Source organism: Sturnus vulgaris, chromosome 7, assembly GCF_052056855.1.
Source record: "Sturnus vulgaris isolate bStuVul1 chromosome 7, bStuVul1.hap1, whole genome shotgun sequence".
In the NCBI taxonomy this organism is placed as follows: domain Eukaryota; kingdom Metazoa; phylum Chordata; class Aves; order Passeriformes; family Sturnidae; genus Sturnus; species Sturnus vulgaris.
The window spans coordinates 12,210,106-12,354,284 of NC_142249.1; the positions used below are offsets into that span (position 1 = coordinate 12,210,106).

General features: G+C 41.8%; 2 protein-coding genes and 1 long non-coding RNA gene across 3 annotated transcripts; all 3 read left to right on the forward strand.

Moving 5' to 3' along the window:
- Positions 1-55,747: 55,747 nt before the first annotated feature.
- On the forward strand, positions 55,748-84,686 carry LOC148223157 (uncharacterized). The gene is made up of 3 exons (XR_015804701.1): positions 55,748-55,906; positions 56,898-57,182; positions 84,431-84,686. It is a non-coding gene; the product is annotated as an uncharacterized LOC148223157 (long non-coding RNA).
- Positions 84,687-87,174: 2,488 nt separating this feature from the next.
- Positions 87,175-92,536, forward strand: LOC148223158 (maestro heat-like repeat-containing protein family member 7). Its single transcript, XM_088167504.1, has 15 exons — positions 87,175-87,292; positions 87,548-87,612; positions 87,714-88,304; positions 88,435-88,613; positions 88,845-88,980; positions 89,210-89,397; positions 89,480-89,617; positions 89,897-90,011; positions 90,183-90,320; positions 90,560-90,736; positions 90,858-91,013; positions 91,143-91,244; positions 91,562-91,664; positions 91,913-91,969; positions 92,281-92,536. The coding sequence occupies exons 1-15, from the start codon at positions 87,175-87,177 to the stop codon at positions 92,415-92,417; spliced, it is 2,400 nt and encodes a 799-aa protein (XP_088023630.1). The 3' UTR covers positions 92,418-92,536.
- Positions 92,537-94,816: 2,280 nt separating this feature from the next.
- LOC148223159 (maestro heat-like repeat-containing protein family member 7) lies at positions 94,817-99,981 on the forward strand. Its single transcript, XM_088167505.1, has 15 exons — positions 94,817-94,934; positions 95,215-95,279; positions 95,393-95,656; positions 95,787-95,965; positions 96,197-96,344; positions 96,574-96,761; positions 96,845-96,982; positions 97,262-97,376; positions 97,548-97,685; positions 97,925-98,101; positions 98,223-98,378; positions 98,508-98,609; positions 98,927-99,029; positions 99,270-99,326; positions 99,638-99,981. The coding sequence occupies exons 1-15, from the start codon at positions 94,817-94,819 to the stop codon at positions 99,832-99,834; spliced, it is 2,145 nt and encodes a 714-aa protein (XP_088023631.1). The 3' UTR covers positions 99,835-99,981.
- The last annotated feature ends 44,198 nt before the right edge of the window (positions 99,982-144,179 follow it).

Genomic DNA, 144,179 nt, shown 5'->3' on the forward strand with positions numbered 1-144,179 from the left:
TCTAGGAGTATGCAAAATTTTTCTGTCAGACAGAAGTGATGAACACATCTGTATCTATAGTGCACTAGATAAGGAAAATTTGCGGTTACAATAATAAAAATGCAATTTCTTCCCCAGAAAATTTGCCTCTACTCCAGCCCTTCACCCTCCCTCCCAACACAAATGAGATAGACATCATCTCCAACCTGGTATCTTTCACAGGTGAAAGAAATTACTCTTAAGAATAAAGCAGGTATAACAGAGGCTACTAAAATACCTCTGAAAGTCCCATCCAGCACTATTTCTGTTGAGAACCTGGCATGTACACATTCATACACAGAGCTAGAGAGTAATGGCAATGAAACTATGAGGAGAAATCCCTTCTCCTGTAACTTTTCTCCAGTTTTCTTCAAATGTGGTAGAAGTACACAGGAGGGAGAGAACCAGCTCAAGCTTCTATTATTTGGTATTAGGGGAAGAACATGTGCCTAGCTTCTCCAATTTGGGCTGGTAGTTGGGTTTTCCACCTTCAGAAAAACACTGAAAAATCCTATCTAACTACTTATTCCAAGCAATAACCCAACACTGCTCATTCTCACCATTAGCTACTGTTTTATTCCCAACTACAGCTAACATGCATCCTTTTGAATTAGGCAGGCACATGCCTTTGGAGTACAGACAGAAGGGAGTACTCTACTAAGAGAACACTCATTGCCATTTCAGAAATTAGTAGACACAAAGGAAAGCCTTGGCTAAAGCACTACAATTACTCCAAAATAACAAAAAGTATGAGTCTGGGTCAGAAAATAGCTCCTCCAGCTTTGGTGTACAAAGAACACATTCTCTGAGTTTTCTGTTTGGAAGTCTGGTATTTTTAGGGGGGCATGCATGGGTGTGTGTACATTCGCAGGTTTGGTTTAAAAACCAACAAGGAAATGTCTTGGGTTTATTTTATATAAACCAATAAACTGCCCAAGTTTTTTATACCCATCACACTGTTTAATTCAGAGGATTAATTTACAAACCAGATATTCTGATGCATGGAGAGATCATATAGACCCTGAGAGATCATATAGATGGTGGCAGACAGTAAAATATGGGAATAAATGGTAGATTTGTACCACTATATTTCAAGAAAAGTTGTTGCTTCCTAGACAATAGCAAGTATTGAATGAAAAAGCCAGAAAGACAGAACATTAGGAAACGTTTAAAATCCAGACGCCTGGGCCTTTCTTATAGTATATAAGCCATCTAGAAAAGGATTTTCACTGCCTTGAGCAAAGTTCATTCCAGAGCAGCAATCATGGCAGAGGTAAACGTGGTAACTGACAGATGAAATCAAACAGAAACAAGCATTGAGAGTTAACATCAAAGAAAGCTTGGAGCTGTATTTATAAACCAGAAATATACAGCAAGGAATTGTTGTGCACATATGGTCTGTGGTGCTGCAGCAGTATCTATATTTGCTATCACAGTCTAAAAAAAAACAAACACCAAAACCACAAAACAGCTATGTTATTACTTTGAATCTAATCTTTCCCATCATCTAAATTCTATTCCTTGATGTAAACATACTGAGGATATTTTGAGAAGAGAAATCGTCACCCAAAATGGTCAAAGGCCTCATACAGCAAATGGGACAAGAAAATGAAAATATATCTGCAACTCAAGTAAAAATAATGCCAGGCAGCAGATCTTCATATAATATTTGCTAGGCTGTAATGTTTTGTAAATTAAATTTCTGAAGGGAGTTTGTATGTGTAAACACAGCAAGCAGTACTTAGTTAATCCATAAATGTATTGGCTCAAAGAACAGTTTTACCACATGGTGTTATTTAGAAATCTGTGAGGCTTCTAGAAACTCCAAATTTCACTCTGCAAAAGAGCTTTAATTCCTGTTGCTCTGAATTTTCATAGTATCAAGTTTCAGAATACCTATTGGCAAAATAACAGCACTGATTCAGATAAAATGCAATTTATTGTAGATAAAACAGCTAGACAGATTATACTTTAGGACATATTCTCCTCTTGATATATGTGCTTAATTCCTCTCAGCACTAAAGGGTATTATTTGCATGTTTCAGAACAGACTATATGCCTTTCAACTTTACTGTAATATGCAGGTTCCATTTCAAAAATGAGTGGGTGTTAAATACAAGAGCATAGCACACAGTACTCCAGATTATTTAATGATACAAATAACATGACTGCACCATGCCAGGAGGGTTCAAAGCATGCCTGAGATTGAAGTAGCAGCCCTCTCCATCAGATAATTTCTAAGGCCATCAAAATGTTTGCTTTTACTTATTTGCATTTGCTGTGTTCAGCTAAGAGATCACCCCTTAAATCCCATGTATCCATACGTGTGAGATTCCTGCAATAGGGCTTGCCAAATATCCCACAGTAGAATTAAATAAATTACATCAATAACACCTCCATGCTCTAAAATTCCTATATCATTCTGCTAAAGACAAAGTGTTTACAACTTGCTTTGAAAAATTAAATTATGACCAGGAGCCAGGTTTTTTCACATTATTTCTTCATATTTGTCACTAATTTTACAGAGCCTTGGACAAGTAATACAACATTTATGTCTCAGGCTTTGGGGTTAACAGTTGGACTCCATTTTGCAGGTATTTTCCATCCTTAATTATTCTACAATCTCTAATGGAAATGTGATTTATCTAGAGATTGTTCACTGTTTGGCAAGATCAGTAGGGAACTTCAACAAAATGCAAAGCATTTTCTTAGGTCATACAAATGCTGCAATAAAGAATGATACAAAGTGGTGCCAGTGTTAAGTATGGGGTCAAACACTTGCAGTAGCAGGCAGGAATAAACAGAGGAATGAGAGAAAATGTCAGCTATCAGAATAGCTATATTTTCATGACACTCATCTGTTTTGACTTCAACACTGACTGTGGGAGAGAGTCTAGCAAAATATTTTATTAACTAGGAAAATAAGTGGTGGGATGTAACCCCAAGTGTGTTTATACCCATGGCACTCCAGTTCTGATCAACTGAGATGTCTTAGAAAGCAGCCCAGAGCATCTGAAGCACATAAAAAATCAACTGCAATTTAACTACAGGTTCATTCAAATGCCTAACATCAAGCAAGCAAACTTCTAAAGAGGTTTGCTTAAAACAAATTTAAAAAAACCCAAGTGAACAAACAAACTTCCAGCCTTCTCACCCCTTAGTATAGTTACAATGAAGCAATAGTTAGATATATCAGAACTATATTATCACAATTATATTCTGGTCCAGAAATGATAAAAATTTAGAAGAACATGAAATATTTGATAGACCTGCACTTTTCTCACTTCTCTTAAATTGAATAACACACTCTCAGCAGGCAGAGTGAAAGATAAAGTCAAGTCAAAACCTTTTCTGAATAATTTTGAAGATAGCCCACTATCACAACAGAGAAACTAATACCAACCTAGTTTTACATCCCATTTACATGTCATTACAAATAGAAACATATAAAAGAAAAGCCAAAACCCCTCAGGTGACAGGAATTATACTTTTGAAGTGTAGAAGTGCTTTATGACAATACTTCAGAGACAAAACATAGAGACTTGAGGCTTTTTCCTTCTTCAGGAAAAAATAAAACTTGCAGGAAACTGAAGAACACAAAAGAAGGTTTTACTGCACTCAGATAGGAATATCAACCCCTCTCCCAAGGGATGCCCAGGTTACATTTCTCCATTCAAGAGGTTGGTAGAGCCAAGGCAAAGATATCCTGTTGTCTCCTGAGCAAACCCACTAATTTTTCCATTTTAACAATTAAGATAGAACTAGATAGCAAGGAACACAAACAACAGTTTAAAACACCTCTCTTGCCCCTTAACCCAAGCTCTACTCCAGCCCCTAATTCCCAGTTCCTCTCCCTCCCCAAGCAGCATGGACCAGCACACAGCAGTACCTACCTGCAACTCCCTTCTTCTCAGGGTGCTGCTCTAGCATGGATTTCTCCCCCCAGGGCACAGCTCCCTCGGGATAAAGCTGCTCCTGACATGGAATGTATCTCACCAAGCTGGGCCCTGCTGGAATACCCCCTCCAGGTGCTCCCAGGTGCTCTCCTCACAGCCTGAGGGGTGGAACTCAAATAGGGGCACCTTGGGCACCATGCCCATGGCTGAGAGCTCAGCTGTGCTCTGGGGGTGGCTGGAACAGGTTGGAGCAGGCTAGACCTGGCCAGACCAGCTTGGACTAGGCTGGAACTAGATAGAACAGGCTGGAACTGACTGGGACAACTTGGAACTGGATGGAATTGGCTGGAACACGTTGCAGTAGGCTGGAACTGGCCAGAAGAGGTTGGCACAGGCTGGAAGTGACTGGAACCCATCAGTACCGGGAGCAGGCTGGAATAGGTTGGAGCAGGCCAAAACAGGTTGGAACTGGCTAGAACAGGCTGGAACTGAGTGGAACAGGTTGTTACAGGCCAGATGTGGCCAGATCAGCCCCAGTGCTGAGCCCCCACAGGGCAGCCCAGCAGTCGCCCAGCACCATCCCCTCACCGTGCAGACTCAGCACCTACCATGAGCACCACAGCTTAGGCCAGCCTGGAGACTCACATCCCACCTCTAATATTTATACTTTTAAAACCTTGCACTCAACTGAGCCAGTGGCATTGGGTAGTTCCACACTGGCACTACATGAACCATTTTCCAAGGTGCCCATGGAAGGTTCCCTGTCCTGCCCTCTCTCCACATCGTTAAAGAGCCCTGCAGCCCAAACCTGGCTTTGAGAGAAGCTGCTCTTAAACTGTGGTGTTAACATTTGTCATCTAAATTAGAGTGTCTCTGTAACTGGTGCCTGGCCAGCACCATGGACAGAGGATAAAGCACTGGATGGACTGAGGATATCAACCATGGATGTTGATGTATCCAGCCCCACGTGTGGCTGAGTGCGATCCGTGATTTTCTGACGTGTGGTCTCACTCCATTTTTCACTCCAAAGGTTCAATGCCCCTTTGACACCCAATCAAACTAGCAATTAGTCTTCAAGGCGTGGCTGAAATGTCAAAACAAACCCAGTAGATTTAATCAGCATTTCCATGGTAGCTGAAATTATGCTGCTTAATGGCTGAAATGGGTTGCAATAAAAGTGAGTTGACTGTGTACCCCTGAAAATTGATTCCTGGAAGAACAGTCAAACACAATTGCTTCGGGAAAGAACATTAAAAAATATTAAACCATGGGTCTCTCAATTGCCTTGAAACACGGGCATAAAATCTAAATCTCTTTAGGAGTATACCAAATTTAGCTGGAGAAAATAAATTTGGAAAGGGAGGTTTTATTTGGAATAAATCTTCAGAACAGCCTAGCTGATTGCCTTTTCATAAAGACTACATCTTCTGGGGGAAAAACATGTTAAATAACTCTCCCTGATGCTTTGGATATTTGAGAGTTTTTTGGTGAAATATCTCATTGTTTTCATTTTATAGCCACAGACAATGGTGCTTTCTCCCCGGGTAAAAAATAAGGTCAAAAGACTTGATTTAAAAATTGTGGGTTTGACCCATGAGGTCAAAACTGGAAACATCATTCTATATGGGACACTTAAAATGGAAAAGTATCTAAAAGTATCCAACAAACATTTTAAAGATAAAATTATTTGAGAAGCAAGGTTGTTGTGTTGATATTACCATAGACACCAATTTCCCAGGATATCAAGAAGCATGTGCAGATCGTGTTTACAACTTTTTTGAGGTAAAATACACTGCTACTCATGTTCATTCTTAGGGATTTTTTGAAGTTTGACATTTAAGTTTTCTATGTCTCAATATATTGTAGTTTTATATAAGATATTTGGGAAAAAAAAAAAGAAAAAATATGGAAATTGGTATTCTTTTTGCAGTTCTCCTTCTGGATAATGACACAGAAAATACTTCCATCATGCAAATTAATCTTGTGGAGAGATGTGACAGGCTGATGTTAACTATCTTGCTGTCAAATTTTAAAGCAGTATCTCATTTTTCTTTAATTTTTCTAAGTACCTAAATCTATCAATATGTTTTAAAAAGCAAAGTAAATGGGAAAAGGAACTTTATTAGCTTTACCTACATGTTCATATTATGTTGATAATGTCTGGGCTTCAAAAGCTGAAGCTCTAGGAAAGTGTAACAATTTCATATTTTGTCATTGCATGATAAGAAAGGACAATGCAGCAGATATGAGGATTTTCACAGTTAGCAGCCTGCCTGTCACACCCCTCATTATCTTGCATGCAGATGGCTTTTACAATATTTTTCCCAAGTATCCTGCAATACTGAAATGAATTCTATAAAATGATTTGCCATATGTTTATAAATACTCTGTATATAATGATTACACCTAGGCTGAAAGAGAGGAACATTTGCATATGGAAGCTGTCAGATATCTCACTAATGGGCTATATTATTTATACATACACCTTACAATTAATTACAGATGAAGATTACTACTGGGAGAAGAATTAAAGACAGTTGGTTTAGCACAGTCTCACAGGCTTCACATAGATGCATTGAACTACCTAAACACAATTTGGAAAGTCAGGAAAGGTTGTGTGGATACCTAACTTTGCTGCTGCAAATACATAACTAACCACTTATCTCTTTCTTCCCAAATTAATGTTTTGACAATAGGAAAAACACTGTGGCAGGTACTTTGAATCACAGATTGATTTCAAAAGAGCAGAAAATTAGATAAATATTCCAGCAAATGCCAAGTCTAAGGGCTGCAATGACAAGAACTTTAGGAAATATTGGAAATAGCTGTCCATTCGGAGAATTGGTCTTACAGGGATGCTTGGTGAAAGATGGGTGTAGAGTGACTTAAAAGGTGCACCACTTCTTGTTAACAAATTAACTGTGAAGCCACTGTAGCAGTTTTCAGCTCACAAATGCACAGGGCAGAGCAATGAGAGGGAAGGCACAGGCTGATGGGGCAGCAAGAGCCAAGGGCACAGAGTGGCCTGTGAGGGCAGGGACATGCAAGGCAGGCAATTTTATCCCACCCCTGCCTCGACTGCCCCATCTGCCAGGTGATCCCTTCTGTAACTCACAGAATATCCTGCAGCTGAATATTCTGCTTTTGCCTGGCATACAGAGTGGCTGCCAACCTGGCAAAAGCTTGATACACGTGTTGTTTCTTTGCATTTTAATATCATTGTTTAACATTACTGTTGCATTAACTGCTGGCTCTCTCAAGAAATATGCATAGTTAAATTTATAATAGTGTTTTTCACACTCTCTGAAAACCTTCTTGCTCGTCTTTTGGATAAATTTGCAAATCCAAGTTAGAAATATCCTCATTAGCGACCTGTTTACACTTATATTTTGTGTATTCTAAATGATTAAAAGGACTGTCTAAAACAGCAGTAGACCTTGGTGTCAGACCAAAAAAAGAGGCCATCCCCTTTTATTTTGCTGCTGCTTCATCCAATGTTTAATTACCTTCAGCTAAATACCCTAAAACTGCTGAATATTAATTTGTTTTTATCTTTGGTTGTAGTTCTTCCCCATCCTGCTAACTCAGAGAGTTTTCTGTAGATAACCTTTGTTTTGATCTCTGCTTAGATAACTTTTTTGTATACCGGGTCTTTCATTCTTTCAATCCACACAACACGATGGTGACTCTCCATGCAATCTCTTATTTTCTGTCACTGTGTGTGTTCTGTGGTAGCTGTTAGCTCTGCATCGAGAGATGTCCCAGAATGGAAGTGCTGAATTACTAATGCACATGTAGGCATTCAGAAAATGTACCATATGAATCTCAAATAGTATCTAATTTGACATTATGGCCTATTCAGCATGCACAATATTCACATAACAATCACAGGCCACAGTCATGTTGTGCTAAGAATCATACAATCAATTTTAGACTCACTTTCAAGACAGGCTGCTTTTCCAGTCCAACACATAAGCCTGAAAGTAAAATCATTGTGTTGGAAATTTCTCAGTAATTATAAATCCTCTAGAAATAAACCAATTTGTACGTCATTTTACAGACAGGACTCTTATTGGTTGCTGCATATAGCTAGTAATGGAATTATTTGAATTATTATAGCTGTGTTCATCCAAGATGGAAATGCAAGTACAATCTAACCTCCTTCACCAACAGATCAGTCCATGTTGTGAAAACTGCTTCAGGGGAATTAATGCCAGAGATGTGTGTACTGAAAGTCATTACAGCAATCACTGTCTTTAAAAAACAAACAAAAAAAAAAGCACTTTGTGGACAGCACAAAAGAAGTCAGACATTGCAGTGGAAGCTCTTCAGAGCTCTCATTTACTTCCCTACAAGTGCCCTGCAGAAACTTCCATGACATTTCAGGTGAGATGCTGTGAGAAAGGACACTGACTTTGCTCCTGCTTCTGTGCCTGCACCACAGAGGCACCTCTAAGAAATGGTTTGAACAAAGATTTTACAGCCTATATGTACTAAAATGCATGGATGCCTGTTCTGCACTTGTAAAGATAAAAAAAAAACAGGAAGAACCCCCACCTAAATTTAGAATTACTAGTCCCACTAATGCAGCACCTCTTTTAGTTTTTTCTCTCTAATTCAGTAGCTGCAGAAATTATCATGCCTTAAACTGGCTCCTCTGAACATCAGACTTCTCAGTGTGTGAGGTGATCTGGCATTAAAACACATTCATTGACTGGCTGCAGAGCTGAGACTCCATGCACTATTCCCCATGTATCTTTGTTTAGTGGCTCTGCACAACAGATGGAATTTTATGTCATGCAGCATTAGGCTACTGTTAAATTTTAATTTCAATTAATGGTCTTTATACTCTTTCTTTATGCACACTAGGGATACTTTAGGCATCCATTTCCCTTCTAATTAGCTTTTATTGCTGAATTCATTCTGAATCTCTGGAAGTCATTAGATTCTCTAGGATTTGCAGCTGAATTTACTTACTCTCTAATAAAATTAATTAGTCCTACAAAAAAAAAAAAAAAAAAAAAAGCTGAATTTGGTCTACCTTTATACATATAGGTAAGTATTAAAAGTCTGAAGTGTCTACACATCCCTTTCTGCTAGAGTTTGCTTGCTAATGTTGACTTTTATCCTGGTTATTGACATCAGTGTTGCACAGGTTGATGCTTTGCCTGCTTCATTTAAAATGAAACCTGTTTCCAGGGCTATGTGTCCTAGTTTATGGCACAGCATCACTTCTACACCACTCTGTGTCAAAGAGCAGCATTGTATTGTGAGTTTCCCTAGAATATTGTGCTCACTGTAAAACTGAGCCTAAGGCACAGGTAATTTCCACAAGCACTGTTTGAGAAATTCTGATGATCTACACTGAAAAATTGTAATAAGTATAAAAACTTTTATTGGTCTGTTGGAAAAAAGAGAAATAACCAAGGTAATGCAAGAAAGAAAGGAGTCAATATCACACCAGTGTGACTGCTTTCTGTATTTTTTTACATTTGGACAGTTGTTTATGAAAAGTCTTGGCTAGCTTAGTGGCACAACAACATTAAGCTCTAATTTATCACTGTGCTATAACTCTGAAAATTGAATAATATACCTTCAGGGGAGAGGCAGTGAAAGATTTCTTATTGTATAGATTACAATGGAATATTTATGACACTAGTGAAGAGTCTGTGACAACTTTTGTGGTAACCTCCCACTTTGAGAAGCATAAATTCTATGTGGTTGTTATATGGCCACAACACAAGTAATTAGTAAAATATTGCAATATTTATAAGACTCAGAATTGAACTCAGAACATAAAGAGTTTATTTATGTTTTTTATAATATCAACACACATACTGCATTACCTTTAGAACCTGGTTATGAACATGCTGCAGACACTTCTATCTATTCAGGTGTCTAAATGGAAAGGTACATTTTTGAGACACCCATATAGTGACATCTATGTGGTTGTTATGTGGTTCAATGCAGTGATAACAATTGTTCTCATCACTTCCTGCAGGCAAGTGCATCTCATGTCATTATTTATTCTATTCAACTCCATTGTTTGGAGGGACCTGGCTTCACAGGTGTGGCACCCTCACAGACAAAAGACACTTTTATAGCAGACAAGCAGCAAAAGTTGTGAGAGTTTATACCCAAGGGTCTGAACAATGCTCTGAAACAAACATGGAACACAAAGTAAATACTGTCACTGGAAGCACAGGAGCTGTGGCAGAAACGGTGGTGGTTATTTCCTTGTCCAGTTTGGCATTTCCACACTTAGGAAATCCTCACCAAACTAGCTCCAGATTTCCTGTTTAGTAGAAGAGAGAAAAAAAAAAGTTTTGACAAGAAAAGGTACTTCAGAATTGCAGACTAATTTAACGTTTCCCTAATTTTCTCCTGTAGCTGATTTTTTTCCATTCTGATTTTTTTTTCCAATTCCACATGCTATGCCTAAGACCAACAATACCTGGCTTTATTTTAGAAAATTCCCCCTCAGCTCATGGACAGAAGAACAAAGCTGGCTGGTGGGCTCATGAAAAAGTGCATAAAAGCCATGACAGCTCAAAAATGTACCAAGCAAACAGACACATCCTAAAGGAATGCTCTACATTGTGTCATGCTTTGAGTGCTCAAGCTAAATCTACAATCCACCACCTACCATGTTGCTGTTCCTTAGCTGGCAGAGAGAAAAGAACAGGAAACCTCTGGAGAGGGGTCAGTTGTTCACAGTGTTCCCCCAGGGAAGGACATTGAATATTTCAGAGCATTTTTTTTCTCAGTCAGATAAAAGTTCCCATCAGATAAAAGGTGCCTTGTTCAGGCATTGCCTCAGAAAGGTGCCATCAGTCTCACCCTCATAAACACAAACTAGATAAATAGTAGGAAAGTTTGAAAAAAAAGCCTTCAAAATTCACTTGATCATAAACTTTTTTTATCTCATGTGTAATAATATAACTCAATGCAAAAACTAAGTACAGTAAAAGCTTAGAGAATTAGGTCACTCAAGGAAATTAAAAGGCCAAATCTGCTTTGCCTTTGTGGAACAACTGGTAAAACGAAAGCAAGAATTATTCCAAATGGTATTTTCTTAGGTTTCTTCATTATCATTTCCAGGCAGTGCTTTCTCACAAGATTAAAACAAAAATAAGTAACTGTATTTATAGAAAATGTATAAATATTCATGGTCATGAAGCATGGCACAACCTCATTTTATGTTATTCAGACTCGTAAAATGTGAAATAAAACTATATTTTCCCCAATTCAACCTTTTTTAAAAGGAAATGCTGACTAAAACAAAAGAATAATGCAAAACAGATGATCAGAATAAAAGGATGATCTGAAGTATGGATGTTAACTGAAAAGCTTTCATTTTTACTCAAAAGCTATTATGTGTTTTTTATCTAGAGTTTTTGGGTTTGTGACATTTTTTGCATAAATAAGTTTAAACGATGGGTAATACAGATTTATCTATGAATTTGTTAGTCTGGAATTTCAAATAGTCTCAAGAATTCAAGCTGGTCAAAAATGAAGCAATAAAATCTAAGCCACCTGCTCCAATTAACATACCTAATTTCTTCTCTGCTTTATGTAGCTATTTTTCCCATGAGCACATTCCACATGCAGAATTGAACAGCAGCATACTTCCTTAGGTTTATGTTTTTAGTATTATTTAATTTTACAAATCTTCAATTTTTGCTTAATCCTCATTCAAGTACATTTATTTTTTAATATGTAGAGATAATTAAGATTGATTAATCAGTAAAGTCTGGGTTGGGGTTCTTTTTGCTTTTTTTTTTTTCAAGCTGATGCATACCCCTGATATATGTGCAATTTCTGCTTTAAAGCATTGAGTTAAGAGTTCCCTGAAATTTTTGAGCACTTGTCTTTGAAGTATCAAGTGTGACATCACTTCTCTTTGAAACATTCAAACCTGTTTCTGCCAGCCTGGGCTCTGCAGCCACTTCACCCCAGAAATCCAGGAGCTGTGCCTGCAAGTCACTGCTACCCTTCCAAGCTTATTTCCTTCTGCAGCTTTTGTTTGGGGTTATTTTATTGTGTCAGTGACTAACAGGCCCCCTTGGATTGTCATCCTTTATTGCCTATTCCTGACAGCTGCAAAAATACTGGCTTCCTTTTTTAATCATGAAATGAATTGTTGCAGGAATGGGGAATGCTACAGTTTCCTCCACATAACGTTCTTCAATCAGAAAATTGTAATTTCTCAGATGCATTAGCACAATATACTAGGAAACAGCTGCATAATTTAACTTAATTGTTAAGCAATACCTCATTATAGCTAGACAGTAAATTCAGCAGTTCACATTTTTTTGTGTGCTTCTCATCTTTTCAGTGCTCACATCATGTTCTCTTTTTCATCTGCCTTTCTTCTCCCAAAGGTGCTGGAAAAGAGCCATATTTGCAATAAAAATGAATTTAATCTTCTTTAAGAACCAGTTTAAATTCATGGTAGATGCTTAAGATTCAAATTGATAGGAAAGTAAGCCTTTCTCAATAACCCTGGAAAGTCTGATAGCAGATACTCATCTATTTTTTTTTTTTAAACAAATAAAAACCTCCATCCAAAATCCAAGAGCAAGTAATAATTTTGTTTTGAAATACATCTTAACTTCTAAAGGCCTATGATAGCAATAAATATTGTCCAGCAGAGTAGAGGTGGAGAGCTTCAAAAAGAATACAATTCAATGCCAGTGCTGAGTACCTGATATACAACTTGTTTTAAGACACTGCATGACATGAAACCATTTGCATTTCCCACTAGTTCATCTAAGAAAATGTAATTTATGGAATGAAATTGATAGGGCAGTGTTGGCAGGCTGACACTATCTCTTCTCCAGATATAGTAAATCTAGTAACTTTCCTTCTTTCCTTCTTTCCTTCTTTCCTTCATCTTTCCTTCCTCCCTTCCTTCCTGTTTCATCCTTAACCAGTTAATTTTAAATCTTTTTTCTTCCATAGTTTTTTTTTTTCTTAATTTACTACTTTATGAGTTAATTTGGACATATTTGTTCAAATTACATTTGAGTGCAATGGCCAGACTTGGCTATTTGGATAGTGTATTCACATTATATGTCTATGTGCTGATTCCCAGCTCCCATGCAAGTTATTAATTTACTGGAATCTCTAGGTTAACAAAGGAAAAAAATTTAGAAATTCAGTTTCTATATTAGGTATATTTTATGTTGTAAGTAACTGCTCCAAACATGCATCACTTTTTTGCTGCCATTGTCTAACCATGTGATCAGATGCCTCTAAAATATTTATATTTATATTTATACTGCATTATTAAATGACAACTGGAGCTGCCAGTAACTGACAGGTGTGTTACCAGTCCTGCTGCTGGTTTCTGCCTCTTTGGACCAGAAGCTTTCCTGTGTTCTGAATCTGAACTGATACTGCCTATCTCAATGAATGACACAGATTATTCTGTTTTTAGTGGTGGTACATTCCCTTCCTATATTCCTATCCAATACAATGTAGGAGAAGGAAAATATTTCACCATCACAAAGGTGACACTCATCCTGCCACCTCCTGGAACAGATTGTCTGGCCTCTCCAATGCTGAAAATAGAGGACACAGCATCTTCATTTGTAAGTCTACTTCCAGCCATGTAAAAAGCAGACAGAACTCATTTTGGGTAAGATCAGAACAGTAAATATTAAGAACAACCACTCACATTCCCAGCTGTAAGTTAGGACTATTACAGAAAAGCAATCTAGAGAGAGTAGGAAAACTTCAATGACCTTTCTTCTTGCCAGTTCTATGTACTATGGGCAATCAGTAATTAAAGGTGCTCCATATCTGTAGTCAAATATTTAAAAAAAATTAAACCTTGAACCTTTGTGGAAAGGTTTTGAGGTTTTGTTTCTTTATTATTAGTTCTTGTTCCCTTTTTCTGTTCACAGAAATTAAAATAAAATCACTTGGATACAAGAAACAGTAACACCAGGAATCGGAAAGTGTTTAGGCAGACCATGTAATTACACATACCAATCAATTATCCCTGTAGCTTCTGATCTGTGTAATTCCCCAACCACTGAAATTCAACTAGTTTCAAATAAACCTTTCATTAATAAAAAAAAAATAAAGAAAGGTTTTCTGTGTATTTATGACCCTTTCACAATTAAATGTTGGGTTTAGTGGGTTTTTTTAATTATTATTGCACATCTTAATACAGCCTGACTTCATTAAATGAGTTGAAGTTGTTCACAATGCTGTAGACTGGTTTTTCTGCTAAGCAATATCTGTATCTCCTGATTTTACTGATATCTATCCAGCTTGTTTCCCATATTGTGGATTATTACACAATCCTTGCTCTTTCTCCCTCATGAGGAAAAGAAAGGTCCTGATCACTACACGTGGACTTTTTATAAACAGGACGTGCAAGTTCTGTTTATAAGAATCTGATAAAACATGGTGAAAATACCTAGCTGTGCATTACTATGCAATTATACAGTGGAATTTGCCTGCAGTTAGACTAAAGGGAATGACTAATTGGCTTCCTAACATGGTCATCTAATTAGAGTAAGAGCTACAGTCATTACATTTAGTTCTTAGGACAGCCAGTTTTTGTTGAGAATTACAGAACAGTAGAGAAACAGGCTTACCAGTGTTTGCATAAGGGAAGGAATATTTTACTTCTAAATTGGGAAAGGAAAAGATCATCACAAATATGTGGTGATATTCAAGTGTATGGTTTATACCAACACTATTTCCTTGCTACATCAAAAAAAGCAGTGTTTTATTTAGAACAGGTATTAAAATAAATGTAAACCCGTGAGAAGTGAATGCTTTCTATGAGATACTGCCATGATACAAAAAATAACTACATTGCCTGATTTTAAAGTGTCAGCCTGTTGAAACACACTCTGTGGATGTAGGGACTTCCTCCATGTGCAGAGTTATATACTGCATATTCTATCACTCCATTTTATACATGTATCCTAACCACAGGCTCCTCACATGTTCCATGTATTGTGAAGACTCTGATCATGTCATGCACAATTTTTGTTTGTCTCTTCCAAGCAGCAAGGCGTTTTTGACCAAGTCAGAACCCCATTAAGAGTATTTCTTAGTGTGGTTCAGTATGTCTGAACATTATCTAATAAATCTGACTACGAGTTCACTGTTCCTAGTTAAAATTCAAGAGTAGCTTAGATGAAGAAATTACACGTGTTCAACCTGGAGATGAATCAGGTCTGCTGATGAAAAGATGTCAGAAAAGGACAATAACTTAGCAAATTGAAAAATGCTAGAGTGACAGCTATTTGTTATTTAAACCAAATCACCCTTGAAAAGTTTGTCAATCTGCTGTTGTAAAAATATTTACAAAAGGTTCTAATAAAATCTGTGAGTTTGCTTACAACAGAAAAAAAAATGCAGTCCTTCTACGGTCAGTGGAGCAGCTATGAAAACAACAGAAAACATAAAATAAATCTGAAATGCAAAACATAAAAACAATTACCCAAACAAGTATAACTTGCCTAATGTGCTAAGGTAAACAATAATTCTATTAGCATATTTTGCAGTTCCCTGATAGCCAACCATACTTATCCACAAGGAACTGAGTCTCTGTTCTGCATGAATTAACCTTCATCATTATCTCTCAGAGTTTTTGAATGGCAAACACTGTAACAATGATTGAGATTAAAATGTTAGCCTGAAGTCAGATACCTGATACAATGGATGAATCTCTAATTCACTTTTAAATTGCTTAAATAATGTTACATTCAAAATTTTCTGCATGAATGAACATTAATTCAGCTAAGAAAGAAATGTTGCCATGTTTAATTCAATAGTTTTAAAAATTTAGTTATTAAAAGATTCTAATTTAGCATTTCCTTTGGTATTCTACTCGTTGCAATTCGTTTTAAGATGCATCAATAAGCCATGATAAAGAGATTAAACAAAGCTTTAAAAATGCTGCCCAAACAGAATATTTGGTTTTATTACACAGCTTTTCACACAGACAACTATGACAAAAATGAGTAACACCATTTGATAACAGAATAACACAATCATGGCATCCATTTCTACAGAAGTTCACTGATGGGTAAGTAATAACTAATTAAGAAGGTTCTTGAAGCTTAGTGGTTTTAATTCTCTTTGGCATTTAGACAGATGTTGTTCCTTGAAGACCCCTAGAAGACTGAACCTTGATAAGAAAGTGCTGATCAAAAGTCTTCTAAATCACAGTCTGAAAGTCTCAATTCTGATCACTAATTCTTAAAAATTATCTTATTTTGAAACTACAGAATTTCTAAAATGCCCTAAAGTTATTAAAGTATTCTAAGTTTAATGAACTATCAAGTGAACGGTTCAATGAAATGAAATACATCAGCATTAATCTGATTTAGTATGATATTTGTAAAGGTAAAAATATAGGGAAACCCACACACTATGGGTAGAAACTTATCACTGTTACCACAGAACTTTTAGTTTTATTTCTCAGACAAATTCTTAAAAGTAAAGCATTCAAGTTCTGTAAGAGATTGTACAGCTGGCAGAAATAGATTCTTTATTACAAATCACAGAACCCCCCTACGCTTTTATTTCTTCCACAATTTCATAAATCTTCGTTTTCATTAGAACAGGTAATAAACCAGCTCCCCACCTCCCTGCTGCAGCCTCAAAGAAGGGTCTAGCAGCAACCCAAACTGAATGGGGTTTTAGGTAATAGGCAATCCCAAAAATGGAGGGAAAGATTTCCAATAAAGGTCAAGAACTTACCTCCTCAGGTTCAAATGAAGGTGTGTGATTTTAATCATGAATGTATCCTTGCTGCTCTGCCACTCTGGATTCAGCATCACAGCACTCTCAGGACAGTTCCTAGCTGAGCTTTAGGAATCCTCTACCAAACACAGTTTTTGAAGCTGGTAAATTACAAAGAGCACTTGGCAAGAAGGCTGCCACAGGCCAGGTTCCAGATCTGCTTTTGTCCCAGACACTTTTTGGTGGAAAATGAATACATTTATCCACCAGCACCAGGAAATTACCATTTGAGCAGAGTATTTCAGGCCATGCAGAGCACTGGGTCATCTCCTTTCTGGACAGAGCCTTTTGAGTGCCACCTGTTAAAAGCACGCTTCCATTTGGTGTTAGCTGGCACTCAGCATCCATTGTTCTTACATAATTCTCATATTGTTTTTGCATTTTGTAAAGGGACAAAGATTCATTGGGGCCCTTCAGCTTGCAGGTGTTTTCTGCTGCTTCCAGTTGCTGGGTCACACTGGTATCACAATCCCTTTGTTGTGAGCACCCAGCTCTTTTGTGGCAACTTTTGTGATGGGCTTACCCAGACAAGCCACAATGAGATGGAAAACCTGAAGACATACAGCTTTTCTATGGGTAATCACCAACACAGACACCCAGGGTATGCCTGAGGAAAGGCAGCAGTTTGTGCACCAAGGTGGGAGCTTTTGTCTTGCAGCCTGAGGTGAGAAGTTAAGGAAAAGGTAAATATCCTAAATACTCAGTCCAGTATTTTCTCACTCTCAGGTTGTCCTACACTGTCACAAAGCTGACTGTCATGCAGCATTGGGAACGTCTGTCTCAATGCATGTATGCCCACAATTTAATCCTGTAACCTCAAAAACATCATCATCATTTATCTTCTTCCCAGAGTGCTCAAATGTATCTATGTGATATTTAACTCGGGCATAGGTTCGTGTTCACGTGGAAATATCTTTACATATACCTTCCTATAAATGAAGCCTCTGCCCTCACTGCTTTTTGGAAAAAGGCTTTTTGGTGCAGGCACAGTGTAAAGCAGGCACACCTTAAGGACACAAAGCAGAGTTTTGTTACACCACGAAAATAAATGTGTTCCTTCCACGTTAACTGGGATTTTTTTAGCCCACTGTGGAGTGTGGAGGTGCATTCACATTTACAAACAGCCTGTCCTGCTCAGTGTCCACAGGCCAGTGCACAGCCTGTTCCCATTCAGCTGTGACACTGCTGAACAGCACTGGGGATTCCCTGAGGAGAAATGCTTTTCTGAACAGGCAACCCTGAACTAGGGAAGATGCATTAAATGGACTTTCATCAAAATTTTGAAATATTCCAGCTGACAGAGACAGCAATCCTCAATTTCCACTTTCCTAATTGCAAAACCAAGTTAAGGAGATATAGTGTCTTGCAAAATGGGGAAAAATTCAGGTGTTCCTCAGTATCTACTGTATTTCCTCTCTCCTTTGAGTAAATGCAGTTTGCTAGTACACAGTCACTCACACACAGAACATGATCTACTGGGAAGGGGCTATCCCTGGAATAATTGCTGTTGCTGCTAGATCCTGCTGTATTATTTCATGTTACACACCTCCCTACATGGCATGACACAGGCAGAAACAGCATCTCTGCTGTCCCGGGCGGGAGGCAGTGAGAAAACCTGCCTCACCTGCTGGGCATGTCCTGGGGTGATGCAGGAATAATTTCATCCCAAAGATAGTTGTGACAACAATACTCTAGGAATAACACACAAAATTATAGGTGCTTAAATTGGCTACTTTTTTGATGATGATGATGATGATGATGATGATGTAAGTTTATCTTAGCAAAATATTTCTAAATAATGGAAGGGAAACCATGATAAGTACTTATTTTAATTAACACCTGGGGTGCACTCATTTTATGACTGGACAAGGAAAATTTAGAAATTCTTTTATTAGCAGCTTTCTCTAATATAGCAATTTAGCTGAGAAAAAGAACAGTGCAGATGCATTTTGTTAAGACCCTATGAAGTATCTGTCAGACCTCAGGAAACAGTAACTCAATTAAAAATATTAATCCTACAAAATTTAAAAAAAAACCCTCAAATTGTTTACTGACCTGAAACATTGAGGAAAATTAACCAGCAGAAGAGAAATCAGCTTGTTGTACCATTTACATAATTCACCCAGTTCAGCTGAAGGCTTCTAAGTTATAAATAAAATAAAAGGATATGCTGGATACTTTGACTTGTTTTCTAAATGGCTCGTCCACATAGTTTTCAGGTTCAGTTTGTATGTTGGTGCACACTTACCCCAAGACCCTGCCTAATCTCAGACTGTGTTTTCTTGGCTGTAATTTTTGTGTTACTTGCTTGAAAAGTTGTGGTTCTCTGTGACCAAGGGTAGGGGGAAAGAAGACATCAAGAAAAAATACTTGCATCAGACAAGACATTCTTGAAAATGCCTTCTTCTGTGCCTAAGCCTGGGCTGAGAGGACAAGAGGGGTGGGAGATAAAAACCCAGAGAAGGCAAAATCTCCACTTTGTCTATGTGTGAGGAAGCACATTAAGCCAAAGGAGATGATCTTCAAGTGAGGCATTGAAAATGATGCATTTTGTTGCAATAAATATTACTGAGAACATGGACAAAAAGCAGTTCTTTACCATGTTTTCAAGTCTTTGCTATTTTGAACATTCCAGTTTACCGAATGTTTCTTCTATTTTGGGTTTCTTTGTCACACTTTAATATCAGCTCCAGCGGGGACATTTAAATGTTAATCTGACATTAAAATATCTGTTTAAACAGTGTAAATAGAAGCTGTAGGTGCACACTGCACGTTCTGAGGCCATGGTTTCTCGAAGGCATGGCCCAAACCAGCCCTGGATCCCCTCTCCAGCACGGGGCCCTTCTGCTCCAGTGCAGCTCCATGCACTTCAAAGGTTCCTGCCGAGTCATGCACTGGAGTGCTGCATGTGTTTGATATGAAGGCAGCTCAGGGAGAAGCCTCTGACAGCAGCTGTGATTTGTTTTTCACAGTTAGGTATCTCTTTATTCTTTCAATGGTAGAAGTATGTCACCATTGAAGAAGGAGACACTGTTTAAGTAGGGAAAAACAAAATCTGACTGCATCTTTGTGTATGCTAAAACTGTCTCTTTGGGAATGAATTCCCTTCCAGAGTAAGGGTAGTGACTTGTCAGCTCCTCAGTTTGATCCTCTGCCCTTTCATAGTGCCTTGTGATGAGCTTGCAGCACTCTCAGTGGTACAGCCATTCATGGAAAGCCCTGAAGAATGGAGAAGGTGCACTAAAACTCACAGAAAATTATTCTGACAACCCATGTTTTAGAGCCTTTCTTATATCCCTACTCCTCACTTGAAAAGTCTCCTTTGGTCCCATCACCTCTCTGTCTGCACCTTCTGCACAGGTGAGCAGCCCCTTGTTACACACACTGTCATTTAGGGTAGTTTCCCTAATGTTCCCATCAAAGGGAAACTTCTTCCTCGGGGGTGTTTAGTATGTTCCAGATTCTTCTGCATTTCTCATCTAGAAATCTAATGCTTCCACGGCTTGCTGTGAAACCAGTCTGGAGTTTTTTTCTTTCTTAGTTTTACTTGTCATTCTATAAAATACACTATTTGTCTGTTTTACCAGCCTTTCCTATAATGAAGTGTATTCTTCCAAATTCTTTTTCAAACTCTGACAAGATGTAGGTCAGGATATTTCCAGGTAGGTAACAAACACTTTATAGCTGAACAACACTTGTGTTGTCATTGTGTCCCTATTACTTGCCTAGAATTAACAGTTTGTCCCATTCATCAGCAATCTCACTTCATCCAGTCTGAGACACAAGTTTCTTCAAGGAGTGCTCAGCTGACCACGTTTGAATTCACAGTCTTGAAAATTCATTACTGCTCAAGATTTTGAGTTATCCTTCTCATAAAAGTGTAACAGAAGAATAACCAGGGTAGGAGAAGCAGAGAGAATTTCTTCTGCTGACTTTGGAACCAGGGACACCACGCTAATCTCATCGCTCAACAAAAAGTGAAAGATCCCTCCCTTTGACTTTTAATACAGGAACACAGAATAATCTGAAGTGTCAATACACACTCCTTCCTTTCAAGGCTACAGAAGATCAGGGCCAATTGGATTACCAAGAGTACCAACTTGGTTTAGGATAATGCTTTAAGCACATAGTGATAAGCAGGATAAATAGGACAATATTTCCACTGGGACACCAACATAAGATGCTTGCACACTGTGGGATATAGGCAGAATAATGCACATCCCCCTTGGTGCCTAACACAATAGCCATGCTCCCAAGACTAACTCCTGAACTGCACTCTTGGAACTCCAGGGCCAACCACCTCGAGCAAAAAGCATTTCATGTTCTTTTTTTGAGTTCTCCTGTACTTCAGGCCTGCAAGAACCAAAAGATTTCATGTGAATTTGCCACGTAACTATTATGCAATGGAGGCTATATATATAATTCTTGGAAGGGAAAGACAAGGTCTCACTTTGATCAAATCCAGGATGTGTTTATTTTGATCTCAGAAATATCCTCAACTGAGCTATTCATCTATAAGGCATTTTTATCTCTGAGACTCTTTACTCCAATAGGATTGATTTATATTCTGCATCTAAAAAAACTGAAGGGCTGATTAGGCCTTAAGAACAGCAATTTAATCAATGGCCCAGTGAGTGAGCCCATGTGTGCAATTTCTGCACAATGAACTTAGTGCATCATTTCAAGTGAAAACCATATAATTGGATTATTTACAACCAACATTTACAAATTAGATGGCTGCAACTAAACTATAGGAGTGGTTTCTTCTTTAGTCCAAATTATACTTGTGTGAAGTGAAAGTTTTAAGGGGATTTTTTTGTTGTTTTTTTTTTTCCCTGCAAGAGAGATACTGGTCTCCAAACAGCTGTAATTTAGCATGTAAGCAATATGCAGACTGAGAATGATTCACAGCACATCAGCTTTGTTCTGAAGCAAAGGCAGAAAACAACGACATGTCAGTGAGAAAATAATGTCTTTAGAACAATTAATTATCAGGCCACTCATGCCAATAACAGTGGAATAATTCATATAAGAAAACAGAATCACAGAATATCCTGAGCTGTAAAATACATCTATAAATCGTTAAATGACACAGTAAAAAGCTGATTATAATGCAGTGCATCATAACAAGTGATTGGCCTCAAGAAGGGCCTCTCCAGCCCTCCAGTACACACTTGGACAGGACACAGTGACTTTGGGTGTTCAGAATGTGACTCCAGGGGGGTTGACTAAATCGTCTTCAAAGGAACCTTTCAGCTCTAAGTTCTGGTCATGATGTGACAAAACTGAGAAAAAAGCATCCAGGTATGACAGCTTCTGCAGTTCTCAGCCTAAGCTCCTTCTTCATACACTCCGACCCTCTTCCCAACAGAAATGAGCCTCCAAGATGTCTTTTCTAGACAGAGAGTATAAAAATTTAAAGAAAATGTGGCCCATAACCATTTGCAAGACCAAAGCCCTAAGTGCAGAGAAATTAAGATATGTACACCCAGGAGATATTTTGTATCAGCTTCTCACTTTCCATAATAAAATGAGCAGTCAATAGGAGGAAATGCATCTGAAGAGAATTATTGCTCCCTAATTTTGAAAAACAAGACCATCCAATAGTCAGGGCAATTGGAAACACTAACACATAATTCAATGAGTATTACACAGCTGGATAAAATTAGTTCCCAAGAATCATTTGTTCAATACAGAGCAACACCATCTAGACCAAATCTAACTGTTTCCATACCCCTACAAAATGGAAACTCCAAACAAGTTTGGTTTGTTTGTTGGTTTTTTTGAGGATTTTATTCTGTATTTCCACAGACCTCCGTCTCAAAATCAGCTTTTGGAAAAAAAAAAAATTTAAAAAGGCCAGAATTCAGCAAAACAAAGGGAGGAGAAAGTACAGCACAAACAGAGGTTTGTTTTGAAATCACCAGGAGGGAGAGGGCAACTAGAAGCTAAATAGTTTTTCTATTGTTCAGAATGAGACCAGCTTTCCAGGTGCTACAAACTTGCTGCAATAAATGTGATCTAAGTATGCAAAAAGACAGGTTGACTTAATTCACATCATATTCAAGTATATTAAGTGCTTGAACACTGCATAGCTTTAAGAGCTTCCTCTCTTCAAAAGCATTAAATTTTCCCTCTAAAGGAGCCAGGATGTGTGTTACTCTTAAAATCCTCCCTTTGAATTCATTCCTTTGGCAGATAGGACTTGGCCAGAGTGAACCTGAGTGTGAGAGTTTTAATGTATTAATTCATAAAAAGCAATTTCAAGTGAAAAAGGAAAAATATTTCTTCAAAGGAAAATTATGGCTAGAAAAATGTTTTTAGAAATGCAAATGGAAACTTGGCACTTTGCTTTTCCATATGTTTCCTGCAGCCAGGATGAATTCCATCAAGTTGTTCTGGATTCCTGAAGAACAAAGAGAAAAATGAAAAAAATTCCTAAGTCAAATTAAGCAGGAGCAAAATATTCCTGTGCTGAAGGTACACAGAAAATTTCAGAAGCATCATAAAGCCTGCAGCAGTATGAATTAATTGTGAAAATGGAAAAATATAAAAAAAATCAGCCTAGTTCCTGAAAACTACAGACAGCATCAGAAATTTCCTTTATGAGACTCATTTCAAAGCTATAAAAAAAAAAAGATATGAGATATTTTCCACATTTCGATATTAGATAAGTTGATCTGGAGACATTTTGCTCTTTATTTCAAATGCTTTTAACACAGTTGAAACAAAAAGTGAGAGAAGATTCAGTAACCCAGAAATTTCATCTTTTGCTGCTCACAGACTCTAATTTCCTTCAGTACTTTCAAGTTTTGCATCCAATAATAGGCACGAGCATTATATGTGTCAATATAGTAACACAAGTCACATCTATCCTTCAGGAATTCAAGAGGAGTTTCTTGTTAAAAACCCCAAATAATTGCTGAGCTCTTCAGAAAATGTCATCCAAAAGTGGATCCATTTGGTATGGTACAGATGTAAGCACTGTTTTTCTAAAACAACTTTTATACTCCTGGGACCAAGTCAGGCAGGGGGAAGGTTTTAGACTAAGCAAAAAGACCAATGGTTTATATTTGATAGGACTTTAACATCAAATTCAAAATTTTCAGTTAATGTGCATTATTTTCCAATATATTTTCATCCATAGGACTATATCTAATGAAACTCTTTTTCATGATTTTCCAATTCCTTTTATCATTCCTATTTCTACATATTCACCCTCAAAGGCTTTAGGTGCATGCTATAATTGCACAAATCTACTGATATTTTTCTTAATCTAGATTAAGAGAATGAGAAATTATCTGCTGAAAGAGCTTCTCTACAAGGCCAAAATCTACCAATATTCTCACCAACATCTATTTCACTCAACTATCTTTTCTTTTAGCCTCTTTCATTGCTCACTAGCTTAAACCTTCTATTTATCAAGCATCACCAATAGCAAAAGTACCTTTCTTCTAACTCTGTTTTTATACTTTTGATACTTTATTTTCATCTTTTGAAATTGGAAATATTGAAATAGCTACAACAGACCCAGGATTTACTATTGATAGCAAGGGTGTAGGAAAGGTAAGATGCTTAAATTTAGATCTGCTAACTGAGAATTTTAAAAGGGAACCAATAAATTCCTGAAAACCTCCCCTTTAGGGCTAAACACTACATTTCTTATTATTTTTGAAGACTTTGGCTAAACAGTAGAGGATGTTTAGCATTTATTCAGTTTTTATATCACATCATGGAATTTGCTGTATTCCAAAGTTTTCCCAGCAAGATATTTCTGAGTCTCAATCCTTTCCAACCTAGCACTCCATAACTTGATAAATACTTTAGCACTTGGTCTCCCAGCCCAACATCCTAATTCCACCTTCACCTGTTGTAAGCCCAGTAGCCCAAAGGGAGGCCAAGGGTTCCCAAAAGCACAACCAATTATTGCAAGGGAACACGGGGCAGGGCTGACCAGTGCAAGGAATAAGTGAGCACTGGAAAGGTCAAAGCAGTCTGATTTACAGTACTGTCATGTCGTGCAGGATGCATGAGGCATTTCAGTGCTCATTTCACATTCTACAGTGACAATGGCTGTAATGAATAGGAAATGACATATTATGAATTCATTCTTGTGATGATAATTGTAATGAGAATAGTGAATGGTACAACAAATCTAATCCATCTTCATGACAATTGAAAAACTGTAATCTGATTGCCATCCTGGGGTATTCTTCAGGCACTTTCTAGAAGAAAGCTAAATATGATAAAGAGGTAAAAAAAAAAAAAAAATTGTCTTTCCTGGATATGTTAAACCCATATTTCTTGTAAAGGTGTGTGATCTGTGTAAAACTTACACAAAAAAACCTCTTTCCTTTAATTAGATGGAAACTTCGATATGCCTTTTATTTCAGCATAGTATGTTGTAACTTTATTAAGAGAATCTTAAAGGTCATCAACTCTAAATCATGCATTAACAGAGGATAAAGAAAAAAATTGAAAAACCTTGAATTATTCCAATAATAATCAGATGTTCTGCATATAAGTTAATAGGACACAGTGATGCATCACATTTAATAAACATAAGTGTATAGAAAAATCAAACTCTACATAAAGCTTAGTTACCTTGCAGATTTCAGAACCTTTTTCTTGGCAGGGGGAAAACCATCTTTCAGTGAGAGATACAGCAGTGCACTCACTGAAACTTCAAAGCAATAATTTCTGTCCCCATAGTTTTACTGGAAAAAGGAACCACAATATTTGCTCATGCCAAGCTATTAAAAATGTAAGCCCTCCCTCTCCCAGGCATGCTACCATCTGATTTCAATGCTCAGAATTAAAGATTGGCTCCACAGCAGTCCCTTACCACAATGAGACTGTGACCCTGCAGGGACCAGGACATCAGCATTGCTTGCTCATGGCTTCTGTCATCCCCTCTGTCTGCCGCTGATGACACACACACAACACAGCTGGTCTAAAACCACCCCCAAAAATCTGAAATTAAGTCTAAGAAATGCTTCTCCGAGGTATCCTTCCTCTTATTCCCCATAACACCAACGTTTATTTCTGGTTTAATTTATTGTTTTCTTAATGTCTGGGTAATTGAATCAAGTGTAGGCGATAGCAGTGCTCCTAATCCAGACTTGAAATCAACGTAGAGGAGGGCTCATTTAATGGATCATTGCTTGCTAACTTTATATAGCACTGCTTGGATTGCAAACCAGTTGTGTATCTTGTTACACAGCTGATGGTCTTGTAACCATGCTGCTGCATCAACTGAAATTTATGGTTCTGCTTAAGATTTACTTTGGGAGTGATTTATTTTGTTTTCAAGAGTAATTTGTATTCTAAGAGGGCCTGTTCTAGTAGAAGCTGAAATCATTCTCCAAGAGGTTTACATAAGCAAAAATAAAAATTATAATGACAGTCTGTAATTTTCATGGATGAACTTTTAATAGAAGTGCTCTGGTAAGCAGCGACAATTTGTGTTCACTTGTAGAATTAAATCACTTGATATGTTGATTGTATTGAATTAGTCACCTGTATAAGTCATGGGTGTTGACTATTGAATTTTTTTAAAAGGTCTTTATTGATTTTTAAGGAGAAAATGTATTTAAAAGGTGGCCCACTGTTGTAATTCTGCTCATTATAAAGTGCTAAATAGCTGAAGGGAACTAAAGGAGTATTTGGGAAAAGAGAATCTATTTTTAACTAATTAGCTTTGAATCATTTGTCTAGCTAATCCATGTTCTCAATCCATGGCAGTGTTTGGAAGGTAATTGAAAACCAGTCTTCTAATAAATGTGGTGACTGCCCTAACCAGAAGAGATTCCAGCACTCGGGAAAGAGAACACGAACAGCTGCAAATGGCAATGGCAGTGCAGCAAGGCTTGTGACAGCAAGGTGACACTGATTAAACACCTTGAACTGAAAATATACATCTAGTCAACGTGGGAACAAAAATCCCCCCCTCCAAATATTTGTTCTAATTTGAAGTAATATTTATCCTGTTCAGTGTTTTAGTAATTTGAAGATTTCTGTAATGATCTAAATGTTGTTGGAGTTTCAACACTTAAATGCCTTCTTTAGTTTGCCTATATAATTAAGCTGTGTAAGAGCAAGCAGACAAAATTCCTGATTTGTGTGTGGGAGTTATTTGGTTTTTTTGGTTCTTTTAATTTAAAAACCAGTCAATAATTGCAATCCTGGGATAGAATGAGTAACGTATGTCTCTTAGAAACAGTGTGGTACAGAGAACATCTCAAGATGCACTAACTAGCACTGAGCAAATGTTGTAAGCAAACAGACAACATAAACACTTTTATCCAGATAAAGCAACTAAATAGGCAACATTCGGAAAAAAAAGCTATTTAGCAGAGAGCCAAGAATTGGATAGAAATTTAGAAAAAATTTCTGCCGAATTTCACTTGGGTCAAAACAGAAAAACAGAGCTAAGGAGATGAGGCAAACAAGATTCTGAAAGAACCCAGTATATTTCTTTCAAGTTTTATGTTATCAAGCTACTTTTTTATAAGATTCCTGATTTCTTCCTCTGTCATTCTTTTGTTCTTTTGGAAATTCTTAAAAATGTCTTGTTATAGTAGATTTTTTTTTTCTAAGAATCTGGTGAGTTAATTGGTTTCTAGCATGACTTTTAAACACATATCAAATGTATCTGGAAACTGGGACCGTTGTAAATTGTAATGTGCAATTTCTGGAGGATTGTGCAATTTCTATAGTCACATCTCACTTCATCTTAGACCTCTGTTATCTGAAACCTTGTCTTGATGAATCCACCAAGTTTGGTGTTTCTGAAAACGCTCAGCTGAGCAATGGTTTGTTTTCAGCACCAGGGGATGCAGCCTGCAAACAAAGATAATATCCAAATGCACTGGATCCACCTCACACAGACAAATCTCACTCTGCATTCCTTTGTTCCAATGTGTGTGCAATCTCTTTATGCTTTAAAGAAAGGCAGGAACATAACAGCAATTAGTTTTGGAGCTTTGGATCTTCTAATTGTTGTTGGAATCGCCACAAAAACTGCTGTGCAATTTCCTGATTAGAAGCACTTTATAAAAGATTCTAATTGTTGTTTTCTCTCACAAAGAAAACTGAGTAGATATACTTTTAATTATCTGCTAAGATAAAGCAAATGTTTTTGAGAAAGAGTATCAAATCAACTCTGCATTAACATGAGAAGACAGAAAACAAACAAGTAGCATTTACTTAATTTTATTTGTATTTCTATACATCTTGCAGACTAGTCAGTCATATTTTAAATCACCTCACTTAACATAAATGCACAGTGCCTGTAAATAATTCCCTAGGTTTCTCAAACGCATTAAAATATAGCTGTGCAGCAGTAAATTGAACAAAGTAAACACTCCAAGACTTTGGTTCTATCTCCAACTCTCCATGACAATTTCCACCCTAGTTTTCAAACAGGAGAATTTTAATGTTTACACATCCCTTACTTTTGCTTATCCCTTACTTTTTTTACACATCCCTTATTACCCTGCTGTTCTGCTAGTTCTCCAGAACTAGATTTCTACAGAACTATTTATTTATTATACCACTGAATTAAACAGAAGTCAGGACCAAAAAGAAAGGACTAGCAATACTGAAATACTTTTTGTCTCCTTCCTGTAACTTTCTCCAAAATAAATATTTGTCTTCCTTATCCTTTGAAAAATGCTGATGCTTGGAAAATTAGCTCCTACAATCTAAGATGCTATGAACAAGGCTGAAAAATCCACATTGGCCATGATCTATTTTGATCAAGTCCCACTGAAGTTAATGGAATTATGCTTGTTAGGGTATTTCAATGAAAAATGTTTCACCAGATATCCCGAAAGCAACACTACTTTTTTGCAAGGTGTTAGTGTTGATATATTTAGCCAATCTATTTTTCTTGAAGTGACTAGTATTACATTATTCTGTGTGTTCCCCGGGGACACAAAAGGTTTTCATTTTAGGTCCTGAGGGATCCATTCACGTACAAAAAAGTGAGCAGCAGTGGGGCTTTACATTTAAGTCTAAAGTAATCGGCTTGTGAGCACAACCTGCCAAGCAGAGGCTGAAAGGAGACTTTCTCCTTTGGGCATGCCCCTGCCACAATTCTAGTTTTCCCCTGGGAGTTATTTTTACTCCAAGACCTGCAAGGACATACCAGGGCAAAAGAATGCTGCAGCACTTCTGAAGACCAAATGATATGTGAAATTCTTCCAGTTAAAAGTTCTCTCAAGTTCTGTCTTTGGGAGCAGAAAATAAGACATTTTAGTGTCTTAGGAACTGCCAAGACATGGCTAGACAGTTCTTATTCCATGTTCAAGTTCATATGAATAACCTGCTTTTCTTTCTGCCTCCATGGTGAAACTGCTCATAGTGAGAGCTTTGGTTTTCAGTTCAAGTTTGGGATTTGTTTTGTTATTTTTTTATTTTGTTTGAGAGGTTGTTAATTATTTAGATATTATTTGGTTGGTAGGTTGGTTCTCTGGTCTTTTTGTTTGTTTGTTTGTTTTATTCAGAAAAGACTGTCAGTCATATCATTAGCCCTGCAATTCAGGAGCACTTGAATAATAAGAGGTTGCATTGTTTTGTCATTTTTATTGGACAGGATCTCTCAGCATGCAGCAGGCAGATTAATGTCACTGGCCATCATTTAACTACTCGTGCCCTCTTTGATTCATTCCCCGAAGTTGTAGAATTGATATTAACTTTTAAGAACTGGACAGTAAGATAAATGATTTTGGTTTTGTTTTACCTTGAAATAAGAAAAAGGTCAGAAATAATTTATCTTGGCATGACAGAATCTGACCAGGCAAACAGAACTTCCTGGCAATTTGCTTAGGGAAAGCTCCCATTGCCTCCAAGCTGAAACACCTGGATGTTGACCCTTGAAGCCCTCTCCCCAGCTCTGCTTCTTTTTAAATTCTCTTTGGTGTGCACTGATTTAAAGGGACTAAAAGGTGATTGAGCACAATACCATTTCTGTCAGAGGCAGAGACATTGGCTATTTCCCTCTGGTTCATGCTTCTCACCCTTTGCAGTGTGGAGAGGACCTGGATGTGCTCTGATGTTTGGACTTATTGGAAAAACTGCAGAGCAACCCTCAAAGCTGTCTGTGTCAAAGCTGCAGGCCTGTGTTTGCCATGCTCCCCCACAGCACCCTGGGCACTGCAGGAACACACTCTCCAGATCTCCCATCTTGTGTTCAAATATCAAAGTCCACTTCCTTTCGTGTTTTTTTCTTCTTTTGCTTTTCCATAAAAAATTTGCCTGAAAATTGTTATGAATGAGTCTGGTTTTGCAAGTAGAGTCACAGTACACTCCCAACTTTTTAATGATTTCGATTATTTACTAGAACTGGGGGAAAACCTGACAGCCTGTCACAGACAATGCTAGCAAAGTTGCTTAAATCATCTCTAGGCATGTTCTAATTTAGCTCATTATTAATTTCCTGCCAGGAAATCACTGCCCTAAACCTCTCTAATTTAGACATAAGTCATTCCAAACTCTCACACAGACAGATGATTGAACCCAAGACTTTTGTCTCATTACAAAGCCCAGACGCTTTCAGGCAGAAGACTGTTCTAGGCATTTAATATTTTGAAACAAAATGTACTGTATAATTAATTGAGTATGAAATGCGTTGTTCATCACAGAATTAGTTTATCTTTTCAAGAGTTTTCTGGCTATATGCAATCATTCACATTTCACAAACTGCTGTAGGTTTATGAATTTTCACTTTTGATACAATTGGGTTCTAACCGTGTTTGCAAAATGAATACAAAATATTATCTGGAGGCAAACTGAGTGAAACCCCTCTTGTTCTATCCAGTAAAATAGAATGTTAGGTCATTAATCACCTTCTTCTTCATCATTTCTCATTTTTTCCAGTGAATGATTTGTATTCCAGCCATGTGGGGGATACTAGCAGAGAACAAATAAATCTGAACTGACAAAGCAGGAAATATTTTCTAATTATTTAGACTGCTGAAGAGAGCTAGAAAGCAGAGACAAAGAAATCCCACAAAAGGATTACTTTGTGAATAATTTCGTTTGTGGGGCATGAGATGTGCCTGTCATGTTAACTTCAGCCACCAATTTTCTTCAAAAGACAAGGAAATGGAGACAGGGGTGCCACCAAAAGGGAGGTACCTGAGTGCCCACTCAATGCACCTGAGAAGAGTGAGCCTCTGCTTGCCAAGGGTCAGGTCTCTGCTTTGGCCTCATTTCAAATAGAAGGAAATTTGGTCAAATTCTCACTTATGTTCTGTTTTCTTGCATTGGCCAAAGAATAGACTGAGAAAACACTGTTTTATGACACTGCTCTCTATTTCACGCCTCATTTTGCATTGCTAGAAAAATAACTGACCACAGCTAGAACTGGATTATGCTTTCCAGCCTTCAGTCTGTCTTACCAGACCGTGTGCAGGTGTGGGGCATTTAGACACCTCTCTTTCCCCTCCCCTAATACCTCCTTTACTGAAACCTGTGTCCCCTCATCTATACCAGAGGAGCAAACAATACCCAAAACTGTAACAGCAGTCCCCTCACGAGGGCTGTATTCCTGTGCCAGCACTTGGTATCACATTTATTAAAAATGCCATGTGCCAGCTACTGAGCTATGATGACAATATGAATCTGTCTCTGCTGTTACTTTGCACAAGAAATACTGAAGAACTTTCTTTAACCAGGACTTACATGCCCTAGAGAAACCGTGTGCTCTTCTTTCCGACAGAGCCTTTGTAACCAGAGGAGTGACTTCTGTAGGAAAAATGCCTGCGGAATAAATAACGTTTGATACTCCACGAGGTGCTATAATAACACCCTATAGTCTTTCAGGAGATCTTGCTGGTGGATTTGTGCTATTTTGATGATAGCTGTCGATTCACAGCTCCTCAGACCAATTGACAATGGGGCCCCTACTGTGTTATATAAAGCATGCACTTTAGCTTTAAAAGCTCAGACCTTTAATCAAATTCGAAATGCCAGAGTAGAAATTTCAAATCACTGTCAGTGTGACTTCGCTCACATCTTCAAGTCTGGCAGTCTCAAAAATGCTTTCTCAACTACATGGTATCAAATGGAATTTGCTTAAATGCAGTGGTGAGAATTTTTAATGAGGAATAATTTGTGTTGCTTTATTTCTCTGTTCACATGGAGAGCAGTATGCTGAGCCGTGTTTTCACTTGTTTTGCTTTTTTCAGTTAAAGCCTTAAACCATCTTAATCTTCACCATTCTGTTTTCACTGTCAGAACAGCTTTTTTGGGATTTTTTAAATTAAATAGTCTGATTGATAAAATTATCCTAAAGAATCCTGAAAATTGCTATCTGACATTCAGCTTTTGAGTTACTCATGACTAACACTCTATTGTATGACAAAATCTTTAATGGCAAATCTAACACTTTTCCCCAACAAATAAATACAAAACAGACTTCATCAAGCAAAAAAAAACCCAGATTTCCAAATTCCACATTTCTGCTTTTCATTCTGGACCCAAACCCCATAAGATAATTAAGGTTCCTATCATCATTGTCAGTCAGAAAGGAATCCAACTAGCATTGGCCCAATGCACCTTGGTGTTTAGAGGTCATTTTCTTTACACTGCTGTTGCAGTATCCCTCTGCCAGAGGGGAGGACATGATGCATATGACAATAAACTCTCCTGCAAGTGTTACCAATTCCTGAGTAACAGCCATAAAATCATTATCCTGAAGATATGATGCCACTACTATGGCCACAGACCTGGAATAACTAGGTTTGTAGGTCAGCCTGACTTCAGGAGTGGCCCCAAATCTTTATCAACTCTCTTTCTTTTCCTTCAGCATTCCAGTTCTAGTGATGAAAGCAGAAACGTCTGAGAGACTTAATGAGATCAGCTAAAGGGAGCAACAGCCAGTTCAGGTGCAATTGCCAGTCTTGGAGGCTTCCCACTGAAATCCACAGTCATTCATCTGTATTCCTTAATGTGCCTGGGATAAGTGACTCTTCCCATTCTTTACATCCATGCAATAAACTCCCAGGCTGAAACTCCTAGCTGGGTTCAGCACTAGGTTTTTGCAGTCAGGATAGGGTGTTATATCACAGCTGCCAGAGTCCAGCTACAGTGACTCCTCTGAAATACAGTTTCCAGCAAAAACTTAAATCCACTGCTCACCTAAAGTACAAACCTCTCATAACAGCATTATATAACAAACATAAACCTCTCAGTGCACCAATGCAATTCACAGGTAGTACTAAATTAAAAATTCTAAACACTGTGAAGGTAGAGACAGCACAACAGAGCACCCAAGATTAAATTTTTCACAAAATAATTAAAGGAAGAACATCAAAGAATGCAAACAAACCATAAGAGGAAAGAAGCTGAAAGATGAAAATCCAAGATGTGATATTGAAAGATAGAATGGAATAATGTATGCAGACATGAATTAATGATGTAGCCAGAAAAAAACCCAAAAGGTGCTTGAAATACCTTTTAAGGTGCAAAAGAAGCAAAACAAGGATATGGAAATGCCATGGTGAAATCCTGTTTTCCAAAGTTACAAAATAATGTTTCCAAGCATGAGTTTGCATGAAAAAACAGTGAAAGAACCACAGCATGGGATTCAACAAAAAAGACTAAACAAAGCAATTACCAAGCAAAAGCACAGCAACAGCCCACAAAAAAACACAAAGAAGGCTAAGGCAAGGAATAATAATTATGTACTGTGTTCCACAAAAATTAATGAAATAAAACCAGATTCAGCTTTCAGTGAAAGCTGAATTTTAGGAAACAACTCTGAAGGTGAGTTTACTAGAAAGCTTAGCAATGCTGCAAAGGGCACATTGAAATCAGCCCTTCAAGTGGGACTTAATTGTGAAATATACACGTGTCAGTGACTTTTCCAGTACATCACTGAATCTATTTTGAAAGCCGTATGCAAATATGTGGTGAACAAGTGAATCTATATCTCATTTAATGAATTTTATCTTTAAGTGAATAGTCAAGAATCAATTATTTCTGAACAATTTGTAGGTAAAGATAACTTAATGAATATGCATGCAAATATAGAGTGGCAAATACTCTGATGAATATGCAAAACACATGAAGTGTTCACAAGTGTTCCCTGAAAACTTTTAATTAGGTACTCATCCAATCAAAGAACAGAAATATCACTTAATTATGTGATCCTAAACTGCAAATCATGGTCACAATATGGAATAATCCCTGCACTCCTTCTGTAGGCTAAAATAAAATAATTCAAAGAAAAGTAACACCAAATTAAGATCCATTTACAGATAATCCTGGAGTTCTGTAGATTGACGATTTTTTAAAAAATGGTGTTTGCTTTTTTTTTTTTTTTTCCTTCTTTACTGGCAAAAACACCCTTCCTTTTTCTTTGTGCCAAAGCTCCTTAGCATTTACTGAGCCTGACTAGCTCAGCAAAAGCCTTGCCCTGGCCCAGGCAGAGCAGGTGTGGCATTCTGGCATTGCTGAGCCCAGCAAACCCTGGCCCAAAGCTCTCCTCCAGCAGCACTCAGGAGACAGCACGTATGCAGGGGCTCAGCAAGGTCCTGCTCTGGCTGCCACTCCAGTAAATCTGAGACAGATTATGTCACTTGGTCTGTTGTTGAAGAGCACAATCAACTTAAAACGTTTATTTCAGGGGACAAACTAATAAATCACAGTAGCTTCAGATGACCATTAGGCTTGTCAAGGTTTCACTTGCTGACTTACATTTCTTGTGACTTGACTCCCCACAGGAATTTTAATGATGGCCACATAATGGAATGCCAGGCTGACCTTTCCAGTCAGGAAAGGCTCACCAGTAAACATTGTGATGACCTAATCTCTAAAGGGGACACCAAAAACAAAAGGAGCATGAGCTCAGGCCAGGGGATGGGTGCTGTGGAACAGGATCCATCCAGGCAATGCTGTGTGCACTGCCCATGCCGGGGATCTGACTGAAAGCTGGCACTGCAGTTCACTGCCATTTTCCATAAAATTACATGGTTTACACATGCTTCATCCTGACATGGGTTCAGAGGGCTGGCAGAGAAGCACTGAGATAACCTTTTAATGAGCAACACAGCCACCAGGAAAAGAATGATAAACTGAGCTCTTATAATTGCTAGTTTCATGGTGTATAAGATATGAAACACAAGATTAGGAGGATAACAGCAAGCTTTGTGTAAGCAATAGCATTGCTAAGGATAACAAACTCACAAAACCTTTACAAAACTAGATCCCCCTCGCTGGGACTTTGGTGGAACAGTTCCACAGAAGGTGAACTCACACTTCAGCTCCCAAACCATTGTGGTACAAGGAGTAACACAGAAGTGAGAAAGAAAGAAGGTGACAATGCCAGCCCAGGTGGCAGAGCTGGGCCAGCCCCTCTCCAGAGCAGTGAATGTACTGGCACTCAGGGCAGGCCACATCCAGGTAAAATACATCCACTAGAACGTGTTCCAGGAAATGCTAAATCTGCCATTTTCCAGAGATTTCTTGTCTGGATAGGTAAATGGCAGTGAAATTCATTGTATGACAGTGATGAGTGAGGAAAAGAATATCCTGTTCTTTCTGAGGGGGGATTTAAGGTCAGTCCTGGTACACTGCATTAAGGGATATGTGCTAGTAAGGCTTATAAAGTAAGAGAAGAAATGAAGTCATATAACCTCCTGCAACATGCAAGGTCTGTTTTGCTCCTGCCATCCCTCCTTGCACACCCTGACCCAGGAAAGGTAGCACACAGCCACCAAAACCATCAAATGGAACAAGGACAACTAATTTTCCTCATAAACCCCAGGCTTTCCCGTGGCTTCCATGAAACAGAAAAGAATCAGTGATGTTGTTTTCACTCTTACATGGAAAAATAATTATCTTAATGAATACTGTAGTTGTATTGTGCATTTATATTATAACTATCTTTGACTATCACTTAATGATCTTTCTGTTGTCTAAAAAATCCCTGGTGATTGAGTTTAGGTTTGTCTGGTTTTGTTTCTATTTACACAGTAAAAAGCAGTTGCCAAGCAGAACATAATACATCAAAATTCTGACATAATAAATACATAATGTATTGCAATTGGATTATTTGTAGACTGTCTCAGCAACAATTTGCATAACACTCAGAAAGATTGCTGCAAATATCGAAAATAAGCAGCAGAGCTAATTAAGGGGTTTATTTACATGCATCTTCCTGAAAACACAGTGAAGAAGGAATTAAAAGTATACTCTCTCCTTAATTCAGGGGAGATTGCCACAAGGTTAAAGAATTGATGCCTCTCATAACTACTCTTTTCCATCAAACCCAAAATTAAAAGCTCCATCACTGGGATGAAAAGGATAATGCACCCAATTCCAGCAGCAAGGACTGAAACTTATTGTTGTGGATAGACATGTATCAACAGATCAATAGACATCTGTGTTCATGCAGATAATCACTGAATTAAAACAGGGAAGTCTATTCAGTTGTCATCCTGGCACATACCAAAGAGGGATTGGTCTTTGTGCCTTCAAATGCTCGTGGTCTGTAACCTAAAGTGAGATTTCCAATCCCATTTTTTCTGGTCTGGATGTCTGGCTTCAAAGATGAATGCTGCAATGAATGTGCAGGAATAATTAGACCTGAGAAGGGCTTCAAGATACCACTGTAACACTTGCAGGCCTTTAAAAAAAGCAAAATATTGACTCTGGTTTGGGGGGTTTTTGTCTTTCAAAACCAGAACGAATACAATGGAACAAACTTAAAATGCTAGTGATGATGCAACTAGTCATAAACCTTAACACAGGTCACCACATTTCCCAAAGAAATAGTCTTCTGGAGATTTGGACATTGTCTTTGAGCTCAGTTGTTGGGAAATAATAATTCATAGCTCCTAATCAGAACAGCATAACATGAGCACATTGATGTCTGATTTGGTTGTTTCTTCAGACTTTTAGGGAGAATTAAATTGTAGACACATACTTTAAAAAATAATCACTGACAAAGGTGTTTAGTTTTGATGCATTATAGAGTTGGCTTCTGTCTGCAGCTTTGGGCATTTACCTGGAGAGTTTTTGCAGGAGAGAGCCCAGCTGCACACTGGAGAAAACTGCAGTACTAAAAGTACTAAACCTGCCTCATCCTGACCCCTGTGCCTGAGGGGGATCACAAAAACAGCCCTGACTGGGCCTGGACAGTGCTTAGAGGAACATTATTTCCACTGGGATCGTGGTGTTCTGTGACTGATTGTATTTTCCTTCACAAAGAGGTGCTCTACGGCAGGACATTAAAATTACTTGCATCAGTTGTACAAATGGATTGCAACTCTGGTAACAAAAGGATCTTAACCTTCCACTATCGCTGTAATTTATACCAATCTTTGTAAAAGCAATCTCTGGGGCTGGAGAAGCTGTTTCAGTGACATGGCAACGTGTGCATCACAGTCTTACTCCATGTCAGCTCGGCTGTGTCTTTTCTGTTCTTTCATGGGCCATACTGAACTGGAGAAAAATAGTTTTATTATAATTTTAGCTGTCTTAAATTACTCTATTTGATATAAAATTTTGTTTATGTATAAGCAAAGAACTAAATGGGACTAAAGGAAGGTTATAGTAACTGTCCATATGAAATACTCTCTTTTTATAGCTATTGAGAAGAAATAACAGCTGGAGTTAGGGCCTGATTCTCACTTTGAGAATCAGCACAGTGAGGCACCTCAAAGACATCAGGATACCTCCCTTGCTGCCTCCAGAGGAGAATGCAGATCTCTCCTGTGATCCTTCAAGTAGCTGATGCACTGCTTGATGAATGCTAGATCAGCACTGTGAACATACATTTTGGAAACTCCATCCAGTCCAAGGATTTCTATTAATTCAAGCAAAACCACAATTTTGAATCTCTGCGTTCAATTTTGGGCCCATCTTTTCAAGAAAGGTGCTGAAGAAGGTGTCCGAGGAAGGGAAACAAAGCTGGTGGAGGGTCTGGAGCACAAGTCTGATGAGGTGGGGATGAGGGAGCTGTGGGTGTTCAGCCTGGAGAGATGGAGGCTCAGGGGACACCTTATTGCTCTTTATAACTCCCTGAAAGGAGGCTGCAGCCAGGGGATCTGTCTGGTTTCCCAAGTGATAGGCGAGAGGAAATGGCCTCAAATTGTGCCAGGGGAGGTTTAGGCTGGATATTAGGAAAAATTCCTTCAGTGAAAGGATGGTGAAGCCTTGAAACAGACTGCCCAGGGCAGTTGTGGAGTCACCATTCCTGGGGATAAATGCATAAATGTGGCAATGGGAGACATGGTTTAGAGGTGGGTTTGGCAGTGCTGGGCCAATGGTTGCACTTGATGACCTTAAAGGTCTTTTCCAACCTAAACAACTCTATGATTCTGTGATTCTCTCTCTCATCAAAATTGAGTCCCATGGGTATCCAGTTTCACTATAGTGTCTAGAGGGGAAAACGGTGTTAAATAGGATTAAAAGTTAATGAAATATTTTACGACAATATTTTACCATAGCAACAGAAAGTTAGATCTGAGCATTGTATAAATATTAATATTACTCTCCTCATCTCAATCACTGAAGGACTTGGGGAAAGTGTGTGGAGGGGGAAGAATCTCATTTTTATGGTTCTAAAATTCAAATGTGAAAGAGGAAGAGAGATTAGGTTATAAAAATAAGGTGCTGCTAACTTGCCTAATGGCCTGTAATCTGCTGGAAGTGCAGCTGCACTGGGCTTTTAAACAGGTGCTCTGATTATAGAGCATAACAAACATGTTAGGCTTTGTAGTGCATTTAATATCTTATAAGCAGCCAGGCTAATTTAGGCGAGGCTAATGGGTTAGCTCAAATGGCACTCGTGTAAAAGGTGTGTGATCATATCTGCCAACATTACCCCGACAATTCCGGTGCCTGAGCTCCCCACCCTGCACATCCCAGAGCCGAGGCTGCAGCCAACTCCCAGTGAGTGCAGCAGGGAGATCCAGCTGCTCCTGCTCTCATCACTGGCTTTACTCTGTGATCCTGTGCCTCTGGAATTTTTCAAACAGGAAACAAGCTGAAAATGAGCTTGGTGTCTTGAGAGAGGCTCACGTCCTTTATACCTGCCCCCTCTCCAGAGACCCGTGACTGTGGTTTTAAATGTGTAAACCTAGCAAGTGTGAGATCACAGCTGCCCCTGTGCTTTGTATTTTCTGAGGTTCACTTCATCAGGATACTGCAAGACTCTGCTAACTTGAGACTAAGAGGTTATACCTCCAAACAAGACATAAAAATCTAAAAAGGTGAATGAGGACTAATTCTACTGTGGTATAGATGGATTTGAATATGTTAGGACTAATGGGGGGAAGCAATCAGGGTACTTCTGTGTGTGTGAAAAAAACAGAATCAAGAACTCAGTGCAATGTTCCCAGCAGCACTGGTCTTGTCTGGGGTGGCAGATCCTTGGGCTGTTCACCCCTTCACCAGTGACCAGATGCTGAGCCTGAGGCATCAGTACCTGTCTGCCCCTGGAGCACATCTGGGAACGACAGAATGCATGTGGACCCAATCTGCCTCTGCTTTCTGCTGTCCAAGGAACGCTTTATGCCTGTGGTTACAACCGTGCTCCCTGTGGGCATAAAGATGAGGTGTTTAAATATTTTATTAACTAGATCATAAAGCCAACATGCAAGGGGGTGATCCTACCTGAGGCAGTGAGATCACTGCCCTGCTCTGCTCTGCAGCTGCTCCTCAGCTAATTAATCCTGCTGAGAGCTCAGCACCGACACAGGAGAAGGGAGGCTTTGGTTTAGGGCACAGCATAAGGCAAAAGCAGATTTGTGGGTACAGAGGGGAGAGGGCAGGAGAGGAAATATTCCATAGGGAATTACAGTGAAGGCCCAAACTGGAGCTGGAGCCCCACGCTTGCTGCAGTGCCTGCAGGGCACTACCTGCATGGTGCACAGTTGTAGCTCTGGGATTTGTAAAGAACTATATACCTCAAAATTCAATTTGTAAATGAGATTTTATTTTTAATCACTGTTGGAATATATTTTTTTTTCCATAATGAATCTGTATACCTTAGATGAAATTCAATTTAAATGTAATAATAACTTCCAGTGTACTTTTTCAAGTTCATAGCACAGTCAGAAATGTTGAAGTGACTCAGATATTTTTGTAAGTTCTGGAAGTTTTTTTAACAACTGACACATTAAAGTTTTAATATTTATGCTCAGTTGAATTTTGACACTTAAAATATCCAAAAGTGATGTGACCTTTTAGGCTTTCTGTTTTGTTTTTATTTGAATTGCTGCTGTTCTTTCGAGCATCTGTTTGGTGGCATACTGTGGAGGAACACTTATTATCAGATCGTTTATTTTAAGAATAATGATATAACAGATATGCCATTGCTAGGGGAAAAGCAAAATATCAAAAAATAGCATATGAAGCTGGCAGCTCAAATACACCTTTCTGGGAGGCATCTTAGTGAATCCATTTCTTCCTCCACTTCCTCCACTAAAGAAGAAAAATAGGGTATTTTTATAGCTATACTAACGCCACATGAGCCATTCTGATTTAAAAATTTAGAGTTTCAGATCTGATGCCGAAATCCAAAAGAACAGTAAGATTAAAATATGCCACATCTTCAGTGTGGCATCTCTCATTTAAGGAGGAATACTGTAAAAGAAAGAGATTAACCTTCTCGTGCTGTAAAAATTCAAAGGTTAAGCCCAAAGCTTTTAGAGCAAGCACACACGGTGGCTTAAGCCAGAAAACATTTTCTCACGGTGAATCCCAGAGTTGCAGAGACTCTATCTCGGCCCAATTAAGTTCCTTGAACTCTAGCTGTCTATGGATGTGTATAAATCTCCCTGAAATCCTACAGTAAACCAAGAGCAGGGTATCTGCTATTCTAATGACTGAATGATTTAAGTTGTGTGTCTTCCCACCAGGCACAGTGCAACACTCAGCCCAGTGCTGCAGCATATTCCATCGTGGATACACCACTCAGCATCACTTTAGAGTCTTTGTGTGCTTCATTATGCAGTCCTAAAAGCCTAAAATGTGATATAATGGAACATTTAGCTCAAAGATAAGGAAAACAGCACGCTGCACTTTGCAGCCATTTGATATCCTGACAGGAAAGGGGACTGACACATGATAAAGAAATAAATAGTGCTAGCAATGAGTTATGGCTTGTGGGGATTCAGTCATGCATTATTAAACCAGAATCACGACACAGTTCACTCTGCCATTGGCCAGGCCACCATTTTGCATTCCTTCAAACAGACTGGTTTCCTGTGCAAGGAACTGAGGGAGCCAATGAAATGAAAATATGCGTGCAAATGGTAAGCAAGGGGATGAAATAACAAACCCAAGGGCAAATGTGCACATCCTGTCAATTCCCAGACCGTAAGGAAAATAAAAAATTCAAGCATTATGGTGATTCATAATGTATAGAAGGCAGATAATGTAAAACAGTTGTGGTGATCCCCTATCACACAGGAAGACATAGAACTGCCCCAAATTATGCTTTCTTTCTTTCAGGTAAAGACTTCTATGAAAAACAATTTTGAAAATGAGCATTGAGGGAAAATCCAATGGTGTCTATGATAAATCACATTCTGGTTAGTTATCCTCACTGTCAGGACCATAATTCTGTAACAGGCTCTTTGATTAACACAACTGCTTGAGTACCTGGATTCCTTCTGTTAAATGTATTTTCTATTTCTTCCACCGTTCCCATAGCTACAAAACTCCCTTCAATTTATTAACACCCGAAAGTTCAGAGAAAGCAATAGTCTGATTAATGATATGTAAAGGGGAAACTCAAGAACATAAATCCAGGAGGCCCTTCCTGGTGCAAAGAAGGGCTCTACCATAGGTTCAGGGCTTCAGAGCAAAAATCAGAGGGGAAAAGAAAAAAAAAAGCAAAAAAGTTTAGCTAACACCTGTTCAAAATACAGAACACTAATAATAGGAAACTCTTTTCTTGATTAATTTGTCAAGCATGGATCTTTGCACAGAGTATCTGAGGTTTTGTAGTATTAATCTGAGCTGCTGCTGATAAAATGAGAATATGTGAGGTGTCACAACAGGAACATAAATTCTAATTATCGGCCAAAGAGGAGAAAGAATTAATTCAGTCGGTTATATACACCAAAAGAATGCTGCAGTTGTGGATGTTGAAGTAGTAAATATTATAAATATTTCTCATATTTTCATAGTCTTCACATGCCAGTAGCTAAACAAGGTTGAGAAAGGAGAATCAATATTAAATTACACTCCTTGCAAACATTAATAAATATTGTTGTTACTTCTACAGCCCCTATATGAGAACCCAATCTAATAAATCAAAGCTTGTTCCATTTTTCCTTTTGGCCCCCATCCAGACAAAAGCAGGTGGAGACATTAAAATGGGTTGTTGGGAAGTTTCCATGCAGGTATCTGTCCTTTCATGGCTTCCCTGACAGTGCTATTATTTTCATTTTGAGACAAACACATTTGTCCAGTTAGAGTTGTGTCATTTATGGAATACTAGCTCTGGAAATAGAGAACAACTGCACACGTGACAGTGACTCCTCAGGATAAATAAATGCAGTTAAAAATGGTAGCACTCCCAGCTAGAGGGCTGCATCCAGTGCAGAAATTGTGTCTGTGATATGATATATGCAGCCAATTCCAGACAAATCCACAGGAGTACTCTTCAAGGTATATGGAGGAAGGAGAAGTATTGGAAAGAGGGTGGAAAGAATTCTAAAATTTGGTTGTATTTTATGGGGAAGTTTTGTCAGATGAAAAAAAGAAAGAAAATTATATGGTTTATACTATACTATAGCTATGTTCAAAAACATCAAGTCAGATATATAAAATTATATTCAGTCAAAAGTTAAGAATATTTGGGCCCCATTCTGTCCTGCATTAGTGTTTGTGGGGGTCAGAAACTCAGGACCAGGCTTTGAATTTGATGTGACTTCTTGTTTTCTAAGACATTACTGTATGTAAGGAGGAAGAGAGTGGGTGGGTAGGGAAAGAATGAGATGAACGAGCTTTTCCTTGTTGCTGTGTTAATTATCTTGAATTTCTAGCTGGTTGTCTGGCAGAGAAAAATAAGTTTCCAGTATATTTATTCTATTTTTCACCCATTGTTACAGCAGGAAAGAATTTTCAGCTTGAAGGGTTAAAGAGGAACCCTTTTTTACTCCTGCTTAGATGGCTGAATGTTGCTAATGGAAAAAAATCTTTCAATCTGCAATGGAGCTGCCCATGTTTTGCACAACCTTTTTTTCCAGATAATAGGATAAACAAATATTAGTGCTTGTATTCCACCATAACAGCAAACCTTTTCTCATGCTCCAGCCTGTTTATTTTCTTACAGTCCTTGGAAGGGGAAAGGAGAGGGGAAGTTTTGAAGAAATAAAACCTGAAATCTCATTGTTCTGCAGAACATGAGCATTATGTGGGATATCTGAATGTATGAAGAGGCAGTTAATATTGTGGTTCTTTGCAACAAATACTGTGCTTAAAGGTCATTCCTGACAGGGGCTTTGAGAGCATCTGTTGCTAGGAACACACAGGCTGAATCTCATTACTGAAAACTATTTGAGTGACAATCATCACAATCCTTCACTATTCATTATCTTTTCTGCCTTGCAAGAGATCTGTACCCTCTTCTCTTTCCCTCATTCCTGTTACCCAACAAACATGTCAGGCGTTTTTCAGTCTGACAATGGTGACCTCAAAATCACCTATTTCAGGGATTATTTTATTTCTGTTTTGCACTGCCAAGTGTTATCTTGAAGCAAATGATTAAGGAGATATTCCCCATGAATATTCTAGCCACTGAGCCTGATAAAGAGGTGATGTAGTTCAAACATTCTGAGCAAATAGTTTCATTTAAGCAAACCACAGTTTGAATGCTTCCTCAGTGTCTTGAGAATGACAACATTAACTACTTTTGCATCTTCCCTTGAAGTTTGCTTCCCATCCTGTTTAGCAATCCCCACTGCAGCACAGAGTGGAAATACTGGCTATGGGGAGGAAAGCTGTGCCAGCCCTCTCAAAGGTCTTCATTGCCTTAATTTGTAGGGACAAAGAATTAACTATTTTTAAAATCTGATTGAAGAAAAATTTTTATGAAGTATTTAAAAATCAGGTACTGACTCACATTCTTTCATTTATTAAATTATGCATGCTGATCTTTTCTTGCAAGCATATGTTGTAATTCTTTAACACATTTAGCAATATTTATGTTAATTTAAAAGCCTTTAAATTCTCCATACCAAAATACAGCTTCCAGAAAAGCGTGATGCAATAGCATCAACAAACATCTCTCTTGCTGTTGTGGATTTTGCCAGCTCTGCTTCTATACTTCCCTTAGATTTACTGGAAACATCAACTCTACATCCGACAATGGAAACTTCTCTGGTTAAAAAAATTCACTTCTCCTAGAGCATGAGGGCCAAACAGTTCTGCCATTAGCTTGGAAGTTTCAGTCTAGGAATGACTGAACTAAACACTCAGGTGGACATGAGAAGAAGCAGTGCCCCTGAGCTGTCCCTGCAATGCCACTGACCGAAATTTAAAGCTGATCCTGCAGAGGAGTTCTTTGCAGTACCTGAACACACAGCATGGTCACTAAGAGTTTATCAATCTCTGAGCAGGATTTTGGAAATCTGGCTCCTCTCATAGGAACTAGAAGTTCCCTTGGAGTACAAAGGCAGTGAATGTATTGAAACATAAATACTGTGAACCACAACAACACCCTGAGATGCAGAACAGATTTAAATGCTGGTGTCTTGCAATCTGCACCTCAAACCACATTAACAACAGACTGCACAAATCTGGTTTGACACTTACACGTCTGTCATATTTTATTTTCGTTAGTTTTGTGTCATGTTTTGTGTTGTTTGTACAGTGCAGGGATGACATTTAATAACTTAAATTTGCCACATCTGAAATGGTAGTCTGGGTTTCTAGCAGCTAACATATAGGAAATATTGGGAGTTTGAATATTCTGTCATTTGTTATAAAAACCCCAAATGGTATACCTAATAGACATTTTTCTTCTCCCATAAACATTTCAGGTATACATTCACATATAGCACTTTTGAAAAATCCAGGGTAAGAGTCCAGTAATGTCAGTAGTGTTATTTATCTATTAATCTACTGACTATCATATAAAATACATTGCCAAAATGTGTTGCCTCAGTGTTCATAACTCTTAGTTTTCTGCCACAATGCCTCCCCACATCACTGAAAATCCCATTTGCTCATTTTTACTGACAAGGGCAGCAAACAGAGTTTTCCAATTTTGTTTACAATATGTGTATATAGGAACAGGATATCCATCCTGAATTATTTAGTTTCTCAGTATATGGCATATTTTTGCAAACAACAATCAGCACATGGCAACACAGATTTGTTCAATAATGGATTGGTTACCCTTACATGTGCATAAAGTGTCTTCCCTAAATATCATTCTGTCCAAAGGGGAAAACATGAGAGCTCAAAACCCAAACTGCCTAACAGTGCAGACATAAATCCCTGTGGGCATATTCCCCATTGTCTTCCTACCTGTGTCATCCTTCATCCTTTTGTAAAGTGGGTACACAGTACAATCAGGTCTGAAAAGCAGATGATTTATTCCTCTTTTCACAATGGTAAATGATGATACAAGATGCAGAACAGCAAGAAATTTGATCCTTGGTCCTCTGTAAGCCTCTTTTGTTTGCTCTGAAGTAGCATCTGTATTTCAGGTCAGAGATTAAAGTGTATTGCAGCAGCTAGAGCAGTTGCCATAAAATGCTTTCATTTCCCAGTAGTCACTAAAGTGATCATCTATTACCAAGTTTTTATGCTGTCCCTAGGTAATATCTAACATCTGAAACAAAGCAGCTGGCAAATACTGATCCTTTACTTTGGGAAAGTTGCCTATGCACACTACATCCCACTTATAAGTACAATCTCTATTAGTCTCTTCATTACTGGCAGAAGCTACTGTCTCAGAGCTGGTGACCACTAAATTTCTGAATGCATAAAATTCACAATTAAGCCTAAATTTTCAAGAGTACTTGTTGCATTCAGAGGTCTCTTGGAAATACAGTGGTTTTTCAAGTGAGCTACTTTACATCTGCCAGAAGCAAACATAACAAGAGCAGCAATATCCAGTGAAGAGGAAAAACTAAAACTTGCACAGTCTTCCACTTGTTTCATCTTCAGAGTGATTATTTTACTGTATGTTCGTATTCCATGCAGTAATATGATAACCTTAAATTACTTTGGAGAAATTTACTAAAAGTGCTGCTTTGCAGAAAATGTTGTCACCTGAACACATCATGTCCTGTTTGTGAAGGTGCTAATGGTGTCTGAGTTGTTCATAACCCGTGGCCCTCGTGATGCTCAGTCCTGCGCTGTTATCCAAACTACAGCTGATTTCTTCTATTTGTGGTTTCTGCAAACAGAAATATTTGCTTTCATATCCAGTAAAGACTGTGTGCCACTCACACATCTTCCCTCTGTTGTCACTGTTCACCAAAGTCCTTTGTGGAGGTTCCTCTCCTTCACAGACTAAGCTCTTTTAGCTGGCTTTCAGTTTTTCTGATTTTGTAAGTAGTATAGAAAAGGGAAAATAATTAAAAAAAATTAAAAGACCAAAACAAAACAACTGTCTTACCTTTCATTAAACCCTTTCAAAATTCCTTTAAAAAATCATTCTGCTTTGCTTCTGCTTTAAACTGCACAAATCCAACAGTTTTTAGTTGGTACAATACACATCCAAGATAAAAAAAAAGACAGATTCTTGCCAGACTATTTCTGGGAATAAGTTTGAGTAATCATTTTCTATGAAATTAAGGTAAGGGGTTTTGGTTCTAAAACATTATAACTGAGAGTTGTTCAGGAAATGCCTCATTTTTCACAAACTGCCTGGCACAGAGAAGGAAATCACATTACTGATTAAAACCAGCAAATATAATGAGAATCTAGTTTTCATAAAAATAATACAAGCTGTGAAAGTAGAATGAGAGAATAATATTTTTGTTTATGACTGCAGCTACACATTAAAATATGAAATAGGAATTAGGACTATACTAGTTATCATATTTCTTTTTTTTCCCTAGATTTTTGCCACATCACTCTAATTCAAATCAATACCAATGAGCTGCATTAAAAATAAATTTTAAATAAATGGAACAGCATGTACTTTCTTCTTTGGAATTACTTCACTTAAAAAGATTACTACTATTTCCACATGTTCCACTTTGATTTCTGCAAATAGTGTCATTGTTAAAGAGTCACAGATATAATCAATAAAGACACATGAATTGGCCTAGAAAACATGAAATAGCTGATTTTACCGAGAGAGGAGCAGAGCATTTTGCTTCCCAGCACATAAACACAACAGAGTGCCAAAAAAGGGGGCTTGGAAAGAGGAATCATAAACAGCCAAGGTTTCTTTTGCATTCCTGCTGGTGGAGGTTTCTTATTCTTACTTTGCTACTGAATTCTTGGCTGAAACTCTTCACTTGTGAAAAGGCAAAGAAAGGGCCTTGAGAAATGGCTTAGTTTGATCCAAGGTGAGATTTACCAGCAGCAGCCAGAACCTTGCACTTGCCTGAACACTTCACCTCTGAACAGAGCCCCACCAGGGTCCAGCTGATGAACAGCTGCAAAGGAGCAGGAATTTATGGGATGCAAGGCAAGGTTTCTGCATCAGATACAAATACCAAATTGCAGGTGCAGGAAAAGCTTTGGGTGTTAACCTGCACTGTGTGACACATGCAGGTTTAAAGCAGTGCAGGTAAAGAGGGGTGGCCTTCCTGGCTGCTGTGTGTGCTGCCTGCTCAAAGCCCTGGGGGATGGATTTTGCTTTAGCTGCAGCACCCACGTCCCACTTGTGCTGTTCCTCACTGAATGGAGAACCCCACCTGGCATGCAAAGAAGCAAAAGCTGTGAAAATAGCAGCAAACACTTGTGCTCTGAGCTGGACTGCACCTCCTGTCTTAAATCCAACCATGGACAAAGCAACGTCATTGACAGAGGTGCAACATTTGACAGCACCTTGGACCACAGAATCAGAGAATTTATTTGGGTTGGAAGAGAGCTCTAAGATGATGGAGTCAACTGTTTACCCAGCAGTGCCAAGTCCACCACTAAACCATGCCCCTAAGGGCCACATCTACAGGTCTTTTCAATACCTTCAGGGACAGTGACTCCACTATCGTGTTCCAATGCACAGGAAGAAAAATACACATTTCATCAATTATTTATTTTTCATTTCAATTTATCGCCATCGCCTGCTCTTTTATTTCTGTTACTGTGCTACCTTATTTTGTAAAGTACTATAGGGATTAAGCGTCAGGAAAGACAAAAAGAGAAAAACATATATCTTGATTTAGAGATTTACATTTTTATAGAGAGAGATAATTATTAGCATCACCTGTTACATTGTTCCAAAATTACTTCCAGAGCTCAAAGAATGAATTAGTTACAGGAAATTAGAGTCCATTAAATAGTCTTGTTCACAAAGTAATCAGTAACCAACAGTCGTACTTCAATTTAAAAGCCCATCTTCCTAATGGCCAATGTAATGCTGGCTTCAGGTTAAAAGAGCACGTGTTCCTAGTTTGTCTGTCTCAGCAGAAGATGATGGTGTATTTGCAGTATGCTGACACTCCTCCTTATCTGCCTGCACTCCTGTGCTTGGAGAAAATCACTAGCAGTTGAGATAAGCAGGTACCTGAACCCAGAGCTGACAGATTGTTGCCTTTTACAAGGTGAATCATATTTCTTAAAATGCAGAGCTGAGGAATTTTACCCTGTGAAAAGGGAAGGGACAGGTTTAGAGTTCTCTCTCAGTGGTGGAAAGCTTGGAAGTTGCACGGACCAAAACTATCACTGTTGTGTGAGTAATAGGGAATGTTTCCATGTTATTATGGTAAAACAAGGATCCAAATGTTCCAGTAAAATTAAATAAATTAGTTTTCTTTCTTCTCTCACCTCCTTCACTCTCAGCAGTTGCCTCTTAAGGGACTCACCATGTTCAGTTGTTCCTTGGTCTGTGAGATGTGTATTTGCATGTATGTACAAACATACCTGTGCAATTATATATGCATATAGATAAATAAACCGGTTATGGACCAGCTATGGAATGACTGGACTGTAAGATTAAGTATAAGTATGCTGCAGCAAGGAAGGAGACTTTCTGCTTAAAATAAGATGGACTCAGCACAAATTATGCTGTGTTTGGGGTTAATGTGTTTGTGTACCCATTGTTGACACCAGTGGAATGGCAAGGCACCCATAATCATTAATTCTAGCTGTGGGATGGATAGCAAAGGTCACCACAATTTCTCCAGGAGTCACTCTGAATCTTTCAGAAATTGATAAGAGGATGCACACTGGTGATATCTGTTTTGATACATCAGATATGAATATAGCACAGAACAATGGGTGGCTAGGAACTCAGCACTCTGGACATATTAAAAAAAAAAAAACAAAGAAGACCACAGACCATTAAAATAAAAACTGTGAAAATTTGAGCAACGATTACAATAAAATTAAAAGCAATAAGCATATCAAAAAGTAACAAGTTGTAAGCACTGGAAAAAAAAGGTGCTATGACTGACTATACTGCAACAAGGATTAATTGTTCCCTTTGCAGCTGTGAACAAGATAAAAACGAAATACCACCTTCCTTATGGATGGAGCAATAGACAATAGAGAGCCCATAAAAGGAAAATAAAAGCACACCTCTGAATAATTAATCTAAACTCTACTGTGGCTATTTGTACAGGAGTGTTAGTGTGGGGAGAAACCTGCACTGCTGAGCTGTATATTTTATTTCTCCCTATATCCTGTAGTTCCCTTGGCTTGGATTTGCACCAGCAGTGACAAGGTGCAGCAGAAATCTCCATTTAGCTCTATTTTCTGACCAAAGGGTGCATTCACTCCAGCTGTGCATTCTTTATCAGGATTTGGCCCTTTGTATAAAGGTGAATGCTTTTTTGGCTGTGGTCCCGGTGGGGTGTTTGATAACTTTGTCAGAAAGAATCAAGAGAACGTAATGACTGAACAAATAACGGGCTGTCAAGGAGACCTGAGTTACAGGAACCGAAAGATAGTCCAAAAGGCTTTGCTCTTCAAAGAAACCTAGAAAAACTTTGTCTTAATTTGGCCTTCAGAACTGTGACATCAGCCTTTGCTTGTCTGCAAGCATTAACTCAAACATGGGAATTTATATGGATAGTTAGTCCTCGTGAGAGGCTCCTGGCAGGCTGCTTTCCCTCAGGTCAGTTGTGTACCATGTACAAAACTACCACAACTGCTTTTTCACCTCCATTCCTTTAAAAAAGTCTTAGAGATTGTACTAGAAAAAAAAATTCCTCTTTTTTTTTTTTTTTTTTTTTTTAACCAGTTGAATGAGGAATTATACCTCTTATGGAAAATTTAAAATGCACAGAAAAGCTATATATTTCAATGGAGTTTCAATATATTCTGAGTACCTCTCCTGAAGCAATCAGCAAATTCATCGATACTAAAGTCAATTTATATTCTTACAGAAATAATCCATGTTTTTTTGCTTTATAGGCAGATATACAGCACAGAGGCAAATAGAATAAAGTTCAATGCTCAATATATTTAGCCAGCTTTTCCCTTTGAAGGCCAGAAAGAAATCCCTCCAAGCCCTGGAGGCCTGGCTGTCACTTTCCCTCGAGCCACCCAGGAGATATCATGGGCAGGGCAGTGGGGCAGATATGCTTGGCTTTTGGAGAGCTGGGAATGCTCTTTTGGAGCTGCATCCCCCCTTGGCTTAGGCACAAAGCCTTGATGCTGTTATGATGGACAGCCAGAGGCTGATACAGCTGTTCAGTAAAGGGATTATTTGCCACTCACAACAGCTTTGAGCTGATGGTTGGTCCAGCTGACCTTCCTGAACTTCTGCTTTCCCCACAAGCCCTGCAACTGCACCAGGACTCCTCCAGGGCAAGGGCAAGCAGGGATTGTGTTTGCTTGTCTTCATCCCAGTGACCCAGAGGCTGCCTTAGCCAGAGTATCCCACTCTGTCTGCCCGTGGAGGCTGTCACGAAAATGCAGAGGTTTGTTTGCCCAGAGAGATGAGAAGACACTGGTAACTGGGGAGGTCTGTAGTCAGTTCACTGCTCTGCCATGGTGGATCCATAGGTCCTGTCTTTGGGGATGAAATTATGAAATACAAGAAGAACCCTTGGGTGGTGGCAACAGCACTTCCAACAGCCACAAAAATAATTCAGTCCAAAATGAAATTTTGTCAGTTAAAAAAAGGTAACTTCATTTACAACATATCCTTTGAGGTTTTTTTGAGGTATTTTCTGCTTACACACCTACTATTAGATTGGGAATTAAAGCTGTATTTATTTTAAAGAAGGTTGTCGGTGCATTTTTAAATGGTTCACCTTCTCACATCATTGGGTCTCCACTATGGAAACTATATCCTCTCTTTGCATCATGATTCAACTCAGCTCAAAAAGCTAAATATGCAAAGGCATGACACAGACATGTCTGCCATTTCTCACTCAACACAATAAACAAATGGAGAACAGGAACGACGCACGGCACAAAGATTAAGAAGTTGAATTTCTGTTCAGGTCTTTTTCCTTGCTACTTAAGGCAATAAATCATTTCAATTAGACATAATTAAAACAGTTTGCATTTGAAACGTGAATTAAAATTGAAATCAGTATTATCCAGTTTCCCTCTTCCACATTCATCTCAGCTATCAGGAGGATATTGCACATCTATCTACTCATGGCAAGATTAAGTCATAATTTACTTTTTTTTTTTAATATAATCTTTGGTTGTAATCAAGCACTGATATATGGACTTTTATCATCAATAGCACAGTTATACAGTCTTTTCCTAGTTCCTGTCCAGATACCTCTGGGCTTTAAATCCCTTATTGTCTTTTCTAATTTTCCCTTTTCATCTAAAATTAATTAGAGTACAGACTCTCTTGTCTTTTTGTTATTCCGTTCAGCTTTCAGGGTGTTTTTGTTCTCCACCTAAACAGTAGTTTTCAAAGATTTAATACACTGGCCTCATGTCTATGAGTGTGAATTCAACAAAAAGAATGCCACAATAGATATGGGCCAAAAATAGTAAAAAGAAATAAAGAAATCTTTTGTAGCCTTTTATAAAAAAAGACAACATTTTGATATTAGAGTGCAGAGCAGTGGACTGATTAATTAAGATAATAAAACTGATATAATTAAACATGACTTGGATTCTGTTTATTAGCCCTTGTGTTGTCAACTAAACCTTTCAAACCCTGTAAATAAGCAAGTCGAATGACAGGTGTAATTGCTATGCAGGGGATTCAGGTTACTTAATGTTGCAATTTTTTCCTGGTTTTCACTCTTTTAGAGCACCAGGACCAAGGCCTGGAATAAACACATTGATTTGGTTGTATTGTCAGTGGGTCACTAATCAGAGAAATCATTGATTAGACAGTAATCTGTCAATTAAGTCTGACATTGTCTCTGGTACCTTGGCAATGGGGGGGCTGCATTCTTTAAACTGAGACATTGACCTTGTTTTCACCATCTGGAGACTGAAATGAGGATTCACAGCAAAGGCAATGCTCTTATCCTTCGTTTTATTCCCTTATCATTTTGATTGGGGTTTTTTTTCTGGGTGGGTTGTTTGGTTGGGTTTTTTCCTCAGCTCAGGTCTGATTGTCATGTGTTTTTCTGCATTTATCTCTCTTCAAAATGAACACATGCCGCTCATGCAAGTAGGTGACATTTTGACAGGATGTTAAAGCACTTCAACAATTTCCTCCCCATCATTTCCTGAAAACTGATTTTTAGGATTCATTCCTTCAAACGATGAAGTAACAATTTGTAAAATTTCATTTTGGGGGGCTTATCCTAATTGCCTGCTGAGGAACTCAGGACATCACTTACTGGCAAGTCTGATTGTGTGCCAATCTTTCAGAGCTCCACCAGCCCATGGGCACAGCTCATCCACTGTGTACCAGCAGCACTCGTGGAGAAAGGGAAGTGAAATGTGATGTTAATCTCCCTGGATAGTACTGGAATGAGTAATTCTTCCAATCTAGCAATAAGACACAATGTCAGCCTTGAAATTAGACACTTGGGCTCCAGCTCATCATTAATCAGAAAGGCACTTGAGCATGTCTGTACCTTTAGGCATGTGCTTAAGTGTTTTGCTGCAGTGGGGCAGGCTAAAGTAAACGCTTAAATGATTTGTTGAGCTTGTGTTCCTACATGTTGTTGTTAACATTTGTGTAGAGCAGCAGGAATGCACGTTGTTTTCTACACGAGACTGAAGGCAGTTATCAGAGTCTCATCTCAATGAATTAGATCAACATCACTTGGAATTAGTTCAGTTACATGAAGCTGTCAGGGTTGTCTTAAGGAAAGATCCATTGCACTCTGTGATCCAGGGGAAGTGTGTGACACCCTATCAACTCACAAGAAACAAGATTTCACTTTGTACCACAGGATGCTCATCACCACTCTTTTCTCAGAGTGTGTGTTTCAGATCCACCTTCAGCTGCTTTATTTATGTCTTAGAAACACAAATGGAAGGCAGAATTAAGTAGCCAGAATTCAGAAGGCCTTTACCTTAGAACACAGCTGTTGATAAGAGAAAATGAAAATCAACACTCAAGTACTATTTTTCTCGTCTCAAAACTTTACCTGATATATAACATAGTGGTTATTCTATATCATTATATACTGAAGGACCTGAAACCCAATGGTGGAATGTGGAGTTAAACTGGTATTTAAGCTGAAATTACAGGGGGTTTAGTCTTTTTTCTCTCCCTTTTTCTGTCTTAAAACGTTTTCCCATTAAAAAAAGCCTAAGAAGCTAAAAAAAAAAAAAACCTGGAAAAGAAGAAAATTTAGAGGGGTGCAGTAAATATACTCAGCTGCATAAACCAGTGCTTAACTTAAAAAAAACCCAAAAAACAAAAAAAAACTCCAAAACTTCTGATATTAGTAGAGTGAGAATTTAATAAAATAGTGCTTATCTCCTAAGAAGCCTGTAGAAACATTAATCAGGCTGTGTGAAGGATGTTCCCCCTGGTTTATTTCTCAGTCTGCAGGTTTTCCTGTGAAAAGGGAATGGCTGGAAGAAGAGGAGATGGCTCTTTCTGTGCGGAGCAGTTCGGCAGAGGGGGGTCCAGCCAAAGGCTGCAGGCTGAGGCAGGAGATGAGGCAGTGACAGGAGGACACTGTGTCCCCAGGCAGCCAAGTGTCCCCTGGTCAGCAAGAGAGGAGCCCCAGTCGGTTTGTTAATGACACCAGGCTATTGAGTCCATGGCTTAGGGCTGCTCCGAGCAGCTCACTCTGAGATGGAGACCTAGGCAGATCCACCTTGACTGTCTGATTGATTCGGCTGCTGTGACAACTGAGGTACATGCTGAAGTAGGGCTGATTTTCCACACCAGAAAATAAACTAAGTGAGTACAGGATTAGTTCTTAAATTCAGGGAATCTGCTCCAATTTATTAAAAATACAGGGCAGAATCTCGCCACATATTCAGTTGCTTCACTGCTCTTTGTTATTAATGGAGACTTGTCTATACAAAGCTAAATATTTGTATTCAAAAGGAATATGTATGCCTGTTCATGATTGTAAAAAAATAAATTGTCGCTTTCTTTAGAAGATCCCTGCCTTTTGTTTTCCTCCTTTTCTCTTCTGTTCTCTCTCCATTTCTCCCTGCCAGCATCCTATTGAAATTGTTTACAGCACTGACACCACAACACTGATCTGATGGAGAGCTCTGAAGTGCTTTGGTACACATTTCTCCAGTGGGGAAAAAGCAGTATCCAACATATTGTGCTTACTTAACCTCCCTTTGAGCAGCTGTCCCTCAATGGAAAGCCATCAGATTTCTGTTCTTTTTCTTCAATGAGATGTTAGTGGCCTTCACAGCATTTCTATCTCCCACAATGAGTATCTGATAGTAGAAATGTAACGCATTCAGCACTATCAATTTCGAACACAATACACAGGAGTAATAGATGTTAAAAATTACCTTGGCCACACAGTATATTGTCAAAAAAATAGATTTCTTAGAGCAAACTCTGGGTTTAAAGGAAAGGTGACATTGTTAACAAATGTCATCAGAGTGATAAAGTGAGAGATGCCCGGCCATTCCTCTCCATGGGCCATCCTGAATAGAGGCTGTACGGAAGAAAAGGATATTTGTCAAGGAAAACTGGATGGAAAACTAAGGGTTTGTGACATTTATTGTCCTTTCATCAGCTCCTGTCTGCTACAGTAGAAAAATATCTAAATATTTGTATAACTTCATATTTCATTTAATTTTGAAGCTGATAGTGATGAAAGTATAAGCGCAACTTGGAAAACTCCTCAGATTCATTTCACCTATATTGCCCTATCTCTGTCAGTGAAATGAGAAAAATTAAACCAAATATATTAGGAGGGCTGTATTACCTTAGGCAACTGCATATAGAAAAATAAAATAGAGATGAAAAAAGATCAGTTCCCCCCCCCAAATTCATTTCTGGAACAAAACAAAGTTTTCATGCAAAAAAGATGTTTTCCAGAAAGCAGTGCTTACCATGGAGTAGTTTAAAGAAGTGATTATCTTAATGCACACCTTATATCAAATCTTGGTTACCAGATAACTGATAATAGTACAATGGGGAAATTAAAAAGTGTTTCATTCTGTGCACTTTTATGCAAATATTTGCCTTCCTGAATAGAGCTTTGAGGACAGAACATGACAAAAATCATCATCCATCACTCAAAGGAACCCAGATACTCCTCCCTGAGCCACCCTTCTTGTAATAGGGCTGGGACTCATCTGTACTTTTGTCTAGCTAGTTTAGACCAAGGTCCCTTTTGAAAAAGAGAAACTAAAAAAAACCCAATTGTTCTTTTGGATTGTACAAGCTCTCAGAGATCTGCTCTCAGATATCAGTATATATTGATAAAGACAATAGCTCCAGACAGTTTTTCCCTGTACTGCGATTACTTTAAAATTATAGAATAAGTGCTATTTGTAGAAATATGCAAACTAGTAACAGCTCATCTGTAATATTCACTGATAGGCTGCACTGGCAAACACTCACTTATTTGCTACATGTAGTCATCTTGATATCATTGGCTCTTCCAATTCATGAGCCAAAATGCTTAAAATTCCAATTGACAGGTCTTTGTCATTATTATTCATTATGCCTTGTTAAAGCCATTTAATCATGTGCAGGCCCTACAAAGGATTTCTTCCTCTTTTAAACAAACATGCTTTTGAAGGTAAGCTTGCATAGCAAATAACTTATCCGATAGAAATAATTACAGACAGCAACAGGGAAAAAAATCGAATCTGCTGGGAATTGTTCTTTGCTTTCATTGTCCTGCAGCACCATTTTACCAGAAAGGGCTCTGAATAATTTAGGGACTGCTAATATGATTGCAGTGTCTTGCCATGTTCATCACAACTGCTGGAGGTCAGTGTCCTATTTGGTTATATGTGATGCTCCAGGAAAAAAGAGGAAGCTCTAAAACTGAAGGCAGCTTATCAGCTAGGGAGATCACCCCAGCTGGATTTTGTAGGTCACTTAAGGTGGACAGTAGGAAGCAGCAAATATTCAGAAACATGATGGATTCAGAGGTTTATTTCAGCAAAAACTCAACATGAGAAAATTGATTATTCTATTGCCCTTACCCATGTTTCATGTTAGTGGACAATGAGTTGCTGCTTAATAAATATAAGGTATGAGGGACACTGAGTTAGAAAACCACTGACAAATTAGCCCTGTGCAGCCAGGGACAGCTGAACTAGGACCTTACAGGCCTTGTCCTCCCTCAAAGAGAGTTTAAACTGAACAATCACACCAGCTGTATCTTGTGGCTGTCCTTTAATGAGGGCTCTAATTATCACCAGGTGATAATTACTGACAAAACTGGCCTGGGTTATTTCAGAGGTTCCTGGGCACTCCGTAGTTCTTTGGAGCCCCAGCTCTGGTTGGTACCTGTGCTGCTGAGCTGCCTCTGTGGTGGGTGTCTGGGGCAAAAATCTGGTTGTGATGGGGTGCTGGGGCTTATTTAAAAAGGGACAAAAAGTCTTGAGCTCTAGGGTGAGGGGGGAAGCTGAAAAAAAGTAAAATAATGAAAGTAATATAATTTTTATAAAAGTAAAATAATTTATTATATTATAATGATAGAAATAAAAAGTGGTATGATCACTAAGACTTGAGAAGGAGCTGTAGTACAGGTCTCCTCACTCTCTTCTCTTTCTTCACAGGCTGTGGAGGGCTCTGTAACACAGCAGGGAGCTGCTCCCTGAGCAGTTTCATGTCCCAGGGAGAGAAACCCAACCTGGAGCAAGAGGAAATCCTGAGGAGCAAGGAAAGAGCTGCAGAGAGATACTGATGTGTTCTCCCCTCATCCCAATGCACTGCACCACCTGGGGAGGGAGAGGAGATGGAAATGGAGGGAGTGGGATTGAGCTTGGAAAGACAGGAATGGAGGGAAGTGTTTTATATCTTCTGCTCAATTTTTTTGCTGTCCAACTCTATTTTAATTGTCAGTAAGTGAAACGAATTTTCTTTAAATGGAGTGTGTTTATCCCTGGTGGTAACTAGTGGCTACTTGCCCTGTTGTTATTTATTCTCATGAGCTTTTGTTAATTCTCTTGCTCCTAGGGAGGGAGAAGTGAGAGATCAGCTGGAGGGGGCTCTGTCTCCAGCCAAGGTCAACTCACCACAAACAGAAATTAGCCAATTCAAAAGTGTGTTCTTCAGAGATACCTTTGCATCGTTAGGCCCTTGCTCATTGCATTCATTGTCCAGACTGAGGAGTCAGAGATGCCTGTTTTTGCTATTCCTGGCTTTCTGTAGATAAGAGCTAATGGATTTAATGCCATTTAGTTACGGACAAGTGAGAATGTTGGAGGAAGTTTCACAAAGTGAGAACCCTCTAACCTTCAGGATGTTTGTAGAATAGCTTTGGTTGCTTGGATCAATTATGACTGAAGAAAAGCATGGGATAAGACTTTTCCCTGCTGCTGCATTCACCTGCATGCTGGGAGTCCTCATGCAGAGTGAGATCAAAGTAACTGAATGTGATAACTTCTCTCTTAGATGCTGCAGGCTGTATGGAAACCTCTTCCTGCATCACTTAATCTAGTAATCCTGTGCAATTAATGAATCTGAAAAATGCTGCCTGTTATAGACGTGCAGAAACCAACCAAACAAAAATTAGAACGTGCAGCTTAATAATTCCCTCAACTGAATGAAGTGCTGACAGGAGTTAGAGCTGTAAATGTAGTTAGAGACTGTCTAGAAATGAATGAATGATATTTTGTGACATGATGTGTTCAGATCTAGCAACTGGTCCTGAGTCCTGGATGTGAAATGCAAATCTTCCTTGTCTTAGTAGACCTATCCCTACAGGTTGATTGTGTAATGATGGAGATGTGGAGAAAAAAAAGCTTCCTCTAATATTGCTGGGATTTCTTATAAGGATTCCTCTGACTACAAATTATTTAAGTGTTGGTTTTGTATTTGATAGAATGATCCAGAATGCTGTAGTAGGGACTTCAAGTCATCCAAAACATCAAGATAGCTTCAAATATTAAGTAGCAGTACTCCCAACACATTCTTCCAGATAAATTAATCCATACTGTACCTAATTTTCACAGGTTTTTTTGCCTTTAGGGTTTTTTTTAATGACATCTATATATTAAAAAAGGAGGTTTGAGCTGTGAATCCAAAGCCCTGGAAGGAGATGGGTATGGTCCAAAGAGCAAAATCTGAACCTAACAAAGACATTGCAATGCACAATTTAACACTGCCATCAAATGGCCAAATATATTTCTTGTTCTGCAATGGCATCTTAGCTGCCTATTATAAGCACTTCTTATTCTAAACAGCCCAGTCGAGTCACACAAGAAACTTAAAAGCAAAACAGCAAAGGCTCTCTGTTTTCATGTTCTGATGGAGCATAGGCCTGATGGCACAGCCAGCTTGGGTGTGAGGGGTGAAGCCTCGGGAGGTGCCTTGGTGGTGCCTCCAGGGCAGAAGCAGTTCTGCACTGGGCTATAAACCCTGGGTGAGTGAGTCATTACTGACAGATATCACAGCCCAGGTAAAACCTACCTGATGGGTGTGATCAAGCTCCTGGCTGATAGCAGGCACTGGGGAAGCAATTTCAATGAACTGATGCATTTGAAGTACATCTTTCTTTGTCTTTATACTTCTGTAAGTCGTGTGGCATTTACATGAACTCCTTCAGTTTATGCTGGTCCATATATGTCTTTTATTGCCAACAATGAGCCTTAACAACCCCTCAATATTATTGTTAATCTGAATTCACTATAAAAAAAAAGTAGTCTTTGAACTTCTTGTGGATGATTTAATCTCATGCATTCTCCATTGTCTGCAACATTTATAATAATATTATAGTCTTAAACTAAAACTGTACTTAATACTGAAATTCCCCACTCAAATTCCAACGCAGTATTTCTTGCTGCTTTAATTCTGTTCTGAAGGGCCTCTTCCTGGGCAGATGCTCTCACAATCACAATTTCTTTTTTTATCTAGCCTTGGAGAATTCTTTCACACAAAATTCATATTAATATAGTGCAGATACAGACTTTCTTCACTGCATTTCTCCAGCTGCTATAGAGAAGTATTTCCTAATCTTTGCTTTCAATATATAACTAAGGCTGAGTGAAAAAACACCTGTTTCAGATCTGTCTGCCACATGGATTTTATCAAAGACTTAATGACTTATATTCAGCTAAACTGAGTACTCCCATCTTTTTTAATCCAACTGTTTATGCCCAGGAAACAGGCTTAGTTGTTTTTTGGTTGTGTTTTTTGTTTTGCTGGTTTTGTTTGAGTGGAGGTTTGGAGTTTTTTTATTTAATTGCCTGTGTTCCATATTCTTCTCCATATTCCATTCCATCCTCTTACCAGACTCAAGTGGGCACCTGCCCAATGTTTGATGTTACCTAGTGTATTTGTACTATTAGTTTTATATTTATCATTGTAGCATCTGATCTCCCAGTTGTTTTCAGTTAGTGGCCAAGCTGTGAAGGACTTGCACTCAACACCTGTTAGTGTGTTTGGACATCTTTGTGTGGTTGTGCACCATGCTGCTTTTGGTCTGAGCTCCTTTTCTCTGCAGTAGCTGCTCTGAGGCTGGGATTTGGATTTGTGCTGGAAACAGAGTTGGTAACACAGGGATGCTTTGGTTATTGTAGAGTTTGCAGAGTCAAAGCCTTTTCTGCTTTCCACCCCCACTGAGAAGGCTGCACGAGAAGTTGTGTGGGGATACACAGCTGGGGGGAGCAGGAGGAAGTGAGGGATGCTGGAGGGATGACCTTCATCTTCCCAGAAGCCATTAAATTTGCTCTCAAGTGTGTTATGGTACACACAACTTGTATTTTAAGTTATAGCTAGCTTCATGGATTTAATTCCTTCAGGACTTTGTAGTGTTGTTCATTTTACAGATCAAAATGTCACCTGTAAGGTGCATGCCTCAAAACTAATCCAACTGTCAGTATGAGGAAACAACTGTCTTGTGCATTTAGTCCACATAATAAGACTCTTTGTTTACTGAAAGTTATGAGTATTACTGACTCACCTTTCTCCTTCAGTTGCTTTTCAGTGCTAGTTTCACTAAAAATGCACTTTAGTTTGGCACCCCAACTCTGCTAAACACTTCAGATTTAATTTTAAAAATGCAAACATAGTGTTAAGTCTTTTCTCTTTTCCTGTACTCTCTAATTGAAACAAAATCCAAATTTCATGTAGAAGAAGTTCGTAGCAATTCCTCAGGTTTTTAAGAAATCACATCAGCCCACTTTAGCTGCTATATATCTTTAGCTCCTGAGGTTTTGTTTTAAGTCATCACCTTGCACACTGCACTGAGCTTATGAGAAACAAAATTAATTAGCTTTGTCCATCTTTGTCCTTGTCATCTATTGATGAAAATGATGGCAGGTTCTCTGAGGAGTTGGAGAAGTGCAGATTAATCTGTGGGCTGAGACTGCCCAATACATTATAGTTCTGTCTTTAAGGTCTCTCTACTCCTGATTTCCAATAATAAAACAAACCAAAAGTCATAGGAAAGTCTTCCTAATATTCCATAAAGAAGTGGTTAACTGGTTTTATCTTTATGATTTATATGCTGTTGAGGGACTAACCTTTCCCTGCACATCCAGAATTTCTCCCCTGCCTGGGCCATAGTGCCCTTTGTTCAAATAGTAGCTGTTCAAGTAATTCATTTTTACTTTCCACTCTTCTGACTACTGACAAGTGAAATGATCTTCAGGAATAATTACGATGAATAGTCCTGTCTCACTCATATTAGGTGAAACATGCAGTGTCTTCAAAGCTACAGAAGGCAAATCCCATAAATATATAAATGTCTCTGAAAGGCTGCTATATAGAAGTCAAAGGGGCTGGGAAAGCTCAGTGCAATGCTGGCATTGGCTTATCCAGTCAGAGGGAAGGGGATCAGATCCTCAGCTAGTTCAGGGCAGCCTAATTCCATGAAAATCAATAGTGCTGCTCCCCTCTTGTGTTAGCAGAGCACCTTTTGTTTCCCCTTCTACTCAGCACACTTCTGACTTCTTCCCAAGCTATGGGTGTGAGAGAGGAGACGCTGTCCTTGCCCTGGTGGAGTGCAGCCCCTCCCTGAGGACTTGAGTGCCTTTCAGGAGCTGGACCTTCAAGCCCCAACCCTGCAGCACCTGAGCCCCACTCAGCACACAGGGGGCTCATTTGTTGGTAATGCTGCTCCATCGATTTCGTGGTGCTACAGGAGCTGAATTAGGCCCATTATGCCCCACTCAAGTGACAGAAGAAACTGCAGCTGTAACTCAGATTTCCCTGAGCCATTCTAACTCCTTAACTGGCTTGGCTTGCAGACACCTATCTTCCTGCTCTCCCAGGGCGTGGGGAGTGGAGCAGCACAAAAAGGTGCAAGGCTATTTTCTCCATAAATGAGAACTACGGCTTGGATCTATATGGGGAGTACATATTACATATCCAAGCACAGAGAAACATAACAGAGCACCCAGGAGAGCCGAGAATGGCTTCAGAAAACAATCTATAAATCTCCGGTGTTATCTTTCTGACAGCCTCCTAATCTCTGCAGGTTGTTGTTAAGAGCTGCATTAAACTAGCCTGTCATTGATCCCAGCTCTCACTGCTTCTCCAAGAGATGCACTTCCTGTGATCAATTAGGAAAAGAGACAACAGCTTCTTAAAAGCATCTTTACAACAGGGCCCTGCAATAACATATCTTCCCAAAATGTGTATCTCTGACATTTACATCATACTTTGTCAAAGTGCACCCAGCATCTGCACCAACAATGTTATTCAGTCTTCTGAAATAAGTGAAAAGCTTAGGTTCCTCATGTTGAATCATCACTTTTGCCTCCAACTTCACCCCAGGTAAAAACAGTTATGCAACTTCTTGCCATTTAATTAATTTTGAGTCAGGCTTAGATTAGCCCTGGATAGTAACTACCTTACTCTCAATGACTTCTTAGGGGAAAACAGGCTGTGAACCTGCCTCCTTGTTATAACTTTGAGAAGCAGCGTGCTCCTTGCCCTGATGTGGCACAGAAACTTAGTACTGATAAGAAAAATACTCAAAAAGAAAAAAAAAGTATATGGCTACTAGCAGTATGGATTTAGCATTGGATTTCTACTATGGAAATTGTGTTTCTCCTGGCTTGTGCACCAGGTGGAAAAGGTAAAGGCTATTTTTACCCCCATTATAGCCATGGTCAAGTCTCATTGTGTCGATGAACTTAAATTAATTTAATGTAATTATCTTTAAGGGGTTATTGTCCAAGTATTAGAAAGTGATTGGCTCCTTGGTTTCTGTACAGGAACATGAACGTAGGGTAGACAAAAGGAGGTGGAGAAGGACAAGTAATGCTATATCCTTTTGCCTGGCATGGTGGGTTTTATACTGGGCTATTTAATTCCAGAATAACTTGTATCACAGGTATCAAGACCAGCCTTTCATGTGCCACTCCTCCTGTATGTATTTTAAGAAGAATTTTAGAATTATAAGATGAAATATGCCGTTCAACTCCTCTGCGTTTGTAGTACTTGCTGTAGTCTGTCACCTTAACAAGGGAATAGAGTGGAAGAGGAAGATAATGATCTTTTGAATTTAGAATACATATTCTCTACATCTTCTGGACTACAGCAAGATGGAGTAGCACAAATGCTGCTGGACTAGTTTTCCATTTCACATCTTTGTAGCCCCTGACACTGACAAAGAAAGCTAATTTTGCCTCTTGGCTTTCAGGAACTTAGAGATGTTCTAAAATCTCGTGAAAAGGATGGCTCTGTTTCTGTGTGCACTCGCAGCACTCCATGTAATTAGCAGGCTGAGCAGGAGAGCTGTATTTAGCTCACTAGCTCTTAAATGGAGTTACTTTCATTTGTTTACTGAATGTGTCTACCCACTAAAGGCTAATGAACTGGTAATGGATCTGTCAGAAAAGGGAAAAGACAAATACCTCTAAATGTTGCTATTGTAGCCGAAGAATGTGGCTATTATTGCTCCTCTAACTCATGATCTTCATGAAGAAGGAAGGAGGTGGGAGATTTGGTATTCAATGGGTGTAAGGAAGCACAAGCATAATTTATGTACTGATGGAGTGGAAGGGAGGAGAGTAGCAACCCTCAGGAAACAATAAAATAAGCAAGCATAATCTTTCTGCATATTTTGGTGATGGCTTTCCCATCTACAGCTCCCTGTGTAAAGTATTAATCTTCCCAATTTTTATTTGTGCTAGATAAAAACTTAAGAAGTGAAGCACTGCTTGAAGTCCATCAGCTGAAACAAAGGGTCAGTCAGGTTATCAACTTCAGGTGGGATGGGGAAATGCAGGGTTCAGAGTAATGCCCAAATAATAAGTTCAGGCTGATTTAAACAAATTTCTCTCTGAAGAATGTGAAGAAACCACATGGTCATCACTTGTCTGAAAATTACACTTACTATGCTTAGTAGTTTTGAGCAATTTTTGTGAACTAAAATCCCAGTCTTCTGAATCTGCATTACTCAACTTGGCCTAAAATATTCTCTGACTGAAAACAACTAAGAAAGCTCTGGGCAGGCTGCCTTTGCAGTTCAGTAGATGTAATATTAAGTGCAATCACTGAGAGATCAAAGCTTTTATGCATAAGATTGCTATGCCAGTGCAAGCAGAGCAATGTTTATGTATTGAGTAAACACCATTAGCAATGCTTTAACAATAAAATGAAATATTTTCTGCCTTTAAGAAATAATTAAATTTCATAACATTCACATATTGGAAGGGTTCTTCTGTCTGATTTTTTAACACCTCTGACTTTTGGAAGCAAAATATGTGCATATATCAAGCTTTTTTTATGTAATACGGTTTCAGGATTTTGGGTTTTTTTTCCCTGTAGTCTGTTGTCACTCCTTCTACATATAGTTTAATTTTTTGTCTTCGGTCTCCTCTGGTGGTGTTATTCTGCACTTGTTAAAATTTTATGAGAGGATTGCATTTATGACCCATGTTACATTTTTATCTGGTGTTATTTCATTCCCTCTGCATCTGGAGGCTGGGACAGGTTCAGACTGTACCTTGTGTCAGAGTTGGGCTCTGGACAGGTATGGAGGAAGCAGAAGGGTCTCCTGACTCTCAGCTCAGATCTTTCCCTAGAATCAGAGTTGTTTCTTTGTTCTCACCTCTAGCAAAAGCAGTTTGAATTTTGAAATTATTCATGGCTACAGGAATAGATTGGTCCTATCACTGCTGCTGCTGTTTGCTGGGGTGCAGAGATTCACCATCTGCATTAATTCTTTATTCCCCTGCAATATGAGATTTTTCTGCTGATCATCTGAAGACAGTTTTCAGATTCCTTACCTGTGTTCAGGGTAATAGATAATACGGTTATGGGATGTAGATTAGCACAGCAGTTTTTAGGGGCAGAGACAATTGTGGCCTAATTTTTTTGCAAGTGGTAAATAACCTAATCAGTTTTTAGCTGTGGCATGGCCATTAGCAAAAGTTCAAACTATTATTTAATGGCTCAATAAGAGGTAGATTTACTTTGCTTCTGGGGGTCTGGGGGACCCCAACGAGCCAAAGAAAGTTCCTTTTCTGTTGAAATCAAGCTATTGGAAGGAGAGTCATTCTTGAAGAATGTAAGATTGAAGGAAAAAAGGTATTTCTACTTTCTCAGAAAACACTAATATACCTTATGTAACTATGATTGCTCTTCACCCAAATATGTGCCCTGTTTAAGAATCAGGATGGTCTGTAGGTGCTGTTGTGAAAATTAAATGTGTTTTAGCTCCTCAGCAGACTGTCATGACTCATTCAAAAATTCATCCAGTATTTTCTGTAAGAACTTAGCAGTATTTCTTAAAAAGTTATTTTAGCAGCAGTTCTTTCTGAAGCCCTCCTTATTTTTACCATAATAGGTGTAGGTTTGACAGGAGTTAAGTGGTGTTGCACATCCCTGTGAGTGGCTGAGTGCTCTGGTCCTGACACAGGGTCACACAGGGAGCTGTGTGACCCCCAGCTTGTGGGAAATGTCCTAGCACAGCTCCTTGCAGTACTGACCCAGCACTGCACGCACCTTGGCCAAGGAACTTCGTGCCTCCATTCCCTTCTCCCACAGGACCGTGACACCTCTGGGCTCCTAGGGGCTGCAGTGTCACCTTCTCTTGCCTTCCTGATTGCACACGGTCCCTACAGCAACCGAAAACAGCTGCTGATCTGGAGGAGCAACGTTAGGAAATATTAATATGCTTGACAGCTTATTCCTTTTGGAAAGCCACCTTACTTTCACTGTGCCCTGCTTTTCATTCCTTCCCTTCTGCCATCTGTTCCTGTTGAAAACAAGGTGGATGGTGTGGTGAGTCAAATGCAAACCAGTAGGACAGACAATGTTAGCAGACCCTCATCCCAAATTTGACTTAGATATGTTGTGGTCAGTGCGAGCCTCAGCTTCATCCTGACCAAATCCTCCTTTCATCTTAAAATAATATGGGAAAAGGGGTTTCCTGCAATCTGGAAAAATTGTCTTTACAGTATGTGGCTCCTTTTTTTGTTCAGATTTTAGTAACATATTGTTCTGCTTATAAGGGATGCAAGCTGTTTAAAAGTAGAGATGTACAATTTTTGTTTAAGAATGTATACTGTAAAAGACCAATGTGCCTTTTTAGATCATTAAATCAGCACATATGACCAAAGACCCATGCTGTCTCTACAGTGACATGGAACCTGTAAAGAGATGTCACTCTTTTTTGTACATGTTGCTTGTAAAATTAAAAGTTTCATTGCAGTAATACATTTAATTTTATATGCATGCAAATTCCTTGTTAGACTATTTAGCATATTTAGCTTATGTCTTATTTAACATATAAAATTACATTTTAAAATAAATTAAGTTACGTACAGAGTACAGATATTTATAACTCAAGTGATTTCCAAAGTAACATCTTTCCTTTATCCAGAGAAATATCCAACCTGTCTTGCAATAGTTTGGCAAAATCATTACTGTCACTTCATAAAGACTTGTTGAAGAACACCTGTATAATTTTTAAAGTATCATAAAGATGGAAAATGAAGTTATTCTTTCTGGAGGATTCCTCACAGTTTTGCATTTTGTGGTTTTTATCATAAACAAGCTGTTGTTTTCATAGCATGTTTAGGAGTTGAGTAAATAGCAGATTCCTACCACTAGGTTGACATGAAGAGTTTCCAGAGAAAGTTGCTGGTAGCACAAGAAAATCCTGTCTTGACAGCTGTATTTACTTTGTACCTCACAAACAGCCCTGGGATTGACGTGTCAGTGTGTGTTGGAGTCAGGGATTACTCTGGAAGGGACTGGTAGCATGTGTGCTCCTGTGCTGGTGTAATTAAATAAAATTTATATCTGTGCTCAGGTCAGACAGGTTACAGCCACAGCTTGGAACGATTCTGCTCTTAAATTTACCTCTGTTCTTCCTACCCACATCCTGGTTTCAAAATCCCTCATTCTTTGCCCTTAAAACTTGGATGGCTGCAGATCTCCAGGGATATTCAGCAGAGCTACAGAAGTTGGGTGCCCAGTGACCACCTGCATTGTGCTAAGAGCAAGCTGCAGGGTTCCTTTGCTTGTGTGACTCTATTTGGAAATCCACAATTGAGGCTGTGGCATATTATGCATGTAGGATTCTTTCTTTTCTTTTAATGAGTACTGAAGAATAATTGAAATTATGTTATGTTTTAAATACTTTGCTTGGAAGTGAGAGCATATACCTAGTTTTTAATAGATTCTGTACTTAAAATTCATTGCTGTATTTTACTTTGCATTTATTCATGGAAAATACAAGGTGTTTCATGATGGAGTTGACAAAAGTATTTGTGATACAATCTGCGTATGTTATCAGAATTTTAAAAATGCTTGTCTGGACTATGAAGTTTGAGGTCTTGAGGAAAATACTGAAGAAGAAAGATAAATTGTGTACTTGGACAAAGCCTGAAGTATTACAGTAAGTGAACATATTATAAAGATATTTCCTTATTTCAAAATAGAGGTTTTAATTTTTAATGATTCTTCAGTACTTTTAGTTAGCGATTTCTTGTCATGATAGTTTTAATAATTTTTTCTTGCCTTTTACCTACATGGACACTATGAAATTTTCATTTTTATGTACTAGGAAGAACAGATGTCTTGAGTCACTTAAAAGCCATAGAGCTTAGGCAGCTAGATCTTGCTGGAGGTTTTGGGGGGGTTTTAGTTAGCAATTAAGTTGTGCTATATTCTAGCAAGTGTTTTAAAGGCCAGTTCAAACAAGAAGTTTAGATGAGGCTAATAAAACAAGATACAACTGTCCCCATAATACCCCAGTTCAAAATGCTGCTGTTCAGAGGATTTAGTGCCAGACATGAGGAGGTTTGATGTGCCAGACTGAGCACTTGGGGAGCGCCGAGCCCTTCCTAGATGGCAGGGCAGGAGCTCCCCTCTGGCCACCAGGGCAGGGTGCCAGCAGCCATCAAGATGTGAAGCCTCATGGTGAGATACAACAGGCAGAGCCCAGCTCGACACAGGCTGTGTTTGCTCTGATCTTCCTGGTGCTGCCTGGGGGATGGATGGAGCTGTGCTTCATCTCAGGGTTCAAGCTGCACCAGCCTTGCACTCAGCACAGCTTCACCAGAGCTCTGCAAGCATCCAACAGCTGACACGTGCAAGGGGGAAATAGCACTTTCCAGTTCTGGTGGAACCAAGACAGCTAAAATTGTGAAAACAGATGTCACTGTGCTTCCAAAGATTCAGCGTGTCAGGAGTGTTCTGGCATTAAAGAGCTGGAAAGGAAATGTAGCTGAGGTCAAAAAGGGCAGTGCACATGGCAGTCAGTCTGAAGCTGGCATTGGGAATGTATCTCACCATGGCCATACACATTAATTAAAGAAGGATATGTAATGACAGGTTGCACACGCAGCATGAAATGAGTGAAATCAAAATTAGGAAAGGAAGTGGAAACAGAAAAGCGTTATGGAATCACAGATTTCAGTTGGGTGTTTACTATGTGTCTCCAGGGCAGTATAGATTTTGACAGCATGGCAACACAAAGAGAAGAAACCAACAGGTCCTGAAATCCTTTATTTGCAATACAAAGACTAGAGTTTTTCGATGTGGTGTTTAGACGAAGAAGCTCTGGTAAACCAGACGTGTCCCTGTTTGCTGTGTCTGTTTCCTCTTCTCATTAGGTCTTGGCAGTAGTATAGACAAAATTGAGAATTTCTGAGATCTACATCCTTAGCATGATTATGTTCTCAGTAAACATATATTGTAACCTACCTAGGCCTAATAATTTTAATGAAATGTAAAAAATTTAATCCTCCTAGCACTAAAGTAAAATAGTTTAGTAGTTTAGAGTGACCAGAATAGCAAGCCTTTAACTAAATAGTAAAAGCTGAATAGCAGATATCTTTTGTGACTGTTGCAAAGACTTCCAGATAAGACTTGGAAGCTGTGAACTAGTCCTTTTAAGATGGTGCAACATAGATGAATTTTGTCTTGAATATCTGATGGAATTGGAGCCTTTGTGCTTGTTCTTAGACACTCATCTCCTGGAATGAAAGGGGTTCTGAAAAAACCCATGTCATAACACCCTTCCCTAACCTTCATAAAGGCAAGGGTAGCAAAGAGGAAATAACTCCAAGTTGTCTTCCCAAAATATTACCTGAATTTGGCTATGCTGCAACAAACTATTGTTAAGGATTGGAAAAGGGCACAGGTGAGAGCTGCACAGATTATCCCAGGTTGTGCCAAGGGCTAAACAATCCCTGATTAGCTCTTGGATTAACTGGAGCTTCATAAAAGCACGGTATAATTATCTTTTCTCCCTGCTTGAGCTCTGCACAAGAGCTTTACAGCCAGAGCCAAGGATCTTACAAGGATGGAAAACGCTGTGATTAAAACCTGGTGGGTTTTTTGTCTTTTTTTCCAAATAAAAGGCAGGCAGCAATTTCCATCAAACTGCTCTGTACATGAAAATCTGTCTTGCCAAAGCTGGAGTTGACTAATCACATGATGCTAGTTAATAATGAAAGCATGTCCCAAACTTGTCTCAGACAACTACCAATTTGTTTTTCAGGAACAAATAATGTCATTTTCTGTAGAAATCCCTCTATTCTATAAGCTTCTGTGATATGGTGCTAAAGTGCCCATATTTCATCAGCATATGGAGCAATAATAAACAGCTATGTTGTCTCCTGTTTTGGAGCTTGATTGCAGAGAGCCATTTTCTGTCAGACACCGGGAGCTTGTTTAAATCTTGTGCCGCGCATCATTGTATCTTCCCAAGAAGCAGTTTAATTTTGTCTAAACATTTTAATTGCGATCCTAAGGGAAGGGAAGTCATTGCCCATATTAAACATGAATCCCATTATACTAAAGCGTTTATGTTTCTCAAAGGCTATTTATAGATGCTTTCCCAGTGTATGAAAATGCAAAACGCCAGGGCTGAACAATCATCTCCTGGCTGTGCTTGCCAGGCTGAACCTCGGCTTGTTTGTTCCAGTGGTCAGGCAAGGCACATGAACAAGGCTCCTTTCAGCATCACCAAGAATTCCTGGAAACAGTGGGGAGTGGCTTGTGGAGCCTAGGAAGGTGCCAGTGCTTAGCAAGGAGAACAGAAACTGTTCAAGGGAGAGAGAACAGTGTGGGGATGTAAATCCCAGAGGGGCAAAACCAAACTGGAATTGAATAAACAGTAAATCTGCCACAAATCTGTAGTTAGCAGAGGAATGAAGACATATTGCCATATTCTTGTCAGAAGGGTGGAGCACATGTTCTTCAACTTGGAGCAGATTTGTTTGCCTGCTTGATTGAAAACACCCTGAACTAGTGTGAACCACGGGTTGTACAGAGCCTACCCGTGTCTGCAGGGGTCTCTGCAGATTGACATGATTTCCCACGCATGACAGCAGCCAGCTCTTCCTCCCCACAAATGGCCATGAAAAAATGGAGTACAGAATCTCTACTGCTAGTAACATGCACAGCACGCTGATGTGGTTTACAGATGCAGGTGTCTTGGCATTTTGCACTAAAAGGAACCTGGATGTAGCTGTGGATCTCTTTGATAGCTTCTCACCTGTTAAGAGCTCGTGAAGCCAGAGAAAGCCCAGCTTCATCTACAGGAAAGTTCAACTGGAAAACTGGGAACACTAGCATCAAGGAAATGTAGGGATTTAACACTCAGTACAATTGCTGTTACCTTAGATTATGCCAATAGGACAATATCTTTTCTTCCTGATTATTAGTGAGAATTAACATAATTTTTAACATTTCATAGAAAGTATTACCAATAACAACATAGCACTCCTGGCAATACCAATACCACAGGAACCCATTACTTTCCTGGAAACTACTGAAAGTGCAGCTTAACTTCTATCAAAGGTAAAACATCTAAGAAAGAGAAAGCCATTATATATTTCTCAGTACTCAGCATAGTCTCTCATGTTTTTGTGCTATTGACAAGAATGAGTTTTTCTTCAAAAAACATTTTCAATAAAGAAAATAAGGTTTCTGGAAAAACAACCTGTTTTTTATTAAAAAAAATTAGGATTCCTGGAAAATAATTTAATTTGGATTTGAAGACTTAGAGAAATCTGAAACATATAAATAGAAAAGGTTTCATTTTCATTTTTTTCCCCAAAGTTTTTTTTAAACTACTAATATTTTTTTAAGTTAATATAGAATAGTAATCACAGGAAATGTTCTCCTTCTTGAAAGAACTTCCCCCTGTCCCCAGTATATTGAGACTGGATCTAAACATCTCACAGAGCTAGCTGGCTGTAGACTGACATTTCTTTCCCTTCATCTATCATTACCTGGGAATAAACTACAATAAAACTGACAGAGCAGTGGAAAGTGCCTGTGAGAGCCAAGCTGTATCACCAAAACTTGCTCTTCTTTTCCTGTCCTTTCTCCTCCTTGACAGTATTTAATAGACCACCTGACCCTGCTGACAACAAAACTGTGAAACTGCATTTTCTAATATCCACAGCATCACAGGGAGCATCCATTTCTAGGAACCCCTGTGTGCTGAGCTAATATTGCAGGCTTATTTGGTCCTACATAATTAGTTATAATGACAAAAAGGACTACCAGAACATAAAGCCTTTCCAGCAGGCACTGTCATTTCTGGGTGGTGTTTTATATTGTCTAGACTGTGGCTCTCCAGCTCCCATGGAACCTCAATTAATGTGCAACATAAAAGAGGGTGAAACATTTTGATTACTTGGAGTGTGGAGAGAAGAAATGATGCTAGCAATGTATTTTAGCATATTCATCTTGCCCTTTTTAAAAATAACATTGCAATTCTTTTATTACTTGCTGTTAAGAGGAAACTAGTGCCTTGCTATGCTTATACAACAAATAAAACAGAAGACAGACATATATTGTTTTTTAGTATGTTTGTAGCCCAAGTAACTAGATGTGTCTATTTGTGCATGTTCATGCATACATGAATTCAGTCAGCTAAATAGTAACAGGATGTGAAGTTGAAATCTGTCATTGTTACAAAGGACATTTCTAAGTGCTATTAGTACTTGGAGCTGTATCTACACAGCAAAATTGACAACAGGCAGAACTTAACACCTTTTAATGGTGCTAAACTTGCCCATTTCTTGTGCAACTTATTAGTTAATATTATAGAAAATTTGCCAGTGTCAACAAATGTGTAGATTTTATCACCTTGGGCCTGTCTAGAGTCAATAATTTTCCCAGTTTAAGATCAAGAAGAGGCAGTCATGTCATGACATCAGAAAATGCCTGACTGCTACACTAGTCTAAATGTCTGCAGGGAGTGGTCAGGATAATCTTTGCATTGACAGTCAGATGTTATTCTTTTGGTTAGTAGTGTGCATGTTTCATGTTTCATGCTAAAAGTTAGCCTGACTTGCAGAAAAGAGCTTTTGGAGAAAAACAGATAATGGAGGAGTGACTAAATGCCGTATGTATATACCACAGTACAAACTATATCTACTGACAAGCAGTCAATAGAGTGTGCAGGAATCCAACATTCCTTTATTATACTGGCTTTAAACTGCATATTTAATTTGTTGTGGATTCCTGTAGCCATGTAGCCTTCATCTGTGCCCAGTTCAGAGGCATGGCTCAGTCAGGTATCCCAGCAGAGAGCAATGTTGAAGAGAAAATTGCCAGTTTGAAATACAAACTGTTGGCCAAGAAGTGCATTCGCTTACAGGAGACATTTTGAGGTTGTACGGTTTTAATTCAGTGTTGTGATTAAAGAGGATCCGAGGCTTTTCATTTCTCATTCCAAATTACACCTGAGAATTTAGAAGTAAGAGCAGAACACATTGCCAAACAGGCACTGAGTTTCTGCCTCTCTCTTTCCCCACCATATTAATATTAAAAAAGCTTTTTGCTATCTGTAGATATTTTGGTGGACTTGCTCTATAATCCTATATCTATATTGAGTAATTATATTCATGCATCTTCACTGTAAGTTGCAAGTTAATACTTTGTCCTTCAGAAAAATCTTTCAAAAATTAGGGAGAAGGAGAGAATCTTTCCTTCTAAACCTCTGCAAATATGTACCCATTCCCAGCTGTGATACTGTGATAATACAGTGCTTTACACGCACTCTTTGCTTTTCTCAGTTGTATTTTTGTGATTATTATAAGAATGGTCTAAAACTGTGCTGTCCCCTGCCAATTTATCATTTTTATGACAGAAGCAAATGTCAGACTTGAGCAGTGACACAATGTTTTGACTTCTTTGAATCTTATTTACCAGTGCAAGTTTTGAGCAGTTCACATTTGGCTGGCACTTCTGTTCTTACCCAGTGAAAACTGCTCTGCGCTATGATCAAAAGGAATCATTATTCTGATTCACTGAGCATAAGGAGTCATAAAGATATTCTTATAACACTCTGGCAAGGACAAAAAAAATAGCTTGGCACTAAACCATGTATAGGCTGTGATTATAACATAATGGCAGATGATGAAAATTAAATCCATTCCTAGAACAAGACTGTAAAGATTTATCTAACTACAGTTTGTAACAGGTAATTTGCTTGTTCTTGTTTGGCAGCAGGACCCACGAGGTGCAGAACCAGGCAGGAGGGTGGGTTATGTCTCAGAGTGACTTGCAGAAAAGTTCAGCTGCTGTTTCACCCTTTTAAGCCTTTGTGCACAGATTCTTCTCTGGTTTTCAGTTAAGAGCAAAGCCTGAGACCTGTAGGCTCAAAGAGCAGTAAAAGGCACTGGTATAGCCTAACATAGGGGTGGTCCTGACATTTAAAATTAAGAAACTTTTTCTAGGCCTAAGTCTTTGGATTTTGACAGAGAAAGTTTCCTTTGTACTTCTCCTAAGAAAATAGTAAATTAGAAATATGCATGTGATGTACAGACAATTTTGCTAGAACCCTTGCATTGCAGTTCTGCATTTATTTGTAGACTGTTATTTTAAAAATGCAGAGGAGTTACCTCTTTTCCCTCTATTTCTGTACCTGTGGTAGTTGACTGTAGCCTGTAAAAATCACATGTGCCTCAGGTCACAGTGAGTGAGGACAGTAACAGCTGATTTCCCTCCTTCCTGGTGGCTTTTCAGAGGAAGAGATTTTGCCAGCTCCATGAGCTGAGCCAGGACAGAGGAGGAAAAGCAAGCCATGTCAGAGACAGCAACTGCTTCTTTGGTGGCAGATTATTTTCTCATTCAAATGTACTTATTCTTAGCAATGGTCAACCTGAATGAACGCCTTCCTGAGCCGTGTCAGGTTTGATCCAGAGCAGTATAGTTTCAGCAAAAACCATAGCTTCAGGAGAAAAAAAGATTTTGCATTTGGAACATGGGAGCCAGTACATTGTCTAGGAAATGGGCCTCTGGGATCTCAACCTATCATCACTGAAGTGTGAAGTTCTAATTGTATGGCTTTTCATAATCTCTCTGCTACATAAATATTATTCAATACCTGCAAATTTGCACGAGTGGGAAATGGAGAGGTTATAATGCAGGGAAGATTTATGCCAGCTAGATGCTGGACTGTCATGATTAAAAATTTTCCACCCATTATGTGCATCCTATTGATCATTGCAGGAAGCAGAAAATTGTGCTGTTCATTGATTTTGCGTGGCTGCAGAATGCATTAGGCCTGATGCATTTGATGGGTAGCCAGGCTTTCAAAGGAAGCTCAGTTAAGCTAATCTTAGTTCAGAGGAAGATGCACAATGGAGTAAGAACCCTTGTAATTGCAAGAGCAAATAGAAAAGTCAGAGGACTATATTATGAGCCATATCAGCATAAGAATTAGACGTGAGCCTTCCCAAGACACAACAGTAAAATGCATCGAGGCTTTGATGCTGTTTTTCAGGAACGCAGCAATTACTGGATGAATTGGGTTTTAGTTTCTCACCCATCAGCCAAGATAGTGAACAAAAAGCAATTAGTTCTTCTTCCTCCTTAGCAAAGGGGGGTTATCAGGTTTTCATCTACTCCTTAAAATAACATGGTGAAGAAAGGAGTTTGAATCCATAAGTAGAGCAGGAAGGGTACAAGGGAAAAGTGGAGAGAAAAAGAACATTTGCAGGCAGAGGGAATTTTACCTTGGAAATTTGTTTCTACTGATTTGGTCCTTATTATCTCTGTCTTTTTATTAGCTTATGATAATGCTTAGTGTCATCTCTGTATCAAAAGCTGCATTTCCTATGAACAAAGGCTTTGAGCAAATTTAATCCCCAAAATAAATTCTGTCAGTATCTAATGCAGGGATTAATTCCAATCTTAGAAATAAAGAGAAGAAAAGATTATTTTGCATCCCAGCTGGATGCTGTCTTACTGGCATGTTAATACAATGTAAAGAGTTACATCTCCGTGATAAAGGAAATATTAAAATTGCATATATTTTTGGGTAGTAGTACATTAACTCTTCCTGGAAGTCCAAGACATACAGATCGTTAAACATTGGAGTCACTTCCAATAGTGACACCCAAGCCACTTGGATCCTGCAAAACTTTGGAAGGGTATATATCCTTAAGCATAAGAACATATTTGGTCCAAATTTGTTCTTTACTTGCCAGTTCTAGTAATTTTATTAAGAAAAATGTGTACTGAAATGACTACTTATGGAGTATGTTATGCTTCTTTTATATTAAAAAAGCCAAAAAACCTACCAGCAATATTAAGAAGTATTTTTAAATGTAATATATCTGTTTACTCAAATAATATCTTAGGTGAAAAAAAATCAGATTTTCAAAACAGAGGTTCTGCAACAATGACGAATGTAAAGGCTCAGCTCCTTTAGCTTTCACATAACCATTAGGTAAACAAAAACTGTATTTGACCTTTCCTGAATAAAAGCAGTAGCAAGAGAGGTTGGAGAGTTCTGTTTGTGTGTTTACTAGTGGACAGTAACCCTGAGGGGGAAATAGAAAGTTTTGGCCTTAGTACTGCAAAGATGCTATAACTGCAAACATGACAGCCAACTCTTCAAATGAAATGACACTGAACATACATATATGATCATCATAAAAACCTATGAAAAGTTTTCACTCTCTTTCTTCTCCATTAAAGGCAAAGTGAATATTTAACGAATAATGAGTATTTAATTTTGCCAGTAGACTAAGAAAATTTTAGTTCAAGTTTATCTGTGACTAAGTCCTATAAACATTTGAAGAGTAACTCTGAAATTCTGCAAAGATGTATCCCACATATGAAGCTTTGGAGAACTGAAATCCTAATCTGTAATGAAGAAGCAAAGCCCTGTACAGTAGTTTAGTTATTCCACTGCTTTCTAAATATAGCTATGTCTGGGGGATTAAAGCAACAGTAACAAAAGCAGTGTTGTAACATAAAACGTCAGGATTTGAAAGAATGGGAAATGACATAAGGAACAACAATCACAGCTCTGCACTGAGGTCTTTAACTGTGCAACCCAGAGGATAGATTTGCTCTTGTCTGGAAACCAGCCCAGCTCTATTTAAAAGACCAGGTTCAGGAATTACTCAGACACAGCATGTCTGACTAGACTGGAGCAATTGAAATATTTGCCCACACAGTTGCTTATCAGACAATGTATTCTTCTTTTGACAGACCTTTCATCAATATTATTTAACAGTTGTTTACTCCTAGAACATCCAATTACCAATTAAATGTTATTAAGAGCATTGCATCACTTTTCCCTGATTCAATTCTGCTGTTTCCTCAGAAAGATGTCACAGCCCACAGGATTTAACTTTTTCCAGCATGCAAATCTAAACTGTAGTTCTGTATTGTGCATCAAAGTGCATGGCTATAAATAATGAGAGGTGGCAAATGAGCACATCCAAAAACCCAGGGGTCAAATCAAACAAATTGCTGATAGATAAACCACCTGCTAGCTTGAGGTTCTCTGCTGAAAAACAGGAGGGCTTCCCCTCGTATTTTGCAACCTATTTCATGGTGGCAACTCTGAGATTTTAGGCCTGTAAAAGCCACTGTACTGCCCATATTCCTTGTATTCACAGTAGCTGTCAAAAATCATTGCAAGGCAATTATGATAAGTGCCAAGACAGAGGAAAGAAAATGAGGTAAAATGCAAATGAAGGGAGATGATTCTGAAGCCATGGGGTGTGATCTCAGTGCCTCCTGTGGGGCTGTGAAGAGGCACAGAAATGAGCTGTGCAGTCTTGCTGTTTCATAATTTTTGCCATAGGATTTATTTTGCTGACTCCTAAAAGCATAATTTGCAGGAATTAGATGTTCATAAGACACTTGGCTCCTACTCTGGAGGGCATATAAGAAATGTGGGAGGGGCAGGGGGAGAAGCAGCACTGAAATTTGAAATTAACATTTTCATTTTTATTAATAATTTTTATTTCTTGTGAACCATGTGAATGAAAGCTATCAAATATTACAGCCAAGTCAGTAAAGGGCTTAGACCTCTGTGACTGTCAACAAAAAGAAGTAAAAAATCATAAGAGTTGTTTTTTTCAACCATGTCACTGGAATATGTTATTTTATCTAAAAGTTACGGCTTCTTCAGCACAGAGTCAGGCTCATCTGCAAAAGGTGTCCTGCATCCCACCTGGAAATTAATAGCTCTTCATCTGTCATGGCTTCATAAAGGAATGATGTTTTGGATAAAAAGCCAAAGGTCAGTATTGTTTTCAAGATGAGTAAAGTACTAATTTGTTTGGTTTGGTTTGTTTTGGAGGGTTTTTTACAAGAATTTTTGAACAAGAAAGAGAACCAGAAAAACACAACATGGTTGTACAAGACTATGACAAATTCACATAGAAAAATATAAAGGTTTTTGATGAGCTACGTAGAATCCATTTAAGGTTCCAAGATCATGATCATTATTATAGTTCACAAAATTTGGCTTACAGTTGTGTTACAGTGTCCAGTCTAGAGTAATGGTATGTCTCAATATGAGTCTTCCAGCAGGGAGGGAATCTTACCAGTTCGTCTAAGACAGGTGAAGCAGCAAATATTATCATTATGATGGGAAAAGAAAGTTTAGCATATTTTAAACTGAAATGAACCATTTCAGTCTTCCTCACAGGATTTGTTCTCTGGGCACTGAGGTATGCTCCACTCCCTCTGCATGGGATCTTGTCACTGTGCCATGAAAAATCCATGTGTTTCTGCAGCCCTGTTGAAAAAATTGTCAAAAAAATAGCATCAATTTTTTTTTTTCAGTATAGCTTTCTCCTTTTCTTTCCTGAAATCTCATCTCTCTCCTTTCACCCTGCTCCCTCCCACCCCATTGCCCAGAGATTTGTTAGCTGTATCTAATACAGAGCAAGCACCAAGGTACAACTGCTGGGGCTTTTAGGAGATAGAAGAATAAAAAACTTTTTGGCACAATCCCTGAAACACAGGTAGAATGAATCGTTGAGGAATCCCAAACAGCTCATATCCATGTCCATGACTTTACTGTCAGTTCACATACATAATCTGTGGCATTTCCTGACCTCCAGCTTTGCATCCTGGGTCATTCTGTAATCCTAGAAATGTCTTTTGTTCACCAAAGACCCTTTCTTATAAATTTCCCAAAGTTGTTAGTTATGTAGGTTCACTTTTTTCCAAATGTCATGGTCCATCAGAGTGTTTTAAAGTATTGCTCATTTAGAGAGCTACATAGTGATAAGCACTGAAAAGCAGGTTATCATATTCTACATGGCAGGTCATGCCTGAGTTTCATGCATTATTTGTGTCCCAAATAACTTTGATCATTCCACAAAACATCCTATTAAACGTTTGCTATTTAATGGTACAAATAAAAGAAAAAATTGCATATCTGAAACTGTTTTTTCTCTCTTTCGATGGAAATTGAGGCTGTTTTTCAATTTCCATTAGATCTCCTTTTTAATTATAAACCATGGTTTATTTTATTTCAGACTGCTAAATGCAGTGGAACAAAACTGATTTCAGAGAATTAAGTTCTATTTAGATTCATTTTAATTTTATTACCAATTTGCCCATAGGGTTTGCCTCCTGTGTGTGTGTTTGGTAAGTGAGAACTACTTTTTAAAAATACAGCATTATAACATACATACTAGAAAACAGTAAAAGGTGCATGGATGGGGGGAGGTAGAAGAGAGAAATAAATAAGTATCAGTTGCTAGAGACGCTAAAATTAAGTGATAGCCATTTGCTTAGCCCAAAATTAGGTAAGCTATTAATTGATGAGAGTTGAGCCTGAATTCCATGCCGTGTCCTCTATATCATGTGTCCATCTGGCTTGATCTTAAACCTTCTCTGGTGAACGTGCCTCCAGCGCTCTGGGGAGTGTGCTCATGCTCCATGCTCTGCCTCTTCCCCATCTAAATGCCTGCTTTCCTGGGCAGCCCTATTTACCCGAGCTAATGGCTTTGGGCTGTCCTGGCCAGCTCATCCCCAGCTGTAGCTGCCTCTCCAAGCCCTGGGCCACACAGCTCTGGGGTGACCCTCAAGGAAATGTGAGCACATCCAGGGAGCTCATTGACCTTGCATTCCCTGTGGTTCTTCACTGAAGATTTTAACTACGGCGTTTGACCTTAATTTCTTCAGAGCATTTAAAATGAGCTGAGGTTTAATACCTGCTTTTGTCCTTTCCTGAAGTGCAGCCACCGTGAATTGCTTAATTAACTCATTAGGGCCCTAAGCCAAGCAGGTATCTAAGCCAACTGTGCCTTTAAGACCCATCATGAGCGGGCTGGAATTATCCAAGCCTAACCCCACAATGTGTTCTTTTCCAGGCTTGAAAACCTCAGCCAACACAATGTAAAGTCAGAATTCAAGCGTGTCTGAAGACATTTGACAAACTCTTTTATTTTAAAAATTACGCATAGCTCTCAATTTCCTTGCAAAAAGATTCAGCGCTGCAGTTTGTTCTTGATTTTTTGGAGAAATTAATTGTAGCTTTCTAACCCCATGTTTGCTAATTTACTTGAAGATTTCAGGTTGCCTCAGTTTACCTTGTTATCCAGATTCCTTCCACTTAGCCAGAAGCAATATAAAGTTTGCAGCAAATGTTATGGAGGTCTATTACTTCTCTTGTATTTTGCTGTAAAAACTTTGTCTGGAGTACAGGGTTTTACTGTTTGGTTGTTTTACTTTTTACTGGTTTACTTTTTTATTAGCAAGTGATAATTAAATTGGGAAGTGGCAGTGAGAAGCATTACTCACAGTGGAAAGTTATCCTTTGAAATAAGGTTTTGTAGCATTTTCTGAGGAAAGAACATAACAAGCAGTAAGACAGGGAAGTAGACCTGTTATCTGAATGTAACAGATAGAACTAATAAGTAAAATATAGAAACCAAAGTAACAAATGGTACACAGTAAATCACATCGTCCTTTATCTTGACGGCACAAAGAAGAACTTAGGAGTGTGCTTGGTTTGTGCCAGGAATTTTCTTAGCAATTTAAAGTTTCATAAGTTGCTTCTGTGCCCTATACAATGTGGTAATTTTGTCAGTTAATTGCATCTTAAATTCCAAATTCTGTGGATAAATCTGCTCTTTCGTGCAAGTAAGCTGCAATGGATGAGAAGAATGTAGGAAGAGTAAAAGATGTTAGCTGGAGAACAAAACCCCATTATGTTTCCCATCATGGAAAAAATGAGATTCCATAATGTTTGACTATTTCATTTTTTACTCTTACAGAGGAAAAGAAAACCTCTGTGCTTCCTTTCAATAATTGTTAAATAGTCTCTTGCCTATCCCCCCCCCAAAAAAATATTTTATCTCTGAGACTTGAATAAAAATATTTAATTTCGATAATTTACATTAGTTTTAGTCCTGGTTTTGGTTTGGTTTTTTGTTTGTTTTGCTTTGGTTTTTTGGTTCTTTGGTTTTTGTTTTTTTTTTCTTTTAGGATTTTGTTAGCATACAAACCAATATTTTCCTGTTAAAAGTTATGTTTTATTCAACCAACAGGAAGACCTCTTCATCACACAAGTTTAGGTTCTTCTACCATAAGCTGACTTCCCTGTGATCTACATGTCACAGCCTAACCCATTCTTCCTGTGAAATGCAAGAACTGGGGGGAATAAAGGGAATAATGCCTTTTAATTTTATTATATAGTGACTGTATGGGAGGATAAAGGCAGACTTTTTTCCATGAACATCAAATAGCCATAAAGATGGAGCCAGCAGCATTCCCTGGCTCTCCCAGCAGTACCTACATCTAACCTGCTTGCTCATATTCAAGATAGCTACTGACCTTTATAAAAGGAAGAAAAAAGCTAAATTCTTTTTTTATAAATACGTTCACAAAGTTTATAAATGAGCCCAGATGAGGGAGGGTGTATTTCTTAAGTATGCCATTAACCATCACTTTTAAAATACCAAAATAAGCAGAAGCATGCTGATTATTTTGCAGTAAATCTCATTGTCAGCAAAGTAAATTCTGCATTCTTAGAAAAATTTTCCAGCTCTAAGTATATATAAAAGAAGTCGTCCATTGGACAGAGACAAATCAATCAGTAGTGTTTCCTTAGGAATTCTATGAGTCCTTCTTTTACAGCCTTCCCCCATGTGGTAATTTCTGACAAGTTTTGCCACGTGTGGTCGATACAAGGGCATTGCACACACCCTCCAGCAGACATGGAGCCATCATATCCTGCTGGTAAATGTGTAATTTATGTACTATTTAATAAAACCTTTGTAAACATGGATTGAATACTCCTATTTTGTGTTTCCACTTCAGTATGCTGCAGAGAATTCTGTTTCAGTATTTCACAGCTATTTCTGAAGTTTTTTGTTCTCGGGTTCAATTACTTCAGAAGCCAAAATTGACAAAGTACATGCAAGTGCTTGAGTTGGTTATCTGACTGAGCACATCTGAAGGGCTATCTCCTTTTTATCAGAGAGCTTCAAGCTCATTTTTACTGTATCCAGTAACATTCTCAAAATGCAGTTTTTGAACTTACTGACAAGACAGATGCAATGGCAAATTGGAAGGGCCATAGGAAGGATCTCGCAGCACTGTGATAATTTCACCTCTTCAGCATAAGAAGTCTTTGGATACAGTTCAGAATTACTTCATTTGGTAAACCCTGGGCCCAGCACCTTGCATGCCTGCATCTAGATGAACCAGGCAATTTTACAGACTGACTGGAAATTTCAGATGACAATTAAAACCATGTAGAAATTACACGCACTAAGAAGCCAGTCTAGTCTTATCAGCTTTCCAGGACTTGCAAGACAGATTTCCTTCCTCTCATTTTTCTCATACTTGTTTTTTTCATTCTCTGTGAAGAGATAAAGCATTAAATTAATTTTTAAGATACTCTAATGGCTCACCTGAGGAACATTTACGTATTCCAGGTACAGAGAGTTTCAAGAGCATTTAAAAAGCAACACAGCATTATCTGGTTTTCTCAATTCATGGGAAAATGTAGAGCTGAGTTTTGTGATGGGAAAAAAACAGAAAGATCTTGCAAGTCTTCCAGCTTGGGATGAAAAATGCAGGATGAAGGGGGTTAATAGAAAAAGCACTGCAACTGCAGTCATCACAAGCAAATTTGGATAAATTTTGTTTTCAGATTATAAAGGTTAGTTGTTGACCTGTTCTTCCTTTGCATTATTTGTGCAGCTGCTTGTGTTCTTATTAGTGGTTATGAGTATTTACAACCCATGTATTTGATTTTATACCACCTTTTATGAAATTACCTGCACATAAATCTTGCAAAATAAGTCACATTTCAGAATGTGTTTTTTAAAAGGTATAAACTCTATTGCATGGTGATTATCACATTGACTACATAACATAATTTTTTCAATAATTAAACTGTTCAGATTAGTTTTACCCTCTGCTTGATTGCTGCATGGGTAGCTGTAATTAACCTCTACTGATGTTAATTATGCACAAAGTGGTATCTTGGAGCTGCTGACCATGCAATTTGTTAAACAACTCGGGAGGTGATATGGCTTGCACAGTGTTTCTATGCATTCTTTAAACTTATGGCACAATGTGAAGTCAAAGTGGTGAGAGTTGTGCTTTGAAAAAAATTGCAGAATTTGTTCACTCAGTAAAGTCATTGAACTTCATTTGTCTTGGAGTCAAAATGAGTAGAGGTGTCATCGAGGGTCCTGCTGCAAAGCTTCTGCAGAAGTTTATCAACTCAAATTAAACAATATTCAATTCCTCAAAGGACTCTTTTCCATCAAGACCCAGTTCCACTAAGAGCCTGTACGCAGAATAGGAACACCATTCCGTGTATTCCCTTGGCACTGATTTTACAGGTGCTGGCAGGAACCTCACAAAATACGGAAGAGTGAGGACACAGGTATAATCTCTTCCACGTTGTAAAGGTGTTGGTATTTGAATAGAAAACTCTTAGGGAGTTATCCCATGTAAAAAGATGAAATTTTATAGGTCGGTTTATAAGATTTTTAGGAAAAATTCTCACTCCATTACCCTACAGAGGATTAACTTCTGTTTCACACTGAGATCAAACCAGTTTATCGGCCTCTCCAAGCTGCAAGCAGTGCTAGAATTGGAATTGCAAATATTTCTACAAACACACTAAAGCAATTAGACTGAAGCAGCCTGTTTTCTGTTAAAATGAAGAGAGCTCTACTGTTTAAATGCATATTTAAATGTGTGTTAAAGAAAACATCAAGTTCGTGATTTGTTCGTAAACAAGTGCAGCAAAGAACCCAGGACAGAAACTCTCCATTAATAACTGGGAGCTCAAGGATCAGTCTCTATCAGGAGGACGGCTGGAGCCTGTGGGGCCTCTGAAAATAACTGCACTTTGATAATCATTTTATGGAATTATGGTCTTTATCTTCCAGTTCTGTCAGATAGGAGGAATAGCCAGGAGTAAAAAGATGGTGTTTGTGATGCTGGTCTTGTGAAAATTTCTTATGGTACACATGGCTATTTAGATTTGTAGAGTTCCTTGGAGCCAAGAAACCTCTCCAGAGTTATTCTCTCACTTGTGCACTTCATTGCCATTGAAAATAACACACTAAACTTGACAGTTTGGTGTTCCTTCATAGTGACTAAATTGCTTCAATAACAGCAGAAAAACAAACATCAATGCCTTATTAATTATAATTTCTTTGTATTACGAATTTTAATGTCACTGATGGCTTCATGTAACTTGGAATACAAATGCCCAATATTATAGTGGGACTAAGTCAATATAATACAGAAACTTAGGCAAAAAATGTATTTGTGATTTTTAAAATCAATTTTAAAGTATTTGCGAAACAAGAGGCTGAAAACTGCTATTTGAGCCAACATATTTCCTTAGAGGATCTAGAAATCAGCACATCTTTAAAGCTGACAAAACTTCAAAAAGTTATTTTCCTTTAGTATAATCACTCCTACATAATTGCAGTGTGTGAGCATAATACTGTTCCAAAGCAGTCTCATTATATGTGACACAACAGAAGAGTTAGGCAATAGAAAGCTAAAAGATACAAAGAACTAGAAGAAGTGCCAGTTGTTTCACCTCACTTTTCCAGATGCAAGACTCAGGAGCACCAGGCTGGGCGATCTCCCAGCGTCTCCACTTGGGCCCAGCCACAGGAACACCTCGGCACTAAGCGCTACCTTGGGACTGGGAGTAGCTGCAAATGGCGGGCACGGAGCTCCAGTCCCTGCCCGGGCTGCGGAGGGCTCTGCTCCCTGTGCGGACCAGGGCCGGCGTGGGCCGAGCACCGACAGCTTTCAGGGACACGGGGGGCGATCCGTGGCCAGCACCTTCTGGCCTTGTCTCCCGCTCCCTCGTGGCCATGGCAGGATCTGTTTGGGATGGCCCTGGCAGGATTCCCTTGGATTCCCGCAATCCAGCCTCTGACTGTGGCTCTGTTCTTCTCTCTTGCAGCCCTTCAAGCCCTGAGGGAAGACGAGAGCCCCTCCTTCTTGAGCCAGTTCATCCAGCTGACGTTCGACGGAAGATGTGCCGAACTTCTGCTGGATCAGGAGGACCAGTGTTCTTCGGCGACCTCTGGTTCCCGTTGAAGATGGGACCAGCTGGAGCTCCAGGCACAGCTCGTGCTGGTCACAGCTGAGCCTGTGGGAAGCTCCAGGAGCTTCTGCCGTCTCCCTCGCTGTTGGCAGCTTCCTCCCCCTCCATTCCTCAGGCCCTGCCCATCCCCTTTTTTACCTCCCAGCTCACCCCTTCGCTTCGCGTTCCCTTGCAGCTGCAGAGCACAGGGGACCAGCTGGAGCTCCAGGCACAGCTCGTGCTGGTCACAGCTGAGCCTGTGGGAAGCTCCAGGAGCTTCTGCTTTCTCTCTGCCCGTTGGCAGCTCCCTCCCTCCGTTCCTCAGGCCCTGCCCATCCCCTTTTTTAACCTCCCAGCTCACCCCTTCGCTTCGCCTTCCCTTAATAAAGTTTGGTTTGTTCACTTTACCCACGTCTCTGTGGATCCAAAGCGGCGCCAAACCTGAGCCCTGGGACACACAGGGCCCTGCTGCCCTTCTCTTCCACGCTGTGTTCTGTGCAGACAGACAGAGTAAGCAGTAAGCAGCTGAGTCTCACGAAAGCTTTTAAGACTTCAAGTGCCAAAGTCCATTTCTCATGTGTACAAAAGTCAAAATAAGCCAGCAAACCACAGAAAGACTGTCTGGCACCTGGACTTGTTAACTCGGAGCTTTCTCAAGGCCTCTTTATTCACAATGGCTGCAAAGCCAGATAGTGGATTGGTGGGCAGATTGCTCGGGCTGTTCAAAGGGCCTGCAGCTGCCCCAGCACAGCAGCCTGAAGAGCACAGCAATGCTCCATCCCTACACAGGGATGGGAAAAGGGAAGAACCGGAGGCCAACGTGGCCTAACAGTGAGCTTTGAGTGTGCCTAAAAGCACATGAAGCAGCAGCAGCAGTAGCAGTAGTGGCGGAGTGGCTGAGACTCAGAGGCGCGACCATCCCAGGGGACGGAGCGCTGTCAGGCAGTGCCTGCACGCTGGGTGAGGTTCTGGGGGTTCTGGTCTCCCCACAAGAGAGGAATGGCAGCCCCTGCCTCAGACCCAGTCAGAAACCCAACGAGTGAGACCAGAGGCAGGGTACCCTTCCATCTCTCTTGGGCATGGCTGCAAAACAGCCGCTGCGTCTCCCTGCGCCTGCCTGAGTTTGGGTTCTGCTGAGCCCAGAGCCGGCCAGCTTGTGCTCTACTGTCCCCAGAGCCTTCTGAGTGAGCATGAGAAGTGCTGTGGGCACAGAGCAGAGTCCTGGAAGGTGCTCACCAGAGCTTCCTGCGGGAACAGGGCTCTGCTCTCTGGCTGGCAACAGCCTGGTTTGGCTGCCGAGACCGCCGGCGGGAGTTGAGGCCGTGAAGAGGCAGCGGGCAGCTCGTGTTTGTAGGGAGCCCGGGGCTGCGTGCCCGAAGCGACACGTGGAAACCCACCCGGGGGAAGGGAGATGAGCTCGAGCTGGAGTGGCTGTATTGCAAGGACCAGAAGTAATTCAGCCTTGCCACGTTTTCCTAAGCGCGTGTTGGTGTACCCCAGGACATGTACAAATGTGGGGAAATGCCTTTGGAGGAGACGCTTGCTACTCAAGGACAGTGCTCCCCCAGGAGCCCCCAGTGAGGTAGGTGCAGCTGCCTTCCTTTGGCTTCCTGTGCTCCGTTCAGGGCCTCCTTGAGGCTCCTTGCACTCAGAGGGGCAGAGGGGCGTGGGAAGGGAGAAGGCTGTGAAGAGCAGCTTTGGCATCTGCCTGGGCCTGCGGAGACCAAGCTAAGCACCTGCAGCAGGGTGTGTTCCCCCATTTCAGCACAGGTGTGAGCCACATCATCTCTGCCCAGCTGAGAGCCCCAAAGCTCTCTTGGAGAGCTGTGAATTCAAAGGCCTTTATTCCACACACTAATGCCATTTTCCCTGTCTGGTGTGTTTTTAACTCTAGGCAAGATGCGTTTGCCTCTTGCTGGCTGGAAGCTGCTGTGCTCCAGGCCCAGCACCGAGCTGGGCTGTGCGGGCCAGGCACCGTGGAGAGTCCTTCCCTGAGCACTTGGCCGGTCTCGGTGTGTCTCAGGCTGTCACAGACACTGGGGCACTTCGGGTGGGCTGGGGGCGGCCCCGTGGCAGCATGTCCAAGGGCCCTTTGTGACACAGTACAGCACAGACACCATGGAACAGGTGGAACACGGTGTCCAAGCAGCCCTTTGTGACACACGGTGACATAGGTGCTGGCAGTGGCGCGGCCACGCCAGAGTGCTCGGTGCACGCGACGGGACAGGACAGAGAGAGCGGTGCTGTGAGGAGCCCCCGCACAGCCAACTCGTTTGTGCCTGACCCGGAGCTTTCCCGAGGCATCTCCCATCCATCCCTGTGGCTGGCCTTGTGGCCAGACTGCGCCACTCGGTGACTTGGAACCTTTTCCGAGGCATCTACCATCCCTGCGGCCAGTGCCCTCGTGGCCAGGCCGTAGGAATTGGTGACTTCAATCCTTCACGAGGAGTCTCCTGTCATTGTGGCAGGAGCCCTCGAGACCAGAGTGCAGGACTTGCTGTCCTGTAGCCTTCCTGAGGCTTCTCTGTCGCAGGCACCTTCAAGGAGTGACTGCGGCGCTCCCGGACTCTGACCTTTCCGAGGCATCTGTCTCGAAAGTGCCCTCGAGGTAAGACAGGAAGATGGCGGGCAGAATGCTCAGCTTCTTCAAGACGCGTCGGGGGAAAAAGAAGAATGGCCCTGCAGCTGCCCCAGCACAGCAGCCTCAAGAACTGGAGCAGTTGGAGATCCTGCAGGACGGTGAGTGGCAGAGCTGGGCCACAGGGTTGGGGCTCACAGCCAGGTTGGCCCCGTCCCATTCCATCCCATCCCATCCCATCCCCTCTGGACATGCCCAGAGAGAGGACAGAACACGGGCCAGGGCTGCCCCTCTAGTGGCCATGCTCCATCCCTGGCCATCTGGGGGCTGTCCCTGCCCAGGGAGCGCAGGGCTGGGCTGCGTTCTCCGGCCTCTCCCACAGCCCCTCAGCTCTGGCTGTGCTCGCTCTGTGCCAGATGCAGGGAAGGACCGGACACAGGAGCAGGACCCCGCTCGTGGCCGCTTCCGTAGAGCTGTGCAGGTACCTGCGGCCATCCCCACCTGGGCTGGGCCTGCTGTCACTGCTCGGCCCAGCACCGCGCTTGGAGCGTCCCTCCCTTCCCGCCCTTCGTTCTGCTGCAGGTGCTGCGGAAGTTCCTGCGCATTCGGCGTAGGAGGACCAGGGCCACAGCAACCGAGGACATGGCTGAGCCTGACTCCAGGCTGACCCAGCTGCAGGCAGGGCCTAGAGCCAGCACAGCGTCCTCTGCAAGTGCAGAAAGCGCTGCCAGGGCAACAGCTGAGGGCATGGCAAAGGCTGACACGGCCCAGACTGAGAACATGGCCCAGACTGAGGAGATGGCCCAGACTGAGGACATGGCCCAGACTGAGGACACGACCCAGACTGAGGAGATGGCCCAGACTGAGGACACGGCCCAGACTGAGGAGATGGCCCAGACTGAGGACATGGCCCAGACTGAGGACATGGCCCAGAGTGAGGACATGGCCCAGACTGAGGACATGGCCCAGACTGAGGACACGGCCCAGACTGAGGACACGGCCCAGACTGAGGACATGGCCCAGAGTGAGGACACGGCCCAGACTGAGGACACGGCCAGCACAGACACTCTCACATGGGACAGCTCAGAGACTGACCTCCCAGCCACTGAGACTGCCATTCCTGCTCCTGCTCTGGATTTCTTCCAGGAGAAGGGTGTTTTTTCTCCGCAGCAGGTAAGCACCCTGGGGCCAGGGCTGAAGGCCTCCCACGATCATGTGCCCCTTCAGCCTTTGAGGCCAGCACAGTGCAGTGGGAAGGGAAGAGCTTCTTGGTGGAAGCTGCGGAAGTTGCTGCCTTGGACAGCGCTCCAAGTCCTCCCCGTGCCTCGTCCAGGTGCCGGCCATGGTGAAGGACATTCACCAGAGACTTGTGTCCTCTATGAGTATGGATATTGGGCTGGAAAATTACTTTGTGACGCTGGCTGAAGAACACGCTGCTAACGTGGTGATGAGCCTCCTGCACTGTGCCCCATCGTGTGACAGGTACGGGGCACAGCTGCCTCGAGAGCTCAGGGCTCCCTGGCCTGTAGGGCCATCGCTCTGTGCAGCCTGTCCAGTGGGCTCTGCCAGACAGGCAGAGAGCTCCGGGGTCCTTGGGCCCCGCTGTTCCTGCTGCCGTGCTCCCTCCCTGTCCCTCAGGGAGCCAGGGCTCTGTCACCCGACCCCGGGCAGCTGTGCAGGGCGTGGTACTGATGCACGGCTCTGGTCCCACAGAGCTGCCGCCCTGATGTGGACAACCATCGGCTCATCGGGACTGGCAGTGCAGGAGGTGCTTGCAGCGCTGCTCTCTGTGATGGAGGACGGCATGTTCTTCTCCAGAGAGGACAACGAGGCCATCTTTGCCCTGGCTGTGAGTTTCTGCAACTGGCCTTTGCTCGCCCTCCAGGTGGCCTCTCCAGCAGCTCTCCATGCTCTGCCCAGTGCCCCGCAGCCCCCAGCCTCAGGGGCTGGGCTGAAAGCTGGGCTAGGGGCAGGCTCAGGGGCAGCAGGCCGGGAGCTCCCCCTGTATCTCTCCTGGGGCCCTGCCACACGGACACCTCGGCACTGAGCGCTGCCTCGGGGCGCTTTGTCTTTTGCAGGCAACTGTGGTGCTGTGGGTGATGATCCGTGTGCCTCAGTGGCACACCGCAATACTCCTTTATTCTACCCATCTGTTCGTGGCTCTGCTCTTCCAAATTTTCAGCACCACAGAGCAGATGTCACAGGAAGTTGAGAATTTCTGGACAACATGCCGGGAAGAACACCGCCTTCCCAGCAACCCAAACAGGTTCCAGTCGCCCTGTCCTTCCCGTGCCCTTGTGGCCAGGGCCAGTGCTCCCAGCGTGACCTGGCCTTTGTTCTGCACACAGGTTTGCAGTGCAGACCATGAAGGCTCTGTTCTCCCAACTGGGCTGTGACAAAAAGCTGGTGGCTCTGGAGCACAAGCAGGTCTGGGACACCATGCTCTGTGCTGGCACTCAGCACTATGCAGTGGGTCTGCTGGCCAGGTGAGACCCCCGTCTCCCCACCAGCACCAGCAGCACTGGTGCCCTGTGCCCGGAGTGCCCCACACCGTCCCCGTGGTTGTGGGTGAGGGGGCCTTGGCACCAAGGAACGGCCGAGCAGACTGGAAAAGGCTGGGAGAGGAGGGTGCCCAGGAGCAGCCGCTTCCCAAAGGGCCCAGTGCCCTCGCAGGGTGCTGGGCAATCATCACACCTCTGTCAGTCACTCCTGGCAGAGCTCTGCCTGCCTGGCTCAGGGCCTCGGTGCCTTTCTCCCCCTGCCAGGGAAATGCGCCGTAGCTTGAGACCCTTGTGTTCCTGCATCGCCGAGCACCTGCTCAGCCTGCTCATCTGGAAGCAGCCACGCTGGGATCTGCCTGTCCTGGCGTTCTTTGTGGAGGTGAGCCTGAGGGCCAGCGCTTCCTGCCTGAGTTGCCTCCCAGCTCTCTGGCCTCTCGGAGCTGCGGCCGCCTGGCACGGGGCGCGCGTCCGGCGCTTCTGCCTGGGCCCGGCCCTGGGCGGTTCCTCGCTCCTGCCGGCCTGTCCCCTGTCACTGCCCTGTGCCTTTCAGCTCCTGGAGTGTCTGGACTTGAGCAAACACGGGCACGGTGCCCTGCTGGTCATGTCCAGGCACCTGCCAAGCGAGAGCAGGGACAGGCTGCGCCTGGAGCTCAGAGGCCTCGTGGTGCTCAGCAAGGAGCCCTCGCTGGTGAGAAGGAGGCAGTGGCTGAAGCCGCGCTGGCAGCGTGGGGCTGGGGAACGCAGCCCCTTGGGCTTGCCTGGGATTCAGCAGCTGAGGCAGCTGCTCCCAGCTCTCCTGCCTCCCAATTCAGCTGCCTCGGCACAGGCCTCTGGGCCCTGATGCAGCTGAGTGGGGTTGCAGGGCCAGGGCGCTGTTGGTGCTGCCGCCCTCCAGGATTTCACAGCACAGCCTTGTGTTGCACACAGAGCGGAGGAATATGCAGCCTGTGTCATCTCCTGGTGAAGCAGCTGGCTGATCCAGATGGAGAGATGGTTGGGATGACCCTCTCTGTGCTCACCCACATGCTCCAGGAGAAAGACCTCAAGATATCCAGCGCCACTGCCCTGAAACTGACTGAGTCACTCCTGCCACACTTTGAGAACGTAAGGCTCTGCGTCCACGGGCACTGGATGCTGCCCGGGAACTTTGTGCCCTGGGCAGTTTTGGGCCTTTGCCCTGCTGGGCCCAGTGTAGTCAGTGCTGAGGTCTTCTCCTTTCCTCCAGGACAACAGCCGTGTGCAGCTGCTCTCCATCCAGCTCTTCCGCAAGGTGATGGAGCTGGTAGTGGAAGAGGGGAAAAAGGCTCTCACAAGAACTGTGAACCAGAGCCTGCTTCCACTCTTCTTGCGCTGGCACGACGAGAACCAGCGCGTGGCGGAGGTGAGGTTTCGTGTCAGCTGCTGCATCCCTGGCCGGGGGCTCGGCTGCCTCCTGCCCTGGCCTTGCACAGGGACGCGAGTGCCGTGCCCCGCGCTCCGGTGCCACCTCCGGCTCTCTGCTGCTCCCCAGGCCTCTCGCGAAACCCTGCTTTGTGCGGCACGGTTCCTGAGCAGGAGAGATCTCGAGGAGCCGCTGACCCAGGAGAGGCGCATGAAGTTCGCCGAGCGCCTGGTAAGGCCAGCCTGGAAGCCCCGGCCGCAGGCTGGAGAAGCCCCCTGCCCTCGGAGCTCAGGGTGCGGGGCCGGCAGCTGTGGCCCTGCCCAGCGCCGCACCCAGGGCAGCCAGCTTGCGCCCCGCACGCTGCTCCCTCGCCTGGGGCGGGAGGGCTCCTGGCCGGGCTCCTCCGGCCCCGAGCCAGGTGCCCGCGGAGCCCCGGCCCAGCCGGGCCTCGGGGCTGTGCGGGCCGGGGAGGCCGGGGCTGGGCGCAGGCAGCGCCCGGCAGAGGGGCAGAGCCCGCGCCAAGCCTTCCCTCCTGGCGCTCTCCGCAGCTGCTGGAGGACGAGAGCCGAGCGGCCGAGCACCTGCGCTGGGCCCTGCCGTGCCTGCAGAACCCACAGCAGCGCCTGCGACGGGCGGCCGTCAGGTTCATCGGTGAGCCGCCAGCCCGCCGGCCCTCCCCGCCTCCCCGCCTCCCCGCCCGGCTGCTGCCCCGGCAGCGGGAGCCGGGCCCGGCGCGGCGCAGCCCCGCCTGCCCTCCCGCAGCCGCGCCCTTGGGCGGCACCGTGGGCAGGGGCCCGGGCTGAGCCCTGCCGGGGGACGAGGCCGTGTGGCCGCAGGGCTGGCAGCGCCCGTGGGGGGCAGCTGTGCCGCTGGGGCCGCCACGGGCTCTGTGTTGCCAGGACTCGCCGGAACGCTCCTGCTGGGACAGAAGGAGGAGCTCCAGGTCCTCAGCGAGGGTGAGTGAGGGCAGCCGCCCTCGTCCTCGTGGCAGCGGGGGCCGCCAGGGGCGGCTGCAAATGGCGGGCACGGAGCTCCAGTCCCTGCCCGGGCTGCGGAGGGCTCTGCTCCCTGTGCGGACCAGGGCCGGCGTGGGCCGAGCACCGACAGCTTTCAGGGACACGGGGGGCGATCCGTGGCCAGCACCTTCTGGCCTTGTCTCCCGCTCCCTCGTGGTCATGGCAGGATCTGTTTGGGATGGCCCTGGCAGGATTCCCTTGGATTCCCGCAATCCAGCCTCTGACTGTGGCTCTGTTCTTCTCTCTTGCAGCCCTTCAAGCCCTGAGGGAAGACGAGAGCCCCTCCTTCTTGAGCCAGTTCATCCAGCTGACGTTCGACGGAAGATGTGCCGAACTTCTGCTGGATCAGGAGGACCAGTGTTCTTCGGCGACCTCTGGTTCCCGTTGAAGATGGGACCAGCTGGAGCTCCAGGCACAGCTCGTGCTGGTCACAGCTGAGCCTGTGGGAAGCTCCAGGAGCTTCTGCCGTCTCCCTCGCTGTTGGCAGCTTCCTCCCCCTCCATTCCTCAGGCCCTGCCCATCCCCTTTTTTACCTCCCAGCTCACCCCTTCGCTTCGCGTTCCCTTGCAGCTGCAGAGCACAGGGGACCAGCTGGAGCTCCAGGCACAGCTCGTGCTGGTCACAGCTGAGCCTGTGGGAAGCTCCAGGAGCTTCTGCTTTCTCTCTGCCCGTTGGCAGCTCCCTCCCTCCGTTCCTCAGGCCCTGCCCATCCCCTTTTTTAACCTCCCAGCTCACCCCTTCGCTTCGCCTTCCCTTAATAAAGTTTGGTTTGTTCACTTTACCCACGTCTCTGTGGATCCAAAGCGGCGCCAAACCTGAGCCCTGGGACACACAGGGCCCTGCTGCCCTTCTCTTCCACGCTGTGTTCTGTGCAGACAGACAGAGTAAGCAGTAAGCAGCTGAGTCTCACGAAAGCTTTTAAGACTTCAAGTGCCAAAGTCCATTTCTCATGTGTACAAAAGTCAAAATAAGCCAGCAAACCACAGAAAGACTGTCTGGCACCTGGACTTGTTAACTCGGAGCTTTCTCAAGGCCTCTTTATTCACAATGGCTGCAAAGCCAGATAGTGGATTGGTGGGCAGATTGCTCGGGCTGTTCAAAGGACCTGCAGCTGCCCCAGCACAGCAGCCTGAAGAGCACAGCAATGCTCCATCCCTACACAGGGATGGGAAAAGGGAAGAACCGGAGGCCAACGTGGCCTAACGGTGAGCTTTGAGTGTGCCTAAAAGCACATGAAGCAGCAGCAGCAGTAGCAGTAGTGGCGGAGTGGCTGAGACTCAGAGGCGCGACCATCCCAGGGGACGGAGCGCTGTCAGGCAGTGCCTGCACGCTGGGTGAGGTTCTGGGGGTTCTGGTCTCCCCACAAGAGAGGAATGGCAGCCCCTGCCTCAGACCCAGTCAGAAACCCAACGAGTGAGACCAGAGGCAGGGTACCCTTCCATCTCTCTTGGGCATGGCTGCAAAACAGCCGCTGCGTCTCCCTGCGCCTGCCTGAGTTTGGGTTCTGCTGAGCCCAGAGCCGGCCAGCTTGTGCTCTACTGTCCCCAGAGCCTTCTGAGTGAGCATGAGAAGTGCTGTGGGCACAGAGCAGAGTCCTGGAAGGTGCTCACCAGAGCCTCCTGCGGGAACAGGGCTCTGCTCTCTGGCTGGCAACAGCCTGGTTTGGCTGCCGAGACCGCCGGCGGGAGTTGAGGCCGTGAAGAGGCAGCGGGCAGCTCGTGTTTGTAGGGGGCCCGGGGCTGCGTGCCCGAAGCGACACGTGGAAACCCACCCGGGGGAAGGGAGATGAGCTCGAGCTGGAGTGGCTGTATTGCAAGGACCAGAAGTAATTCAGCCTTGCCACGTTTTCCTAAGCACGTGTTGGTGTACCCCAGGACATGTACAAACGTGGGGAAATGCCTTTGGAGGAGACGCTTGCTACTCAAGGACAGTGCTCCCCCAGGAGCCCCCAGTGAGGTAGGTGCAGCTGCCTTCCTTTGGCTTCCTGTGCTCCTTTCAGGGCCTCCTTGAGGCTCCTTGCACTCAGAGGGGCAGAGGGGCGTGGGAAGGGAGAAGGCTGTGAAGAGCAGCTTTGGCATCTGCCTGGGCCTGCGGAGACCAAGCCAAGCACCTGCAGCAGGGTGTGTTCCCCCATTTCAGCACAGGTGTGAGCCACATCATCTCTGCCCAGCTGAGAGCCCCAAAGCTCTCTTGGAGAGCTGTGAATTCAAAGGCCTTTATTCCACACACTAATGCCATTTTCCCTGTCTGGTGTGTTTTTAACTCTAGGCAAGATGCGTTTGCCTCTTGCTGGCTGGAAGCTGCTGTGCTCCAGGCCCAGCACCGAGCTGGGCTGTGCGGGCCAGGCACCGTGGAGAGTCCTTCCCTGAGCACTTGGCCGGTCTCGGTGTGTCTCAGGCTGTCACAGACACTGGGGCACTTCGGGTGGGCTGGGGGCGGCCCCGTGGCAGCATGTCCAAGGGCCCTTTGTGACACAGTACAGCACAGACACCATGGAACAGGTGGAACACGGTGTCCAAGCAGCCCTTTGTGACACACGGTGACATAGGTGCTGGCAGTGGCGCGGCCACGCCAGAGTGCTCGGTGCACGCGACGGGACAGGACGGAGAGAGCGGTGCTGTGAGGAGCCCCCGCACAGCCAACTCGTTTGTGCCTGACCCGGAGCTTTCCCGAGGCATCTCCCATCCATCCCTGTGGCTGGCCTTGTGGCCAGACTGCGCCACTCGGTGACTCGGAACCTTTTCCGAGGCATCTGTCTCGAAAGTGCCCTCGAGGTAAGACAGAAAGATGGCGGGCAGAATGCTCGGCCTCTTCAAGAGACTTCGGGGGAAAAAAAAAAAAGTCCCTGCAGCTGCCCCAGGACAGCAGCCTCAAGAACTGGAGCAGTTGGAGATCCTGCAGGACGGTGAGTGGCAGAGCTGGGCCGCAGGGTTGGGGCTCACAGCCAGGTTGGCCCCATCCCATCCCATCCCATCCCATCCCATCCCATCCCATCCCATCCCATCCCATCCCCTCTGGACTTGCCCAGAGAGAGGACAGAACACGGGCCAGGGCTGCCCCTCTAGTGGCCATGCTCCATCCCTGGCCATCTGGGGGCTGTCCCTGCCCAGGGAGCGCAGGGCTGGGCTGCGTTCTCCGGCCTCTCCCACGGCCCCTCAGCTCTGGCTGTGCTCGCTCTGTGCCAGATGCAGGGAAGGACCGGACACAGGAGCAGGACCCCGCTCGTGGCCGCTTCCGTAGAGCTGTGCAGGTACCTGCGGCCATCCCCACCTGGGCCGGGCCTGCTGTCACTGCTCGGCCCAGCACCGCGCTTGGAGCACTCCATGGAGCGTCCCTCCCTTCCCGCCCTTCGTTCTGCTGCAGGTGCTGCGGAAGTTCCTGCGCATTCGGCGTAGGAGGACCAGGGCCACAGCAACCGAGGACATGGCTGAGCCTGACTCCAGGCTGACCCAGCTGCAGGCAGGGCCTAGAGCCAGCACAGCGTCCTCTGCACGTGCAGAAAGCGCTGCCAGGGCAACAGCTGAGGGCATGGCAAAGGCTGACACGGCCCAGACTGAGAACATGGCCACAACAAACAGACTCACAGAGGGCATTTTAAAGACCTTCCTCACACCCACTCAGCAGCAGGTAAGCACCCTGGGGCCAGGGCTGAAGGCCTCCCACGATCATGTGCCCCTTCAGCCTTTGAGGCCAGCACAGTGCAGTGGGAAGGGAAGAGCTTCTTGGTGGAAACTGCGGAAGTTGCTGCCTTGGACAGCGCTCCAAGTCCTCCCCGTGCCTCGTCCAGGTGCCGGCCATGGTGAAGGACATTCACCAGAGACTTGTGTCCAGTATGACTGTGGATGGTGGGCTGGAAAATGACTTTGTGACGCTGGCTGAAGAACACGCTGCTAATGTGGTGATGAGCCTCCTGCGCTGTGCCCCATCGTGTGACAGGTACGGGGCACAGCTGCCTCGAGAGCTCAGGGCTCGCTGGCCTATAGGGCCATCGCTCTGTGCAGCCTGCCCAGTGGGCTCTGCCAGACAGGCAGAGAGCTCCGGGGTCCTTGGGCCCCGCTGTTCCTGCTGCCGTGCTCCCTCCCTGCCCCTCAGGGCGCCAGGGCTCTGTCACCCGACCCCGGGCAGCTGTGCAGGGCGTGGTACTGATGCACGGCTCTGGTCCCACAGAGCTGCCGCCCTGATGTGGAGAACCATCGGCTTGTCGGGACCAGCAGTGGAGAAGGTGCTTCCAGCACTGCTCTCTGTGATGGAGGACAGGCCAGTGTACAGCATGTTCTTCTCCAGAGAGGACAACGAGGCCATCTTTGCCCTGGCTGTGAGTTTCTGCAACTGGCCTTTGCTCGCCCTCCAGGTGGCCTCTCCAGCAGCTCTCCATGCTCTGCCCAGTGCCCCGCAGCCCCCAGCCTCAGGGGCTGGGCTGAAAGCTGGGCTAGGGGCAGGCTCAGGGGCAGCAGGCCGGGAGCTCCCCCTGTATCTCTCCTGGGGCCCTGCCACACGGACACCTCGGCACTGAGCGCTGCCTCGGGGCGCTTTGTCTTTTGCAGGCAACTGTGGTGCTGTGGGTGATAGTCCACATGCCCGACTGGCATGATGCAATATTCCTTCATTCTGCCCGCTTGTTCGTGGCTCTGCTCTTCCAAATTTTCAGCACCACAGAGCAGATGTCACAGGAAGTTGAGAATTTCTGGACAACATGCCGGGAAGAACACCGCCTTCCCAGCAACCCAAACAGGTTCCAAGTCGCCCTGTCCTTCCCGTGCCCTTGTGGCCAGGGCCAGTGCTCCCAGCGTGACCTGGCCTTTGTTCTGCACACAGGTTTGCAGTGCAGACCATGAAGGCTCTGTTCTCCCAACTGGGCTATGACAAAAAGCTGGTGGCTCTGGAGCACAAGCGGGTCTGGGACACCATGCTCTGTGCTGGCACTCAGCACTATGCAGTGGGTCTGCTGGCCAGGTGAGACCCCCGTCTCCCCACCAGCACCAGCAGCACTGGTGCCCTGTGCCCGGAGTGCCCCACACCGTCCCCGTGGTTGTGGGTGAGGGGGCCTTGGCACCAAGGAACGGCCGAGCAGACTGGAAAAGGCTGGGAGAGGAGGGTGCCCAGGAGCAGCCGCTTCCCAAAGGGCCCAGTGCCCTCGCAGGGTGCTGGGCAATGATCACACCTCTGTCAGTCACTCCTGGCAGAGCTCTGCCTGCCTGGCTCAGGGCCTCGGTGCCTTTCTCCCCCTGCCAGGGAAATGCGCCGTAGCTTGAGACCCTTGTGTTCCTGCATCGCCGAGCACCTGCTCAGCCTGCTCATCTGGAAGCAGCCACGCTGGGATCTGCCTGTCCTGGCGTTCTTTGTGGAGGTGAGCCTGAGGGCCAGCGCTTCCTGCCTGAGTTGCCTCCCAGCTCTCTGGCCTCTCGGAGCTGCGGCCGCCTGGCACGGGGCGCACGTCCGGCGCTTCTGCCTGGGCCCGGCCCTGGGCGGTTCCTCGCTCCTGCCGGCCTGTCCCCTGTCACTGCCCTGTGCCTTTCAGCTCCTGGAGTGTCTGGACTTGAGCAAACACGGGCACGGTGCCCTGCTGGTCATGTCCAGGCACCTGCCAAGCGAGAGCAGGGACAGGCTGCGCCTGGAGCTCAGAGGCCTCGTGGTGCTCAGCAAGGAGCCCTCGCTGGTGAGAAGGAGGCAGTGGCTGAAGCCGCGCTGGCAGCGTGGGGCTGGGGAACGCAGCCCCTTGGGCTTGCCTGGGATTCAGCAGCTGAGGCAGCTGCTCCCAGCTCTCCTGCCTCCCAATTCAGCTGCCTTGGCACAGGCCTCTGGGCCTTGAGGCAGCTGAGTGGGGTTGCAGGGCTAGGGCGCTGTTGGTGCTGCAGCCCTCCAGGATTTCACAGCACAGCCTTGTGTTGCACACAGAGCGGAGGAATACGTGGGCTGTATCATCACCTGGTGGAGCAGCTGGCTGATCCAGATGGAGAGATGGTTGGGATGACCCTCTCTGTGCTCACCCACATGCTCCAGGAGAAAGACCGCAGGATACCCAGTGCCACCGCCCTGAAGCTGGCTGAGCCACTCCTGCCACACTTCGAGAACGTAAGGCTCTGCGTCCACGGGCACTGGATGCTGCCCGGGAACTTTGTGCCCTGGGCAGTTTTGGGCCTTTGCCCTGCTGGGCCCAGCGTAGCCAGTGCTGAGGTCTTCTCCTTTCCTCCAGGACAACAGCCGTGTGCAGCTGCTCTCCATCCAGCTCTTCCGCAAGGTGATGGAGCTGGTAGTGGAAGAGGGGAAAAAGGCTCTCACGAGAACTGTGAACCAGAGCCTGCTTCCACTCTTCTTGCGCTGGCACGACGAGAACCAGCGCGTGGCGGAGGTGAGGTTTCGTGTCAGCTGCTGCATCCCTGGCCGGGGGCTCGGCTGCCTCCTGCCCTGGCCTTGCACAGGGACGCGAGTGCCGTGCCCCGCGCTCCGGTGCCACCTCCGGCTCTCTGCTGCTCCCCAGGCCTCTCGCGAAACCCTGCTTTGTGCGGCACGGTTCCTGAGCAGGAGAGATCTCGAGGAGCCGCTGACCCAGGAGAGGCGCATGAAGTTCGCCGAGCGCCTGGTAAGGCCAGCCTGGAAGCCCCGGCCGCAGGCTGGAGAAGCCCCCTGCCCTCGGAGCTCAGGGTGCGGGGCCGGCAGCTGTGGCCCTGCCCAGCGCCGCACCCAGGGCAGCCAGCTTGCGCCCCGCACGCTGCTCCCTCGCCTGGGGCGGGAGGGCTCCTGGCCGGGCTCCTCCGGCCCCGAGCCAGGTGCCCGCGGAGCCCCGGCCCAGCCGGGCCTCGGGGCTGTGCGGGCCGGGGAGGCCGGGGCTGGGCGCAGGCAGCGCCCGGCAGAGGGGCAGAGCCCGCGCCAAGCCTTCCCTCCTGGCGCTCTCCGCAGCTGCTGGAGGACGAGAGCCGAGCGGCCGAGCACCTGCGCTGGGCCCTGCCGTGCCTGCAGAACCCACAGCAGCGCCTGCGACGGGCGGCCGTCAGGTTCATCGGTGAGCCGCCAGCCCGCCGGCCCTCCCCGCCTCCCCGCCCGGCTGCTGCCCCGGCAGCGGGAGCCGGGCCCGGCGCGGCGCAGCCCCGCCTGCCCTCCCGCAGCCGCGCCCTTGGGCGGCACCGTGGGCAGGGGCCCGGGCTGAGCCCTGCCGGGGGACGAGGCCGTGTGGCCGCAGGGCTGGCAGCGCCCGTGGGGGGCAGCTGTGCCGCTGGGGCCGCCACGGGCTCTGTGTTGCCAGGACTCGCCGGAACGCTCCTGCTGGGACAGAAGGAGGAGCTCCAGGTCCTCAGCGAGGGTGAGTGAGGGCAGCCGCCCTCGTCCTCGTGGCAGCGGGGGCCGCCAGGGGCGGCTGCAAATGGCGGGCACGGAGCTCCAGTCCCTGCCCGGGCTGCGGAGGGCTCTGCTCCCTGTGCGGACCAGGGCCGGCGTGGGCCGAGCACCGACAGCTTTCAGGGACACGGGGGGCGATCCGTGGCCAGCACCTTCTGGCCTTGTCTCCCGCTCCCTCGTGGTCATGGCAGGATCTGTTTGGGATGGCCCTGGCAGGATTCCCTTGGATTCCCGCAATCCAGCCTCTGACTGTGGCTCTGTTCTTCTCTCTTGCAGCCCTTCAAGCCCTGCGGGAAGACGAGAGCCCCTCCTTCATGAGCCAGTTTATCCAGCTGCTGTTTGATACGAGGTCTGCTCTACTTCATACTTCGTCTGCTGGATCAGGAGCACCAGTGTCCTTCGGCAGCCTCCGGTTCCTATTGAAGATGGGACCAGCTGGAGTTCGAGGCACAGCTCTTACTGGTCATAGCTGAGCCCGTGGAAAGCTCCAGGAGCTTCTGCCATCTCCCTCCCTGTTTGCAGCTTCCTCCCCTTCCGGTCCTCAGGCCCTGCCCATCCCCTTTTTTACCTCCCAGCTCACCCCTTCGCTTCGCCTTCCCTTAATAAAGTTTGGTTTGTTCACTTTACCCACGTCTCTGTGGATCCAAAGCGGCGCCAAACCTGAGCCCTGGGACACACAGGGCCCTGCTGCCCTTCTCTTCCATGCTGTGTTCCATGTGAGGACACAGGGGAACGAGGGCAGCTCAGGCTGCAAAGGTCTCTGTCCTGCAGGTCCCCTTGCATAACACCGTGGAGTTAAAGGTCGTGCTGAGCACGCTGAAGTGGACAAGGAGCCTGGGTTTTACAAGAGCCCGCTTGAATATTCTCTGAGCCCAGCCTTAAGGGATTCCCTGGCATTCCAACCAGGTCATGTAGTCAGCCTCCTGTATTGCTTGAATTCCATTAAAACAATCCTCCTGTGTTTTTCTACGGAGCCTCTCACACTTGCGGAGAGTTGCTCACATACAGTTGAAAATTCTGGTTTTGGTCCTTCAATTCCATGTTTCCTGTAAAATGATATAAATGCTTCCTACCAGCTTGAAATCCTAAATACTGCCCAACTGCTCTCCCGTTGATCTGTCCATTCCTGGGAAGTTTCATTCAGTTCCTAACAGATTAGGCAGTCCATTGGCAGGGACTGTTTGTGTTTGTGAACCAACAGTAGAGAGCCCAAGGTTGGAAATTGTGATAAAGTGATCTAAAATACCAGGTAATGGTCCTTAGCATGTAACTGGTTTATTGCATATAAATCACTTACACAATGCGTATGGATTTCAAGAATTCCAGAAATAGTCTTCACAAAGTGTTAGTGCAGTTAATGATTTCCCCAAGGCACCTGTGTGAGGCTTCTAAGCAGAATTTTAATTTAGCTTCTGTACCTTTAAGCTTGTTTTCACGTGGTTTGCAATAAGTAATAACTTGGCTGGGAATGCTGTGAAGTCTCTTGGCAAACACCTGTCAGTAAAAACTTGGGAATCCGCAATCTGCCTTTAGGGCAAGGGGCGGGCCTAGTTACTTGAATTTTGCTATCTCTCGGTTTCTATGTCATCTTTACAAAGATAATTAATCCCATCTTAAAAGCCCTTATTATGGAAAGCACATCAATGGGATTAGAGCTTTCTTCAGGAGCTCTCTGTCACCAAGCAGACCAAGTGCTGGGGTGCCAGAAGCTGTGTACATCCATGGATAAGTATTTTTCCCTGGATTAGATAGGAAGGCCAGGTGCAGCATCACATGGAGCAAGCCTGATCATATCCACTTCTAGAAAGTACTTCAGGTTTCTCCACACAGCAACGACAAGCATTGCATGAGCCAGCTCTGAGCCTCAAAGAGCGGTTGGTTTAGTTGATTTTAATTTACAAGTAGACAATAGCCTTAAAAAAAATAAAAATAAAAACAGAAAAAAGAAAAGATTGCTTTACTTCCAGCTTCTTAAACTATGTTTCAGGTTTCTGTAGTTAAGATTCCTTAGCCAGGGAAATTAGTTTTCTTACATCATCCAGGAATGTAAACATTTCTTTATGTAGGTTCTTATGTGTGAAATATGCTATTAGATCACTGTCTTGTGCAGTTTAATTGTCTTCCCAACAGAGTTTTGGAGAGGAGTTTTAGTTTTATATGGATATAAGTGAGAAATCTTCCACAGACTTCACTGAATTTTGTCACTGGGGGAAAAAGACACCAAGATTTCACTGATTAGTAGTTTATATAAAGTTTAATATATTACCTAAAGTTAATTTATTTGATGATTAATTTAATACTTCCAGTTCATGTTGACTTTGAATGTAAATTTAAAAGTTTCCAGCTTTTGAAGCACTTTTGACAAAAAATTCTGTTTTTAATAGTCATCTCTCATGGCTCCAAATCCAATCCATACTTGGCCAGAAACCTTTACCTTGTTAATGCAATTCTAAGTGAGCATAAAAAAACAGAAATTGAAAATCTGTATCAGCAATACCTGTACCAAGATCACAAGTCTATTCTAGTCTGCCATAATGTGAAATGAGAACTGAACAAATTGTTTTACAAGGGAACTTCAAAATAGTCCACATACAATAAAGAAAACAGCAGGTGGTAATTGCAGGTGTTTAGAACATACCACATTGGTCCTTGTTTTTCAACTATTTTAAACATGAAAATGTACTTTCTGTAACTTTTTTATTTATGTTGCCTCTTCCTACTATACAACTGACAAGTTCATCAAACACAAAATGCTGCAGCTTTTCTTATCTTTGATTAGAACCCAAATTTAACTGTAACCATTTTTAGTACTACTCAATCATCAACAAATTTATTAAAAGAATAAAGAAGCTTTTTTAGCCTACCATGTGTTTTAAGGAAAATAATTAAGTATATTACAATAAATTATTCAGTTTAATCACTTGGGAGGTGCCCAGGCAGCTTTCTGTCTTTTCTGATCTCACACCCCTGAGCTCACCCTGATGTAAATGCCAGTGCTCCATGTTTGCATTGAGAAACATTCTCTGTCTGTATGAATATTGGATGGAAAGGAAATAAATATTAAGCTGAGTTCTTGTATAGAAAAGAAATAAAAGTTAAATTAAGCTATCCCCAAAGCCCACAATTTCATCTTCAAACATTCAAAGTCAAGCTAGTCGATTATTAAAAAGGAAGCTTCTTCCAAAAAAATTGTATGCATATTTTAATATTTGTAAGTATTTTGTGAATAGGTGATGTAAGAGACATCAATATTGCAAAGAAACTGTCCATCTCTTAAAGTAACAGTTATTTCTCTACCATTTAAACAAATATATTATTGCTTTGCTATCAAACCAATCTGTGTTATTTTTACTTAAAAATTGCCTTTTCATCACTTCATAACACTTAATCCCCTAATAAACTTTTCAAAAATCACTGATGGTTATTAATATTCTGTCAAAACCCTTTCCTCTAATTTTAAAAGACAGAAAGGTGAATTAGTCTTAGCTCTTTCTCAAAGTGTGAGCCAGCCAGTTTAATGATAAAAAAGGAAGAGGAGAGCAGATTTTTTTGTCTTCCAGTATGGCATGTTCATGACAGGCATATCCAATCCAAATTAATTTTATTTTGATGATACTATTTTTGTGTCACTGCATATCCCGATTGCTCTGTGACTGTTGAAATAACAGAAATGGAAATCTGTTAAACAGTATATTGCATTTTGGGGGGAGAGCCCCAAAAAGATACAATTAAATGTCAACTTCTGCATGAAATGGCACAGTTCAAGTAGAAACAGTTTTGCACCTCCTTATTTTTGTTAGAGACTTTAAGAGATAGGAATAGTTTAATATATAATGTCTATGTTGTGCTGACTGAAGACTTTATTTGTGGTTTATTTAAATATTAATTTAAAAAATACTAAAAAGGAAGCCTAAAAATAGGAAATATATTTATCTCCAAGAAAGAGCAGAACCTGCTGGGGATACAGCAGTACCATGAAACAAATGTGTGGTCAGCTTCTTCCATGCTAAAATTAACAAGAACTAAATAAACAGTTTTAGAGTGTTTTTAAGATGTACCCTGCCTGCCAAGGCTTAGCTGCTGAATTAAAGCTATTGCTGAGACTGCCTTGCCCAGTGTGTCTATATACTATGCTAATTATAAAATAACAACCTGAATTTTCAAGGGAATTTCAGTGACTCTTTAACTGTGGTCACAGCTTTAAGTAGGTAAATACTGTTGACATTAATAAAGGGGATCTCTACACTGCTTGCTAGAGACAGCTCTGGCCCCAGACCAGGGGCTAGGAGACCTGTGCTCATCTGGGGCCTCTTCACCTGACCTCTAGGTTGATCTCAGCAACTTCTCCCCAGTTTTTCTGCTCTCTGAACACTGTTTTCATCCATGGTTTTTGGGATTGACAGTACTATAAAACTAGAGCTGAAGGTTGTTGACGATAACCATAAATTTTGAGAAAAACAGATTTTGTCATTTCTGTTAAAGCTGATTAGGAATGTTTTGACAGCATAGCTTTTATTGGAAAAGAGTCTGATCAGATTAATTAAATTCAAAAGCAGCTGAATTCAGTAAAAATAAGCAGTTGGTCTCATTTTGACCAAAAGCTAAATGAAAAATAAAAATTCCCAGGAGACTGGGAGCTGTGTTTCCAAAATCCACTGATGGGTCATGTCTAGAAAGTCTCACAGATCCGTTTAAGGTCTCTGCAGGCTGCATCTGCTTTAAAAATTAGGATAAATCATCCTCACTACAAATCAAGTACATACAATTGGCTAGCCAAAAACAATAGAAGAAAAAAGAAAATGACCCCTCCACAATCAGCTCACAGTTTAGAGAAAAAATAAAAATCGTAGGCTTATTTCAGTAGTAAGGTTTAGGAGGTGAATGTTCTGCCAGTAGACATATGATACTGAATAATGGCATTAAAAGCAGCAGTGCCCAAACCCTTGGCACACTTCTGTCAGTACATCTCCACCAATTCAGAGCTTCTGATGGTTGGGCTTGGCGTTTTAATCTAGCCATTGTCAATTCCACTTCTGTTTTTATTAATCATACCAGTGATGTCTGAATAACTAACTCAGAGAAATTGGATTTAAGGGTTGGTATTAAAGAATAGAATGTACAAGTACAAAACTGACGAGCAGAAAGGTATATATTGGTTCTTTTTAGGTAATATGTATTGCTGCATACACCTTCAAGGTATCTGTGAGCAATTTAAGTGTGTTTTCTGGCAGCTGTCACTGGTATCATCCATCAGAACAAGAGCCCTGGCCAGTGACACTTTGCTGAGGTGCTGAAGGGATATGGATTATAATTCTGAGTAGCTTTATATGACAGATAGTGAGATTGATGAATGCCAGAAAAAAAGAACCATGATAGAATTTGCACAATTATAAATAATTAGACCATTTTTCTTGTAAAAACAGCAGCTGGACTGTTACTGTAGTTACTGCACAGAATTCTTCCCAAATTCAGTGTACTGTTTTACCACCTCACTTCAAGCGAATCACCATGGTTGTCATTGAGAGGGAATTCAGGGATTACAAACACTGGGCTTCTGCTGGGATCTGAGCACATTTTTTCTTTGCTTCCTCTTGGCCTCCTTTTTTATTACATACAATGAAGCACCTCGATAGTACACTCAAGAAACCATACTTACACAAACAGAAACATACAATGAGGATTGTGCTCTGAGGATGCAAGGAAGGGGAGAATTGCAATTATTTGCCTGCAATCATCCATAATTTCCTGAAGAAGAGAAATAATAATTTTGGCAGACCTGGCAGCATCCATCTCTGACACAGCTATCTACCCCTGTGCTAAATGCAGAGCTTAAGGTCCTTCCTCTTTAGCTGCCTGACATTTTTTTCCCTCCTCTGGATATTGTACTTTGTCCTCTCGTTCAGCTCTTTGGCTGCCAGGTTCAAAACCAAACAGATTTACTTAGGAATTTAATAAATAGATCTTTGTTAACCCAATTTACTTTGACTTGATTACAGTAAACTCTAAACTCTGTAGCAGATTAGGAAACATCCATGTGACCAACTTGATAGGCTGGAGGAAGCAGTGGTGATAACGACATATGATTGTGAGGGTGTTTTAATTTACATCAGCATGAGGAAAAACCATCAGCAAAAAGAGTGAATGAATGATACTGTGCTTCAGCAGCTCCTTCCAGGCTCCATTTTAAAACCAGGGATGTTGGTGCTATTGCTGACCATGCCCTGTGTGATGCCAAGAGGAATATGTGTTTGTTTCCATAGCCATGGAATGCTTTAGCTGAGTGGTGCAGACACAGATTGCACTTTCACCCAGAAAGGGGAGGTTTTAACACACCTGGAGATTCTCTGTGAGTACATCTCCAAAAAGAAATAATTGAAGCCATCACTGGTCTGGTATCAGCTGGAGTACAGCATGGATAGTAGCCTCAGACTCAGATTTCTATACTTAGGGCTTAAAACTAGAAAATTGCTGAGTTTCAGACTGTATCATCACTGAAAGGCTTCCACTGCTCCAGCATGAGACAGTTTGGGAATTATTGGTGGCCTTTGCCAGGGAATGTAGCACAGGGGAGCCTCCTCTAGCACTCAGAAATCTAAGAAGTTTACAAGATTCTGTCACACGTGGATTTTATTTGAAGCCTGTACAAGAAGTTGCATTTCCCTGCTGAAAATTTGTAAGACCATTTTTCCTACCCCAAGAATCTGATAAGATATTAAGATAGGAATATTACACTCTATGGCACTATATTCAACATTCAGCTTTTTAGTTTAATCCTAGAAGTCCTCAGTAGAGAAAGATGCCTTGAATAAAAGGAAGTATTTCACCTTGAAAATAAAACAAATATCTAAAAATAGTGGGGAGAAGAGAGAAAAGAGAAGGAACTGACCTACTGATTTCAGCTGTCCTGTTAAAGGAGGACTAATTTTCAGGAATTCTGAGAAAACAGCTACACGCTGATTCTGAAAATCATAACCTACCATATAAATGTAGCTATTTCCTCATGAGTATTGGATGCAGAGTTTATGATAATGTTTTTGGCTTTTAACATAATAAACAATTGGAATTGTTGCTTGTTGAAAGCATTCTGTTTTGTTTCTCTCCTGAGCTGAATTTAAATTATTGGCACTCTTATAAGGAAAGCTGTAAGAGAAATTGACTAAAACAAAAGGAAAGGCATTTTTAAAATAGGATGCTTGAGTCTTCCTTTGAAATCATGTATATTTTAGTTTTAAAAAGCAATATGTGTTTAAAATACCCAATGTGCTGATTTATTTCACACAGAAAATATGCTGTAGCATATTCTGAATTATTTTAAGTAGGTAGAAACTGGAGTTTCTGTCAGGTTAGAAGCTGCATTTTCTGATTTTCATTCTGAGTTTAAATGGTAAAAAATAGCAGGAAAGAAATTTTTTCCATAGAACAGAAAATTCCATTTCAGATATCTGCAGTCTGTAGGTCAGCCCAAATGAAGCTGCCTCCCTTTAACACAGGATGTGTTTTTAGGTTGGTTTGTTGCAGTTTGTGCCCAAGGACTCTGTGTGACCTTTAAATTGACTTCTGAGATGGGATGAGGGCAGGAGGAAAAGGCCTGGGCAATGTGGTTGTTGTGGAGGGAAGGGAGCAGCTTCTCTCTGGTGATGTGCCCAGCATGGAAAGGTGTTGGGGAATGTGAGGATATGAGAGCAGCAGAGGAAAGAGGAGGACCAGGAGCAAAAGTCTCAAGGTGGCAGGAGGAGGGAGCCTTTGCTTTGGGTTTCTGTGGCTATAAAACCCAGGAAGCTGCAGGGAGCTGCTGAACTAGAAAATAATACTGGAGGGATTAAGTTACCTTTCAAGGACAGAAGCAAGAGGAGCGTTTTCAAACCTTTTTAATATATCTTTCCACTACATTTCCTATTTAATCTGACACCTTGTTATAGTTTATTATTTTACTGTTCTGATAAATATGTTTTGATATCCTTTGGCACATTTTCTTAAAAAAGTGGAAAAAAAAAGAAGTGTGAACAGTTGGTGGTTGAGCAGGTGGCCAGAAAAAACTGTTTTTCCTGAGATGTGCTGAGTTCTTGTCCTCATCACCCTCTGAGACATCATGGCAAATAACACCAGCACCAAGTAATACTCATCACCCAAGCTAAAAAGTAAAAATGGCTATCAAACTCTGAATTTGAAATTTCTACTCTTCAAACTCAGTAAAGTTTTTCCATATGAAACTGCTAAGTACATTCAATCCAGTCCTTCTTCTCTCCCAGCTGTCGTCCTTTTGTTCTCTCCTTTCCCTCATGCTTGAACACTGTCTATGCTGTTTGTGGTGTGTTCCCATTCTTGCCTGCAGTGATGGTCCCTTGGAAACAACTCCAAGTCCTCACTTTGTGATCCCAGGAATCCATTCTGAGCAACCCCATAAAGAAAGGTGGCTTAATAAGATCCCACCTCACCTTTGAGAACGCCCTAAATGTATGATTGTTCTTTGGTAATAATGATTTCAACATTCCTTCTGTACCTTTGGAAATGGAGAAAGGGGGGAAATCCTTTTTTTTTTTTGAAAGACAGGACTCCCATAAGGAGACCAGCTAATCTACTTGATTTATAGTAGCCTGAAATGTCTGTACAAAGAAAACAAGACACTGGTAAACAAAAGAGACATCTCAAGGTTGTGCATTTATGGTTCACTTGTGCTAAGGTACATAGTTACGAGCAAGTATATAGGGGAATCTGCTCAGGTAATTTAGCCTGGCAGTGAAAACCACCTTCCTAAACCATGCTTTAGGCTGGATCTCAACATCCATGACCTCTCCTATGTCCTTAGTATTTTCTTTAGCAATTCAGGATCCCCAGACTTCTATGAGAATGTAACTAATTCCTGTGATGAGGCAGTAGCCTACATAGGAGCAGCTCTGCCCCATCAGTGTCACAGAAGTGCACAAACCCTCTTATTTGTGCCACTGATGCCACAGCAGTGGGAGGATCCCATTTAGCAGCAGTTATATTCTTTCCCCAGTTCCTTAGAACCTCTCTCAGTCTGAATAACAGAGGGTGCAATTGTCAGAAGCATGGTCTGTGCCCAAGCCATGAATGAATCACCATAAGTAAAACCAGACAAAACAGTCACCAGAAAATTCAATTGGCTGTTATGAAGAAATGAGAGTCAATTAATGAACTGTAACATTAAATAAACGGATCTTTTCTGGTCATAAAAAGGATGTAAATTATTAGTCCATATACTTCAGAATTTTAGTGGGAGAGACTTCTTTGCAAAGATAAATTGGTCTTTGTCTAAATACATCCTAAAATACAGGCACAAATCGGCTTTCAGTGACAGTTTCAGAACCACTCCCACTCGGGAAGAAAAGGAGGAATTTGGGCCATTCGGGTTGTCTAACTTTCCCCATCAACATGGTGTACAGTATCTATGGCGTTTTCCTTCTTTTCTTCTGAAAGGAGGCTTTTAAGTTTCTTAAAGGAAGAATAACACCTTATCTGTTTTATTCATGGCACTAAGTATCTTGTTGCTTTCTTTTTGTTCTCAGATGTTGCCCGTTTTCACTTTATTGAAAGAAAGAATAAGGAAATGCCACCCTTTAGTTTTCAGCAGTGAAAGGCAGGAGGGGGGAATTCAGCAGCAGGGGCAGGACAGCCCTGGCCCCCAGAGGCTCAGGATGCTCTTGGCTCAGCACCTTTCTTTACATGCTTTGCTAAGATGAATTTAAAGGCCAATTTTTTAGGACCTTGTAATTTAGCTATTAAAGATGCTTTCAAGCAAGTCCATAAGTGTATTTCTGGAGAATGAGAAGGTTACCACAGGAAGGTTCTACAGGTTACCACAGAAAAATGATTTCCAGAAGTAAATACTATTCTTTTTAAAAAGATTTATTCATGGCCAGGCAGAGAAAAGAAGGTACTGCATGTCCCAGTGGCTGACTCTGGAAACCTCCTCCTTCTGTTCTTGCTCTGTACATTTTCTGTATCAGCATTTGATGTGTTTTCTGCACAGGTCCACAGGAGACAGACAGATGCAGTAAAACTTTTATAAACCAATTGGCAAAGGTTAAGCAGGCTAAGCCAGGCTTGCTGTTGCATCCTGGTCAAGAGTCTATTGGTTTCCCTATAGATCAGCTGCTATGAAAATAAATACCTGGGTTTTACAATGACTGAGATTATTTTTTATTTACACTTTAATTTTTACCTTCCTGTGGTCTTCACCAGCAGTATTTGAACCCCCTGGTATGCAGCCTTTACCTCCCAGGAGAACCATCACTGTCCTCTGGGATGCTCCTATTACAGCCTTTCCAGCCCCACCTGGCATTTTACAGCTCGAATTCTGCTCATCCAGTCTGACCACAGATTTAAATAGGAACAGAAGTCATGAAGTCAAAAGGCATCCTTACACTTGTGCAGCCAGTCCATCCCTTAAAATGACAAGCTTTACCAAATCAATTTTTCAAAAGGGTGTGGGATCAGAGCTTTTAACCTCTGGCACACAGATTCTGAAGTTGACCACGGACCACAAAGTTCACTAAAGCTGAATGACAGCAGGCTTATACTTACTGTATGTACCTTCCCGGGAAAATAATTAAGAAAATTCAAATTAAAATAAAAATTGAAAACTGCTGGTGCAAGGTAATATTTCCATGTTTGCTTAAGATCTGCTGAGCTGACTGGAAACTTGCTGCACTTGGAGCCTTTTCTAATAGAACAAAAGTGCAAAAATTTTGCCATTTGATCAATATTTCTGTGCTCTCTCTCTTTCCCCCAGCATTTTCTGAGTAAGGGCCTGCTACCTCATGGCGTTTTTACAATGTTTTGTTCATAAGTGTCTCACATCATTGTAGACCCGTATTCAGTCACTAAAAATGTTTTCAGAGCTGTGTTTGTTGGTGACATTAGTGTGAAATATGCAGGAGCATCCCAGAGAGTTATGTGGGATCACCCCTGGAAGGCGTGTGGCTCCTGAAGGAAGGTCAGGGAAAAGGCAAAGCCCTGGTGCTCTCTCCTGAACTGCCTCTGGCAAGAGGAGCCCTGAAGGAGCACTGTGCTCTCCTCCTGAGGATCCCCCAGGTCTTGGGAAGCCTTCACCTTGCACAGCCTGCTTCTCCACTTGGGAAGGCAAGGACAGGGACTGGGAAGGTAACAAAATACAGCTACTCACCTCCTAAAGTGAATTAGAAAATAAAAATCGATATTGTAATTTTCAGAGAACAGCGAAAGAGATGTTCCACTTTTTGCAGAGATGGCCACAGAGCTGTTACCTAGTGTGATGCACAGAAGACTCATATCTTTAATTTGGACTCCATTTGCTTTCCAGGAAATGAGTGGGATTACAATTCTGTAATTGTTGGTCAGCGTGTAACTAAAGCTGCTGTGCTTCACCAGCCACTGAGCATTGGTTGTTATTTCAGCTTGTTATACTTCCATTCCTCTGGAAAATTTTCACAGATCAATAAGTTGGTGTTATAAAAGCAGGATTCCCTGGACATCTGTAAGGATCTCTTCACAATCTGTGGAAACAGCTATATCACAGAGTTCACTTCTGGAGAATTTCACTTCAGCTGTCCAGAGAATTTTCAGTCTTTGTACTGGAGCACTGCTAATTGTTTGCACAGTTAATTAAACTATGGGTGAGGTATTTGGTTAAATATCCATGTGCAATGCACATATTGACTGTTTCAAGGTGAATACTTTTCTAAATCATGAGCTATTGAATGTTGACTCACCGTGGTCCATTTTCTCTAATTGGCTTGAAGCTCCTCTCTATTGCCTGATATGATAGAAAGTGTTTTTACCCCCCACAAAAACATTACTGTCTTTAAATGCGAGCATTAGCAGGTGTGTTGTGGATCATTGTGCAGGGAAGAGGCTGTCCTGGGTACACATTTGGGTTGGTAATTGGTTGGGGTGCAGCTTCTCTCTGCATCCGAGCAGTGGGTGAAGCCTGGCAGTCTCCAGTGCTCCTCAGCCACCCTGTGGAAGCACAGCAGAGTCTTTCTCATGAGCTCAAGGTGTTTCTTTCTTCCAGGAAGGACCCTGACTATGTAAGAAAAGGGTTTAGAAAGGGTTTTTTTCTGTATGAAATGACAGCCCAATTATACAATTTTTGGTAAACCTCTGCAAGATTCCTCGCTGTGTAGCACTAGTCATGAGGTTCAATGAGTTATCCGGGCTTGCTGAGATGTGATAAATGGGCAGTGATTCCTCAACCCTTGCAAAACCTGTCATTCCATTCAAAGGCACCATTCAAAATACCCTGCATGTCTGAACATCCATTCAGAGACAGATTGATGAGGAAAACTAGCCCTCAGATGACATATCCTAAGTCAACATAAGTTCAGAAAGAATTATGTATTTGTAGAAATTAATTCAATTCTGTAGCTTAGCAAATCTCTTGATACTCCGGGCTACAGCTTGAGCTACATATTTAAAACAAAGTCAGGGAATTTTTTGGTCCATACTGGATGTCTGTGTATTTCTGTGTGACTCTAAATTGGTCAGCATCAGGCACAGGATGATATATGTGACACACATTTTTAGCTGAAACAATTAAAAAAGAGACCTTTAGCTTTGAGGGATTTTATCCTAAGTTGTAATAAGAGAAGTAGTGAGAGTCAAACCACAAAAGCCATTCAAGAGACTTTTTATAATTCTATAAAAAGTGATTCCACTTTATTTCAATGACTTTTTTTTTTCACCAGCATGAAAAAAAGTTTTCCTCTGTGGATTTAAGTAGCATTTAGAGCATTTAAACCTATCTATTGAATGATAATTGCTGCATTCAAAATTCATGCTCCCTTCATCAGACATTAGCAATAAGATGAGGAAGAAAAGTGTTTGGAAAAGAACAGACACTGCTGGGTACAGCTCGACTGAGGTGGAGCAGATGGCAGAATCTGTTACTGAGGTGTGGAGTGCAGGGGAAAGCAAAACACTCTCCATGGTTTCCCAGTGTCTATTTTAATAAGAAACTGAACTCCTGCTCTCAGGAAAGCAATGCTGGTGAGAGGAATGTTAAATTTGTCTTTACAAATGAGTTGTGGATCAGCCTATAGATAAGGCTAGCACTGAGAGATAAAAGAAACAATGGGATGGATTCCACTGATTGATGAATGGAAAGAGATATTTGCCTTTACAAACAAAGTGTAGGGCTGCTGATAAATGAAATTGGATATCGAAAGATGAAAGAAGCAACGGGGGGAAAACTATGAATTCTATAAGAATTAAAAATTAAAAGGGAGGGTTATACATTAGAGGGGAATTTCAGGTATCAGGCGTTCCGGGAAGTCTGTGCCTCTCAAGTACCTAAGCCAATGGGGAAAGAGAGAGGGAAATGCGGCCGGGAAAATAGGATAAAAAGGAGGCTGCGTCCTCCGAAAATTTGAGAGATCCCAGGGGAATGTCCCATGGCCTCTCCCTTTATTCGAATAAAGCAAAAAGGACTCCTCTGTCTCCTTTTTGGACATAAACCTCTGGTGTTTGTGGATTAATTTTCCTGACAATTTGGGGGCTCGTCCGGGATCTTTCCACCGTCCGGGGCGGCGGGCGGCGAGCGGAGCTGAAGGCGCGCCTCACCCAGTTTGGGTGATCAGCTCCCCTTGGTGCCGGCCGGCACCGGGCGATTGATTGGGTTCCCGAGACTGTCCAGGAGACAGACGAGTGGCGGACCAGGGGGGTCCGTGAAGAGTCCGCAGGGAAGGACTACTGAAAATCTCACCGGTGAGTAAAATGGGATCTTCGGGGAGCAAACCTGGGAGGGCACCCATGGAGGGTAGCACAGGTAAACCTGGGAGGGCACCCATGGAGGGTAGCACAGGTAAAACGGGGCACCCAGAGAGGGTTGGAAAGGTAAAGCCGCGAAGGGGCCCCGGCAAATGGGATGACGATCCCATAATACCCCCGGAGAGTCCCTTGGGGTGAATGCTGAGGTCTTGGGAAAGATTGTATATTCACCCAGAAGTAACTATGGAAATTATGGTAAAATATTGTTATTTTGTGTGGCCAGAGTATAAGTTGGCAAGGGGACTTATATGGCTACTTATGGAACAGATAAAATTCATTTGTGTCGAATTTTGTGAAGGTATTTAGAGGAAAGTGGTGAGGATTGGAATGTTTTTCAGCACCTTCCCCCGTCTTGTCCTCCAGTGTTGCTAGCTGACCCAGAGCCAGCTGCAGGTCGTCTGTATCCTCAACTTTCAGAGCAAGGGGATCAGGGAAATGTTATTCCTACAGCCCCACCTGAAAAGGATAATGGTGTAGGGGGAGGGGAGCAGCATGTTGTATCACCCCCCAGAACTAGAAGAGGAACTCAGTTTAGGGCATCAGAAGCCCCCCAAGAGACAGGGGTACACCAGATGCCACTCTGTCAAGTTCCTTTGGGGGGGTCAAGGGGGAGGATTTGGGTTTGTAATTGTACCACTCACTACCCAGGATATAAGAGGGTTGAAAAAAGAATTACCCCCATATTTGGATGATCCCATAGGGGTGGGGGAAAAGATAGAGGAATATTTGGGAAATGCGGATTATACATGGAAGGATTGGGATTTTCTTTTGGGAATTTTGTTTGGGTCATCAGAGAAACGAATGATTTTGCAGAAAGCTCGGCAGCTGTGGGAGGATGAACACCCACAAGCAGCAGGGGGGGCTGGACCCAATGCACCTACGGTGGATGATGCCATCCCCCAGGCAGACCCCCAGTGGGACCCAAATAACCAGGCCAGTCTGGCTCGCCTTCGCGATTACCGTGCTTATTTGATCAGGGCAATCAAGTCAGCAGCTCCCAGAACTAACAACATAGCTAAGGCTATGTCGTTAGAACAGGAGAAACAGGAAAGCCCCTCTCATTGGTTGGAGAGGATTAGGGATGCCTTGAGGAAGCACGGGGGGATGGATCCTGAAGGGCCAGCCTTCAACACATTGCTTAACGTACAATTTGTTACTAAAGCCTGGCCTGATATACGGAAGGGGTACAAAAAGATAAAAAGTGGCAAAATAAGCCTCTAAAGGAATTGGTTAGAAAACCGCAGCAGATATGTGTAAGAAGGGATGAGGAAAAGGCAGAAGCTAAAGCAAAAATGATGGCAGAGTTTTTGCAACCCCAGAGGAATAAACCGCAGGGTCCAAGGGGTCCCCAGGGACAGAGGGGACGGGGTCGGCCACAAGGAAGTGGCAGAGGGATTCCCTCCTCGGCAGGGGACAGCCGACCCAAACAGCGGCTGGGGAAGAACCAGTGTGCTGTCTGCAGGGCAGAAGGGCATTGGAAAAACGAGTGTCCGCAAAAACAACTGGACCCTCAGGAGGAGGAAGTCCAGAGAATAATAGAAATGGATTGTTAGGGGTGTCAGGGGCTCCTATTATACCAAGGACCCACCACTCAGGAGCCCTTGATAACTTTTAAGGTGGGTCCGGATCGAGAGGAGGTGTGTTTTTTGGTAGACACGGGGGCCTCTCGGTCCACCTTAAATTTTATACCTAAGGGGGGGAAATTGTCAAAAAGATCCTTGGTTATTCAAGGAGTAAGCGGGAAGGATGAGCGAGTGCATTTTATTCAACCGCTGTTAATAGATGTGGGGGACAGATTTGAACTGCATGAATTCTTGTTTGTTCCTAATTGTGATTGTAATTTACTGGGAAGAGATTTGATGGCTAGAATGGGAATGCAAATTAGTATTGTACGAAGTGACACGGAGTCCGAAACTGTGATATCTTTGTGTAAAATGTCTGAAAAGGCTTATGCTAAAATAAATCCAGAAGTATGGGCAGCTCCAGGGAAATATGGGAAACTGGACATAGAGCCTCTCCAATTTGAAGCAACCAGGACAAGTGGTGTCTAAAAAGCAATACCGTCTTTCAAGGGAGGGAAAGAAGGGGTTACAGCCTGTTATTGAGTCCCTGCTAAAAGCAGGTCTTTTAGAGCCGTGTATGTCTCCCTATAACACTCCTATCCTGCCGGTTAAGAAACCGGATGGAACCTACAGAATGGTGCAAGATTTAAGAATAATAAATGAGATTGTCAAACCAAGGCATCCCACAGTTCCAGATCCATACACAATCCTAAATCAAATCCCTTCTTCACATCAGTATTATTCTGTACTGGATTTGAAGGATGCTTTCTGGGGGTGTCCAATCACAGAAGATAGTAAACAGTATTTTGCTTTTGAGTGGGAACAGGAGGAAGGAGGGAAAATGATGAAACAACAATTGACATGGACAGTACTCCCTCAAGGATATACAGAGTCACCAGTTCTGTTTGGGCAAGCTTTGCAGAAAATATTAAGAGAGTTTACTCCACCCTTAGGAGTCAAGTTGTTGCAGTGTGTAGATGATTTGCTCTTATCAGGGGAACAGGAAAAGGTGGTTGAAGAGGCTACTGTAAAGCTGCTTAATTTTCTTGCAAAAAAGGGACTTAGAGTATCCAAAAAGAAAGCACAGTTGGTAGAAAAGAAGGTCAAATATTTGGGACACATTCTGTCCGAAGGGTTACGGTGTATTGATCCAGAAAGGATACAAGGGATTTTACAGGTACCATTACCCCAGACTAAAAAGGAGTTACGGCAGTTTTTAGGGTTGGTGGGGTACTGTAGAGCATGGATCTAGGATTTTTCTGTGGTGGCCAGACCTTTATATAACTTTTTAACTCAAAACAGTCCTAATGTTGTGGTATGGACACCAGAAAGAGAAAAAAAGCTTTAAGAAATTAAAAGACAAATTGGTTAAGGCCCCAGTCTTGGCTCATTCCAGACGCAGAAAAAGAATTTCAGCTATATGTGGATGTCAAACAGGGTCATGCTAAAGGAATTTTGGTGCAAGAGCATAGGGGAACACGGAGGCCTGTTGCCTGTTTTTCTAAGTTGTTAGACCTGGTGGCCAGAGGCTGGCCCCATTGTCTGCAGAACTTTGCAGCCACAGCTCTGATGGTGGCTGAAGCCCGAAAGCTGACAAGGGGAGGGGATCTCATTGTTAAAGTCCCACATTAGATTAAAGCTTTGTTAACTGAGAGAGCCTCTAAGTGGATGACGAGTGCTCGATTATTACAGTATGAATCTTGTTTAATGGAACAGGAGGATTTAGAATTTAAAGGTGGGGAAATTTTTAATCCAGCCTCTTATTTAAATGGCCCTGGAGAAAAGGGGGGCCAGGAAGAAATCCATGATTGTATCCAGGTTATAGACCTCCAGACACGGGTTAGAGAAGATCTACGGGATATTCCCTGGCCTGAGGGAGAGAATGTGTTCATTGATGGGTCCTCCAAGGTGGTAGAAGGGAAACGATTTACAGGATACTCTATCGTGAATGGGAAACAATTAAAGGAAAGGGGGAGGTTACCACACACCTGGTCAGCTCAGACAGCAGAGCTGTATGCGCTTGTGAGAGCCTGTGAATTATACCAGGACAAGACAGTAAATATCTTTACTGATTCTAAATATGCATATGCGGTAATACATGCATTTGGCAAACTATGGGAAGAAAGAGGTTTATTAAGCTGCAGAGGACAGACATTAGCTCACGAGAACTTAATCTCTCGCCTATTGGAGGCAGTGAATTTACCAAAAAAAAGGTGGCGATAATCCACATTAAGGAGCATCAGGCAGGATGGTCGGAAGAGGCAATAGGAAACCGACTGGCTGATGAAGAAGCTCGCAAAGCTGCATTGTTGCCAGAAGTCTCTAAGATCCTGCCTATGCTCCCAGTAACTGCACCGCTGCCAGAGAAACTCTCTTTTCCACCAGAGGAACTTGAGATAATTAAAAAGAGTGGGGCAGAGAAAAGAGAAAATAATTGGTTTACAAAGGATGGTAAGCAGTGGATACCAAAAGCTCTAGCCTTACAATTGTTAAAACAGCTTCATGAAGGGAGTCATTGGGGCTCCCGAGGACTGGCAGAAGCCTTCCTCAAAATGTACGCTGCTGTTGGTCTCTTTAGCCTGGCAAAGCGAGCCACTGAAGGCTGTTTGACTTGTGCTAAAACCAACAACAAAGTTACAAAGAAACTGGCCAGGGGAGGGAGGCGTTGGGCAGTACGTCCCTTCCAGAGATGCCAGGTGGATTTTACTGAAATGCCTCGAGTGGCAAGATTTAAATATCTTCTGGTAATAGTATGTCAATTAACCGGGTGGCCAGAAGCATTTCCAACTGTGTCAGCAACTACAGGATCAGTTGTTAAAATATTTTTGGAACAAATAATTCCAAGATATGGGATGGTGGAAGCAATAGATTCAGATAGGGGAACTCATTTTACAGGAAAAATTCTTCAAGGAGTTATGACTGCTTTAGGGATACAGTGGAACCTCCATACCCCCTGGCATCCACAAAGTTCAGGCCAGGTTGAAAGAATGAATGGAGAAATAAAGAAACATCTCCTAAAGCTGGTGATAGAAACTAAAATGCCATGGGTACGGCTCCTGCCCCTGGCTTTAGCAAGGATAAGAGCCAGACCCAGGGGAGATATTCAGTTATCTCCCTTTGAATTGATGTTTGGAATTCCTTACCCTTGTAATTCTCAGCCTAGTGGGGGGATAGAGATAAGTGATGTGTATTTAAAACAATATGTGGCTCGGATACTGTCTCTTGTGAAATCTCTTCGACAGGAAGCTCAGCTGGCACAAACCTTGCCTTTGGACTTTGCTGTTCACAACATCCAACCGGGAGACTGGGTCCTAGTTAAGGAGTGGAAAGAAGCACCACTGGTGGCGAAGTGGCGTGGACCTTTCCAGGTGTTACTGACCACAGAAACAGCCGTCAAGACAGCTGAACACGGGTGGACCCATCACACTCGGGTCAAGGTCTCTGCAGCCCCAGAGATTTGGACATCTCAGCTGGAGGAGAAGGACGGGAAGCCGCGACTGACACTCCGCAGGAGTGGACTGGAGCAGTAGCCAGTGCGTCGACATCGGGGGAAGCCTCGTGTGCCCACCCACAGAGTGCCTGCTAAAATAGTCTGTGTGGGCATCCCTCCTCTCAGATCTCCAGTCACTGGGGGCCAGCCCTTGCTGTCATTGTTTTCTTTATGTTAAGCCGTTTCTGTGCCTTCGCTCGCCACAGGTGGTGTGAAAAACAACGTGAAAGTAAAAATTAAGTTAGGAAATTAAATTACACAATCAGAATGTTTCTCTTAATAATGTTACCTTTATATTATCAGTTAGGTTGGAGCCAAAAATGGGAAAATAATTGTTTTGACCTTAGAAGAAAAAGTAGCAAAAACCTTTATGGGAATGGGACATGTTTTCTTGGCTACCTGGTGGACTATGGGTTAAACAACTACTTTTTTTCCTCTTATGTGCTGTAGCAACTCTAATATTTACCATGCATGATCCCTTGCTTAGTACAACTTATTCAACATGTGATCAAAGGGATGCAGGTAATAGCCACGCCTACTGATCCAGAGATGGTTACAAAAGAAATTGATGTCACTCCAAATAATTACAAAACCAAAAAGAACTCAGAAACAAAAAATTAAGTCAATGATAGCTAAAGTTTGTAAAGACAATTATTAAACAAATAAAAGAGGAGGGATTGAGAGGAATGTTAAATTTGTCTTTACAAATGAGTTGTGGATCAGCCTACAGATAAGGCTAGCACTGAGAGATAAAAGAAACAATGGGATGGATTCCACTGATTGATGAATGGAAAGAGATATTTGCCTTTACAAACAAAGTGTAGGGCTGCTGATAAATGAAATTGGATATCGAAAGATGAAAGAAGCAACGGGGGGAAAACTATGAATTCTATAAGAATTAAAAATTAAAAGGGAGGGTTATACATTAGAGGGGAATTTCAGGTATCAGGCGTTCCGGGAAGTCTGTGCCTCTCAAGTACCTAAGCCAATGGGGAAAGAGAGAGGGAAATGCGGCCGGGAAAATAGGATAAAAAGGAGGCTGCGTCCTCCGAAAATTTGAGAGATCCCAGGGGAATGTCCCATGGCCTCTCCCTTTATTCGAATAAAGCAAAAAGGACTCCTCTGTCTCCTTTTTGGACATAAACCTCTGGTGTTTGTGGATTAATTTTCCTGACACTGGGGTTACAGAGAGAGAAAAGCAGCAGTCTCTGTCTCTGCCTTCCTTGTTTGTCCTAGAACTCCAAGCGCTGGAAAAGATTGTTTTGCATAACCTGTCGGTCAGAGCATCTTTGGAGCAGTCATCAAATTCCAGAGTTAATTCTTAAAGGCAGAAATGGTAGATTTGCCCAGGAAAAAAAAAAATCCACCAAGTGCTCTGCTTGTTAGGCAAAAAATTAAATTCCCTTCAGGCTATTCTGGGAGATGGGAAAAAGTCTGCAGAGAATGAAAAGCTAATTCTCTTTCTTTGACTGCTGCAGGAGGGGAAGGTTACGCCTTCACAGGCCTCATCTTCACTTTTGATTCTAAAGAAAACCATCATTAATGATACGAGCTCCTGTTGTTTTTTAGCCATTCTCAGAACTATGTTTGGACTTGGTAATCAAGTAGGGAGGTGTGGAAATGACTGTGCAGAGATAACAGCTAATAAGCATAGACAAAGATCAAAACCAGCCCAGAAATGTACAACTTCTGACCGCAGTGATGAAAAGTTAAATTGTGTTTTTGTCATAGCCTTTACTTATTAGCTGGTAGCTAATCCTGCTCATTATTTTCCAGAGTGAATAAGTGTAAAGTTTTATTTTATCTGTCGAAGAACTAAACTTTTAATTAACTTTCGTATTTGTCTTAAGTTAAGACTAATGACTCTCAAAGGAATTGCTTAAAATCCTTAAACTTTTGAACAAAGGGACCAGAAAAGAAGCACTAAGCTTCCTTTGAAAACCAACCTTTCCATCAGAGAACAAAATCAAAAAATAAGCAACTTTAAACTGGGAGACTCAGAGTATTAATATTCATCATGAAAACAAACTATAAGAAAATTTAAATCTGTGTTAAACCCAGAGGACTTTCATTACTGTTTTCATACACATTGGCAAATTACACTAATGATTTCAGTACTCTGTCTCTAACTGGAAGATAATTCTTGGTGTTTAAATTAAGACTTTATCTCAACTCTGACACTTACTTCTTTTAGTAGAGACAAATGATTTTTGACACTAGCTTTAACAGAACATCATCAATTTATGCAAATATTTTTTTCTTCCTCCACATCATCATATATATCATATATAATGGGTGTCAGGATGGTTTGCCAGGATCAGAACACTCTGGGTAGAAGAATAACAGGTGTGACAAACAGCTGGAAGGGCCAGAAACAATAACAGGATGTATGGTGGTATTACCCAAGTAGGTTTTGCATAAAGAAAATTTATTCCAGCTTTAAGACATAAACCAGTATTGCAAGAATTATTTTGGCAGTTGTCAACACATAAATATAAAGTGAAAAAAAGAGGGCCACAATGGAATTGAGAAGCAAAAATTTTACAAAAGTAAAAGATGTAGTTATAAATTCCCCAAGGTTCTGGCTAGTCTGCACTAGGGTGAAATTAGAAATATATTTTTGAAGGGTGAACTAACACCCTCTACTTTTCAGCTGCTCACAGGAGATCCTTGCTTTAGTCTGAATCCTCATCATGACGGTGTGTTAACTGGCAGGGCATTAAAAACAGGACGTGGAAGCAAACCAGCAACGTGGCCTTGCAGCATGTGTTGACAAAAGCTGGCTGCAGCTCAGTTCTATTTTTTAAGCCATGCTAGGCTTTTCCCTTCTTTCTTTCTTTCTGGCTTTCCTGATAGCATGTGTGCTTTCCTGCTCTGTTATTGACTTTGTTGCAAGCCGTCCTCTGAGCAGAATTGATTTATGATACACTTTGCAGCCATCCAGACAGCTTCCAGTGAGGTGACAAAGAAGTTCTGCTTCTGCACCCACCTAATCAATGAAACCCAAAGAAAGACTAGACAAAACAGAACCCCCACATGGAGCTACAGGGTGCCAAACATCAGGCACAGAAGTTCACAAAATCCACAAAAGTGACACGAGGTGCTTTTACTTATCATATAATATGTCCTTTTTTTTATTTGCTAGGTAGGATTCTCCCTGTTTAACAGAGTAAAAGAAAGGCATATAGTTAACCACATAAATAAGATTGGAAATGGACTCTAAGTTTAGCAAATGGAACAAAAAAACTATAGGATGCTCACGTACTGGAATAGGAAATGCTTAGACATTTTCTCCATCTCTAGAACAAAATATATTTCTCAGATGAAATACTAAAGGTATTGAAATAGTTAACCAGGAATGGTTTGACGTTGCAAAGGGCTGAACAATGTCATTCTGATCCAACGATTTCTGAAGTGTGTATTTAATTGGATTTTGAATCTACTCCAGTCCTTGGGCGAACCGCATAATTGGCATCAATAAATGCTCTGTTAGACTGAGGCTGAACGTCCTCTTCTGGCAGAGTCTAGGCACAGGAGGGACTGAATGGACTTTAGCAGGTCCTTGTCACCCAGATATCTGCATGAGGATGATGGAACCACACAATCATTTAGGTTGGAAAATACCTTTGAGTCCAGCCATTAGGCTGACACTGCCAAGCCCAAAGACACTAAACCATGTCCCTAAGTGCCCCATCTACACCTGTTTTAAAAACATCCAGAAATGGTGACTCCATCACTGCCCCGGGCAGCCTGTTCCTGTGTTTGGCATTCCTATCACTGAAGAAGCTTTTCCTAATGGCTGATCTAAACCTCTCCTGGCACAATTTGAGGCCACTTTCTCTCATACTTGTATACTTGAGAGAAGCCACTGATCCTCACCTCCTCCCAGCCTTCTTCCACGTCATTGTAGAGAGCAATAAGGTCTCCCCTGAGCCTCCTTTTCTCCAGAATTAACACCATCAGTTCCCTCAGCCTCTCCTCATCAGACTTGTGCTCCAGATTTTTCACCAGCTTCATTGCCCTTCTGTCAGTTCACGGACGATTTTTTGGTAAAAGTTGTGCCTGTGTGCAACTTAAAGCTCAAAACTTCCTAAAGTTTAACCTGAAGTTGACACACTGGCAGAGCCAGACACCCTGCTGTCTTTATGCCTGCAAAAAAAGTAGAAAACTTGTTCTATGTCCCTGGATGTTTTGGAGATTTTACCATCATTCAGCTGTGCTAACCTTGACTTCCCTTTGCCTGCACAATGAGGGACCATCTTGATGTAAGGCCATTGCATGTGTAGTTTACAGAGCAAATCACTGTGTGAGGTGAAGGCATGAGAAAATTAGGTTCTAAGACAGCATGCCATAAATCTTGCTTTATAGGACAGGATGCTCTGGGTCGCTAGAATTATCTTGTTACAAAGGCAATGAGATAGAAAAGCAAACAGTGGCTCAGTTTTGAAGCACTCCAGTCCCTTGGATGGAGGAAAGAAATTTGTCTCAGCTCTGTCAGCCAGAATGCATTGCTTTGTGCCCACAAGTGCATCCCCATGTCCACGTATTACACACACACACATTTCCCGTTGCAGAAGCATTTGATGCTCTGCCATGTCACTGGGGTGAATGTGCTCTGTTCCTCCTTCCTCCCTAACGAGATTCTGCTTTGAGACAGACCTTGTCAGGGGCTAATTATAACAAATGTTTGGAAATATGTGCTCCAGAATAACCTTTGGCTCTAAGATGGATCACTTGTGTGAGGCAGGTCCCCTGGCAGAGCCCTGGAGATCAAGTTCTGCTTCAGAACAATGTCTGAGATTCAATAATGGCACTGTGTACTCGGCTGACCAAGTATGGCAGCTTCTGATTGATTTCTTTTCCTCTTCAAGCCTTGCCTGTCACGATCAGCTAATTAAAAGTGCAGTAATCTGATATAATCTCTTTCCCAGTTGGTGCGACAGTTGGCTCTCTAACAGAAATAATTGATTTGTAAACTGCCAAACTTCAGACATTTAGACTTGCATTGTCTCCTCTAAACCATGTCTAACAGGCAAAATTTGTCTCCTGATGCATCAAATGACCCACACAACAAAATTAATTTAGCCTTCACTGCTATGGAGAATCAATAGAATAGAAATAGATAAATTTTAAAATGTAATAAAAGTCTGGAGGAAAAGCAAATAAACATGGATACAGTCTGCTTGTGCAAAGTCAGCAGTGTGTCACCACTTGGCTCCCCTCAGTTTTTCCACTGCTGTTATTGAAGAAGAGATAGGTACCTTTCCAACGTGATTGTCTTTACACTTCAAATCATGCTAATTTTTTTTCCTTTTCCAAATATAGTTCAAACCTCATGTGACATGTGTGGCCCTCAGGGGCTGGTTACCAAAGCAATAGAATCCTTCTGCCAAGGAGCAATAACAATAACCTTGGTTGTTTTTTTCCTTACATTAAGGATTCTTCCTTGTTATTAAGGATAGGATATCATTACTTAAGTATCCTTTATGTAGGCCAATATCTCCTTTTTTGGAGGACACAGATATCTGAGTTAGAAGGGGTGAAAGTGTCATAAAAAGGACAGCACTGGAATAGGTACTGAAATTCTATACCACAGTTGTTCCTAGCAGAGGTATCTGCTGCCTCCTGAAGTTCAGTTCTTAATTAATTAATAGACTCTGGATTCTGTGCACAGCAGTTGATTTTTTGCCTCTTTATCTCCCATGCTTTTATTTTCCATGAGTAGTCTCTAGTTTTGTGTGTGATTTTGGTTAAAGTACTACAAGTGCTACTTTAAATATAAATAAATTTTACAAATTAATTGGTTCACCTCCTAAGGGATTTGAATCTGAGATTCACGCCATTGAGGGGTTTAACTTTGTAGCTTTGAATGTCCAGCTAGCTCTTAAATGCACTAAAATGAGGGTAGCTGAAGCCTGCAGGTGGGTGTGAGATGTTCAGATGGATAAAGCATATTTAATTAGATATGTATTCTACTCTGTGTGTAAATTCAGTTCAAGAAAATACTTCTGGTAAATATCTAAGAAATCTTGTCAAGATTTCCTCCAAAGGTGTTCTCTCTTCTCAGATGTCTAAAATATTGAGTTCATATTTAATCAATGACAAAACTGTAGAGATTTCAAAGTTGCATTTGGTGCTTTCCCTCTTGTAGAATTTGGCATCTACTTCAACTACAGATTTCATTTGGCCAACTTTTTTTTTTCCAAAATCTTAACCTGTATAATTTATTTTTTTTTTTTTTTAATCCAGAAAGGAGGGTGAGAAATGCATATTCTCAACCACTCATCTTCATCCTGTTACCAGTTTGGGTAATTCCAAGCAGAGCAGGCTCCCAGCAGCCTCCTTTAATTGCCTTCTCACAGGTCTTGTCTCAATGCCTGCCTCGGACAGGGCTTGCCCTTCATTTCACCACCACAGTGCCAGCATTTCCCACTGCAGCCCGAGCACAGGTAGAGCAAATTCTCAGGAATTGTTTGGATTTGGAGAACTTTAGTGCACAGTCTGGAGGTGCACCAGGCACACAGATGTGTGCATGTAGAAATGTGTGAGAGCAGCACCTCAAAGCTCAGCAAAAATAGCTGACAGCGTTCATCAATACAGTCATTTTCCCATCTTTATATGTAGGCCACAATGATTTTGTATGAGGTACAAAAGTGATTTTTTGGTTTATTTGCTTAAGTGGAAACATTAACTTATAAACCTCCCCTGTACTCAGATTTCTCTCTATTTTATATCTGTGAGGTATATTATCTTTTGGACCAAATAAATTAGCACTTTGCCCCACCTTTAGAAATGTAAAATGAAGAATATTTCCATGTTTTCCTACAGCCAAAAGTTTTAAAAATCGATATTTCTCTATATGTACCTGTGCAATAAAGTATCAAAAGCTGAATCATGTTTTAAGAGAAATGAAAATGTGAAATTACCTCTAAAAGGAAAGGTTATAAATTATCCCTAATTGTCATATATCCTTCTCATCTACAATGAGGAGGACAACATTATTTCCAGCATAGCCTGAATCATGTTCCTGAGTCAAGCCAAATGACATTGAGGAATTAATTACTGAAGCATTCAAAGTGACTACACAAAGATTTCCTGAAGGACTAGTATGGATTAATCATGACATCTCAAGGTGTTACCCTTAATAGGATTTCCAAAGATTTGATCTATGAGTAAATTTTGAGCTCATGAATATCACGTGAGTCCGGGTGTATTTTCCCATTACAGCTGTGGCAACAGAGACTTGCCTGCTTTTCAGGTTGTTAGTGAGCATGAATGTCTGGTGGTAATTTTAAAGACCTACCATTTATTCAATAAATAGTGAAGTTTTTCACTCTGAAAGCTGAAATTACACTAGCTGGAGATTTCTATATAGATATGTGCCATGTATAATAGGACATGCTTTTCTGAGTGAAAGAACTGAATTGTATGAAGATTTAGTGCACTGGAAAATTAATGTCTCAAACGTTGGTTATCAGGTTATTTGTTATGTGGCTACACATCTATTTGATCAAGGTAGTTCAAATAAATAATCAGTGGGATGTGTAATCTATGGGGATTCATTGAGCCCTGTGATGGAAATGAAAAAGAGAGATTTTAGAAACTCTGCTTTGGCTTCCTTTAGAGAAAGAGTATTCTGCTGCAAAATAAAAACGTTTTTCACATATAGGTATAACTGTGAAATTGACTTTAAGGAAGGACCTGAGAGTGTTAAGAAAAGATTCCACTGACCAAAAGATACTGTGATAACTTGAAATCCAGTTCTCCATCAAAACATGATAAACTGTTCATAAATCTAAATGAACACATTAGAAGAAGAAATAAAGAGCAGCAGAATATGCCTGGTGTTTTGTCCCCTCTTTGGATTGCTTTTTAAAGTAATTAAATTTTCACAAATTATTTTTACATCTTTTGATCATAGGCATATATATACACAATATGACTCGAGCATGATGTATGGATTTAACTGTGATAATTGTATTTTTTACTGAGACAGAGGCCTCAGTCTTGCAAACACAATTTACTTTCAGGGCAAATAAAATGCTCGTCTTCATAAATCAAAGCCTACAAAAATAAACATTTATTTTGATTCATTTGAACATGGTTTGAGTTTTGTGTGGGCTTCCTTTATCCCAAGTTATCATAACTTTACATCTCGTGGTAAAGGGATGAGTTTCAGCTCTTTCTGCAAACTGCTGATGCCCCACATTGCTTCAGGCATGTTTCAGTGCCTAACAGCAGACTGACTTTATCTGAATTACTGATTCCTTGGCCTGGCAGCCACATTGGCCTTAATATCCATCAGCTTTGGGCAGAATGAGTTTCCATTTTTAAGTTCTTTCCGTGAGCCCAGAGTGTTCTAGAGCTGCTTCTGTGCCCCTTGCCAGTGGGGTCATCCAGGTGTGTGTGGGACCCACAGATGTGTCAGCATCAAATGCCCACGGGGCTGAGGAGTGACCCTGTGCATCTCTGATAATGTGGCTCTCCGATTAACACTTAATCCTCAATTAATCCTTAGAATTACTTATGTCTGGCACCTTTACCGACTGTGACCAGAACTTGAAATTCAAGGTGTTCATCCCTGCAAAGGTGAGCATTAGAAATCAGGAAAAATTATAGCAAATCAGAAACCTCAGCTTCTGGAGTCTGCAAGGAGTTGGTTTTGTGAGGGAGTTGGCAATTTTGGAGGCACAATCATGAAATCTGTCAGACAGCTGATCTGAATTAATAGAATTCCACTGAAAATAATAAACAGTAAAGATACATTGTAGTATTTGAGGGTCTAGACACCTACATGTAAATGTTGGCCTTTTGGATAACAAGAAATAAAGGGATAAATAGTTAAATATTTCCATATTTATAGATGTGTGTGCATGAAGATATAGACAAATCAAAACAGATTGTAGAAGCAAGTGTATATTCACACAATTAGAAAATAGCTAGAAGACAATGTTTTAATATCTTCTCTTTTTTGACTTACACTTCCAACACCAAGCCTTACCCTCTGTAAAAGTAAAAAAGAAAATATTCTCTCATAAAGCTATTGCTTTAAAATCTATCAATAAGTTCAAAAAGAGCAGCTTTGAACCATGCTGCTTCGGTTTTTCTTTCTTCAGGCATTGGGGAAACTGTCAAAACAAATAAGCATTACACTTCTATAAAATATATACATTATAGAATACATAATGACATAACGAGTCTTGCACACACCCTAACCCAACACAGTATTCGCACAGCCCTTCAGAAAGGATAAAAAAAAAAAAAAAGTGTCATTTTATAATAAAACAAAACCCTCTCTTGTCTCCCCAGACATTTCAAAATGGTTGAGAATAAAAAGTTCTGTCTGCACAGGGTGGTGCCTCCCTGCAGTGAACAGCCCTGCTGACAAGAATTCCCTCCGGGATTTCTTAGAGCAGCCTCAGAGGTGTCTCAGTTTCTCTGAAATAGCCAGCAAAGAGACTGTTTTGGTCTATGGGCTTTTCCACATCCTCACCTCACCGGGATGCTCCAGCATCCCCAGCCAGCTGGAATTAGCATCCCATTGGCACACACAGCCAGCGCCCTTCCTGAGAACTGCTGCTGCTGCTGTTCCAGGCTATGACAATGTGAAAATCAAACCCATCCTGAAGTGCTGAGGCCAGTTCCTGCTGTCTGTGCCACCTCCCTGGCCTGGAGCTGGTCACAGGGACAGTCCCACAGTGACCCATCCACACTCAAATTAATATTAAAATGGGCTAGCTGCCTTCTCCAGATCCTGTGATCTGGAGTCTGATAACATATAGCTAATATTAAATAGTGAGAAAAAAACCAACCTTTCTCCCCTAGTTCACCCTCATTTTTTTAATTACACAGTTTTGAAAAGGTGTTGAAGAGGTGCTAATCTGAGCAATTATTGTTTATTGCAGACTATTGTTAAATCAAGCACTGCAGAGAAGCAAAACACTACCCTAGTTATAAAATAGTTATTCCCTATTCTTTTAACTCTTTCTTACTAAGAATTGTATACTATAAGCACAGACTAGTTTACATTTATTATAATAATTTATTTTGGTATATTTTTGCTAGATTTCAGGATGCTCTTTCTACACCATTGGCTGTTCCAGTAATCTCAGGTTTCAGTGAATGGGAGGGATCAGGCTCAGGTGTGCCCTGTGGGTGAGGTCCTGGGGTCGGACTCCAGTCTTGAACAATTATAAACCTTTTTCCCGAGCAGTTGTGGTCATAGCATATGAAGGAAATGAGATGTAAAATTTATGTCCTTAATGTGGGGAGGAGGTAGGGCACACATGATAGTTGAGGATCTGGCAGCATTTGTTGTTTTTTTTAAAACCCAGATTACTGGGTTAATTAGCAGGATTGAACCTGCAGCAGACCCAGTGATGGCAATGGGACACACCTGGGGGTGGTGATGGCAATGGGACACACCTGGGGGTGGGATGGCCAGGCCAGCCTATATCTGCAGGAGCTGCTGGTGCCTGTGTTTCATTTTGGATGGTGCTGCTGGAGATGGAGGGAGGTGTGAATTATTGGAAGAAAAGAGGAAAAGTAAGTTGTTGGGAGTGGAGCTTGGGGGGAGATGTGAAGGGGCTTTAGCCGTTCTGTGGGGCAGGCTACTTCTCCTTCTCTATAGAGGTCGGTTATTTACTGATAATTTCACGATAAGCAATAATTTAATGTAGCTAATTTTACCTCTTAATGGTATTTCAAGAGCTGTGGGAGAAGGTCTGGAAATGTGAAGAGGCAGGTGCCTCTGTAGGACCTGTGGTCTGTTCTTCTGCAGCCACAGGGAGGAGCTTGGGCTTGGATTGGTTGTCTTTTATTTGTTAGAACAAACTGTGAAAAGTGCAGTTTTAGCCTTTCATTGCCTGTTGAAAGCGAAAGAGAGCTTTCTTTTTGTTATCTGAACTGTTGTCTCTTGCTCAAATGAGCTCTTGTAGCAAAACTATGTTGTGAAAACTTGTTCACTTGTGCTCTTTGTGAGTTTGTGTGGGCAAACCCAGCAAAATGCTATAGAAAAAGATTTCAATGAAGTGGAATAAGCAGAGGTTTTGATTATGTTTGTGGAATTTGTGTGGTTTAATGTTTTATTGGCTCCTTTGCTTTTGAGACGTGGCCGTCGATGCAAGGTTAGCACTGGGGTATCTCAGGAACGATCTCTAGGCAATTAATTTCACCTGGGAAAAAGCAAACAATGACGTTTTAATTAAGATACTGTATTTGAAAGCAGATTTACTTGCTGGCTTGTCTCAGCTATGTCTTTCATCACCTGAATCTTGTTATGAAGCCATGATTAGGGGCTTCTGAAGGATTTGTTGGCTGAGTGTGATAATGGCAGCTGACACAGCTGATGTGCTTTCCACCAGATACTCCTGTAAGGAAGCCCTGGAGTATTCTAGCACTTGAATAAGGAGCTGCTGAAGGATCAGTGCTGTGTACGGGCAGCTTTTTAAGTTTTGTTATGTGTATTTACCACTTAAGTGTCTAAAGTAGCAAATGATTACTATTCTTTCTGTAGCTGGGTGAGGTTAACAGCGTGAATTTCTTCTGTGCACTGCTGTTTGATCCGAATTTGCTTCGTCTCTTGCAGGTGTTTGTAGGAAAAACTGGGCTAATTCATTCGTAGGCAGGATGCCACCTGAGTGGTTCTTCCCTAGACAGAGTTTATAGAGAGCCCTGATTTTCAGAAATCAGTAAAATTTTTGCAGAGCATCTTTTTCCTCTTCCAAGGCTGTGACGGAGATGGCAATCTATGGTTTTGAGGCATAGGGAAAGTATGTTTAAACCAGAAACTTATTTGATTCCAGCTGTGCTGAGTCCAGTGGAACTGTCCCACACAGTGCCCTTGAGGTGATGGACACGTTGGGTTGAGGATTTTTCCCTTTGGAAGTTCTGTGAGCCAAGAATCAAACTTAACTTGAGTGCTTAGCCCTGTCCTTTGGTATGGAGAATGCATTCCAAGAAAAGTGTTTTAATTCAGTGTGTCTGCTGCTTCTGTCCCACATTCCCCATGTGTGTCCTGTTGGATGCATGAAGGTGTTGGCTTGGTGTTTGCCTTCAGTGAGATCTGATCTGGTCATTCCTGAACTCGTGCTGAGGTGTCACTTGCTCAGCTCCTCAGCAAGTTGGTGTTTTTCAGTTTAAAAAGCCTGAAATTCTTATTCTCCACTAGAACTCTCACGGAAATAGAATGTATTCTGTAAAAAGCATAACTGGGAAAATAAAGTTGGCTTGTTAGAATCTCTGCTTAAAATGAAATGGTGCCAGCGAAGCAGAATTCTGTGGCAGCTCTAGGGTAATGTAACCTTGTGGAAGGTTGAACAGGAGAGAAAAAGCTGTAAAATTCCTGTTTTAATACATTCTGGCGATTCAAGGTCAAACCACTTTGATTCGGGTCATGTGTTATAGCAACACCAACAATGACGGTATTTTTACTTTCTACACTTGAGAAATCTATAGTACTAAAACGCATTTCTTTATGTAAATCTTTGCAAATAAAAGATGGTGAAACAAATATCAAATATCAGTGCCTTGTGCTTCTCAGTTTAGCGTGTGAAGGGGCAAGAACTCAGCCCAAGAGTGAGTTTCTCCAAACAAAGGCTGTTGCTTTTATTGTTTTAAATATGTGGGATATCTGTCTGTGATACGAATTTTTGAAATTGCCTATATGTCAAGGAATATCTCTCCCTTTTTTCCTGCTTTTTTTTGTTTTCTGAAGGAGATAAGTTTTTGTTCTATGTTCAAAGTTATCTTTCTGAATTATGAATGTCTGTTGTTTACATAGCTCTCTCTTGCTGAAAGACACCAATCTGCTGCTGGAATGTTCTAAAATAACCTTCTCCCAACTTCTGTGTTAATCAGCTTTTCTTCACAATAGAACATTTAGCAGTATCAAATAATAGTTTCAGACAAGCTTTCACACTAAAAATCTGCTGTTCTGAATGATTAATTAGTAATTTTAATGTTTCATTTGATTTTTTAGCTTTTGTGTTCTATTTGTGGTAGTATGACACGATGTTTAACACAATTATGCATTTCTGACTGCTTTAAGAACAGAAAAAATGATTTAATTTACATATTTGGATGTCTTTGGGAAAATGGGGTGACAAGTATTTCCCGGAAAGCTTTCCCATGGGCCAAGCAGTGAGGTCATCCTCACCCCTGAGATCCAGCTGTATGCAAGTTTTCAATTAATGTGTTCTCAACATGACTTATTTGTACCCAACTATCATCAGGAAAAAAGAGAGGGAAAATATATAAATGTAAAGGAGCAATATTACTACAATGAAGTTAAAACGCTTGATTAAAAGGAGGGTAAACATATGGCTCAAAGCTGATTTGCATTTTTTAAGCTGCTTCCTGTCTCATCTGGTTTAATTTCATTGTAATCATGATTTTTCTAATGCAAACCCCAAACAGACTCAAATGTAGGCACAAGTGATGCTAGACTACAATGCTCTGGATTCCTTCATTATGTCGTTGTTGATTACATACACTTTAGCAAAACAGTTTCTTTAGCATTGTATAAGTAGTTCAGATCCATATCTACGTGTGAATTATTTCTGATTCCTGTTGGATTCAGTCAACTTCAAGTTATTTAAACCTCAATTTTTAAGCAGTGCTAAGTGAAATGTTGACCCCTGCTTATCTCAGTGTTTTTGTGTGTGTAAATGCTCAGCTGAGGCTTCTATCTGCATTTTTGCTGGAGTTTGTCAGAAGGAATAGAAAGAGGGTTTTAGCTTAAGATGTCTTTGGAATAGGGGAGAGAAGGCAGGGGAAGAGACTGAAAGTAGCTGCAGCTAATAATTTTTCTTCAGAAAGGCTTAATTTTGGTCTAGGAACATAACTTAATCTCACTCTTGATAGCATTGCTCCTGGGAATTCAAAACTTGATGAGAAAGGCATTATCCCTAGTGCTGTGGGCCAGAAAGAGGAAAATCTCAGACTCCATCAAAAGGCAATTCTAACATTGTAAAGGAAAATGCTACGACAAAAGCAAACTTTGAGGATTAAATTTATATAATTATGGAGTGTAACAATGCAGAACACAGTAATTTCTTTGGCTGCTGACTGTATTGTCTGAGTCTTTGTCATACCAAAGTCCTTTTTTTGCACCTAGCAAAGAACCATTCATGGCAGACAGGGAACAAATTGCTGCTTTCACAAGCTTAAAACTTGTGAAGTCATTATGTGAAGAAAGTTCTTGCTAGAAGAACATGTGAAATTGCTATGTGTATGAGTGAGATATATAGTACTTTTATTATATAAATTAGGATTATATTGAATGTTAATTTTGGCTGATGTAGGATGATTGAAATTGTTGAAATCAGCTCTTCAGTCTTGGAGTGTTTATCTCTGGGTGTCATTATCTCAAAGCTGAGAGAATGCCCATGATAGAGATTTCACAAATGGCCACTGTCATTTGATAGCCAAGCATACCATTAATTTTTTAAATGTGATAGCTGACAATAACTTAAATATGTAGTGGAGAAAATATACAGTTGTGATCTACCTGGAAAAAAAAAATCACATTAAATTTTCTTTTGGCTTTTTTTGTTGGATGACAGAAGGGTTTAATATGCTACAAAGCTTTAAAACGTTCATTTCAAAACATTCATAAGCAGAACCACTCCAGAATAAATTTGATAACTTCATAAGGAATTTTTAGTTGTGGTTAAAGTTTATCACTTTGAGAGGTGGAGCTCTTCAGTAGCTCCTAGGTTTTTACACTGTGAGTAATAGGGCTTTTCATCTTTATTAAAAATGTAGAGGGCACCAGAATCAAAAAATTTATTGAATCAGAGTTGTTTTTATTTTTTTCTGGTCAGTGCCCAAAAGCTCTTTTGTGAACTAAGCTGCTGATCTACAGTGTACTTTAGTCTAACAAAACTTGTATTAGCTAGGAATTCTTAAACTTTGTTTTCTTTCTTTGGTGAAATAAAAAGTAGAATTGGCAATAGTGTAGGTAACTTTCTCCAGCATTTGAGTTTTGTACCATTTTATACCACAGGAACAGAAATTAAAACTAGTTTTTTCTGGAAGGTGGGCTCAAGGCAGCTTCAGTGTCCAGCCTTGCTTTGTATCTTAATGAGGGGTGGAGTGATTCCAGTGCATTTTCTGTAGCTTAATTAGCTGCATTTTATCTTCCTGGCCAAAAACCAACTTGGTGTTGCAATGATGGTGTGCATGAACCTACCGTGTGAATAGTAGGCATCATTTTAAAAAGTCAAAACTCACTTAACTCTCAACATGAAGCAAGCTCCTAATCATAGAAGGGACTAAAGAGTAATAAAAATCTGACATTGTGTTGCTGGCTGTCTGCATTATTTTTGACTCAGGCATGCTGTAATGATCTTTGACATTGTTTTTCAAGCTTTTTTTAACAGTTTTTTTCCAACTGTTTTTTAGCAGTTTAATTTTTATAATCCTTGCCCCTGTTCTCTTATCTTGTAGCCAATACTGTGATTTCAGTTAATAGTTCAGTCATTTATATTTTTGCTCACCTGCTGTCTCACAATGTGTAAAGATAATTTGTGCATATTCACAGCGAATTCCCTGAAAAAAAAATATATTGACTACAAAGAAGAGCTTTCTTTTGTCTAAATAGCAAGCTTCAATCCAGGCTTTGAACTGAAGTTACTGTGAAGTTACCATTGACTGCTCAAACTTGTAATTTTCCCTTAGAAGTTCTTTTGTGAAAGAGCTGATAGAGGACTAAAAGCACCCCAGCCCTATTTATTACTGTGTGCTGACTTCCAGCTGGTTTTTCTGTGCTGCTGGTTTATTCATTTTTACAACTGCCTTAAGAGCCCAGGTAGCCACTTGGATGCTGGAATTTGGCTCAGCCTGATGTGACCTTTGTGCATTATTCTGTGTTTTGCATGGAATTCTTTGTCTCTTCACTCTTTTAGTCTGGAAACACCTTATATGCCTTCAGACCTCCTGTTATGTACCTCATAATTCTTCATTTCAGGTCTGAGTAGCAATTTTAATCACACAATCACAGAATGGCTTGGGTTGGAAGGGACTTGAAGGATCATGTAGTTCCACCCCCCTGCCATGGGGTAGCAATTAATCTGGGAAGGTTTTCTGTGCCAGACTTTGCATGGAGAGTGACCTTAAGGACAGTTTCTCCTTTCTACTTGTTCCTTTTGACTTTCATCTTCATTTTCAAAATATTAGTAGCCTGATAACTGAGAGGTAGCAGGAATTGCTAATTTTATTTTGTAACTGTTTTGAACACTTTTTCTATTGTAGTCAATTTGTCTATGACAAACTTGTTACTATATGATCCCATTATCTTGGTCCTTTACCATTGCTCTGATTTTGATAGGTGGGTTTGGGTTTTTTTGGTTTTGTTCTGTTTATTTTTATTTATATTTCCCCTCAATGTCTTGTATGCACCCTTAGGGGAAGGGACATTTCCTTAATATGTTTAATAACACGTAACACTATGGAGCATGATACAGAACTGACTCTGCTTTAGATAATGGATAAAAATCAAATACAGATGTGATTTTGTACCTGGTTCTGAGTAAGTGAATGTGTTTGTGAGCCTGTGTAGAAAATGTGAATGAAATGTCAATACCAGCACCATTGTGCATGAAGATGTGAGTCATGCAGCCCTACTGAAAAGCAGGAATTCAGAGTCTTAGCTAAAATTTGTGAGCATGGTGGGTTTGCCAAATTAGGAGATGAGAATAAGATGTCAGCTTTGCTGTCCCATTCATAGCAACAGTGTTACTTGCTCATGAATTTTTTTTTTCCCCCTTCAAAGGGCCACTGAAATGTACTACACATTATATTCAAAGTTCAGTCTTGATTTTGATCCTGATCAAAGGGACACACTTCAAGTATTTTGACATGTAATCCTTTTTCCTGACTTTGATCATTTCAGATTGAGGTACAAGTAACCACTTCCACTACCTGTGTTAGCCAAGAATGAAAAGCATCTTATCTGCAGATAATGGATGCTGCTGCTTGGAACTTCATTCCCACGATATTTTAGTGTAAAAGATGTCTGTCTCTCTCTCCTTTTGCCAACATTTGTCAGCGCTCCTGCACTGTGTTGTGAGAAGGGGGAAAAAACACTCCAAAAAATCTATTAAAAAATAATATGGGGGAAACAGATATGAAACCATCAGGGGGTGCATGTGAATTCTATGCAGTACCATGTGAATTAGTCTCTAGGGAGCAATAGACAGTTAAAACAAACAGGCACTTTATTGTCATGATATAAAATTTCTGATGAGGTGGTATCATTAGACAGATCATTACAAACTTGTTCTTCTTGTGTCATAAAACAGAACTGGTGTTTACTGGGGCTGATATCCTGCACAATAAACTGTGAAAGAGGAATTTATGGAGGCAGCAGAAGCCACTTAAATGTTACATGGTGGTGTTGAGTGCTCTAGACTGACTCCAGAAATGAGTGAGCAGAGGTGGGAGCCAAGAGGGTTCTAAACCTGTTCTGGTGCTGATGTGCTGTTGCCACCAGGTTACTTGAGGAGAAAGTTGCTGCAGCTGTGCCAATATGTTGGCCCCAAGGCTATATGGGCTAAACTGTTACCCAAAATCCTTACCTGATGTATCACTTTTTAAATTTAGGAGCAATAAATGCTGGAGAAAGACATTTCCTGGCTTTGTTTCTCCCTTTTCAGTGTGTCTTTAAGAATTCAGAAGAGCTGATTTATACACATTGCTGTCAAGAAACATGGTGTGTAGGGTTAAATGCATTAAAATAGTATGATTTTATAGCCATCAAATAGCATCTGTTTCTTTTGAATTTTTTGTTTTAATTTTATCTTGCCCTGAATTTCTTCACCTTCCTTGGACAATATTAAGCTTCTATTAAGAAGCAACTCTTTCAGTGAGGAGCTAGTATTTTTTTCAAAAAAATATTGGGAAGTGTGGAGAAAACAATTAAGTTGCCAAAACTAAGGAATCCCCCACTACTCAAGTTTCCATCACAGCAGTGAGCCATTGCCTTCAGATGCTCATCTGTTTTTCTGGTTGTTGGCCTTCCTCCTGGCCAAATGATGGAAAATGGCATTTTTCCTTTGTTGGCCATCAGCTTTTCCTACCCACTGCCCTGCCTTGGTCTCTTTTTCCTTCAGCAAGCCCTGCTCTTCCTCTGGAGCTGGATCTCTTGGGAGGGAGATGCTAAGGAGAAAATTTCCTCTCTTGCACTCTGGCTAATGAGTGTCACTTGAGCTGATGGGAGGGACACCAGTGGCCATGGATCCCTGTCAGTGCAGGTGAAAGGCATCTGGCAAAGCTGGAATAGCTGCCTGCTGCCCCTCTCGTGGGTTTCATCTCAGGTTTGCTCCTGCTCCAGGATGGGAGCTGAAAGAGCTCACAATGGCTTTGTGCAGCACATCAGTCCCTGCATAATGCGCATAATGCTGAGAGAGTTTTGTGGGACTGGGGCTGCTCTTTTTGTGTTTTATGGATGGCAGGACTGAAAAAGAAACAAAAGAAAGCAGGTAATGTTGTTTCCCAAACAGTCCAAGTGTGAAATGTGTGGGCTCCATTTATCATCATCCCAGCCGAGTCCCTTTGGAGACTGACCTGCTTGTGTTTGCCCATTTTTATTTTCTTTTTTTTGGTTTGCTTGTTTTCCTTGACTAAACGTTGGAACAAACATTGGTGAATCTGCTTTTGTAAGCATGCAAAAATGATAGATTGCTTTATTTGTTCAAGAAAGTCTTTTGTAGGAATGTTTTAATTGTAATTAATAAGGGAAGGGGGAGGAGGGCTATAATTTGTTGTGTCCTTTGTAAGCAAAAATTGCCTTGATACCAACCATGAAGGCAATATATGTGAAAAACAACTTTGTAATTTTAGAGGACAGCAATTATGGGATTTGTTTTTACATACAGCTATATTAGAGGCCCATCCTTCTTGTTTCAGAGGATGTTTGTTTTAGAAGGCTGCAGAAATGAATTTACCTCGGGTTTACTCTATCACTAACGAGGTATAGGAAAGACACAGTGTTTGGTACAGTGTGAGGATCCTCAGTGCTTTGGCAGATCAGATGATTTATTAGATATATCAGATGATATATTTCTGCTTTGGCAGATGAGATTTCTGGTCCCCCTTTGCCGAGCAGTTATTTGGGGGGCTCTTAACCACGGTGGGATTTCCTTTCCTCCTTGGTGTCACTCCAGCCACTGCCATGCAGCTGCACTTGCTGTTTCCTAAATGGAGGTAGAAGACAGCACTTTAATGCCTTCCTTTCATGTGGTTTCTCCTTTCCTTTGAGAGCCTCTTGGAGAGAAAACAGAACAGACAATGCTTGCCTTCAGCTCTGATCTTTTTGGTATTTGTTAGCAACTTTCAGTAGCAGTACAAAGCTGAATGAGCCTGCCTTTGGAAAGGTACCTTGATGGATACCAAGAATTTTTTCTAGATGCTTTCAAGAGGTAGCTAATTTTTTCATTTGTCTCAAATAAAAATTTAAGTGCTTTGTTTCTCTTAAAACCTACATGACCTTCTCCAAGACTACATATGTTAAACATTCTGGCACTTAAGAGCTGAAGCTGTTACCTGACACTACAGGATAATTTCAGTATCCTTAAAATAGCCCAAGGAAGGAGATGCTTTAATTCCTTTGACCTGCAACATTTCAGTGGCATTTTCTGTTGTGCAGAAGCACTGATCCATTCCTTCAAAGCTGTCTGTGGCAACTTGTGCATGCAAGGCTGGAGAGGATGGGCCGTGATGAGTGCTGTAAAACTGGAGGGAGAGGAGAGAGATGCCTGAAATTCAAAGTGCTTTATTAATCCCCCTTTCCATCATTTCTGAGAGGGAGGGAAAAGCAGCTCTTTCAAGCTTGGCTAGGCTTAGAATTAGCTGCTGGCTTCCTTTCATTGTGTGCACACCTTCATGTACTGCTGCTGGCTTGTGAGGAGCTGCAGCTCCTGAGCAGCCAGGCTATTCCTGTGTGCAGGGGGCATCATTTCACCTCACCTTTACAGATATATTGCTTTGACTTGGACAGATGAGAGGAAGGTCTCAATGTTACCTCTAATTAGTAATTTTTGTTGTTGTTCTTGTTTTCTCTAGTAAAACTTGTTTAATGTCAGCTGCAACTTGCTTTGAATGCCTCCATGTCAGGAGAGATTTCAATGCACTTGACCTATCAGTGTCTCTGAAGGAGTTGGGGCACATCCCAAAATATTATTGAGGAATGTTTGGTTAAAAAAAAATCCTTTCTCAGCTCTTTCAGAGCTATCCAAATTTTCAGTTTAAGGATGACAACTTGAACATTTGGATCCCTTTTGAAAAGGGGAAGGGAACCTATTAAAGTCCACAAGCTGCTGCTAACCTCCACCTGTTATGTTCTATTCCCTTTCCCACAAAGCAGAATTGCTTCATACACTGTGGAGTTGTGCTGCCAGAGATCAGATATCAGCTCACTCAGGCTCTCATACACAGGTGATGGTTATTCCCTAAGCTCTGGGATGGTTCTTCTCTGCCAGAATGCACTACAGGTACAGACTCTGCCTTGTTCCTGCACCTTGAGCTCCTGGGCCATCGGTGTTTTGCCAGAGGTAGCTTTGTATGGAGGATAAATCTCACTTTTGCTGACAGAAGTTAAAGGGTTATATGCCCAACATTTAGTGCAAGAGACAAATTTTGTCTTTTAAGATCCCTCAGTTTGGGTTTCACTGTGACACAAAGATTTGTTCATCATTTGCTCTCCATTTACAACTCACATCCTTTGTGTTGCAAAATGAGTCAACACTTTTCTGCATCTTTTGGAACAATATAAAGACAGGTTGTAAAGAAAAATTTCTGTTAATTAAAACAGACTTAAAATTCTCTGCAGGGGTTTATTTCTATGATACTTAGCCTGTCCTGTGGGAAAGCAGAAGCCTTTTTTAAAATTTATTGTCCTGAATATTTCTGTTAATAAAATAAGGAATGCAACAATAAGCAATATTATAGTTATCACTGGCTTTGTAAAGGTATATCTTGCTAAGTGTAGTGAAAGAAATGGCTCAGATTCACTTCTCTCCATTTTACTGAAGGGCTGGCTGCTGTTTGAGGAGGTACCATGCAGTTATGGGTTTGAAGGTAGGAGATGAAAGCAAGGGACAGAATAAAGCCCCAGCTCTGCCACGTGTGTCAGCATTCCTCAGGGCCCCTTGGATGGATGCCTGAGAGCCCAGCCTGCTGCACATCACTCTGCTGGAATGGGCCCATGGAGGAACATTTCTGCAGGAATAAGGCACCATGTAGCTGTGCTCAGGTTTATGCCTGTGGCTGCTCAATCTGATGTATTTCCCGTGGGAGCACACAGGTGTTGGTGTCCTGAAGAAAAAAGGTAACTGGCAATGCTGCCATGATCAGTGTTCCCTTGTTGGGTGCTTACAAGAGCAGCACTATTTTCCAGAGTGGCAGATCTGTACCGCCTAGTTGGAATTTGTTAATTATAGATAGTGTGACATGTTACAGCTGCTACAGTCAGTTTTTGCAGTTGGCTGCTTTGCATTGTTAAAGAAAGGGGTTTTTTTGCCCTTTCACAGAGTTGGGTGTTGCTTTTGCATGCAAAAGACTTACCTATTGTAACAGGAAAACTGCTTTTCTTAAATTACCAGCTCTTCCTGTTGTTACCATATGACAGATCTTGAGCTGTATTAGGCTCAATCCCAAATATAACTTCATGTTTGCTTTAAAATCAAGAAAAATCTAAAGGAAGAATGTTAGGTGTTATATTTAAATGGATTAAGGATCTCCATCTCTACTGAAAACATCACACTGATCCCTTTTGCTTGCTTTTACATTTTTAATGGCTATGTTAATATTTCTGTGCTGTAACTTTGAAAAGATAGAGGACTTTAAATGTCAAGCAACTGAGGCAATATTCTTAAAAATAACGTTTAGGAGGGTACTTGTCCACTTCTGTTGTTCTAAGGAGAGATGTTGGAAAAACTAGTCTGACAAAACAAAAGACTACAATTTTTTGTCTGTAGATATGTCACCCTGTTATTCTGTCTGGCTGCATGCAATATGTGTTGTTTGTTCACATGGGGTTTTTTATTGGGGTTGGCTTTTTTGGCCGAGTGATTCCTGAACTATCACTGAGTAACTTACAGAAACTGCTATTTTGGAAAAGAACTCACTTGGTTTTAGCTGGACTTTTTCTTCTTTATTCCTTCTGTTAGTGATTGGCATGGTATTTCACAGGATATATGAGGACCTGAGCACCATATTCACTAGAAAAATTGGTAAATAATTTCTTCATCAGATGGGTGCACTTCAGGGAGGTACTTCAGAAAAGCTGTCACTGGTACTGGGGGAAGCTACAGTTAGATCTATTGGCAATGCCAGTGAAAGGATAAATTGGAAAAGAAGGTTGATAAGAAAAGAGTATGATGCCGTTTTGTGCTGTAGAATTAAAACACACTTGGCAGAACATCAATATTTTCCAATGTCTTTTCACCATTACCACCAGTGGGAGATGTGCTGCTGGGTCCACAAATTTCAGATTTGTGTCTGGTTTGGGTTTTGTTTTGGTGAGGTTTTTCACTTGTACTCTGAGACAAAGATGTCACTGCAAAGAGACATTTTTGATGCTCCCTTCAGAGGAGCTGGGTCCAGCAGGGTTGCTGCTCTGAGGTTTCACAGGTGCAGAACACAAGGTTCAGAGCCAAAGCACCTCATGAGCTGCACTGCAACCATACCGAGTCTGGCTCTGCCCTCTCTTGTGCAGCAATCATTGCTCTACAGCTGGGTAAATAGATTTTTCTTTAGGCTTGGTCAGGTCAAAACAGTTCACTTACATTTTGAATGCAGGAATTTGACTCTGCTTCCCAAAGCTGGCAAATATTTCTGTACTTGACTACAAAGCTGTCAAGATGGAAGGAAGGCATTCTGTTGTTATGGTTTGATAGTCTGCATTCTGTCCCTGGTGTAGGAAAGAAGGGCTGCTGGAGGTCAGAGTCAACTGATTTAGCAAGAGATGCTAAAATGGCATTGAGAATGGAATAAAAATATGCTGTCTTTTGGCATAATGTCAGTCAGTCCAGATTTTACAAGGTTCAAAGAAATGTTATTAGAGATCAGCAACTTTTTTTTCCTTAAAGCAATTATTTCCAGAAATTGAGAGACCTCGTAGTCCTGACATGATTGAAAAAAGAAATTATCTGAATACTGAGAAAATACACTGGCATCTTCTAGTGCACTCTACAAGCTTTTGCACAATTATAATAAGGTAAAAGCCTCAGGTCAAGAATAGCTTTGCAAAGCATTAAGCTAAACACATATGTATTTGCCTGTTTTTGACTGGAGGATTAGTGATTTGTTGCTTTGTGAAACTCTACCCTGAGCTCTTAATTAAGCTTACCAGGCACAAGTGCACTTCAGGTGATCCAGATGACCTTTAAAGGGCCTGCAGCAGATGGTGCAAAGTCTGTATTCCGTGCACTATTCTGCTGTTTTGTCTGTTAAATAAGTATCTAATTACTCCCAGTCTTATCTTATTTCAACACAGTGTCACTAAATTACTTACATGGCTGTAAGTAAGGTAATCCGTTGCCAATCCGATAAGCTTTCAGCTTGACTTTTTGGGAAGTAAACTTGCACCTGATGAGAATTTTCTTTCAAGCAGACAAGAGCATCTTCCAGTACTTTTCCAGAGGCTCTTAATAAGATCATTCCCTGTCTTTCCCACATAGCTTTTCTTTAGCTATTCTAAATAAATTCCTGTGACAAATTTGGAGTGTGTTTTTTCTTGCTAAAATTTCTTTCTCGAGGGCAAAATGGATTCTATTTGTGATGTTTTGCATTGTGATGGGCAAGAAGAGGTGAGCACTTCTGAAATCAAAGTGTCAACTCTTTGCATTTGTGGGCACCACACCATTAGTCTGTTATTTTTTTGAACTGCACAAAGGCAGGTGGTTGAGGCAATTTCTTCTTCAATATTGTCTTGGTGAGATCTAAGGAGTGAAAACAGGAAGGTTATTTCTGGAGAGAGAATTTTTTTCCCCTCTTCATGGCTTTCAGCCTCACTAATTGAGGTGGTATGTGAGAAGCTTGGCAATAATGGGGAGGCTCTCCCTCATTCCAGCCTTCCTGCAATCATCCTCTCTTCCTGGCCAATGTGTGCCATTGAAGAAAAAACAAAAAATGCATTGTTTATATGCAGTCATGTATTGAAAAAAGGGGAGATGTCCTGTGATTAAAAACACCACGATTTCTGCTCTCCAAATAGTATTTGCTCTCTAGTTCTGTCTCCAAAATATATTCTGGCTGTCACTGTCGTGAGCCCCTGTGCAAGCTGCTGGTCCTGCAGGAATCAGTGGAGGTCTGCAGGCATGGGTTACACTGAGCTCAGGGCAGGATGAGGCTCTAACATTGCCCACACACCTTTACCTCAGTGGCTTTTCTACAGTCACAGTATTGAGTGGAAAAGATACTTGGGAGAAGCATATTCATCTCAGTACTCAACGGGTGTTTTATTTTTTATATAATTAATATGCTTCATAATTGCCAGATACAAGCTGGTTTGATATAGATTAGTCAGCAGGTCTTAAGGCCAGTAAATATAGATTTTTTTTTTTTTTTTTTTTTTTTTGCTTTGCTATCTTCCTTTTTTTTTTTTTTTTCTTTGAATGAGTTTGTTTCAACAGAAACAGCCATTCAATTAAAATGGTGTGAAAGGCACCAGTCAGAACTCGGGATGAGCTCTGACAGATGTGCTGGGCTGAGCCTCTCTGCTGTGCACAAGCAGAAAGGGACTACCCAGAAGAGCAAGAGCTGCAGAGTCATTTCTCCCATGATTTCCACCCCGAGCAACAGGAGGTGATCTGTTTTGTTTGAATGTAAGGTTCAGACCAGTGTTATTGGGGATGTCAAATGAGCTAAAATAATGCTGCCTTTTCTCCTTGAGACTATATAGATGTAGCCAGTGAAGGGAAACGTCTCTTGTTCCTGTAGTTTTTAGTCATTGTCCTTAATCAAATTCTCAGAACAAAACACAGGAAAAGCCAAGCTCACAGACAGCCTAACAACCTCTTTGACTTTAGTCTCTGAGTTCCCATAAATAGTTTACAAACTAATTGTCTTTAAAAGAGAAAACCCTGTTACTAAGGGCAAGATGTTGGCTGCTTTTCTGGTAAATATGCAATTTAATCTAATAGCACTGTTCCTAGCTGTTAATATCCATGGATGACCTGTTTGGCATGAGCTTCTGAGAGCAGAGCTGTCCTATTAACCTGCCAGGATATCTGTTAGACTCATTCTGAGAGCCATTTGGAAGAGCTTGAAGGAGATCATTGTAAATATCATAGTAGGATGCCAGGGAAATATTACCAGGAGCATGCTTGCTGTTTTAATTTTGTGATCAATTGTTAAAAAGGTCGTTTATGTTTTTGCATTAGAAATCATACTAAGCTAAATAACATTTTGCCTCCCAGTTGGTAATTTCTGTCAAGCTGGATAAAAGCTTCAGCTGCAGACTTGGAGTTTTATCTCTTTCTATGGGTTGAAAATCCTGAAGTATTTTTTTTTCTCCCCTGAAATATTATCCTTTCCTGACTTTGCATGTCTGCTGTGGCTCTCCATTCCTTTGGTCACTCTTTATCATACAGTTTTGCCCTTGTACTTTATTTATCATGCTCAATACCTATCAGATATGGATATTTCTCTAATTCCCTCTCCTACCTTGCTGAAGTTGACCTGTTTTTAATACCTGTGAAATAATTAGATCCTATTGTTCAAAGAGATGTTGTATACTGTGATAATTTTTGGAGCTTGAACTGAAGCAAATGTATAATTTAATTTTCTATTTAGGATTGCCACTACAGGGTGTTAAATTGCTGCTGCTGTAAGTGGAGCTGCACCAAATGCAGTAATGAATTTAACAGCCATATATGCACTATAGTAAACCATAACAATTCAATTTAAGATTTTTGTCTCAGGAAACACTGAGTGGTTTTATTAAAAAGCATTCACAATTCACAGCAGCAGACTATCCTGTCTTTATGTATGAATC

Coding starts and splice junctions, on each gene's coding strand:
- LOC148223158 (XM_088167504.1), top strand. CDS start 87,175: ATGGCGGGCAGAATGCTCAGCTTCTTCAAGACGCGTCGGGGGAAAAAG. Junction 87,293..87,547: donor GTTGGAGATCCTGCAGGACG/GTGAGTGGCAGA, acceptor GCTCTGTGCCAG/ATGCAGGGAAGGACCGGACA. Junction 89,618..89,896: donor GCAGTGGGTCTGCTGGCCAG/GTGAGACCCCCG, acceptor TCCCCCTGCCAG/GGAAATGCGCCGTAGCTTGA.
- LOC148223159 (XM_088167505.1), top strand. CDS start 94,817: ATGGCGGGCAGAATGCTCGGCCTCTTCAAGAGACTTCGGGGGAAAAAA. Junction 97,377..97,547: donor TCCTGGCGTTCTTTGTGGAG/GTGAGCCTGAGG, acceptor TGTGCCTTTCAG/CTCCTGGAGTGTCTGGACTT. Junction 99,030..99,269: donor GGCGGCCGTCAGGTTCATCG/GTGAGCCGCCAG, acceptor CTGTGTTGCCAG/GACTCGCCGGAACGCTCCTG.